The sequence below is a fragment of the Electrophorus electricus genome, chromosome 17, assembly GCF_041902795.1.
Source record: "Electrophorus electricus isolate QZ-2024a chromosome 17, ASM4190279v1, whole genome shotgun sequence".
NCBI lineage: Eukaryota > Metazoa > Chordata > Actinopteri > Gymnotiformes > Gymnotidae > Electrophorus > Electrophorus electricus.
The window spans coordinates 1,990,232-2,134,410 of NC_137513.1; the positions used below are offsets into that span (position 1 = coordinate 1,990,232).

The 144,179-nt window shown below is 43.3% G+C and overlaps 8 protein-coding genes across 22 annotated transcripts in view; 5 read left to right on the top strand and 3 right to left on the bottom strand.

The window, feature by feature from the left end:
- Nucleotides 1-17,006: 17,006 nt before the first annotated feature.
- esamb (endothelial cell adhesion molecule b) lies at nucleotides 17,007-50,617 on the top strand. Of its 4 annotated transcripts, none has more exons than XM_035533925.2 (7): nucleotides 17,014-17,459; nucleotides 44,759-44,904; nucleotides 45,896-46,097; nucleotides 46,301-46,456; nucleotides 48,567-48,734; nucleotides 48,846-48,978; nucleotides 49,537-50,615. In XM_035533925.2, exons 1-7 carry the CDS (start codon nucleotides 17,393-17,395, stop codon nucleotides 50,006-50,008), a joined length of 1,344 nt encoding a protein of 447 aa, XP_035389818.1. In that variant the 5' UTR covers nucleotides 17,014-17,392; the 3' UTR covers nucleotides 50,009-50,615. The 4 variants fall into 4 exon arrangements, with proteins under 4 accessions (XP_081555903.1, XP_035389818.1, XP_035389819.1 ...); XM_035533926.2 differs by having other exon boundaries at nucleotides 17,019-17,459; nucleotides 48,612-48,734; nucleotides 49,537-50,612; XM_035533927.2 differs by lacking the exon at nucleotides 17,014-17,459 and adding an exon at nucleotides 42,745-43,227 and having other exon boundaries at nucleotides 49,537-50,616.
- A 1,199-nt stretch (nucleotides 50,618-51,816) lies between these two features.
- LOC113585113 (V-set and immunoglobulin domain-containing protein 2-like) lies at nucleotides 51,817-54,845 on the top strand. Its single transcript, XM_027022428.3, has 7 exons — nucleotides 51,817-51,942; nucleotides 52,363-52,526; nucleotides 52,613-52,817; nucleotides 53,155-53,313; nucleotides 53,660-53,779; nucleotides 53,866-53,995; nucleotides 54,093-54,845. The coding sequence occupies exons 1-7, from the start codon at nucleotides 51,891-51,893 to the stop codon at nucleotides 54,205-54,207; spliced, it is 945 nt and encodes a 314-aa protein (XP_026878229.2). The 5' UTR covers nucleotides 51,817-51,890; the 3' UTR covers nucleotides 54,208-54,845.
- Nucleotides 54,846-55,290: 445 nt separating this feature from the next.
- On the bottom strand, nucleotides 55,291-61,117 carry acad8 (acyl-CoA dehydrogenase family, member 8). Its single transcript, XM_027022427.3, has 11 exons — nucleotides 60,967-61,117; nucleotides 60,366-60,466; nucleotides 59,801-59,970; nucleotides 59,569-59,678; nucleotides 59,223-59,299; nucleotides 59,002-59,139; nucleotides 58,516-58,651; nucleotides 58,062-58,159; nucleotides 57,775-57,927; nucleotides 57,578-57,680; nucleotides 55,291-55,800 (listed from the first exon to the last, which is right to left on the bottom strand). Exons 1-11 carry the CDS (start codon nucleotides 61,082-61,084, stop codon nucleotides 55,745-55,747), a joined length of 1,260 nt encoding a protein of 419 aa, XP_026878228.1. The 5' UTR covers nucleotides 61,085-61,117; the 3' UTR covers nucleotides 55,291-55,744.
- A 118-nt stretch (nucleotides 61,118-61,235) lies between these two features.
- thyn1 (thymocyte nuclear protein 1) lies at nucleotides 61,236-63,192 on the top strand. 2 transcript variants are annotated; one of them, XM_027022424.3, is made up of 7 exons: nucleotides 61,236-61,526; nucleotides 61,600-61,781; nucleotides 61,882-61,950; nucleotides 62,120-62,212; nucleotides 62,329-62,391; nucleotides 62,519-62,669; nucleotides 62,919-63,192. In XM_027022424.3, the coding sequence occupies exons 1-7, from the start codon at nucleotides 61,487-61,489 to the stop codon at nucleotides 62,963-62,965; spliced, it is 645 nt and encodes a 214-aa protein (XP_026878225.1). In that variant the 5' UTR covers nucleotides 61,236-61,486; the 3' UTR covers nucleotides 62,966-63,192. The 2 variants fall into 2 exon arrangements, with proteins under 2 accessions (XP_026878225.1, XP_026878223.1); XM_027022422.3 differs by having other exon boundaries at nucleotides 61,238-61,526; nucleotides 62,296-62,391.
- On the bottom strand, nucleotides 63,172-66,648 carry vps26b (VPS26, retromer complex component B). 2 transcript variants are annotated; one of them, XM_027022421.3, is made up of 7 exons: nucleotides 66,455-66,648; nucleotides 66,005-66,235; nucleotides 65,757-65,913; nucleotides 64,966-65,130; nucleotides 64,598-64,773; nucleotides 64,313-64,455; nucleotides 63,172-64,200 (listed from the first exon to the last, which is right to left on the bottom strand). In XM_027022421.3, the coding sequence occupies exons 2-7, from the start codon at nucleotides 66,225-66,227 to the stop codon at nucleotides 64,075-64,077; spliced, it is 990 nt and encodes a 329-aa protein (XP_026878222.1). In that variant the 5' UTR covers nucleotides 66,228-66,235; nucleotides 66,455-66,648; the 3' UTR covers nucleotides 63,172-64,074. The 2 variants fall into 2 exon arrangements, with proteins under 2 accessions (XP_026878222.1, XP_026878221.1); XM_027022420.3 differs by having other exon boundaries at nucleotides 66,005-66,267.
- Nucleotides 66,649-66,906: 258 nt separating this feature from the next.
- Nucleotides 66,907-78,498, bottom strand: jam3a (junctional adhesion molecule 3a). Of its 2 annotated transcripts, XM_027022426.3 has the most exons (10): nucleotides 78,368-78,498; nucleotides 73,232-73,300; nucleotides 73,000-73,113; nucleotides 72,323-72,475; nucleotides 72,011-72,213; nucleotides 71,506-71,605; nucleotides 69,408-69,537; nucleotides 69,215-69,266; nucleotides 68,944-69,024; nucleotides 66,907-68,648 (listed from the first exon to the last, which is right to left on the bottom strand). In XM_027022426.3, exons 1-9 carry the CDS (start codon nucleotides 78,438-78,440, stop codon nucleotides 68,989-68,991), a joined length of 930 nt encoding a protein of 309 aa, XP_026878227.2. In that variant the 5' UTR covers nucleotides 78,441-78,498; the 3' UTR covers nucleotides 66,907-68,648; nucleotides 68,944-68,988. The 2 variants fall into 2 exon arrangements, with proteins under 2 accessions (XP_026878227.2, XP_026878226.2); XM_027022425.3 differs by having other exon boundaries at nucleotides 66,907-69,024.
- Nucleotides 78,499-86,750: 8,252 nt separating this feature from the next.
- Nucleotides 86,751-138,620, top strand: igsf9ba (immunoglobulin superfamily, member 9Ba). 7 transcript variants are annotated; one of them, XR_003411473.3, is made up of 21 exons: nucleotides 86,751-87,021; nucleotides 97,929-98,126; nucleotides 101,998-102,144; nucleotides 112,729-112,880; nucleotides 116,199-116,316; nucleotides 118,575-118,716; nucleotides 119,523-119,668; nucleotides 121,043-121,185; nucleotides 121,272-121,412; nucleotides 121,604-121,723; nucleotides 121,994-122,144; nucleotides 122,955-123,078; nucleotides 126,334-126,509; nucleotides 126,633-126,859; nucleotides 127,345-127,429; nucleotides 127,696-127,857; nucleotides 127,972-128,017; nucleotides 128,748-128,834; nucleotides 129,422-131,077; nucleotides 131,668-131,754; nucleotides 132,989-133,088. XR_003411473.3 is itself a non-coding variant. In XM_035534294.2 (21 exons), the coding sequence occupies exons 1-21, from the start codon at nucleotides 86,958-86,960 to the stop codon at nucleotides 134,094-134,096; spliced, it is 4,440 nt and encodes a 1,479-aa protein (XP_035390187.1). In that variant the 5' UTR covers nucleotides 86,751-86,957; the 3' UTR covers nucleotides 134,097-138,620. The 7 variants fall into 7 exon arrangements, 6 of the variants coding, with proteins under 6 accessions (XP_035390187.1, XP_081556288.1, XP_026878216.2 ...); XM_035534294.2 differs by lacking the exon at nucleotides 131,668-131,754 and adding an exon at nucleotides 133,873-138,620 and having other exon boundaries at nucleotides 132,989-133,119; XM_081700162.1 differs by lacking the exon at nucleotides 131,668-131,754 and adding an exon at nucleotides 133,873-138,620 and having other exon boundaries at nucleotides 127,714-127,857; nucleotides 132,989-133,119.
- An 802-nt stretch (nucleotides 138,621-139,422) lies between these two features.
- The window catches only part of arhgap32a (Rho GTPase activating protein 32a), a 23,172-nt gene continuing 18,415 nt past the window's right edge, over nucleotides 139,423-144,179 (top strand). For 2 of the 3 annotated variants that reach the window (XM_081700136.1, XM_081700139.1), the window contains exons 1-5: nucleotides 139,423-139,590; nucleotides 141,155-141,328; nucleotides 142,918-143,002; nucleotides 143,208-143,299; nucleotides 143,611-143,695. In XM_081700136.1, coding sequence (XP_081556262.1) covers nucleotides 141,240-141,328; nucleotides 142,918-143,002; nucleotides 143,208-143,299; nucleotides 143,611-143,695 — 351 coding nt within the window. In that variant the 5' untranslated portion in view covers nucleotides 139,423-139,590; nucleotides 141,155-141,239. The remainder of the gene's footprint in view (nucleotides 139,591-141,154; nucleotides 141,329-142,917; nucleotides 143,003-143,207; nucleotides 143,300-143,610; nucleotides 143,696-144,179) is intronic. The other variant, XM_035534381.2, reaches the window with a different exon arrangement.

Below are 144,179 nucleotides of genomic sequence, written 5' to 3' on the forward strand. Positions count from 1 at the left end.
CACTCATTGTTTCAAGGCCAGTGAAACCAAAACAACAACACCTGTGTCTTTAATTACTTACAGGCTCCGTTGTGTTGACACACTGCCAAAAAAGGCTGTAGCTTCTCTGTGGACAAAAAGGGCCGGCCAGTCAGCCCATGCATTTAGCATAGATGCAGATGATTCACACACCACCTGTTGTGTCTGCCTGTTCCTGTGTGAGTGACCCAGTGCCAGACTTCAGTCAGAGGTCCACTGACAGAAAGGGCCGCGTGGTTGGATGAGTGGATAAATCTCTCCCAGGTCTCTGCGGTCCTGCTCTTTACAAATGAGGCCAGATATATTTCCCCGCATGCACCAGGCCTCTCCGACAATGGTTCTAGTGCTGTTATGGTTACATAATGGCTTCTTTCTGGCTTGCGATGGTCTGAGTCTTAGCAAATTGGCTATTAAGCTGTAATAGTTCCTGGTTTCAAACACTCGTCCCTGTCCTAAACATGTCACTGTTAGGCAGTGCAAAGATTTAGTTCATACACTTCTGCTCCACAACTAACACCACGTCATTCAAAAGTAATAATAATTCCATCTCTTACTAGGCATCTTGTGAAAACAATGATGAGTGGAAATGTCTATAATATGCAGTAAAATATAACATATCAAATTATATGCTGTTTAACCATTTTCTTTTCAAATTAAATGTATACACCAGTCCATTTTTGTATATGCAATTTATGAGAATAATCATAAGATACAGAGTTTTTCTCCACATGCCTTATGTGCCATATGATATCCTTTAACGGCTGAATGACTAGCTCAGACGGGAAATGCTGCCTGGAACTCACCGCTGAAGCCACTCGCATCCTCCAAATCAAAGGATGCCGTCCCGAGAGGAGAGAAGCGTCTGAAGGTGACACGCGAGAGGATGAGATTTGTGCTTGCCAGGTTGGCATAAGCATTCAGCTGCAGAAGAGCTTTAATGAGACAGAGAAACATCTCTCTCTCTGTGGAAATACCTGCCCTCCTCTTCTTTTAAATGGATTCTTCTGAAGGAGTAGGCAATCCTATTCATTCAAAAGGGCTGATGTTCGGAGTCAGGCCAGGTCTGTTTAAAGGGCAGGAACTCTTTGGCGGTGTGTTGCAAAGAAGGCCGAGGTGTTACAGTCCTCCAAATGATTTATTTAAAAATGTAGCAGAACTTGAGATGGCTTTGGTTTGCTGTAATCTCTCTCCCTCTTTCACTTCTTGTCTCTCTCTCTCTCTGTCTCTCAAGTGTTTTATACGGCGGTGGAGAAGCAGCCCGGCCATAAAAAATGATTAACTGACATTCCCAGGGGACATTGAACATCCACTAAATTATTATTTTTATACTGGACACATTTTATACTTTAACATTGAATAAATACACATTTAAGTGAATGACTTATTAACAAGTAATATAGACCTTGATGCGTTAAAACATCGTCTAATTCAGGTCTTAGGTTACTGTGACTCTAAAACTGACACTTCACACCATCTGGCAGACGACTGAACATCTGACCATCTTAAACAGAAAGAGGGTGAAGGCAGAGTGGATCCCTGCAACAATAGAGGCCTTTGTCCCCATGATGAGGCGCATTCTCACAGCTGAGGTACAGCTTTGTTAGGCAGCATCTTTCGAATGTCCCTTTGAGCCTTCAGGCAGAAGAAGTAATAAACCAACAACTTATTTATGGATTTTTCTTTACAAATTGTGTGGAACATGTAATTTGTCTAATCGAAAAGAGCTTTATTCTTAGGAAAGTGTCCCTTTCAACATCTGAACCAGTCAGCTGTCACAAACGTTGCCTTTGCACAGTGGTGTTTTAGAGAGTGACTGAGCACATGTTGGCATAGGCCTTCAGGCATCAGATGAGATTCATAGGTCCAATGTGTGAAGAAAGAAGGAAAAAATTTGGCAGCAGTGTCCTTTGTGCCCATGGCACTAAACCAGAGGGACTAAAAGCAGGACTCAGACCTGTAGGGTAAAAGTGGGGAGTGTAATAACAAACTAATACAACAACAGGACACACTGACAAACTAATACAACAACAGAATGTAGCGACAAACTAATACAACAACAGAATATACTGACAAACTAATACAACAACAGAATATACTGACAAATTAATACAACAACAGGACATACTGACAAACTAATACAACAACAGAATGTAGCGACAAACTAATACAACAACAGAATATACTGACAAATTAATACAACAACAGAATGTAGTGACAAACTAATACAACAACAGAACATACTGACAAACTAATACAACAACAGAATGTAGCGACAAACTAATACAACAACAGAATATACTGACAAACTAATACAACAACAGGACATACTGACAAACTAATACAACAACAGAACATACTGACAAACTAATACAACAACAGGACATACTGACAAACTAATACAATAACAGGACATACTGACAAACTAATACAACAACAGAATATAGTGACAAACTAATACAATAACAATATAGTGACAAACTAATACAACAACAGAATATACTGACAAATTAATACAACAACAGAATGTAGTGACAAACTAATACTATAACAGAACATACTGACAAACTAATACAACAACAGGACATACTGACAAACTAATACAATAACAGGACATACTGACAAACTAATACAACAACAGAATATACTGACAAACTAATACAACAACAGAATGTAGTGACAAACTAATACAACAACAGGACATACTGACAAACTAATACAACAACAGGACATACTGACAAACTAATACAATAACAGGACATACTGACAAACTAATACAACAACAGAATATAGTGACAAACTAATACAATAACAGAACATACTGACAAACTAATACAATAACAGAATATAGTGACAAACTAATACAACAACAGGACATACTGACAAACTAATACAACAACAGAACATACTGACAAACTAATACAACAACAGGACATACTGACAAACTAATACAACAACAGGACATACTGACAAACTAATACAATAACAGGACATACTGACAAACTAATACAACAACAGAATATAGTGACAAACTAATACAATAACAGAACATACTGACAAACTAATACAATAACAGAATATAGTGACAAACTAATACAACAACAGGACATACTGACAAACTAATACAACAACAGAATGTAGTGACAAACTAATACAACAACAGGACATACTGACAAACTAATACAACAACAGAACATACTGACAAACTAATACAACAACAGGACATACTGACAAACTAATACAATAACAGGACATACTGACAAACTAATACAATAACAGAATATAGTGACAAACTAATACAACAACAGAATATACTGACAAACTAATACTATAACAGAACACACTGACAAACTAATACAACAACAGGACATACTGACAAACTAATACAATAACAGAACATACTGACAAACTAATACAATAACAGAATATAGTGACAAACTAATACAACAACAGAATATACTGACAAACTAATACTATAACAGAACACACTGACAAACTAATACAACAACAGGACATACTGACAAACTAATACAATAACAGAACATACTGACAAACTAATACAATAACAGAATATAGTGACAAACTAATACTATAACAGAACACACTGACAAACTAATACAACAACAGGACATACTCACAAACTAATACAATAAGAGAACATACTGACAAACTAATACAATAACAGAACATACTGACAAACTAATACTATAACAGAACACACTGACAAACTAATACAACAACAGGACATACTGACAAACTAATACAATAACAGAACATACTGACAAACTAATACTATAACAGAACACACTGACAAACTAATACAACAACAGGACATACTGACAAACTAATACAACAACAGGACATACTGACAAACTAATACAATAACAGAACATACTGACAAACTAATACAATAACAGAATATAGTGACAAACTAATACAACAACAGAATATACTGACAAACTAATACAATAACAGAATATAGTGACAAACTAATACAACAACAGAATATACTGACAAACTAATACTATAACAGAACACACTGACAAACTAATACAACAACAAGACATACTGACAAACTAATACAATAACAGAACATACTGACAAACTAATACAACAACAGAATATAGTGACAAACTAATACAACAACAGGACATACTGACAAACTAATACAATAACAGGACATACTGACAAACTAATACAACAACAGAATATACTGACAAACTAATACTATAACAGAACACACTGACAAACTAATACAACAACAGGACATACTGACAAACTAATACAATAACAGAACATACTGACAAACTAATACAATAACAGAATATAGTGACAAACTAATACAACAACAGAATATACTGACAAACTAATACTATAACAGAACACACTGACAAACTAATACAACAACAGTACATACTGACAAACTAATACAATAACAGAACATACTGACAAACTAATACAATAACAGAACATACTAACAAACTAATACTATAACAGAACACACTGACAAAATAATACAACAACAGGACATACTGACAAACTAATACAATAACAGAACATACTGACAAACTAATACTATAACAGAACACACTGACAAACTAATACAACAACAGGACATACTGACAAACTAATACAATAACAGAACATACTGACAAACTAATACAATAACAGAATATAGTGACAAACTAATACAACAACAGAATATACTGACAAACTAATACTATAACAGAACACACTGACAAACTAATACAACAACAGGACATACTGACAAACTAATACAATAACAGAACATACTGACAAACTAATACAATAACAGAATATAGTGATAAACTAATACAACAACAGAATATACTGACAAACTAATACTATAACAGAACACACTGACAAACTAATACAACAACAGGACATACTGACAAACTAATACAATAACAGAACATACTGACAAACTAATACAATAACAGAACATAGCGACAAACTAATACAACAACAGAATATACTGACAAACTAATACAACAACAGGACATACTGACAAACTAATACAATAACAGGACATACTGACAAACTAATACAATAACAGAACATACTGACAAACTCATACAATAACAGAACATACTGACAAACTCATACAATAACAGAACATACTGACAAACTAATATAACAACAGGACATACTGACAAACTAATACAACAACAGGACATACTGACAAACTAATACAATAACAGAACATACTGTCAAACTAATACAATAACAAAAGATACTGACAAAATAATACAATAATAGAACATACTGACAAACTAATACAATAACAAAACATACTGACAAACTAATACAATAACAGAGTATAGTGACAGACTAATACAATAACAACATACTGACAGACTAATACAATAACAACATACTGACAAACTAATACAATAACAGAACATACTGACAAACTAATACAATAACAGAGTATAGTGACAGACTAATACAATAACAACATACTGACAGACTAATACAATAACAACATACTGACAAACTAATACACTAACAGAACATACTGACTGACAAATACAATAACAGAACATACTGACAAACTAATACAATAGCAGAACATACTGACAAACTAATACAATAACAGAACATACTGACAGACTAATACAATAACAGAACATACTGACAGACCAATACAATTACAGAACCTACTGACAAACTAATACAACAACAGGACATACTGACAAACTAATACAATAACAGAATATAGTGACAAACTCATACAATAACAGGACATAATGACAAACTAATACAATAACAGGATATACTGATAGACTAATACAATAACAGGACATACTGACAAACTAATACAACAACAGGACATACTGACAAACTAATACAATAACAACATACTGACAAACTAATACAACAACGGGACATACTGACAAACTAATACAATAACAGAACATACTGACAAACTAATACAATAACAGAATATAGTGACAAACTAATACAACAACAGAACATACTGACAAACTAATACAACAACAGAATATACTGACAAACTAATACTATAACAGAACACACTGACAAACTAATACAACAACAGGACATACTGACAAACTAATACAATAACAGAACATACTGACAAACTAATACAATAACAGAATATAGTGACAAACTAATACAACAACAGAATATACTGACAAACTAATACTATAACAGAACACACTGACAAACTAATACAACAACAGGACATACTCACAAACTAATACAATAAGAGAACATACTGACAAACTAATACAATAACAGAACATACTGACAAACTAATACTATAACAGAACACACTGACAAACTAATACAACAACAGGACATACTGACAAACTAATACAATAACAGAACATACTGACAAACTAATACTATAACAGAACACACTGACAAACTAATACAACAACAGGACATACTGACAAACTAATACAACAACAGGACATACTGACAAACTAATACAATAACAGAACATACTGACAAACTAATACAATAACAGAATATAGTGACAAACTAATACAACAACAGAATATACTGACAAACTAATACAATAACAGAATATAGTGACAAACTAATACAACAACAGAATATACTGACAAACTAATACTATAACAGAACACACTGACAAACTAATACAACAACAAGACATACTGACAAACTAATACAATAACAGAACATACTGACAAACTAATACAACAACAGAATATAGTGACAAACTAATACAACAACAGGACATACTGACAAACTAATACAATAACAGGACATACTGACAAACTAATACAACAACAGAATATACTGACAAACTAATACTATAACAGAACACACTGACAAACTAATACAACAACAGGACATACTGACAAACTAATACAATAACAGAACATACTGACAAACTAATACAATAACAGAATATAGTGACAAACTAATACAACAACAGAATATACTGACAAACTAATACTATAACAGAACACACTGACAAACTAATACAACAACAGTACATACTGACAAACTAATACAATAACAGAACATACTGACAAACTAATACAATAACAGAACATACTAACAAACTAATACTATAACAGAACACACTGACAAAATAATACAACAACAGGACATACTGACAAACTAATACAATAACAGAACATACTGACAAACTAATACTATAACAGAACACACTGACAAACTAATACAACAACAGGACATACTGACAAACTAATACAATAACAGAACATACTGACAAACTAATACAATAACAGAATATAGTGACAAACTAATACAACAACAGAATATACTGACAAACTAATACTATAACAGAACACACTGACAAACTAATACAACAACAGGACATACTGACAAACTAATACAATAACAGAACATACTGACAAACTAATACAATAACAGAATATAGTGATAAACTAATACAACAACAGAATATACTGACAAACTAATACTATAACAGAACACACTGACAAACTAATACAACAACAGGACATACTGACAAACTAATACAATAACAGGACATACTGACAAACTAATACAATAACAGAACATACTGACAAACTAATACAACAACAGGACATACTGACAAACTAATACAATAACAGAACATACTGACAAACTCATACAATAACAGAACATACTGACAAACTCATACAATAACAGAACATACTGACAAACTAATATAACAACAGGACATACTGACAAACTAATACAACAACAGGACATACTGACAAACTAATACAATAACAGAACATACTGTCAAACTAATACAATAACAAAACATACTGACAAAATAATACAATAATAGAACATACTGACAAACTAATACAATAACAAAACATACTGACAAACTAATACAATAACAGAATATAGTGACAAACTAATACAACAACAGAACATACTGACAAACTAATACAATAACAGAGTATAGTGACAGACTAATACAATAACAACATACTGACAGACTAATACAATAACAACATACTGACAAACTAATACAATAACAGAACATACTGACAAACTAATACAATAACAGAGTATAGTGACAGACTAATACAATAACAACATACTGACAGACTAATACAATAACAACATACTGACAAACTAATACACTAACAGAACATACTGACTGACAAATACAATAACAGAACATACTGACAAACTAATACAATAGCAGAACATACTGACAAACTAATACAATAACAGAACATACTGACAGACTAATACAATAACAGAACATACTGACAGACCAATACAATTACAGAACCTACTGACAAACTAATACAACAACAGGACATACTGACAAACTAATACAATAACAGAATATAGTGACAAACTCATACAATAACAGGACATAATGACAAACTAATACAATAACAGGATATACTGATAGACTAATACAATAACAGGACATACTGACAAACTAATACAACAACAGGACATACTGACAAACTAATACAATAACAACATACTGACAAACTAATACAACAACGGGACATACTGACAAACTAATACAATAACAGAACATACTGACAAACTAATACAATAACAGAATATAGTGACAAACTAATACAACAACAGAACATACTGACAAACTAATACAATAACAGAATATAGTGACAAACTAATACAACAACAGGACATACTGACAAACTAATACAATAACAGGACATACTGACAAACTAATACAATAACAGAACATACTGACAAACTAATACAACAACAGGACATACTGACAAACTAATACAATAACAGAACATACTGACAAACTCATACAATAACAGAACATACTGACAAACTCATACAATAACAGAACATACTGACAAACTAATATAACAACAGGACATACTGACAAACTAATACAACAACAGGACATACTGACAAACTAATACAATAACAGAACATACTGACAAACTAATACAATAACAAAACATACTGACAAAATAATACAATAATAGAACATACTGACAAACTAATACAATAACAAAACATACTGACAAACTAATACAACAACAGGACATACTGACAAACTAATACAATAACAGAACATACTGACAAACTAATACAATAACAGAATATAGTGACAAACTAATACAACAGAACATACTGACAAACTAATACAATAACAGAGTATAGTGACAGACTAATACAATAACAACATACTGACAGACTAATACAATAACAACATACTGACAAACTAATACAATAACAGAACATACTGACAAACTAATACAATAGCAGAACATACTGACAAACTAATACAATAACAGAACATACTGACAGACTAATACAATAACAGAACATACTGACAGACCAATACAATAACAGAACCTACTGACAAACTAATACAACAATAGGACATACTGACAAACTAATACAATAACAGAATATAGTGACAAACTAATATAACAACAGGACATACTGACAAACTAATACAACAACAGGACATACTGACAAACTAATACAATAACAGAACATACTGACAAACTAATACAATAACAAAACATACTGACAAAATAATACAATAATAGAACATACTGACAAACTAATACAATAACAAAACATACTGACAAACTAATACAACAACAGGACATACTGACAAACTAATACAATAACAGAATATAGTGACAAACTCATACAATAACAGAACATACTGACAAACTAATACAATAACAAAACATACTGACAAAATAATACAATAACAGAACATACCGACAAACTAATACAATAACAGAGTATAGTGACAGACTAATACAATAACAACATACTGACAGACTAATACAATAACAACATACTGACAAACTAATACAATAACAGAACATACTGACAGACAAATACAATAACAGAACATACTGACAAACTAATACAATAGCAGAACATACTGACAAACTAATACAATAACAGAACATACTGACAGACTAATCCAATAACAGAACATACTGACAGACTAATACAACAACAGGACATACTGACAAACTAATACAATAACAGAATATAGTGACAAACTCATACAATAACAGGACATAATGACAAACTAATACAATAACAGGATATACTGATAGACTAATACAATAACAGGACATACTGACAAACTAATACAACAACAGGACATACTGACAAACTAATACAATAACAGAACATACTGACAAACTAATACAACAACGGGACATACTGACAAACTAATACAATAACAGAACATACTGACAAACTAATACAATAACAGAATATAGTGACAAACTAATACAACAACAGAACATACTGACAAACTAATACAATAACAGAATATAGTGACAAACTAATACAACAACAGGACATACTGACAAACTCATACAATAACAGAACATACTGACAAACTCATACAATAACAGAACATACTGACAAACTAATATAACAACAGGACATACTGACAAACTAATACAACAACAGGACATACTGACAAACTAATACAATAACAGAACATACTGACAAACTAATACAATAACAAAACATACTGACAAACTAATACAACAACAGGACATACTGACAAACTAATACAATAACAGAACATACTGACAAACTAATACAATAACAGAATATAGTGACAAACTAATACAACAACAGAACATACTGACAAACTAATACAATAACAGAGTATAGTGACAGACTAATACAATAACAACATACTGACAGACTAATACAATAACAACATACTGACAAACTAATACAATAACAGAACATACTGACAGACAAATACAATAACAGAACATACTGACAAACTAATACAACAACAGGACATACTGACAAACTAATACTATAACAGAACACACTGACAAACTAATACAATAACAGAATATAGTGATAAACTAATACAACAACAGAATATACTGACAAACTAATACTATAACAGAACACACTGACAAACTAATACAACAACAGGACATACTGACAAACTAATACAATAACAGAACATACTGACAAACTAATACAATAACAGAACATAGCGACAAACTAATACAACAACAGAATATACTGACAAACTAATACAACAACAGAATATACTGACAAACTAATACTATAACAGAACACACTGACAAACTAATACAACAACAGGACATACTGACAAACTAATACAATAACAGAACATACTGACAAACTAATACAACAACAGAATATAGTGACAAACTAATACAATAACAGAATATAGTGACAAACTAATACAACAACAGAATATAGTGACAAACTAATACAACAACAGGACATACTGACAAACTAATACAATAACAGGACATACTGACAAACTAATACAACAACAGAATATAGTGACAAACTAATACTATAACAGAACACACTGACAAACTCATACAATAACAGAACATACTGACAAACTAATACAACAACAGGACATACTGACAAACTAATACAATAACAGGACATACTGACAAACTCATACAATAACAGGACATACTGACAAACTAATACAATAACAGAATATAGTGACAAACTAATACAACAACAGAACATACTGACAAACTAATACAATAACAGAATATAGTGACAAACTAATACAACAACAGGACATACTGACAAACTAATACAATAACAGGACATACTGACAAACTAATACAATAACAGAACATACTGACAAACTAATACAACAACAGGACATACTGACAAACTAATACAATAACAGAACATACTGACAAACTAATACAATAACAGAATATAGTGACAAACTAATACAACAACAGAATATACTGACAAACTAATACTATAACAGAACACACTGATAAACTAATACAACAACAGGACATACTGACAAACTAATACAATAACAGAACATACTGACAAATTAATACAATAACAGAATATAGTGACAAACTAATACAACAACAGAATATACTGACAAACTAATACAATAACAGAACACACTGACAAACTAATACAACAACAGGATATACTGACAAACTAATACAATAACAGAACATACTGACAAACTAATACAATAACAGAACATACTGACAAACTAATACTATAACAGAACACACTGACAAACTAATACTATAACAGAACACACTGACAAACTAATACAACAACAGGACATACTGACAAACTAATACAATAACAGAATATAGTGACAAACTAATACAACAACAGAATATACTGACAAACTAATACTATAACAGAACACACTGACAAACTAATACAACAACAGGACATACTGACAAACTAATACAATAACAGAACATACTTACAAACTAATACAATAACAGAATATAGTGACAAACTAATACAACAACAGAATATACTGACAAACTAATACTATAACAGAACACACTGACAAACTAATACAACAACAGGACATACTGACAAACTAATACAATAACAGAACATACTGACAAACTAATACAATAACAGAATATAGTGACAAACTAATACAACAACAGAATATACTGACAAACTAATACAACAACAGAATATACTGACAAACTAATACTATAACAGAACACACTGACAAACTAATACAACAACAGGACATACTGACAAACTAATACAATAACAGAACATACTGACAAACTAATACAACAACATAGTGACAAACTAATACAATAACAGAATATAGTGACAAACTAATACAACAACAGAATATAGTGACAAACTAATACAACAACAGAATATAGTGACAAACTAATACAACAACAGGACATACTGACAAACTAATACAATAACAGGACATACTGACAAACTCATACAATAACAGGACATACTGACAAACTAATACAATAACAGAATATAGTGACAAACTAATACAATAACAGAATATAGTGACAAACTAATACAACAACAGAATATAGTGACAAACTAATACAACAACAGAATATAGTGACAAACTAATACAACAACAGGACATACTGACAAACTAATACAATAACAGGACATACTGACAAACTAATACAACAACAGAATATAGTGACAATCTAATACAATAACAGAATATAGTGACAAACTCATACAATAACAGGACATAATGACAAACGAATACAATAACAGGATATACTGATAGACTAATACAATAACAGGACATACTGACAAACTAATACAACAACAGGACATACTGACAAACTAATACAATAACAGAATATAGTGACAAACTCATACAATAACAGAACATACTCACAGACAAATACAATAACAGAACATACTGACAAACTAATACAATAGCAGAACATACTGACAAACTAATACAATAACAGAACATACTGACAGACTAATACATTAACAGAACATACTGACAGACTAATACAATAACAGAACATACTGACAGACAAATACAATAACAGAACATACTGACAAACCAATACAATAACAGAACCTACTGACAAACTAATACAACAACAGGATATACTGACAAACTAATACAATAACAGAATATAGTGACAAACTCATACAATAACAGGACATAATGACAAACTAATACAATAACAGGATATACTGATAGACTAATACAATAACAGAACATACTCACAAACTAATACTATAACAGAACATACTGACAAACTAACACAATAACAGGGCATAATGACAAACTTATACAATAACAGAATATACTGACCGACTAATACAATAACAGAACATACTGACAGACAAATATAATACAGGACATATTGACAACTAATGTAATAAAATATAGTGACAAACTAATATAACAACAGAATATACTGACAGACTAATATAACAGAGTATACTGACAGACTAATATAACAACACAATATACTGACAGACTAATATAATAACAGAACATATTTACAAACTAATATAATAACAGAATATACTGACAAACAACAGAACATACTGAATAACTAATATAACAACAGAATATACTGCCAGACTAATATAATAACATAACATCCTGACAGACTAATATAATACAGGACATACTGTCAAACTAATGTATTAAAATATACTGATAAAGTAATATAACAACAGAATATACTAATGGACTAATATTATAACAGAATATACTGACAGACTAATATAACAACAGAATATACTGCAATATATATATTACACAATATATTCGCAGTTTAGAGTGGATTCGTTGAGAGAGAGTCTGTGAGTACAGCCTGTGGACACAAATACACAGGAACTGTTTGGCTCCTACGTTTCTGACCATAAAGCCATAAAGAGATGTGATGTAGCTTTAAGGCACAGAAAAGCAATCTAAACATGTCTAATGGGCTTGGAAGGGAATGGTTCTGGTTGACATTAACTGAAGTGATGTCTCATGCCCGGCTGGGTTCCCATCACTCCCCTCATCCTGTTTCTTCCCCACAAAAACTCCTCTCACATTTCCAAAGCGGAGCATGGAGAAACAGAATGGGCTAGATGTCAGGGAGTGGAACGGAGACCAGCTCTGTTCCTCTCTGGAGAGCCCAGTGACCGTCTGACGTATTTTTCTGCAATTTCCACCTTCTACTTTGTGCTCTCTGAAGGAGTCTATTGGTTTGCCATTAGCTGATCGCTATCATCAATAAATAACTCTGAGACGTGACTATCAGTCTGGCCTGGATGTTCTGCCGATGGCTGGTGTCTGATCTTTCAAAATCCAATTACACAGCACTTCTTCCTGGAGGCAGTTTCACTCTGAAATTGATTACAAATTCTTTGTACTTTAAACCATAAACTAAAGCCTGTGAGCTGCTGGAAACCTGCTGTCTGGGTTAAACAGTCCCTACACACAATAACAATCATTGGTGAGAAGTTAATCAATGCATTATGGTGATAAATATATAATACCACAGCTTTTTCCAAAAGCCACTTAATTATCACTTTTAATATATACAAACTATACACACTCTACAGAAATATGTAACTATGGTACATGAAGTCTTATTGTACGTAATACAAATCCCTTCATAGCGTGTGGTCCTACTCTCTCCGTTCGGTTCATTCACTGCAAGAATTCTTTGCTCTTCACTCAGAAGAGACAAAAGATATTTTTTCAACAGATAATATCTCTGCCCCCCCACTTCTATCACTCTCTCTCTCTCTCTCTCTCTCTCTCTCTCTCTCTCTCCCTATATCTTTCACCCACTCACCATCTCTCCCCTTTTCTCTGTATAATGGCCGGAGGTCAGTATGGTTATTCCAGCCTTAGGGTTAGGCTCTCTCCCAAGCTTCCTCTATATCCAACTCTTTAGTATGTTTGATTGTAATATATAGATATAGCAATAATGTAAAGGAGTGATGAGATGTTGGGATGTGATGTAGCTTGAAGGCATAGAAATGCTGCAGCATTATAAATAACTTTGGAAGAATAAGGTGGTTTAAATAGGTTTTGCCTGGTTATATTTATATTTCAAGGAACCTACCTGGGTAGTGAGAAAAATAACTAATGTAGTTAATCTCAGTTGATCTTTTGCACTTTTGTACTATGTTGGCTTTATATAGGTGTTGTCTATGAGTGATATGATATTTTAGTGTGTATTTTTCTCAATGAGATCAAGTTACAACTTGATGACCTAAACTGCTAAAAGGGTAATGGTGAGATCAGAATGTGAACAAGTCTATCTATCACCACTAGATGGCAGAAATGACTCATATGTCAGATGAAAACACTGGGCTGCGTATCTTAAAGTTCCTGATACAAGACATTTCTGAACCCACAAAGTAGTGATCTTACATATGCCACTTACACACTAGAAGGCTGAAAAGACTTATAAGAATCTCACATCTGAAGGCAATCTGCTATTAACCACAGAGGTTTTAGCCTCAGACTATTTGTAATACTGCAACTTGATTTTTTCCTATCATGCCCCTGTTGGAAATTTGCAAGAGTAGAAACTGATAAACAATGGAGCAGACACAGAACCAGCAGTTTTAAAGGACTGTATGCACCAGTCAGACTAATTGTACAGGATATTCTCTGGTTCGGTAATCTTATATCAGTTAAAAGGACAATAAGAATAATTGGATTCTAAGTTAGCAAAACTGCTGTACTGTGAATCTTACAGTTCAAACATAAATTGAGAAGTCCTTCTTCTTGTTTTAAGTACCAAAAAGTTTTAATGTGAGGGAGAGAAATGTTTGGGAAGAACTCACATTTTCAACTACCTGATCATATCTTAAATCCCTGCATTTGTTGAAATTGTCTGGTGCACTGAAAATATCTATGTGTAGTCTGTTAGATTGTTTAGCGGAAGTCTTGTCCTCTTTAGAAGGTAAATATTCCACTGGTATTTAAGGCCATGGTTTGTACAGCTCTGGGTAGTCTACAGAGCCAACACTTAAACAAACACCACATGCATGTTTGTTGAGGATTCTGATCTTCACTCTCCTCTAGGTGAAAAGATCCCAAGCCTGTCCCATTAGTAAGTGCTAAAATTAGAACAAAGTTTATTTAAAATTGAATTTAAAAAGAACATACCAGAATATACTATGAAAAATTCACACATTTGAAAGTAAATTATTAAATTCTGGCTTCGCTTCAGCCACTGCAAAATTATATATAGTAACGCGGGGTGAGTCGAGCGCCGAAGGGCGTGGAGCAGGACGCACAGACTTCTTCTACATGGACGAACATTTCATTGAAACATAAAGACGACGTCACTCACGTGTTACAAACAATGAACGCAACACGGTTACCACTGTAACATGCGTTATTGTATAGAGAAGAATAGAGAATGACTAGAGAGTAATAGTTACTTTTCTAAAAGTTTATAGAATTTACAAACTTGCCTTATTTCTATTTTTATTCCAAGACATTAGGCTCAGACAAGCAAATCACAGACCCCAATTGAACATCCCCAATGCGTGAACTTCTGATGTTCGTTTCTATGGCAACCGACCAGACCAAAGGGTTGACGTATAGCCGGGGTCAGCGCGCACGTTCTCCTTCACTGATTAGTCCAATCTCACGCGCCGACCCACGCTACTATTCACGCCGCGAGACATCACAGTGGGACGCGAGGGGGCTGGACGGGAAATTACGAGAGCGTGTAATTAACCTATTCACAAACACGCGATCCACTCAGTCTTAATCATGTACAAGGAAAAATATTGAGTGTTAATAAAAAACTTGTAGTTAGACGTGCTGGTAGTCGACCGCTGCACTTTGAGATTCTGTAAGAGCGCGCCATCACCTGTAGAAAGAAAGGGGCGTGGCGTTGCGCGCGAGGAGAAGTGATCCGGTCTGGCTTTGGACCGCGAGACGTCGGTACAGTTTGCTCGTGCGAGGTTTGAGTCAAGCACTATAAGAACTTGCGCTAAACTACCGAGTCGTCCTTTTGCTTAAAAGCAAGTCCTCTGCAGTAATAATCCGAGCGCGGGATTGCCCGAGTTCTCCACTCAGCGCTCTGCATGTCTGCTTGTCGGCTCGTGCGGGGAAATGGACACGGTGATGTCTCGGACACTTGGAGCCTTGCTGGCTTTGACTTTACTGCGCGTGTTCCCAGGTAAGGACATGGCAGACAGCTCATCACTTAATAAACACGCTGCTTAAAGGTGGACGAACTCCGCCAGTGTAATAGGTCTGAGCTAGGTTGAGAGTAAATTTAGAATGGTTAACTACTTCATTTATTTTCTCATCGGAATACATTCACTACAGTGATAGATTGCAAAATGTACCCTGTCGAGTATATTTGCTTATCAAGAGGAAATCTGTAAGTCAGTAAAAAAAAAAAGTCATAAAAAGAGCCGCGGAATGTTTTTGGTCATAGCAATCTCTCTCTCTCTCTCTCTATCTCTCTCTCTCTCTCTCTCTCTCTCTCTCTCTCTCTCTCTCTCTCTCTCTCTCTCTTTCTCTCCCCGCTCTATCACTTGCTCTCTCCCCTGCTCTCTCTCTCGCTCCCTCTCTCCTCTCTCCTCTCTCTCTGTCTTTCTCCCTCTTTCGTTTTTTACATTTAAATAAGTCCCAAAGAATCACAAAATGAAAAAAAAAGAAATTTAATCAGTCTTAGACATGTTATTTTTGGAAGAAACACCCTTAATTAACTCATTCAAATAACACAATCATGATTAAAGTGTATTTATAATAATTACAGTTTTTCTCAGTCTCTTGTACATTTCTCAGATCAAAACTGAAATTCTCAAAATACTTGTTCATCCTCTTCTATTCACTTGTATACATGATAAACACAGCTTCTCATTCTTCTGAACAAATAGCAAATTCTTTGGCACATTCATGCAAATGATTATATATAATGGTTGTTGTAATGTCTTTATCAGTTATTATCAGTTATATCATGTTAATTAAAATGTATTGTACTTGTTCTCTCTTACAGTCTTAGTCTTAGGCATTTGTTTTTTGCATAAGTCATTACATTCAAGTGTTGAATCAGTTGTCATACTCTGTCTTGCAAATGTTACATTTTGATTAGATTTTTTGGTAAACATGTCCTGTATTGATGAAGTGCACTCAAGGGAATCTTTGCTTTCACTTAAAAAGGGAAGTATGTGTATGAAGCAGCGTGTGTGCATGAAGCTGAGTGTGTGTATGAAGGTAAGTACTATATAACTGCCTCATCTTTCTTTTCTGGGTCACAAATACATGGTGTGTGAGCAAATTACAGTACAAACAGTAAAAGTATAAATGTGTATCCTGTCCAATCTCTTGTAAATCTATTACATACAATCTGTAACTACTGTTGATATTGATCTATGCCACAAAGGAAATATATGACACACAGTGCAGCCTGGTTTCATTTTTCAATCATTGTCATCAAATCCACAGTCAGAAAATACTAACAGAGTACACCCACAGAGTACACCTACAAAGTACACCTACAGAGTGCACCTACAGAGTGCACCTACAAAGTACACTTACAAAGTACACCTACAGAGTGCACTTACAGAGTACACCTAGAGAGTGCACTTACAGAGTGCACCTACAGAGTGCACTTACAGAGTGCACTTACAGAGTACACCTACAGAGTGCACTTACAGAGTACACCTACAGAGTGCACTTACAGAGTGCACTTACCGAGTACACCTACAGAGTGCACCTACAGAGTACACCTACAGAGTGCACTTACAGAGTACACCTACAGAGTGCACTTACAGAGTGCACCTACAGAGTGCACTTACCGAGTACACCTACAGAGTGCACCTACAGAGTACACCTACAGAGTGCACTTAGAGAATACACTTACAGAGTGCACTATTTTAATGACAAGAGGGTTAAACATTTTTACTATCTTGCTCATAAACAGTGACACAAGGACTTGTCATTCTGAGGGCAGTGACATGTTCACTGAAATAAATGTTTACTTTTGAGATATAGACTAAGGTTTCTGAGCAAGATACGAACCTTTGCAGGTAATCCGTGGTGTGGTACTGATGTCTGTACAGATTTTGAGAAATACCCTCATTGTTTTCACCTATTAATGATGATTTCAGAAATGCACCAAAGAGACTGAAAAAAAACTGTAAATGAGATGTGTAGCAAGAATTTGGACACGGGACAAATTACACAGAATTGTCTAACCTGTAGACTACGTCCTTAACTACAGATATGCATTCCAGTGTGGCTGTAGAACCTTGACTCAAATGTCACCATTTCTTGACTCTGTATTTTAATACTCTTGTGTATATGATGTATAATTTTCTTGCAATGACAAATGTCATTTTTTAAATTAAATGCAGTTTTCTTCCTCGTGTGCTGATAAAAAGTCCAGATGACTCATTCCTAGAGCCAGTGTGCTCATTGTCAACATTAATCCCTAGCACATCTGAAGTCAAAGGAGATTTTAATCCCATGAATTGGCATTTTCACATGCATGGACAAGGCACAAATTCACTGTCATTCCATCTGACAAGATTAAACTGTGAGAGATTGGGCTCCAGCTTTTCCTCTGGGCTTTAAATATGGAATACCAGGAGAAAGGGATACATGCTGTTTGCAGGGGGAGATTCCAAGTGAGCATTAGACATTTCATAGACATTTCCTTGTTTGCAACAGGAATTTTCCTACTTGATAAGTTTGAATGGCTGTTCTGATCATCTGGGGTATATGATATTCTTTGGCCATTGGTAACATGACTATGACTGAGTACAACTTGAGCAACTGAGGATTAAGAGCCTTGCTCAGGGGCCCAACAGTGGCAACTTGGCAGTGGTGGGGCTTGAACCAGCAACCAGCAATTACAAGTCAAGTACCCTAACCACTGAGCTCCCACTGCCCTTGACATGGACGGTCTTCTGTTTCCTGTGTGGTCAGTAAGCGGTGCATTTGGTGTGGGACAAATGTCTTATTGTTGGACAGCAGCATTACATTATGTGTTTAGTGAGGCACTTCGAGGCCAGATTAAGATTATTTATAGCTGTTCTCGTCTGTGGAAGAGCCAGCTGCGTTGTAGAGGAAGACCTTGGATACCTGTAAGCCTTTTTGAAATACTGCTTGGGGCTGCGTATGCTCAGAATAAAAGACAGCTAACTGGCTTGTGAACAGGAAGCACTGATGAACTTCATAAACAGTGCCATAAATCTGCGTGGTGTGCAAAAAAGCCCAGATTGTACCTCGTTCTTCATTGTAACGTCTCAGAATGTTTGAAGAGACTTGCAATAAGAAAAAAACATCCCTTAACCAAACCTATAGGTCTAAGTAAATGTTTTAATGTCATGGCAGGGTGAGTCATACCAAGATACTGTTAAATATCTTTATTTCTAACAGGAATGAATATCACTAACTTCTAAGAGCTGTTGAATCCAAATATGTCTACCTTCGCTGGTGACCCCTCAGCTCTGACACTGTGAATTTGCACAGTTAAGACAGAGACAAGAAAAGAGATAAGTACCCCCAAACCCAGTTACCTCACAATGTTTGCTATTGTATAGGGAAAACACTAATCGTCACCACATATATTGATTTCTGCCACCTGCCTGCTTTGGGTGTGTTTGTATAGGTTTCTTCTGTGTGCTACATGTGCCTGGATGCTCATGCTTTTCCTTGCTTTCTGGGGAAGGATTTCTTTTCTATTACAGTGCTATTGAGGAAACAGAAGAATACACTGACAACCTTGGCATGTGTAGATTACAAATCTGGTACCTGAATGTCCCAAATCAGCAAGAATATCGTACAGTAAACAGGTGTGCTAACTCATTCAGCCAGTGTGCTCCATCCCAGAGTGCAACCCCAGTTTTAATCTCCATACACACTCTTGCCTTGCATTTCTTACATCACGTAGAAAAAAAGGAACGTCTGATCACTGTTAAATTGAAGGCTCAACTGTCTACTGCATGAATATTATCTGAACACCTAATGTAAAATGTCTTTATATAGCACTTTTTACAACATGCGTTATCGCAAAGCAGCTTTACACACGTTTGGCTCCAGATCCATAACAAGCAAGCAAGTGGCGACAGTGGCAAAGAAAAACTCTCTGGGTGGAGTAAGAAAGAGGACCCAGACTTGAGAGAGAAGCTGTCCTCCTCATAAACAGTCCATGCTACGCTACGACATACGTCGTCCACAAGGATGCACAGTAACTCGGTTCATTCTAGCATTCTAGATGGTTAGATGTGTTTAGTTCTGCATAGCTGTAGGATTCTCTGCTTCTCCTGTGGGTCTAGGACGGGTGAGCAGGTGGTGGGACGTGGTAGCGTGAGTGGTTCATGGCTTTGGAGCAGGGCGCACATCTAGCCAACGGGAATATAGCATCTAATAAAAACAGAGGTACACTTGAGAGTAAACAGTGGCATAGGGACATACAGACGTCCAGACAAGCAAACGATCACCGACTTCGAGGAAGGAAAACACTGGAGGGATTTACACTGAGGGGAGGAAGAAGGCAACAAGACACAGGTGACACTGATGAAACCTAACGGTAGGGAAGCGAGGGACACCTGGGTGAGGGGTGTGGTAACACGAGAGGAAAGAAAACGAGGCACATGGCAGACGGCGCGACAGGTCAGAGAGAAAAAGGCAGGGGCACGTGGTGATCCCCACCGTGTGCAGGAGGATGTTGGCGAGGGGGCTGTTGCAGTCAGCTTATCGACTGGTACCACCAGGACGTTTTCTGGTGTCACTTTCCTTTCAGGACATTTTCTGGTGTCATTTCCCTTTCGTCCTCATTGGTGTCAAGATCAATGAATATGGAAATTTGTAACACCTTGTTTTCAACATTTACAACGTTCTCTAACCAAAAAAACAACCAAACGAAAAATCAACTGTTACAGAATATTGTTTGTAGTCTTGTGAAAGGCTGTTTGAAGCAGAGGTAGAATATAAACATTTCAGTCCTTGCAAAAGTTGTTGGTCTTGGTCAGATTTGGGTCAGGCTGGCTGTCCATCCAGATGACCTAACAATTTCAGTTTATTTCCTGATGTGGGATTGCAGCAACACTTCCTGTCGTTAATCATCCCTTTCCCATTCCGGTTAGTATAAATTTAACAAAGTTAGCGTTGCTGATCTCCCATCATTGAGCAAGTTGATGTAACAATTCTCAGTATCTCATGCATGTTACATATAATATCACTATGTCACCAATTAGAATAAGGCTGCTTTTTAATGCTGTGTTTTAAGGTTGTGTTTTAAAGCTGTGTTTTAAGGCTGTAATTTAAGGCTGTGGTTTAAGGCTGCATTTTAAGGCTGTGTTTTAAAGCTGTGCTTTAAGGCTGTGTTTTAATGCTATGTTTTAAGGCTGTGTTTTAAGGCTGTGTTTTCCTCTGTCCACAGATTGGCAGCACCATATCTAAATCAATAAAAGTTAAACAGGCCTGTAATCATATTAGAGTTGAGCCTGCATGCGTGCAGACATGTGATTCATTGCAGACGTGTGATTCCGTGTAGACGTGTGATTCATTGCCTGTTCATAGGTTTTGTGCTTATTTGACATTATCTCTAGGTTTAGGCTTAGCTTGTTTTATTCCTAGATAAGGTAGGTTGTGCACAACTGGGGAAGTGAAACCCATATGGTTCCGGATAGCATGTTTAAAATCCACAGCTAAACCTTGCGCTCCTTGGACAGTGTTTACCTGCTCCTTGTTTACCTTTTGTGTGGTGTCAATAATAGTGTCTGCCTCGCAGACCGTGGTACGTCATGGTGCAGTCTCAGACAGACAGACAGGGATGATGAGTGTGTGAGTGTCTGCGACTGAGGAAGGCTCGTTGGCTCTTCACAGTGGAAGGCCGGAGCTCATCCACTAACAGCAATTATGCTGGCGCCCCGCTCAGCCCTGCAAATTACACGCCCACAGAAAAAAAGAAAAGAGCAAAAAAAGAAAAACATGTTTCAGTTCATTAAGACTGCAGCTGTTTCACCACTGAAATCGAGCGTGCATTTTCTGGTATATTGGTGATTTGTGTTTCCAGATGAATCAATAAGTTTGATGGGTTTTTTTTATTTATTAACCATGCATTTCACTACAAAAATAAATTACAGAACTGTGCAAAATATGGCTAAACATTCAGTCTGGTATGAAATGAAATGACAAATTTTTATTTCCTGCACATTTTTTAAATGCTTTCCATTAAAGTCTTTAGACTTGTTTATATTCAGGTAAACAAGATTAAAAAAATCTATCTTTCTTGTTCACACTGACAGGTTGTATTGTTTGTGTTAAGATCTGCATATTTTAACTACAGCAATTCAGTGTTAAATCAACATTTGGTTGGAGCTTAAAGCATGTAGCTGCCATACATTTTAGTGAACTTTTAGTGAAGTGTCAGATTTCCTAAAATTCTCAGTTCCTCACACGTTGACTCGTACAGTTGCCAAAACCATTGGGCCTGTCATATCTCATTTGAATACTTTTAGTAATTACAGGGACTTAAAGGCTGTGGCCAGCCCTGACTGGAGGCCAAGGTAATGACAGTGGTAGTCTCCTCTAATCAGCGAGAGGAAGCTCAGCTTTGTCTTCCACACCAGTTACCCTGCATGCATGCACATGCACATGCCCCCTGCACAGGTGCTGGTGTGTTAGCACGCCGGAACCCTCTCATCTCTCTGCGCCCTGCTGGGAGTACTGATGCCGTCGAGGCAAAGGTCCGCGCTCGGATGCAGCTCGGACGGAACTCACCTGCGCACGCGTATGCTGCTTTGTTAGATCACGGCCCTTCGCCGCTTGATCACAAATGGCGCTGCAGCCGGCCCGGATCTGTCCGCACACTATTTTTGAGAGGTCTGGAACGGAGGCAGAAGTGGGCATGCCAACGGGCACCGCCAGGCCCCTGCTGGGAGCGCCTCACGGGTGACCGAGTCCGAAGTGTCATTTTTGCGCGGCGTGGGCGAGGGCAGTGGTGATTTACAGCAGGTGGAAGCAGCCGGAGCGAGCAGGATAATGAGACTGTCACCCAGCTAAATGAAGCCCTTACTCCCAGCGCTCACTGCTGATGTGTGTGGTGGTGGTGGGGGGGCGGATCTCCCATAGACAACTACGTGGGCCACGTTTGTGAGTCGGACGCTGCAACCTTTAGATGGGATGCCGCAATGGGTCAGTTCTCTCTGTCCTTGACGGCCAGACAGTCCGAGTTTTGGACCTGTTCCACCTGCCAGCACACGTTACACATTTATTCCGTAGAAACACCTTGTGTGTGTACAGCTAGAGTCGTTAGCCCATCTGCTGCGCTGCACGGGCCGTGTTCGGTTGTGTTCCAGGTCAGTCTTTGGAGCTCAGGACTGTTGCTGGTGGTATACATTTGAGCGGCAGGCCACGCTCAACCCATCAGTCCAACTGACATGTGAAACCCTCTAGCAGCACACCACTTCAGCCCAACCGCCCAGAACCACGAGACTGCCAGGTCAGTACCACTGCTGTGTTGAGAATGATCCACTACCCAACTCACATCAGGCCAGATGTGTCCATGTGCTTAGAAAATGACTAGGATAGCTGGGGTAAAGTGACAAATTGTACACAGCAAAAGCTACAGTGCTACGGTGTGTAAGTTTACACCTGTGGAGCTCACCTGTAAGGTAGGCATGAGCTCGGTGGATGGGGATTCCACAGTTCTTTCTTTTTTTCCAGCTCTGTCAGGAAGCAGTCTCGGCCGGACTGGGGATCAGCCAGATGGAAGCCGTGACCGAGATGTGTCGGGCAGGTCTTGTAAGGCTAATCAGGCATAAAGGAGCCCGTCCCAGTGGTGGCATGAGGGCACGAGCGTCGTGCTGCTGTCCTGCCAGCTAGATTAAACATCCACCTGCCTTATAACTCCACCGCACGTGTTATTAGACTTCAGTCCACTTTCTCCTAGGGATGGACCAGTATGGCATTTCCTGGGCTAATACAATAATATGATAATTGGTACCTTATTGGTACGATCATTTTATGCATTCCAAAGAAAGTTCAAACTATAATATTTGAATGTTAAACTGTAAAAATGGATCATTATTGTCACAGGTAAATCAGACAGTCACTCTTAACACAAAGGGGAACAAAAAATGTTTCATCATTTTATTTTCTAAACTTCCTGAAACGTTAAGTGCCTTTTTTCTGCCTTGAACAGGTGCAGGTATAAGAAACCCTTTCATTGAAAAAAAAACATAACCGCAAAACTGTACGGTCACCAATATCAGATTTAGTGAGTAAACAGCAAAATAACAAAAGTAAATAATCCACCTGGGTATTATCCACACGAGACCTAAATTAAACAGAAGTCTTAATCTGATGGATAGATGAAAATTAATGCTTGTAATTATTGCCTGAAATTCCAACATTGAACAGACAACAATACATTTAAAATCACAGTATCACAGTGAGAGCAGCAACAGCACCCTTATTAACCCCTTCACTCCCTCTCAGCCCCACTCACGTCACGTCTGCTCCACGGGGCCAGACACCGTAGACTTCAGCCTGGGCTCTTATCTTTAAATTCATTTTTATTACGCCTGTCCCTCTAGCAGCCCCAGAAATTACTTTGATGTTCCTAATCTTGAGGGGTGGCAGCATAGATGATTATATCGCCACTGGAGGACAGAAAGGCAGTGGTGTACTGCCTGTCACCTGCCAACGTGATTAGGTGGAATAATCAGCCGTGATGGAACTGACCTTGGGGTCAGTGTGTTTAGCAAATTCGCTCCCTCTGGTCGGTCATTACCAACACCAGCAACCAGAGCACCCACTTTAAAACAGAAAGAAGTGAAGTGGATTTCACGTTATTGTGCGATTTAAAATAATAATTAAAAAAAAAACAATTCCTTGCCTTTAGCAGATTCTCCAATATTATGTTACATAAATTTTAGCACCCCGAAAAAGGAAAAGTTTGTGTATTGATAAGTTGGGGCCTCATCCTGGGAACTTTGGAAAGTGACATCCAGAAAGGGGCTTCAGTTCCAGACAGAGTTAGTGAGAACTTAGATTAGAATAGTTTCATTTGATCTGCGGTGGAAAGCCAGACTTTTTTTTTTCTCTCATCCCAGTCTGTTACCTTTCCATTACTATTTCAGGCACCGATTTTGCCCACTTCACTTGCTAAATCGATCCAGTCCCAGTTCCTCGTGGTGCGCAGTGTCTGTGAAACCTGCCTGGAGCTGATAAGCCAGCCTGGTGTTATCCTCTGTGGTGGGTCGGTGTGTCCCACATTTTCCTCTGGAAGATCTCACTGCATACATTCAGCGCTGCCCGTCAAACTGACCTCCCTTGATATCTAGCCTGGATGAAGTTTGAAGGTTCTGAAGGTTGTATTGCATAAGAAAGTTAGCTGTCAGTTCTACAAGAGTTGGGACTACCCTGTTTGCCCTGTTTTTCTGAAAAAATGTTTGCAATAGGCAGGCAGTTTTGAAAATGGGAATTACGCCACATGCACCATGAATGAATGTTTTATCATGAATGTTTTACTAGAGTTTCTGGTTTATTTCCTCTCTATTATACTCCCATTATTTCTACTTATACCAAAGTAGCTTTGTTGTGTATTAGGTTTGAATGCGTGGCGAAGCGCTCTGAGTGTCACAGCCTGGTCGGCACCCCCTCACCCAACCCAACCAGTCTGCCCCCACCAGTCCCAGTCAACAGTCACTTCCCTATTTCGAACACCCACTTATTAGTTCAGCTCCTCGTTTCCTTTCCCTGCTTATCCCAGCGCTCTCTTCCAAGCCTGCGCTCTGCCGCCAGCCGCCAGGGCTTGCCTGGCTCCCTCTTAGGCTCCCTGTCTGACTCATGGACCGCTTTGTTTTGCTGATAGCTTGATAAGCTTTTTCTCTCCTGTTCAGATGAATGTCTGTCTGCCCCTCTGGCACCTTGCTTCCTGACCCCAACGCTGTGGCACATTGAGGAGTCCTTCTGTTTTTGCTTATATGAGGACTGACTGGTCTCGTCCAGGACTGGGCAGGGTAAAAATGTGTGGCACACCTCCTTATTTTAAGGAAAATGGATTAAAATGTTTCCTTGGCCTTTGTGAAGTAGCATGTCATGTGTGAATGTAACTCTTCTAAATTCAATGGCGTTTCTAAAATGTCTGCCCTTTCCGTACTGACAAGCCCAGTGGCTCTGTGGGCTTCACCCATGGACTTGGCAGTAACTCCATTGCAGTGAATCGGAGCTTTAGAGAGCATGTATTATTCCAGAGATGCAGCCTGTTCCGCTTCAGCAGGGGAGAGTGGTGAGCCTGTCAGCATAAATGCGGCACAGTCCATAATCCCAACGAGTTCATTCACAGTGCAAGAACACCGAAATGTATCTGTATGCTCTCAGACCAGCGTGGCAGGTCTTACAGCAATGCTTGAGGTTGAAGTGGACCTGTGATTTCTTAAGGAAATATTGAAATCCCTGCTTGGAAGTACACATTGAGTATATCATGGTGGTCTTGATGATGGTACGTTAGGGTACTGTGTTAGGACCCCAGGTTAATGACCAGAGTTGTGGTTCATCTTTAGACAGACTTTCCCAGCTGTCTGCTGTTTTTTGCCTACAAAATGATCTACAAGGCACATAGAAACGGACAGTCAGATGGGATGTCTGTGCAGTCTCACAGTACTCCAGAAACTTCCAGACCCTTCTGTTACAGGTATACAAGTGCGTTCTGTAGATCTTCAGAACTTAACACAAAGTAAACCACTGTACTGTCCCAGTCAAGCACTTCGTTCACATAGGCATCAGAGAGACAGAAGCAAGTCAATAGTTACTTTGCATGTTCTCTGCTAATCAATCAGTTGGTAATCAATTCGTCAGGTTTGCTTTGATCCATTATAGATCAGTATACACAACTAATCAATAGATGATAATGTGCTAATGTGGTCTCTTCCACTGTTACTTACACAGTGTTTCTTGGTCAGCAACCCTGTTGGTGTGTAAACAGATGTTAGGCAGTGTTCCATGATCATCCTATTGAATGATTTAAACTGCTACAACACAGCTGGACAGGGTATTGTTCTCAAAGTCATGTCCATCTGACCCAGTTCTGACCCAGTTCTGACCCAGACTTGTCTATGCTAAAGTTAGAGTGAGTGAAACTGCTCAAACGAAGCTATTGGGGATTCCTTTGTGTTGCCCTCAGTGTTGTGCTTCGATACGATAAGGAGAAACACTGAACTGTGTGTCAGAGCTGGAGTTTGGTTCTGCAGTACTGTCAGGATGGAGTTCCCCTCCCCAGCTGTTGTGTTTGAAATTTTGGCCAACCTCCATTAGCCAGAAAAAGACAACGAAAGCTGAACGAATAACCCAAGTTAGCGGATCAACAGCAGTGCTGGAGCAAGCTTAGCAACCTCAAGTAAAAGCCACACACACACACACACACACACAGAGAAACACACGTGCACACCCACACACACATACACAGACACACACACACACACACAGAAACACACACACGCGCACACACACAAAAGCACACACACAAACAGTAGAGCTGTGTAATGATAATGGTAATGTTACGAAAAGGCTTATGTATCGTATCTCTAGTTAACATGAGCTGAGTGATGGTTTAGACATAACCTGAGTGATGGTTTGGACATAACCTGAGTGATGGATGTAGATATAACCTGAGTGATGGTTTGGATATAACCTGAGTGATGGTTTGGATATAACCTGAGTGATGGTTTAGACATAACCTGAGTGATGGTTTGGATATAACCTGAGTGATGGTTTGGACATAACCTGAGTGATGGTTTAAATATAACCTGAGTGATGATTTGGACATAACCTGAGTGATGGTTTAGATATAACCTGAGTGATGGTTTAGATATAACCTGAGTGATGGTTTAGACATAACCTGAGTGATGGTTTAGATATAACCTGAGCGATGGTTTAGATATAACCTGAGTGATGGTTTGGATATAACCTGAGTGATGGTTTGGACATAACCTGAGTGATGGTTTAGACATAACCTGACTGATGGATTGGACATAACCTGAGTGATGGTTTAGATATAACCCAAGTGATGGTTTGGATATAACCTGAGTGATGGTTTAGATATAACCTGAGTGATGGTTTAGACATAACCTGAGTGATGGTTTGGATATAACCTGAGTGATGGTTTGGACATAACCTGAGTGATGGTTTAAATATAACCTGAGTGATGATTTGGACATAACCTGAGTGATGGTTTAGATATAACCTGAGTGATGGTTTAGACATAACCTGAGTGATGGTTTAGATATAACCTGAGCGATGGTTTAGATATAACCTGAGTGATGGTTTGGATATAACCTGAGTGATGGTTTGGACATAACCTGAGTGATGGTTTAGACATAACCTGACTGATGGATTGGACATAACCTGAGTGATGGTTTAGATATAACCCAAGTGATGGTTTAGATATAACCTGAGTGATGGTTTAGATATAACCTGAGTGATGGTTTGGACATAACCCGAGTGATGGTTTAGATATAACCTGAGTGATGATTTAGACATAACCTGAGTGATGGTTTGGATATAACCTGGTTGATGGTTTAGACATAACCTGAGTGATGGTTTGGACATAACCCGAGTGATGGATGTAGATATAACCTGAGTGATGGTTTAGATATAACCTGAGTGATGGTTTGGACAGGTACCTAACAGTATAACACTATGTGTTTCCTATACTGCAAACATACAGAAGACTTTAGAACAAGCTGTTGGTGAATATGAATAATTGAAGAGGACATGTTGCTTTTCCAGATGAGTAGAAACATGACTGTATGAAAAATGCAGTAAGAGAGAAAGATATGCAAACTATGGGATGATGTCTCTCAAATTGAAATTCTCAAGCGGCAGCTCTGTGGAAATAAATTGTTGTATTTTGGGCAACCTTATAGCATTAGGTTCCCTGCAGGCAACACGAGACTTGCCTATCCAGCACAGGTGGTGTGACCAGTTCCTATTAACCTCGGAGGAGACCGCTACTGACAGGCCAGTTATTCGGGCACCATGCCTCACTTTCAAACTGTGGAGTTCTTGGACACGTATCAGGCTGGATATCATTTTCCATTTTCCATTTTGTCCTTTCCATATGTCTCATGTCATGTCACGTCAATGTAGACTGGATCATTCGCACAATGTCTTTTCCTGTGTGATAATCTGTTTATTAGCCTTGGATGGATGGTTAAGTTAATGACAAATATTGCAGAACCCTATGTGATCTAAATATTAACACACACACAGGATTGAACAGATAACATGCAGGTCTCAGTGCAGCTGTTCTGTAACAGAAGGACGGAGGGTCAGAGGTGATCCTGGTATGGATGGCACTCTGCCTGTCCTCTGCCCCTTACCGTGGCAGTGTGAGTCCCAGTGCCTGCTTTCCTGTGCCCCTGACCGCAGCACTGAGGAGGGATGGCATGAAGCCCCCAGACCATCTACAGCAAGGGATTGTGGAGGTTATGGCACAAACAGGGTGGTGACACCACAAGGTCATTCTCACAACGCATAAATGTTACGTGTTTGCTAAATAAATAAAAGAATCAGTTTTTATTTTGCCAAGAATTTACATTTCAGTGTTAGCAGTAGTTTTGAATTCTAGATTTATTCTTAGTCATATTGTATTAACTTATTTTTAGTCACAAGCGTTATTATTCACAAAATAAACAGTTTCAGCTGTTATTATTCACAAAATCACAGACTCTGAGGTAGCCATTTTATGATCAAGGCTAATTAAACATGTGACACAATGACATTGTCCTCTCAAAATTATAATTTAAAAAAAAAAGCGATTTTTATGGATTTTGAAAATTCTCATCTGTAGATTTTAGGTGCTGATGGTGCTGACTCATCACTGCAGTCCTATTGCCCTGTAAAGTAAAGAACTGAAACTGGGAGAATTCAGGGTTGTTGTGTCACAGGTAGACAGGGTAATTGGTCATTTTTGTCTAGCAATTTCCAAGGCTGGTCTTGTGCTAGAGCGTGTAGCAGTGTTAGTGGAGGAAGGAACTGATTACTGAACTGGAGCAAATCAAGGCTGAAACTCCCTGCTTGTGTGTGTGTGTGTGTGTGTGTGTGTGTGTGTAAGAGGAGCTGTGTGTGATGCGAGCTGTTCGTGCTGTGCAGCTGTACCAGATAAGGGACACCTGCGCCCTCTTAGAGATCCTGCACACAGTGTTTCCTTCACAAAAGGCAGAGGAAGAAATGATACTGTGAATGAGTGTATGAAGGAGAAGCTTGTCACTCTGGTACCATCAGAGCTCTGAACGGTTATCTAAACCTGAACCTTCTGTCACACTGTCTTTCATGGCGTATGTGGTATATGCCATAGCCTGACATTTAATCTTATTCCTCTGGTATATTGTGAAAGGCTTTGAACCTGTGACCTTGTTTTTATAGCTTTAGTGCGGCAACTGTCACAGCTTATGCAGATTAGTGCAGAATTCCTCAAACAGTATTGTTATCGTTGGAATAATTGTGCTGCTCTCCAGGGACCTCATAGCTAGTCTGCTGTTTGCCAGGCTTCTCTTCCATTCTGTGTCTCCTGGTGGATTAAAGCAAGGTTAAAATCGACACAGCCTTGCTATGTATTTGTCTACTTGTTTATTTAACCATTTGCAAATGTAGATATTTATTTTCATTTAAGTTTTTTCTCTTCTGCATGGGCAGTAATAATTGGTAAAGACCTGTGTGAGGATGCAGGCGTCTGTGATCTATGGTGAGGACCAGTGTAAACTACCCATATGATTTAGGAGGTAAGCTTGCTGATGAGCCCAATCTAAGCACAAAGAAAGCTGCGTATGATTGTTACAGCCTGGCTACTTTTTTATTTTGTGTTCATGTGACCATGTGACCATGTGCATGGGTCAGGGATAGAGCACCACATGTTGTGATGTAACCATGTTACCAGGGATGGAGCACCACATGTTGTGATGTAACCATGTTACCAGGGATGGAGCCCCACATGTTGTGATGTAACCATGTTACCAGGGATGGAGCACCACATGTTGTGATGTAACCATGTTACAAAGAGGAACAAACGTGCAACCCCTATGATAATGCACTGTATTTCTTGACATCACTGTGAGGATTAATACACTGTAATATGATTCTGCAGACCCTCGCTGGAAGAATACTGCTACTAAATACCTCTGAATCTCAGTAACTGTAATTCCTGGAATTGGGTCATCAGTCGTTTCAAAAGGAGAATAAGTCTACCGCAGTTTGGATGCATTTTAGATCTGCTGACTGCTCTCTGCAAGGTCCGTGTTCTCTTATAGGATAGAGGATGCGGACAGATAGCCTTAGCTGAACCCCGGACACCACTGTACAATGTCAACAGTGTATATTCAGATTGCCAAATGACGGTGCTTCGAATTTGTCAATTTGTTTCACAGATAAATTTCATAAATAAGGAATAAGAATCATAAGGCCTGATTGTAAGGCTGTGAATCCTTTTTCTTAGGTTCATATCCTGTATAAATAATTCCAGTTAGCATGTAAAAGCAGTGTAATTGTTGCTGTATTTCATAAAGGTTTGTAAATATAAATTTTTGGATTTTTCTCACAGATGGAGCTAATCATGAAGAAACTATGTACATAGCATTATCACCAGGGTTCTCACCTCATTTCTGCTGGATTCATGTTGATCCGCAGAGCTGCTGCTGTTAACACGTTGGTGTGTGTGTCAGTAGTAGATGTCAGACTTGTCTTATATTTCCTTGATATTCAAAGAAAATCTAGAGAATGCAGAAAAGGTTTGTTTATAAGCAGATCTGCTCCTCACCACACTGACCCACCTGGACAAAGGGAGGGGTAATGATGTTAAAATGCTGTTTGTAGACTACAGTTCAGCATTTAACACCATCATCCCCTCCCTACTCACTACTAAGTTGGAGGATCTAGGACTGCATACATCCCTGTGCGACTGGATCTCCAACTTCCTAACAGACAGACCACAATCAGTACAGGTGGGCAACTGCGCCTCATCCACCCTCACCCTCAGCACTGGAGCTCCTCAGGGTTGTGTCCTAAGCCCCCTGCTCTACTCACTGTACACCTACGACTGCACAGCCACTTCCAGCTCCACCGTCATTGTCAAGTTTGTTGATGATGCCGTTGTCATGGGCCTGATCTCGGACAACGACGAGAGGGCCTACCTGGAGGAGATTAAGCACCTGGAAAACTGGTGCCAGGAAAATAATCTCCTCCTAAACGTCAGTAAGACAAAGGAGCTGATCGTGGATTGCAGCAAGAAGCAGGAGCGGCACTACCAACCTGTGAGGATCAGTGGAACCACGGTGGAGAGAGTGGATAGTTTCAGGTACCCTGGTGTTCACATCTCGCAGGACCTGTCCTGGTCCCGCCATACCAACTCCCTGGCAAAGATGGCTCGTCAGTGTCTTTACCACCTCAGATGCCTAAGAGACTTCAGACTGCCCTCCAAGGTACTGCGGAACTTCTACACCTGCACTATCGAGAGCATCCTCACGGGGAACATCACAGTCTGGTTTGGGAACAGCACCAAGCAGGACAGACAAGCACTCCAAAGGGTGGTGCGTTCAGCAGAGCGCATCACTCATACGGAACTTCCTGACCTGCAGACCATCTACTACAAGTGGTGCCAGACCAAGGCCAGGAGGATTGTGAAGGACCCCACCCATCCCAACAATAGGCTCTTCTCTCTGTTGAGGTCAGGGAAGCGCTTTCGCTTTCGCTCCCCGAAGACCAAGACAGAGAGACTGAGGAGCTTCTTCCCACAGGCCATTTGGGCCCTGAAGCAGGGAAACTGATAAACTGTGGGGACCACCACCACCATGTAACGTATAACTGTAAATATGTTCAATTACCACCATGTAACATATAACTGTAAATATGTTCAATTACAAGATGGAACTGTACATTGTGTACATACATATATACATATCCATATATACATTCTACATTGTGTATATAAACATAATATACATATATTGTACATACATTGTTAATACATTTTTGTGTATATATAGATATATATTTATACTGTGTATGACTATGTATGTGACAAATAAACCAAACTTGAAACTTGAAACTTGAGATCTTATTTAAACATTTATTCTCGCACATGAGTTTTGAAGCTGCAGTAGGCAAAAAAATATATATATAAAGACGTTTTTGTCATATTTGCTAAAACAGTCACTACGTCCTGACGGTAGTACATTACACAGAAAATCTGAAAAAAAAATCAGGATCTTCTGGCCCAATGCCATTTGTAAGAATTCACTGTGCCTGAATCAAAACAGCCAATCAGAGCCAGGAGGAGTGTCTGACAGAGTGTCTGAGCAGTGTCTGTAAGGCATTTCCCATTTTATTGCGATATTGCAGTTGGGCTAACGTTAGCTTGTTTCCGATGCTTAGGCTACTGGTTAGCGTGGTTTTATTTGTGAATTGTCCAAAGAGGCCAACAATTCATGTCAGCTTCTGTTATCAAATATGTAAGCACTGAAATAAGTGTGTACTTTACCAAATAAATCTTGCTGTAAATTACCTATCTTGTTTGTTGGCCAGCAACGTCCACAGCAGCCTCCTCTGCAGGGAGGGGCTTTGGAGGTGGGGCCAGAGCGGGAGAGGGAGGAGCCTGGTAGTTGCTTCTTTTGAAGCTAAGTGCGCTCCCTCCTCGGTCCTGCTGACTGCAGCTTTAAGTAACTTTATTTGAGTAATCTGTGAACTAAAACAGGAACGTCCCACTGGAAATCCCCTCAGATGGACTTTTCAGCGATGCTAACTCGCCTGGTCCTTATTACATCACCAATGTTAAAAACAAGAACTGTAAACCATTGGTGATGTTAGTTTAACTGTTCCAGTAAACGCTGGAGATCTTCCTCTTAGCTGTAAAACCTAAAACTGTACAATTTAAACAATGCATTATTCTTACCAATGAGCAACTGGTCTACAACTGACACCAGTTTATTTTTTAAGTTGGTGTTTTTTGCAGATTAGGTTTAATCACAAGCTACTGAGGTTAAGCAGATGTTTCTACAGAACACCTACCCTACTGCAGTTCATACTTCTGAGTGTGAGATCCAGCAGTCTGCACTATCGCAAACACGCATCGTGGGCCCATTGTTCTGGGGAGCTCAGAGGGGTTTGTGTCAGGGCAGTCTGCAGAGGTGCCAGGCGGGCTCAGATGGCCTGGTTGTGCCTGTGTGCCCTATGGAGGGCTGGGATGAGATGGGTTTGAGGTTCTTGGCCAAGCCTGGAGCCCACAGCACCTGTGTCTCTGGCAAAGGCCTGCGTCATCCTGAAGGCACGCAGGAGTGCCCTGGGGACCCCAGCACAGTGCCACTCTTCACTTGTGCTTTCGAGACAACAGCTCGGTTTGCCAGTATCTGTTCAATACATGGTGACGAGAATTCCTCACCAAGTGACTGAGTGCCTGCCATTATCTTGTGTTCTTTTTGTCCACCTGCGTGTATCTATTAAATTAACCAGCCAACGCTTACCTTGTACCTACAGTGGCAACTTTATTAAGTTACACCTTTAGCAAATGTGCAGTTACAAACTGTAACTCCTCTCCAGCTATAGTAATGACAATAAAAACGAGAGAAAGTGCATCCAACTGCAAAAGGTTTTGTTGAGGTTTTGGAACAGGTTGGAGAGGCTGCAGTCGTCATACTCCATGTTATGAATGATAAGGCTTCGTTTGTTGCGGGTGTATCTGTATACGTAGTCAGCCCATTCCAGGCTTGGTAACAAGAGGCAGAATCCAGACGGTGTTTGAGGGTCTGAAAGGCAGACAGAGTTCCGTAACCAGGAAAACTAGCATACAAAGGGAAGGCTCAGGATGTGACGTGAGAGTGGCAGTACTTCACAAAGAGGATTTGCAAAGGAGGGGATTTAAATGGGGAGCCCTGAGTATGAGAGTGAATGGTAGTACTACCTCGTTAGTATTCAAATGAACCTGGTCGAAGGAGTTGGGTGTGGCAGGTTTGGTGAAGTCAGTGGAATCCGTGATGGCTACACACAGTCGGCAGCAGGGCCAACCACACTCCACCTCATTCATCACTGATGACCAGCTACACCCCAGCAGATGGAGATTCCCCTCCATCACTGGTCAGTGAGTACTGAGCTGGCACATTTTGCAGACCCAGCAGTGATGCAGAGGCTTTTCACAGGCCAAAGTTACCGCTGGGTTGAGGGTGGCCTGCCACCCATAACTATCCAGTCTGTGCCGCTCTGGGGTCAGGCCATGTCTGAGCCTCTAAAGCAGGGGTATCAGAGGTATTCAGACCTTGAATCTGGACCAGAGAACTTTGGATCTCAAACCCAACTGAGTAAAGTGAAAGATTTAAACCTATCCGCTGTAGGGCCAAACGGTTCTGACTGAGGACTGTAACTGTGCCAACTGCACTTCTGCACGAACACAACTGTCACATAATTATGACAAAAACCTGTCACCACCACTAAGACTTCCTGGTGCGAATTTAAAGCACAGCACTTGTGGAAAAAGAAACTCATGACTGCAGAATGGTGCAGTAACTGCGCCGCATTGGAAAAGAGGATATTGATGGCAAATATGTACAGTTCTCTGTTTTTTATTTTTACACTCGTGCCTTTGAGTCTTCATTTATCTTTTAATGAATAAGATTTGTAGCTTTAAATGAAAGCTACATCTAATTGGCTTGAATAGTGCAGAACGCCCCAGTTAACCTTCTAGCTAAAGTTAGCAGGCTCTGATGGTATCCTCTGAGGTTGCCATAGCAGCTCTCTCTCTCTCTCTCTCTCTCTCTCTCTCTCTCTCTCTCTCTCTCTCTCTCTCTCTCTCTCTCTCTCTCTCTCTCTCTGTCTCTCTCATCTGCATGGAAATGACAGCCCGTGGATTAAAAAACTTGTATTCCCACTGCTGACTTCTAAATATTTACCCTGAAGTCAAAGACGGCTGCTGGGTGTGGAGAGTAAGTGCTTGGACCATTTAAGGCCAGAGTCATTTCTTTTTTTAATACTTCATCTCGCTCTGCTCCAGATGGCACGCCCTAGAGCTGGAGCTGTGGTACGAGACGATAAGCATTCGCTAGTTTTGTGCGATAGCTGCTCCGAAAGGTCCCACACTGCAGGAGACACACTGTGCTTCTCGCTTGTCTTTGTGCCATTTCTTTTCTCACATTTGAATGACATTTTCCTACTTGTGGATGACAGCAGTGCCTGGGCGTCGCCAGCGTCTCACTCACAGGTTGTGGGAAACCAATTTCTGTTAAGTGCTGAACATTAACACTGTCAGATTTTTCAGGGGTTCACCTTACAGAGCAGAAATGTGCAGAGACACCTACAATAAGAATGACATAAATTAACTTAGGACACAACTGCTATAGTTAAAAAGAGTAAAGTAAGGAAAAGGGACTTAAATAAAGCAGTACTGATAATAAGTAGACTTATTAACTGATTAAACTATATCATTAATGAGTAACTTCTTGAAAATGAAAACTAAATCAGTGGAATATGACTGACTAAAGACACAGACTTACTGTATGTGAGGTACCTAATTGCGTGTGTGTGCGTGTGTGTATGCTTATGCGTGTATGTGTGTGTGTGTGTGTGTGTGTGTGTGTGTGTGTGTGTGTGTGTGTGTGTGTGTGCTCATAAATTAATGTTACTGGCTTGAAATGGCATAGAAAAGTGAATTGCAGTATGCACTGAATATTGAATATACCAGCTAAATGAGCTTTAGATTACTGTATGATGTCATGCATTGCTTTGGTATTGTGATGTTTGAATCTGTTGCGAGTGAACTTGCATTAACTGTAGTGTGTGTAAACACAATCCATTCAAGTTTGAAAGCTCTGGTAGAGTGTCAGCTCTTGTAGTTGAGAACAGGTTCCATTGATAATGATATTGGACGAATTACCTTCCTGAAAATGGCGGGAGTACAATTAGCTTTGAACCCAAAGAGATGATAGGATGTTTTATCAGTAATTTTAATGTATTGGGGTTCTGGACAAACAGTGCAGGAGTAGTTCTTAAGAACCTCATACATCAACAGAATTAACTTATTTGTGATCCATGATATTAAAGCAACATTGAGTAAGTTTGTTGCCCGTCTTTCCCTAAATTAACCTCATGATCTAGAATCAGGATGAGGAAGTTGAGGATTCTGGTTTATCATGTAGCGTAACAGGTGTTTTGTTACAGTACACATGTGAATGTAGTGTATGTCAAAGCTTTGCTCCTGACAGGAGAAAATGCCCTCTACAAAGCATTTGCACTATTCCCATTCATTTATCTATACAGCAAACAGCAGTTTGTGGTGGACGTAACACTCGATACGTTCGGCAGAGATATGAAAGGTTCTCTGGGATTGCAGAGTCAGCCAGTTCTCTTCCTCGTGCTCTCCTGGGGATGTGCGGAGTGCTCAGCTCTCCTTCTCGGGGAAGCTTAAGGCTGCACATGCACTTCCCCTCCACGACTTTTGAGCGAGCGCCCCTGGATGCTTTGTTTACCTGCTGTGTATCACGAGGCACTGTGGTGTTACAGGGACGGAAATCTATGGAAGCTCAGTGGTGAAGGTACTCCACTAGTAGTCGGAAGGTTGCTGGTTCAAGCCCCACTGCCAAGTTACCCCTGAGCAAGACCCCTAACCCTCATTCACTCAAAATGTACTCAGTCATAATTGTAAATCACTTTTTATAAAAGTGTCAGGTAAATGCTGTAAACGTGAAATAATTGTGATTGTCCTAATCACTCTCTGAGTGGTTGCTGTTGTGGTTGCGGAAGTGGTACTGGCTTCTTCTTCCCCACCGGCACTGACTTTTTCTTCAGGATCTCACGCAATCCATAATTCAAGCCCATGCCATCTGCCTGTTGCATGGATTAATGTTTCTTGCACAGATTTTGTAGAAGGAGACTGGTTTCATGTGCCAGGGGCGGAACAGAGAGTGGCTTTGTGAAACGGTCCCATTTTGTTCCCTGAGACTTTCCAGGGCAGAGATGGAGAGCCTCTCATTCTTGTCATATTCCGCGTAATTGATGCTCTCAGTCACATGCGAGCTTCCTCCTGCGGTATATGAGGCTCTCACCAATCACAGCAAAGCCTCCGTGCTAAGCTAAGACGAGCGAGCTTGTTAAAAACCAAAAACAAACGGCAAAGCTTTTTCCAGGATGTGCTTGTGTCAACTGCTGATTCCCGTTTACATGTCCCCTGTATGTGTACATACTGATGGCGTGTGTTATTGGCATTCACGTGAGCTGTACCCCCATGTGCAGTCTCTGAGAGCACTGCTGATGGAGCCCAAGATCAATACTGCTGAAGGCAGATTGATTTGAGGCCAGATTTGCTGTTAATATTGTTTTCTCGATCCCCGTTGTCATTCTTGTCCGGGCTGCATTGTAACGTATGTGGACACAGTCTGCAAAGGGTCCCAGTGGTCATGATATATAGGATAGTGAGAGCAAGACACAGAGTGATGTGCAGAGAGAGAGAGAAAGTGTGTGTGTGTGTGTGTGTGTGTTGCAGAGACATTCTGTGTCCATGTGTACTTGAAGAATCACTCTAAACACCATCAAAACTTAAGAGGGGATTTACAAGCCCTGAGATAAAATAGCACATTCAAAATCACCTAAAATAGCAGCTCAGATTAAGCTAATGTAATCCCATTTAAAGAAGCCTTCACCTATTTACTCTCAAGGCACCATCTGGCTAAAAGCTCCAGGTCATCCTACAAACACATTGTCTAGAAACATACCACGTACGCCTCCAGAGCCGCTCCCCAACTGACCACATACCTCACCGGGTCTGGCCTCGCTCCCCGTCAGGCCCCCATGGCCCCCTGAGACCCCGCCCTCCCCTGCACTCCCCAGTGACCGAGAGACATGCAGCAGAGAGCCCTCCGGTAATTACACCCATCGGCCGCCCAACAATGGAGACCATTGAGGCTGAAATGAGCTATGGGCTACGCGGGGGAGGAGCTGGGATGGGCGGAACGCTGGGGACGTGTGGAGGTCTGGAGGTCGCCCCTCCTCTCTGAAGTGCTTTCTGACATGCGTCTGCCACCTTTGTGCGCAGCAGATTAGCAGTTATTTTTAAGGCACCTCTCAGAGGCCAGAGGCCGGGTGTCTTGCCAAGGTTTTATCTCCAGGACTCTTGTGAGCTGGAAAAGAACGAAAGAGTAGATTATTTTAGAAGGCAGTGTGTCTCTGGTTAATGAGAGTGGATCCTGTGTGTGTGTGTGTGGGGGTGTGTGTGGGGGGGGTGTGCGTGTGTGTGTGTGGGGGTGTGTGTGTGTGGGGGGGGTGTCTTAATCTCAGTCAAAGCTTTCATCCATACATTTGGTGAAAGCCTTTTGGTTCACTTAAGCACCTGAGATGCAATCAGCACTCAGCAGCTCCATAAGAGCTTTTAGGTGCAGCGTTTCATGCAGGGTTCCAAAGACTAAAGCTCTCTGTACTGATACGCATTGTGCTGCATTTAATTCTCAATGCAACATTCTCACACTATACAATTCCTTAAAGCACCTGTGGAATGAGCGATAATTAAGGTGTCATTTTATGGACCCTTTATATTATTTATCTGATCTTTCCTTTGCAAAAGTAGGCTAATACATAACAAAACAATGAGCTGTGGTCTGACCACACAATTTATCCAAAGGGTATTTTGATTTTGTTAAATTAAGAGACCACAGCAAAAATAATCAGGTTATCTTTATTTTATGAATGGTTGACAACATTTCTCCCAAATTCCCAATAAAAATATGGTTATTTAGAGCATTTGGGGACATCACTCACACCACCCAACCTAACACATTATATGAGTAGTGTGAGGGGACATCACTCACACCACCCAACCTAACACATTATATGAGTGATGTGAGGGGACATCACTCACACCACCCAACCTAACACATTATATGAGTAGTGTGAGGGGACATCACTCACACCACCCAACCTAACACATTATATGAGTAGTGTGAGGGGACATCACTCACACCACCCAACCTAACACACTATATGAGTGATGTGAGGGGACATCACTCACACCACCCAACCTAACACACTATATGAGTAGTGTGAGGGGACATCACTCACACCACCCAACCTAACACATTATATGAGTAGTGTGAGGGGACATCACTCACACCACCCAACCTAACACACTATATGAGTGATGTGAGGGGACATCACTCACACCACCCAACCTCACACATTATATGAGTAGTGTGAGGGAACATCACTCACACCACCCAACCTAACACATTATATGAGTAGTGTGAGGGAACATCACTCACACCACCCAACCTAACAAATTATATGAGTAGTGTGAGGGGGACATCACTCACACCACCCAACCTCACACATTATATGAGTAGTGTGAGGGAACATCACTCACACCACCCAACCTAACACATTATATGAGTAGTGTGAGGGGACATCACTCACACCACCCAACCTAACACACTATATGAGTAGTGTGAGGGGACATCACTCACACCACCCAACCTCACACATTATATGAGTAGTGTGAGGGGGAGTTATTGCCTCTGCTCTAGCTGTCTAAACTAGGTTTGTTTTGCTAGTGATCCCGGTTCACTTTTAGTTGAGTTTTTGGAGGTCTGTAAAAGATGACTTCTTTCAGCTAGTTGTTTTTGTGTTTTTGTAGCATTGAGGCCAAATGCCACACTGCCACTCAGTGTGTGTAGCTGTAGTGACTCTCATTCTTTACTTCGTGAAGTCATGTGCATACCCTCTGTTGCACTCAAAACAGCTGACTGTCGAGTGAGCTGGGGCCATGCTCAAATGGCCGACCTTGTTGAAAAGAAACACTTAATCATTTTAGTTTCTGTATCAACCTTGTCAGATGCCTCTTGTTATCACAGTTTGCATAATAAATTATATTAATATAATATTAAAAACTAAAACAATTTAAAACAAACAAAACTATATACACACAACTGAAACCGAAAAACTAAAGAAAAAAGCTTCAGTAGAAAATGTGTGTGTGTGTGTGTGTGTGTGTGTACACATGCACTTTCTTTTTCTCCTATTGTAAACTAAATGAGCTATAAATGTTATTGTCATGATGTGGCATGATGATTGCTGTGTAGGTCTTCACATGTTCCATCTTTATCCTACAGAATATCTGCTTTTCTTGTTTCTGGTATGCTGATGTCATCACATATGCTGATGTCATCACTGGGTTGCCAACCCTAAGTGTAGCATTTAAGAATTTGAGAGGTTTTTTTTGTAATTGGATACATTATCTTTATATTGTCCCTCAGTGGAATTAAATATGTAGTTTCATGTCTTTGCCGTGACTGCATAAGATGACGTGTGACATTTACCACAAAATGTCCTCTGCCCAGTCTGCCTTACTTCTACAGACAGTGTTAATGTAGCTCTGCGTGGCCTGTTTCCCCGTGCTGTGTCAGGTATGCCCCAGACCGGAGCGCGGGTGGAGCACACTACACCTTCCTGCTCCGTCCACTGGGGGCCGGCAGTGGCGCGGGCGGAAGCACAATGGGGATTAGAGCAGATTTGGATTAATAAAGCCGCGTGATGACATGCTGGCACTGAAAGGGTTGGGCACTGCAGCAGTGTGGGGACACAGGACGCACGCAGGAGTCTCGGCCCTGCAGAGCCCGACTCTCAGAACGTCTGAACGTCACAGTCTCTCTACTCTCAGCTCACCCGGGCGAGGCAGTTCTCTCTCCTCCACCTCTCAGCTCACACAGGCGAGGCAGTTCCCTTTGCTCTAGTTCTCTGCATGTGTGGGCGAGGCGGCCAGCTGCACATTGTCTACATGTGACATGCCCAACCCCTAACTGTACCTTTAGCACTGAAATGAGATGAAGCTTTGACGCAAGAAACAAGCTCTGGCTTCAGGAGGCAAGTGCAGTAATTTGTTTAGTGATGTCTCTGGGTGTGGAGTGTCTATATTGCCTGTGGTTTTCTCGCCATTAAAGGAATTGTATTTAACCCAATGCCAGGTGAGTTTGTTGCGGGCCCTGTCCTGTTTTAGCGCACTGCTGAAGTCTTTTCATCACACTGAGACTGTGACAACCCAGTGGTGGAGATGGTTGTCCAACCAGATGTGTGTTACATCGTCTTTAAGGCCGACCCGGTCATACTTAATTCAGAGATTGGTTTGAGATTGAGATTGGTTTGACAGATTGAGCCAGGGGATTGTTTGTGGATTAGTGGGGCATGTATGAGAAATAAGATGAAGCCGGCAGAGAGGTCGCAAGCTCTTGTGAGCAGTAAGAAGTCCCAGACTCAACAAAATGCCCAACATCCCACCAACGCTTGCAGCTGAATTCACTCTCATTCCTCACAATGCAGGAGTCACAGTAGTGCAGTTCAGCTGAGCAGAGCTCTCCCACTGGGCCTGCAGACCTGCCCTGCCACGCCGGCTGACCTGGGATCAGATGATCCAGCTGTCTGGCTTGGATGAGTTCAGGGATTTGCAGGGAATGACCTATGCTGTGCCTTTCTGCTCTTTCTCGGCCCTGCTTTGCCTCCTGAAGGATGAGAACCACAGTCTGTATGAGGGAACTTGCAAGTGGCCTGGTGACTTTCTGCTCCTTTTTGGAAATCCGCAGTAGTTTCTTATGCATTTCCTGGTTGAATTTGTCAGCTCTGTAGATGTAACTTCTAATCCCTGTGCAGGTTTATTATTCTATAAACCAACAGTCAGGATTCTAGCTAGTATTTACTTACCTATAACTTATTTATTTGTATTTTATCTGAGAGGAATGTTTTGTTCTGTAGGGAACCTCCTCACATCAGTTTTGGTGATATAGCAGGTGGCCCTTACACCATGAACTAGTGTTTGACACTGTAATTCTGGACACTATGGCTCTGAACACTGGGTCTGGATGCTGTGGCTCTGAACACTGTGGCTCTGAACACTGGGTCTGGATGCTGTGGCTCTGAACACTGTGGCTCTGAACACTGGGTCTGGATGCTGTGGCTCTGAACACTGTGGCTGTGGACACTGCAATTCTGGACACTGTGGCTCTGGACACTGTGGCTCTGAACACTGGTTCTGGATGCTGTGGCTCTGAACACTGTGGCTGTGGACACTGTAATTCTGGACACTGTGGCTCTGAACACTGTGGCTCTGAACACTGTGGCTCTGAACACTGGGTCTGGATGCTGTGGCTCTGAACACTGAGGGTCTGGACACTGTGGCTCTGAACACTGTGGGTCTGGACACTGTAATTCTGGACACTGTGGCTCTGAACACTGGGTCTGGATGCTGTGGCTCTGAACACTGTGGCTGTGGACACTGTAATTCTGGACACTGTGGCTCTGGACACTGTGGCTCTGAACACTGAGGGTCTGGACACTGTAGATGGGTTCATACCTGTGCTGATATTTAGATTATGGCATTTGGATTAGGGAAGTGTTGTGCAAGATTGTGACAGACCGCGTCAGTCTGACAGCGCGTTTCCGATCTTGCACGCTCTCCTCTTGAGGGGGTTCCCTAAACACACTCTAATCCACTTCTGTCCACAGCTGATTCACAGCGAGTGGAGATGCCAAAGAAAGATCTGGAAGTAATTAAAGGCCAGATGGTGGTTCTGGAGGCCTGGTACACCCCCACATCTGCCATTGAGAAGAACATCATCATCTGGAACTTCATGGCCAATGACTCCAAACAAGTGAGTGTGGGGAGGCATACGCATTACTGAAGGATCCGGGTTTCTTTACGTGGTTAGTACTTGGAGCACAGCCTCCTCTAACGTTTAACATGGCTAAAGGCCGATGCTACTCCAGACGGAATTCTGTTCAAAAGTGTCTCCCGATGAGATCATTTGTTGCTGTAGGACAGGTAGAGAAGGATGCTAACAACACCAAAGTCATGGGTTCGGTTCCCAAAGAAGCACACCTGTCATACTCAGAAGGATGTAATTTGCTCTGCATAGCAGTGACTGCCAAATGTCAGAGGATGATATGTGGCTATTCTCATGCTCCCATGTCATCTATGACTTGATCAGAAGCATAGAGTTGTTAATTTAGGGATTCCTATGAAGATATTTGTCATGTGTAATATGGATGCTTAGACAAGACACAGATTGCTTCTGTTAAGTCCAGAGCTCTCTGATGTATTTTAAATGCCACCAGTACATCTTAAAGCAGAGTTCATGCTGTCTCTGCATGATATGCTTAACCCTTACATCTCCACCATGCCATCGGCATCCCTGCTGACATGTTTGTGCAGTCTTATGATAAGGCTGAAAGCAAGTGAAACTATTCTGCTTATCTCAAGTTACAAGTCAGCTCAGAATCAGAACTGTCTTCTCCTCCAGTTTGTGTGATTGTAATGTGATTAGAATGAAATCATAGTCTGCTTGCCTGCATTTGTGAGAGATAGTGGACTTCCACCTAGAAGGGATCATCATTAAAGACTAATTGTGCATTTATATTCTTAGGAATATAAGCTATTCTTAGCTGTGTTCAACTAAATCACTGTTATTTTCACTCCGTCAGCGCAAATGCTGTATATCTTCCAAATTAAATATGAATTCTTTTGCTGTTACACACGCATTGCATGCTAGTGCATTCATTTCCAGTCAGAGTGTTGTAGCATTGGTAAAGGGTGCTCTGCTCTCTGCTGCGTTCCTGACCGCGCATTCCTGTGTGTGTGTGCAGATCATCTCCTACACGTCAGGCCAGACCGGGATGGGGAGCCCCGAATTCCGGAGTCGTGTGGGCTTTGTGGCGTCCATGCCATCCGCCAACCTGTCCATCTACATCAACAGCACGGAGGAGACAGACTCGGGTCGCTACCTCTGCAACGTCATCGTGCCCGGGGCGCCGGGCTTGTCCGGGGAGCTCCGTCTCAACGTGAAGGGTACGCACGGCGCCTTCTGCTCGCCGTCTGACTTCACGGCTTCGCAAGTGCTTCTCGCCTCACTGCTGAGGGCGTAAAATGTAAAACGGCTCATTATTTAAATTTGTAGATGACGGATCTTCCCAGTGCGTCGGGGATGACGAGACATAGTAATGCAGAGTCAGGTGGTGATGGGGGATTGTGGCTTCTCTCTCCGTCTCCAGTGCCTCCCTCTACCCCCATGTGTTCCGTGACGGGGGATCCTGTGGTAACAGGCAACGTGACGCTGAGCTGTAAGTCCAACCTTGGCAAACCCCTCCCTCGGTACAGATGGACCAAGGCCGCTCCATTCTCAGCAGTTTTCTTCTCTCCAGCACAGAGTGAGTCTGCTTCACCTCCACATATATGTGTCAGCTGCCTTTTGGCTTTTACTGTCACTGAACATTTGTAATTACTAAACATTCTGCATAATACAGCCATCACAATTGATCAGTACGTTGATTGTCATCTAAAACAGCTATGAAACTGTATCTTCAGTACAACAGTACAGTTTCCTATACAAGGGCAACAACTAGAACTACAGATGAGCTTACAGAGAAAGGAACTAACAATCAGTGGAATAGTTTATTGCATAGTGACATTCACTTCTTTGAGAAGTCTCTCTTGACGTTGGCAGGGATTATGAATTAATTCCAAACGGGCAACAGTTTTTCAGCCTCCATTTAGAACAGAAACAAGACATTTTTTATGGTCACTTGTGGTATTCCTGGACTCTATCTGAGGGCCTCACTGCCCAAGGCTAACTCATTAATTCTTTGAAATTGGAAAGGTACTGAACATCTTATGAGGTGCTGCCTCCCTTTCTCGGCTGGTGATCTGTTGTGCCTCCTATCGTCTTGTTCTGGCTGAAGGATAGCGGAAGGCATTGTTAATCAGATGAAAGCTCTTTACTGTTTCTTTTGCTGTAGGAGTAGAAATTACCTTATTTCTGTGGATTAAGATGTTTTCTATGTTTGACTCACAGAACATCCAAATGAAATCTTATCACCAAATGGCCTGTATCACTGAACCAGAATACCTGAGTTAAAAGCAGAAGTGTTTTCTGCCTTTATGTCTTGTGAGCGGTTTTTTTATGTCGGTTATTTTTAGCGCAAACCTTGAGTGGTCATGAACGTCATTGCCAGCTGTTTGCAAAAGCTTATCAGTGTTGCGGTGAATACTCTGCTCTCGCGGACACCTGGGTCTCACGTAGATCCCAGTGTCTTGCTCCCTGCATTTGTAAGGAGAGGGGCCAGCACACCCTCACTGTCAGTCTCCTCTGAATAAATAAGACCTGTCCTGTGCTTCCCTGCATATGTCTCCTTCTCTCCGTCTGTCACGCTCCTCTTTCTCTGCCTCCTTCTGTCTCACACACATGCGAACAGATGTGCACCCACGCACGCACGCACGCAAACTTGTCACTCTTTCTCTCCGCTGCTCTCGATGAGTGGAGGTTGGGCGCTCACCCCGAGCTCGTGCTGGGTCACCTGGGTAAGGCACTTAGTCCTTCTCCACCACCTTCCTCCCATATGGCCTGCAGGAAGACCTGTAAAGAGTGTGTGTGTGTGTGTGTGTGTGTGTGTGTGTGTGTGTGTGTGTGTGTGTGTGTGTGGGACCATGTAAATGACCATACTAGTGTGATCTCTTTAGAAATGTTTCATACAGCGAGACATGTAGTCCAGCCTGTAGCACTCAGACCATCACTTCATGTGCTTTGAGAACTCGGTGTGCCTTGGCTTGTAGATACTGCTTTATATAAATCTATATATCAGTAAATAAAATTATAATGACCAGTGATTAGATTTGATTTCGGAAGCTAGATACCCCCATATGTACAAATGAGTAAACATATGTAGAATGTATTTTCCCTGCTGAGGTGAGCCGTAGCCTTGATAATGTTCTAGTCTGTGTTTATGGAAGCTGAGAGCCATTCCATGCGAACTGTCCTGATTAAGTGTACATTTGATTTGCAATTCAATTTTTTTTTCTATTTTCAGAAATGTGTGGTAGGTAAAATCTGTCAGACATCTATTCAGAGTGCTGTCGTTTTATTAGAAGGTAAGAAATGGCTCATTTAGACAGCAGTAGTGGAGTTTGTTAACTCTGGGCTCCTTTGAGCACTTCACCTCCATGGGCAGACAGTACCTCTGCGTGTGTAGTCCCACTGCATTCTCTGCCTGGCCAGTAATACCAGCTAAAGTGCCATGGTGTCTCAGTTCTATTTATACCCTGAAATCATCTGATCTTCTAGAGCTGCTGATGTGATGAGGTGCGTGTGGAACATTGTGTCAGTCTGCACTGGCTGAATTTCCTGTGCATATGCACCACATATTCCCCACGGAGGAGCTTCTGCAGAGTTCCACCTGAATGTCTCTACATGTATATGTCCTTGTATTTATTCCCACCGTCTTGGGTTTATACTAGTCTAATGTTGTGTTGAATGGTTTCCAGCTTGCGAGGTTACTGTGACGACAGCCCATGCTGCTCTGCTTTCAGATGAGCAGCAGGGCAGTCTCAGGCTGAGCAACCTCACGTTGGGCATGTCAGGCGAGTACGTGTGCAGGGCCAGTAACACGGCTGGGAGCGCCAGCTGCAACATTATCCTGGAAGTGTCCACGCGTGAGTAGCACATGCGCACCGTCTCACTAAAGTCCCGCCGCAACCCACCCGCCCGCGCTAACTAATGCCAGGCTGCCCATGTTGCCCCACCCCCACCCCCGCCGTGTGTAGCCCGCAACACCTGGCTGATCGCCGGAGCCGCCCTGGGCTCGCTGGTGGGACTTGCGGCCCTCGTCCTCTTCCTCACCTTCATCCTAAGGAGGATCCACGACCACGAGGAAGAGGAGATGGCCAATGACATCAAGTGAGCCACACCCCCCGCCACAATCCCCGCTCGCTCTCTCTCTCTCTCTCTCTCTCTCTCTCTGTCTCTGTCTCTCTCTCTCTCACGCGTGGGTTTCACTGTAGATGTGTTTCAGTGGCAGAGCTGTGTGGGGTTGGTGTTTTGTGGTGCATCACCGCTGATTGGCTAACGAGAAAACTGCATCCTTTTCCAGTGAACCTAGAGATGATTCACTGATGTATTCTCAATAATCTGCATCAGAAAAAAGCGCTTCCCGTGATTATTTAGACATGGACTGTGTACGAAATACATTTTAAGTTGGAAGAAATATTATAAAGATATTTGATTAGCCCTATTTAAGTGAAATCTAACCTTAAATAACTAGTCAAAAATTATATTGACAGAACCATATAATTAAAATGTCAGGTGTCTGCATCAGTCAGATGGTTGGAGCAGAATATCACTACATTACATTTAATCTTAGTTATTTCCGTGCAATAAACATAATTTTTGTATTCAGAGTGTGCAGTGTGTTGCCATAATGTGTCTGTGCTTCCTCCTGATGGGTGTCGTCTGCAGAGAAGATGCCCAGGCCCCAAAGAGGGTCTCCTGGGTCAGGAGCAGCACGGGCTCAGACATCGTCTCCAAGAATGGAACGCTGTGTTCCATAGCTTCCAGCCCTCCACCACAGGACCCTCGGAACACGCCACACAGCCTCTCCCCATCCCCCCCTGGGGCATGTGACGACTCCTCGGTGCTTACTGCATCTAGCAGCATGGTGCCCTACCCAGGGGACCCGGAGGGCAGTAACCCACTCCACGGGCTGCCTGGGTATAACGGGAGCAAGGCTTCCACCCTTGCTCACCTCCGCCGGCCTCGCCCGCACCCACAGCCGCTGAGCTCGGACAGCGGCTCTGGTCCCAGGCCTGGAGGGGCTCGGCCCCAGGCCCCGTGCCTGGCCCTCGGGCCTGCCGCCTCTACCGCGCTGTCCCGCGTGGGTGCCGTGCCAGTCACAGTGCCCAGTCAGAATCAGGCGGGCTCGCTCGTGTAGCCCAGTCAGTGACTGGAGGAACTTAAGACAACACTTTGACAACGTCTTTGACTCTGCTCGAGGCATCCTGAGGTGGAAAGAATGGAAAGAGTTCTGACTCATGGTCTCATGATGAAAGCAAAAGTGTGGGGGTACTTAACAATGATCAGAACTTGAATTTGGAGTTTTTCAGAACTTTTCTAACTTTTGTACTAAGAAACATACCACTATTTAGATTCTTACTGGGCTTAAACACACACCGGTGGGGCAATAGTTTAATGATTTAAGTCTCCAGCCTCCTCCTGAAGGGAGTTAAGCTCCTTCCTACATCTCACACAGCGGTTCAGACTATTACTAGAGTGCTGCGGAGATTTGAATTATCTGAACTGTGTTACATTTGGGTTGGAGCTAAACTCTGCAGTAAGAACTCTGCTAGGTCTTCTTTTCAGATATATAGAGGAAGTCAGAATATTTGTTTTGAACAGTGTTAAGGAAGTCTTAATATTGATAATTGTGCTAAAGGCAAATATCAACAATGGGAAATAGCAATTAGTAACGTCTGGGTTCAATAATTTACTAAAGGTTACTTTTATATTTTAGATTCAAGTGAGATATATATATATATATATATATATATATATATATATATATATATATATATAGCTAGCTATCTATGTACAATTCTGGAAACTTTTGGTTTTATAATATATGCTATGTGAAATGAAGTTTTCCCTTTTCCTTTTGTGTTAAGAGCAGGCTGTGATGCCTACAGCACATTGTGTATGATTTCCATCAACAGTGTTCTTCTCTTCATTTGTATGGTTTTTCCTTTCCATTTCTGTTGGTCAACATTAGGTCATGTTCTTGCCGGAAGTGAGTACCAGAATGGCCTGTTTAGCTCTTATATTGGAGTGGTTCCTGAATGATTTGTGTGGGTCCAGATGTTCCTTCTTCACTGCTCTCAGTTTCAGGTCTTGGAGAAGTCATTTGACTTGATTGAACAGTGCTATATTAGTAATGTTCTTTAAATATTACGTTAAATGTTACATTGGCAACTGTTTGCTGAAACATTCATAGACAGTTTTTTAGTAGGTTTCAATGAAAACATTTATATGGTCTGATGGTAGAACTTTGCAGATGGTAGAACTTTTTTGCAGACTAATAAGAGAAGTACATTCCCGAGGTTGTGGTCTTTGTTCTGCTCGACCAAAAAGTGTTTTGAACTTTTTTTGTTCTTTTGAAAGAGACTGATAATGTCAGTAATGTGGCTGTGTGCATGTATGTATCTGCTCTCTCAGGCTGAGAAGGTCTTCCGTGGTGACTTTGTGGTCAGTGCTTTGGTCTCCTGTGCTGGTAGTCTGGATGTGTGCTCTTTCCATGAACATGTTGTACTCAAATGCAGTAAATAAGTAAGAGAAAACACATTTTTCTTTTCTGGGATTTCCAAGAGAAATTCAGTAGTGTTTGAATTTCGGAGGTATTCCTGAAGCCTGTGCTCCGTTTTTGTCCACATGGTGGGAGCAAAGCGATGCTTTTCGGAAGAAGCGGAACACCCACATCTGAGATGTTCATTTCAATAAACCATTATTCTGTTTGTTTGCAAACCACAGTTGTGTTTGTTGGTTTATTTAGGACTTATTGTTATGCATTATTGTTTTAGACCATAATATGATATACACTGATGCATACACTTGCATGCAAATAAAAGTTAATACCTATAAGTTGTCAGAGAAACCTTGCTGAGTTCACCATTGGTCATTTTCCCATGAGACTACACCTGTCTGCCTGAGCACAGGCTGGGCAGGGCTGTTCTCACTCCTGCTCTCACGGCAGTAGGAGTGAGCCATGCGTTATCTCACTTAAGGACAAGAGACAACGCCTGCTTGGAAGGAAACAAACCAACATGGCTCACTGTTGCACAGTGTTCGTCGCATGGATTTTGATTCAGTGTTTTGGTAAGTGCGAATTCTTTCCTTCTGAAAACAGTGGGAGGCCCACAACTGTTCCAGTTAGAAACAACTCTTTTGGTTTTCATTTTGGAAAATAAAACAAAGTTGAAGGCTGCATAAAACTAGCATAAAACTGCATACAACTTGAAGGTCAACTTCTCTGTAAAACCTGTTCACCATGTTAACCCATTTTGAAATGTGAATTTTCAAAGAGGCAGTGTGATTTGTTTTATATATGTGATTGACTAACATAGGTAGTCAACAGGAAAATGGACGTCTTCCAAAAAAGTAAGATGTCAGTTTTCAGCTCAAATGTAATAGCATAGTTCTGTTTGAGAACATCTGTGAAGATCCTCAATCCTGAATGAGAATCTGTTATTCCTGCATGAAAACACCTGCATAGACATTTGCCCTTGACCCTGGCAGACAGGGCGTGGTCATGGGAGGCACTTGTGGTGAAGAGTTTGGTGTTTGCGCGTGCTGGATCCCCCGTCGAGCTCCCCTGCAGTTACAGCACCTACATCTCCCACGGCTTCACCCTGGAGTGGCGCTACGCCGCCCCTGGGACACCCGCCATCCAGGCAGAGAGGGTGAGTGGCTCCGCCAAGGCCCCGATTTGCCCCAACCATCAGCACTTGTGCTGCTGTGTAATCAGGAGGTCTTCTTTCCCACGTAGGTGTTGTACTACAATGGGAAGCTATACTGGGTACATTCTTGGGAGAGCAGGATGGTCTTGGTGCAGAACCCTCCCGTGTCGGGCCTGGCCTCTGTGAAGATACTCAGCGTCCAGCCGTCTGACGGCGGACTCTATATATGTGACGTCACCAATCCCAATGACTGGACTGGCAGTGGACAGGGTTTGATCAACCTGACTGTGCTAGGTGTGAGAAGCCTGATTCAAGTGTCTGTCCACTCTAGTATTTCTACATAAGTACAATTTCATAAATTCATACATACATTTCTACAAATTCAAGTAGATCAGTAAAAATGGTGACCAGTGAAGATAGATAAAAGTTTTTTTTTAAAGGTTAAATGGATTTAGGGATAACATTTTATTGATCCCAGTGGGAAACTGCAGATGTAACATCGGGGTATCTGTGCCAGCACTCACACTGCTATTGCTACTGGTGCATTTTTATTATATAATTTGCATCATTATATGCATTATTTATGTGTCTTAACACTCTTTGTTCATCTCTCCTTTCATGTCCCGTTCAGTGGCTCCGTCTGTGCCAGTATGTCAGCTGACTGGCAGCACCTACACAGGAGACGACGTCACTCTTACGTGTCACAGCTCCGAGGGGTTTCCGACACCCGTCTATTCCTGGAGTCGAGAGACAGGCTCTGCCCCTCTGCCTCCCAGCAGTGTCGTGGAAGGTGCTGGATACAGAAACACATGCACTGACTGGAGGTCGTCACGTGGTTCATAGTGTAACACAAATACTCCACGCCTGCCCTTAAGCCTTATCGAATGCTCTTGAAATCAGTGTGCAGTTGTTTGCCATCCAAACATTAAACTGCTCTAATTATTCAGTCAAGATGTTCAGGCAGCCCTTGCAGTTTCCTGTCCCCAGTGCTCTTTGCTGACCTAAGGCATCCTTTCTCATGTATATTAAAGTTCATCTTATTGTTGTGCTGTTTATAAGGCAAGATCTATTATAGACCAGCTCATAGATTGCAAAGACGAATGCCTTAAGGGATACATGAAAACGTTGCCTTCCAGATCGGCATACTGGCTCTCTTATCCTGACCAACCTGTCGGCCACCTTTGCGGGGACATATATCTGCAAGGCGTCCAATGACCTGGGCGTGGCGGCATGCAGCATCGCAGTTAAAGTGGCCCGTGAGTAGCATGTCACACCCTAATCAGAGTCCAGTTAGAGTGTTTTGAAAGCCCTGGTGCTGCATTGCAGTTCTTCTGTGTGCCAGATGGTGGCGCTGCAGAGGTGGTTGGTGGCGTGCTTATGGGGGTTTTCTTACTCGTGCTGCTGATTGGCGCGGTGACGGCCTACTTCCTCTGCTACAGGAAGAGGCCTCGGCGTCACGCCAACGCTCTGGGGTGCGTAAATTAATGTCAGCCCTGCGATCGCTCACTGCTGCAAATATTCTTTTTTTTTTTTTTTTTTTTTTTTTTAAGTGTTGCTTTTTTTCTTCAGGATGAGTCTAGACCCATCAGGGCAACGCCAGTCCAAGGGTCGTTTGCTTTCTCGTACTCTCAGTGACGATCACCCTCAGCACCTCAGAGTTTCACACTTCAGCCCTCTTGTGTGAGGGTACAGAGTCTCCACGTGGGCTCATCAACAGGTGTTCTACCAGTTGTTTACTTTTTCTGACAGGATGTGTGCTTTTTAAAAAAAATAAATGTAGTGTATTATTTTGTGCTAAATGTATGAACCATAACACTCAATTAAGGTTAATGATAAATGGTAAATGATGAAATTATCATTTAATGATGATACAACTTGAAGTAGATACTTCAGTGTGTAATATTTTGATGGACGATTATACTAGGTATAAAGAGCTCATTAATGATATGTGGCTTTATCAGCTGTTACTGAACCTGTTTTTGTCTTCAGTACTAAATAATAAAACAGCATTTACATATGCATAATAAAAAAAGGCATTTATGTGCAAAATTACAAAGTTAAAAAAAAAAAATGCACAGGCAAGTTAAATTATTTTGATAACTTCCTATTATGCAAGTACTATACTTTTACGTTTGTCAAGGTAATGACAAAATTGAGCCAAAACAGTTCTCTATAAGTCAGTATTTATTTTAGCCGAATTTGGTGGTGGTCTCTAGGAATCAAGGCTGGCACGACAAAGACGACCAGAGAATACATGAGTGCCTCAAACCCGTTTAATTAAAACTACATTTACTTTGATTCTTGATACCAGTCCAGGGGCTGCAAGGAAGAGGTGGCCCCTACATGTGTAGTCACAACCAATCAGTGTGACTCTTCTTCCACAGTGGAACTACACTAGATACTGATGTCTGTGAACTCAGTTCTGGGACTGGGAATCTGACTCCCACTCTAATCAGTGCTGTATTTTGGTGATTGGACCCCTTAATTGCAGTCACTGGTCATAATTACAGGACTAACTAGAGATAAAAAGTTCTGAATAGGTCAAAGTCCAACCATCTAAAAGCTTCAAGTGCAAATCTCTCTCTCTTTTTTTCCCCCTCCAGTTAAGCTTTATACTGAGGAACAAGACTGTATATGTGCAAATGAACATATAAGGAATCTAAAGTCAACAAATACCACAAAACACTCCAACAGTACATAACTAGCTAATGCAACAGGAAAGAGACTTGGCACTGAGGTGTAATCAGATACTCTCTATGAAAACATGTTCATCAGCATGTTTTATTAGACCGGTTCATGGAATACACAGCAAAAACAAAAACAGTAGGATCCAATCATCCAAGTCCACTATGAAATAGCTTTATTTAATCATTTATCAAGAAACATGACAATTTTACTAAGTTGATATTCATTATTCTAGAAGACATTATTTAAAACTGAGGCAAACTGGTTACTTTTTGTTTTGTTACTTTTTGTTTTTGTTTAAAGTGAATTTTTTTTTTTTTTTTGTTTAGTGTGGCAGAAAATCTCACTGGAAAATTCTTTACTTCTGGGTAGTGAACTGAAACTCAGACCCCACTTGTGACTAGAAAGAGTACAATACCACCCAACTCCTCAATACCAGACTGGTAATGTTGCTAACAAAGAGGCAGGCAGAGCCAGACATGGTAGAAGAGCAGAAGCGAGAGAGTCTGTTCTACCCTGCAGTCTCCATGGAACGATCAAAATTCAGCCAATAAACTCCTGGCAATGATCATCCTCATCACCTCATTGGTACCTAAAGGGGAGAGAGGGTGAGATCTGCTCATGTACCACACACGTGCCAGTCGTGGTCCTAGTGTACCACACACGCGCCAGTCGTGGTCAGGTAAATACTTCTTGGAATTCTTTCACAGACAAACCTCATTCTACTTAATGAAATGCTGAATAGGTGATCACCTTAATAAAATCCTGTTCTAAATGAGCAACAGTATAAGAACTGCTGCTGTCATCACTATTCTCTTGTTATAGCACCAGCTGGATGGGAAAAGCAGTGCTAGGACTACCCAAAACGTAAGCGTAGCCAAAATACAGCAACAGACCATGCCAAAAGAGTAGAAAAGAAAGGTTCTTAATGAGGAAAAGAAGGGTTCAATTGTAGCTTTACTGGCAGACGGATAGAAGCAACCTGATGCTCACTGTTTCATAAGAACAAGGTCAAGCAGCAAACACATGGGACGACAACAACAGCTACAGACTGGCAGAGGTCGAAAACGACTCCAACAACCGTGATGATCGCCACCTCATTCGAATGTCACTTAACCGCAAGATGACGTCAAGTGACCTACAAAAAGAATGGCATGCAGCAGCAGGGGTGAATGCACAGTGAGGACGGTTTGAAACGGGCTTGTGGAGGCGGGCTGAAGTCGTGCAAAGCTAGAAAAAAGGCCTTCATCATTGAAAAGCAAAGATGAGCCAGACTGAAGTTTGCAAAAGACCATAAGGATTGGACTGTAGAGGACTGGAGTAAGGTCATCTTCTCTGATGAGTGCAATTTTCAGCTTTCTCCAACACCTGGTTGTGTAATGGTTAGATGGACACCTGGAGAGGCCTACAAGCCAGAGTGTCTCACACCCACTGTGAAATTTGGTGCAGGATTGGTGATGATCTGGGAGTGTTTCAGCAAGGCTGGATTCGGTCAGATTTGTCTATGTGAAGAACACATGAATCAAGCCACTTACAAAACTGTGCTGGAAGAAAACTTGTTCCTTCTGCTCTGACAATGTTCCTGATCAACTCTGATGATTGAAAAAAACAACAGGACAATGTTCCATGTCACATAGCCAGGTCAATCAAAGTGTTGATGAGGGACCACCAGATCAAGATCCCATCATGGCCAGCCCAATCTCTAGACCTGAACCCCATTGAAAACGTTTGGAATGTGAGCAAGAGGAAGACGGATGGTCACAAGCCATCAAACAAAGCAGAGCTCCTGGAATTTCTGTGCCAGGAGTGGCGTAAAGTTACCCAACAGCAATGTGAAAGACTGGTGGAAATCACGCCAAGACGCATGAAAGCTGTGATTCAAAATCAGGGATTTCCTGACTCATCCCAAGTTGAAATATTAGTACTGTGTTGTTTCTAAATGAATATGAGCTTGTTTTCTTTTAATCATTTCTGGTCTAAAATTTCTGTAACTGTTTTGTTATTTTGACCATTAGTCATTTTCATTAAAAAAAGGTTGCCAGTAGTTTATAAAAAAACAAAACTGCTCAGCCTGGTCAAACATGTACCCATCAATTGTAAAATTAGAGAAACTTTTGATTTTGTAGTGGTCTCATTTTTTGCCATATAGATCTATCCATCACACACAGCCACACACTTTATAAATTATATTTTTTATGTATCAAAAAGTTTCCAGGTGAGTAACTAGTGCACTGTAGTTTAAAAAAAAAAAGAAAAAAAAAAAAAAGGAGATATTCAAAATTGTAGTGAAGCACACAAAATATTCACAGCTTGCACAGCCAGTGAAGGACCTTCGTCTGAAACACCGACTATGCACAGCTGGGACTTACCTTCCAGTATCTGATGTACTCTGATATCTCTAACGAACTGCTGCACGGCGTAGTCCTTGAGGTAGCCATATCCTCCGTGCATCTGCAGGGCCTGGTTACATATCTGCCGAACCAGAGGAGAAAATGAAACCGATTCAGGAAATGCCGCCGTCAACACACTCGAGGCAGGAGCGGCTCGGCTGAGCGTAGGCACGCACCGTGAAGCACTCGTCAGTGGCAAAGAGCTTAGCCATGGAGCAGAGGGGCACGGCGTCAGGCCGGTCCTCCTGCAGGGCCAGGGCCGCCTGCCGCACCATCAGCCGCGACGCCACCAGCCTCGTGGCCATCTCTGCCAGCTTGAACTGCAGGAACTGAGGAGGCGGGACAAGCCGGGCCCAGAGAGAGAACTTATTAGCGAAGCTGTTCAGTTCCATTCATCACGTTTTTACGTTGCCGTCAATGCTGAGATTGCAAGTAATGACATCGTTAACATAGCCTCCCTAACCTGGCTGTTCGAAAGAGGTTCTCCAAACTGCTTGCGCACATGCATGTGATCTCGGGTCAGCTGGATACATGCTTGAGCAGCACCTACAGAACAGGAAGCTTTGGGTGCAGAAAAATACAGAATTACCCTTAACGACACATGAATGCCCATATCGAATGGCAAATCTCAAACAGTAATGAAAGCTCGTCTACAACCACAGGCATAACACTGCCTACAACTCTCTTCAGAAAGTATTGTTAGATGTCTATACATGTATGTACCACTTGTAATTACAAATGACTCAATTATAAATGACTTGAGTCCCTGAATGAAGTTTTACCATGAATACCAAGCACCCCACAAATTCCAAGTGTGGCAACACCAAGATCTGTGCAAAATGTAGTGAGAATACTTAAACGCGTTTAGGAACCTCAACCCAGCTAAACGGGTCCCAAACAGAGAACCTGTAACTCACCGATGTTAATTCTACCCCCATTGAGGCCTTTCATAGCAATGTTGAATCCCTGTCCTTCTATTCCCAGACGATTTGCCACTGGAACTTTACAGTCTTCAAATATCACTGCTCTTGTAGGCTGAGAGTTCCAGCCCACCTGTAGTATATAACCCACAGGCTATTATTCAGGGTTACTAGACTGCATCAAGCATCACTGCTGTCCTCTAGTGGCTACAATATAAAGAATTAAGATTTTTGCCATTTTAATTTTTTAGTAGCTATTTTCTATGGCCAACAATTTCGCACACTTTCATGTTCAGTCCCACTTGGCTTAACCAAATAAACAAAGTCATTCACTGAATGTCATAGATGAAATTTCAATGATAGCAATTATTACGATTTAGGTTTATATTAACCAACAAGCAGAGCAACATCTGCCAGATGTCCAGCGGTATCTTGTTTCATCTTCTACAGTGAGATAGTCGTCCCTTGTGACTCAAAGCGCACCTTCTTTTCCTTTTTGCCAAAACTGAGTCCTGGGGTTCCCTTCTCCACCACCAGACACGAGATGCCCTTGGGCCCCTTCCCTCCGGTCCGACACATCACGACGTAGACATCTGTGTCCCCCCCGCCGCTGATGAAAGCCTGAGACAACACACACACAGCTATGAAGAGCCTTGGCCTGACTGCTCAGGGAACCAGCAGCTCTCTGCAGGCAGCCTCAGTACCTTGGAGCCATTCAGAACGTAGAGGTCCCCCTGCAGCTTCGCGCTGGTCAGCAGTGATGCCGCATCACTTCCACTGCCTAAGAGAAGGAGCGAGAAAAACCCGTCTCAGGTGAGGATGTCATACGTAACGTCATTAACATAACCGTGTCATAGAGCTGACACACAGATCTGTTCACCAGCACAAACTAATTTCTCCTCAAACAGAAAGGTACTAGTTAGAGATGTCCATGTGGACCTGTGAGTAAAGTTTGAGTAGATGTATTCTGATATCAACATTTCCATGGACATATCAAGTGTCCCCCTGGGCTGAAGGTGTGGGTACATCCACACCTTCTCTCTTACTCACCAGGCTCTGTCAGACAGTAGGATGCAAACTTCTCCATGGAGCAGAGATCAGGACAGTATTTCCCCCTCTGCTCATTATTACCAAACGTGTCAATCATCCAGGCACACATACTGCAACACATGCAACAAACATCCACTGAGCTGGGAGAATCCAGCACTGCGGTGATGTGTACACGAGTCACACTCTCAACACCAACAAAGCTGCTATGCACGGTCCGAGGAGACCGACTAACTTGTGTATGCTCATGTAGGCCGTAGTGCTGGCACAGCCGGTGGACAAGGCTTCAAAGACGACCGAGGCGTCAAGCCGAGACAGCCCGGAGCCCCCGACATCTGGATGCACACAAGTCCCCCCGAACCCTAACTGGGCTGCTTTTCTCATGGTTTCCACAGGGAAGATTTCCTTCAGGAAAATATATATATATACATACACACACACACACACACACACACACACACACACACACACACACACATACATACACACACACACACATACATACACACACACACATACATACACACACACACATACATACACACACACACATACATACACACACACTTCATTACATTTCCTGAACTTGACAGACACCCTTATGGAGAGCAACAATGCTTATCATCAGAACAGGACTGATAAATATGTAAATATGGGAATTGAAACCGCGACCTTGGCGTTGCCGGCTTTGCTGACGCCATCTGGAGCTACATACATGTCATGAGTATCACTTTGAAAAATAAGATCATTAAGTGGTAAAGATGGAAAACTGCTAGGGTCTGAGGTAGGAATGAGCTTACGTTTTGGTCCCAGTGTGCCATATGGGGTGCCATCTCATTGGCAGCAAAATCAAAAGCAACTTTCTGAAATTCTCTCTGCTCATCTGAGAGACCTACAGAAGCTATAAGGAAACAAAGAGTGTGAGTCCGTCTTTGGTAAATAAACGTGTTCAAATTCCCTTCTAACGTTCTTTAAATACATAGCTCAACGTTACACCTGACTGATGAAGCAGTAGCCAATGACTGGAACGTGGCATGGCACACGCCCTTAAACTGGAGTGCTGACCAGTAACGAAGCTGTCGCGCTTGGTTTTGTAGGGGTATGGAGGTTTACACAATCCTATAACACCTGAGAAGAACACTTCTACACACCTCTGCAGAAATATGCGGGTGTTTAGCTCGAAGTTTCCCCATCTTTAGCCGGCTAACACCTCCCAAAGGTCAACGAACACACTTTTCTTTGAACAAACATGCCGCTGACTAAGCTCATTCATGGAAATCTTACAAAAACGCGAGTAAACAAAATCAAGTTAGGACAAACCTGCAGCGCCGCGACACTCGGCCTAATTACACAGTGGCGTTTATCGTTGCCAGTCGAGTCAATCGTATCAGTTTTACTTACGGTCAATACACGCTGCTATTCCCCTCCTCTGCACTCTGTTAAATAGTAAACCATTATTTCTGCTAATGCTATATAGTCGCAGTCGAACAAGTCTTGATAGCGTTGCAGCTGCCGCCATACTGATTCCTGCACTACTACTGTCATAGTGATAGTGCTGATGGGTATTTCAGTTCACTCACACACGCCTAAAGTGCTGATGGGTAATGTAGTTCAGTCAAATACACTCCTACAGTGCTGATGGGTAATGTAGTTCAATCACACACCCCTACGGAAGGCGCTACGTTTATGCATGGACATTGAACTCGATATATTTTTTTTAATTCGACGTTAACTAATCTTTGTGAGGCTGCCTTATAGTGGATGCTAGCTTTGTCAAGTTGCTTCACTGTAGTATATTTGTGTATTTCATTAACCATTAGCTAGTTTTTATTGAAACTATCTCTTGAAGAACTAAGTTCTTAATAAGAAAGCATAGAGTGACTGGCTAGCTAGCTTAGCTTTCTTACTACCTGTGCGAGACATGCCACCTAAGAGAAGAGCACGAACGGCGCACAGACCCAGTAAGAAAAGTAATTATTACTTTAATATTAATAATTCAACTAGCTATGACTGTAACATTGCTGGGCACTGCAGGTAAAGCCCCCGAAACGTCTTCTGATGGTGGTGTGGCTCGAGATGTCACCCGCAAAAGAAAGAGAGGAGAAGTCGAGGATCAGAACAACACTGGTGACCGTTCATCAGGAGCAACCATATACAGTCACTGGCTAATGAAGTCCGAGCCCGAGAGTCGGACTGAGAACGGGGTAGATGTGAAGGTAAACGAGGCGCTGGGCCTAGCTGGTGTCCACCTCCATCATCATCAAGTGACACGTTTGCAGAAAGTATTGTTCACACAATTGTCTCTGAATGCTGCAGTTTGGCATCGAAGACCTCAAAGCTCTTCCCAATCAAACTGGGTGCTGGGATGGAGTGAGAAACTACCAGGTAAATAACCGAAAAAGTATGCATCTGTTTTGTAAAATCCATGAGCAGCTGAAAGCACAAGCCTCAGAGATAATGAATCCAGATTTCTCCATCAGCAGTGCACTGTGGTAAACATTGTTGTTGTTTATGGTTGTTGTGCTTAAATTAATCTGATTTAATTTGACTTCAGGCACGTAACTTCCTGAGGGAGATGAAGGTGGCGCACCAGGCTTTCTTCTACCATAGTAACTGTAAAACTCCTGGCATAGCTGGACTAATAAAGGTGAACAGGCTTCTCTAGTGAAGATTACAAACCAGCATTGTTCCCTCCTTTTGAAGAAGCCAACTGTGTAACCAATGTTCCAGATTGTGAAGGAGGCCTATGTTGACCATACACAGTTTGACAAGAAAGATGCGCATTACGATCCATCCAGCAAACCAGAAAACCCTAAGTGGAGCATGGTAGGTACAAAAAACCCCAACCCAAATGGGATGTCAGTCGAAATAACTCTTATGACACAGCTGAACTGTTTTGCAGTTGGAATGAGGATTCTCTGGATTCTTCCTGTCAACTGACATTTGTGCATAGGTGGATGTCAAGTTTGAGAGGATGACTAGGCGTTTTATTCCACTGTCCGAGCTGAAGAAATATCATTTGAAGCACAAGAACACAGGCGGCCCCCTCAGGAACATGGCCCTGTTCACCAGGTCCAGGCTGTCAGTGCAGCCCTTAACTCCTGGTCAGTCACACACACACCACCTGGGCCTTCACGCTTCATTCTTCAGTTGGTACACACTTATATCTGTCAAACACTTCAGTAAAATTTAAAGGTAATTTTTAAAATAACAGTGTTGTAGAAAAGGCAAGGTTGCTTTAAAATAAATGTAACTTTATTTCATATGTCAAATCAATATAGATTCTTCAGAAATGTTTTGAGAGAATTCCCATTTTTAATGTGAGTGAGGCTGGCATCTTTTGTTGTTCTTAGAGGAATTCGACTTTGTCTTGAGTTTGGAAGACACAGACCCGATATGACAAGGACAACGTCTGGGGAAAGATCTTTAGGAAAATGTCACAAGTTTCTGCAAGATTGCTGCTCTTTACGCAGCTGCCCAAACACTTAACTACATCTCCCTGTGTTCTGTTACCACATGTGTCACTACTAAATTATGTTAACACATCAGACTTAATGTTATGTGAAAAATACTGTACATAAACATTTTTGGAAATAAAAATATTAAATGCCAGTAAACTTCCAAGAACTGCAACTGATCAATTTCATTGACCCCAAAAGTAGCAAAGTTTATTTATAATCTGGCTCATTAAACTTTCATTGTGCAAAAGTATATTCCAAAACAACAGCGAGAAGGCCCTCTCTACCTGAGTATGGTTAAAAAGGCAACACATGGAAAGGTCTTAGACCCATTAGAAAACTGACTTTTTGATTATGCAGCATATCATTAAACTATTTTAGAGATTGCCTAGCGAGCTTGTGAACTTTAATCAAATACATATTATCTTAAAGACAGAGATGAACGTTTGCGATTAGAGCACAAATATATTTCAGAACAACTGCCACAGCTGTTCATGGTGATAATGGCTCCCTTTCAGTAAGTGGATGATCAATTTCTGTGATGTCTTTCCTTTCTAAATTCAAAGGTGTGGAATAATACTGTGCAGACATCTACTTCATAGGTAAATGAACTGAAATATTCCCTTGACACCAATGCAAAGCACCAATCTCCCAGTGTTTATCTAAGGCTCATTTATCGATACAAACACTACATTAAAAAATTATTGTAGTGATTTGATCATAAAGATAGGAATGATTCAGTAAATACACTATGTGAAAATATAATGTTTTGCAAATGCATATATAATGTTAGATTAAAATAATATATTTCAAAAAGGAAGTAGTTTAGCCATGCAGGTTTGAAAGAAGCCTCAGAAGTGGACAGGCCCTTGTGGCGTGTGCATGTGGAAGAGCTGAACAACTGGATGGTCCGTTTGCGGTGGAGTTCCTTCTCCATCTCTCCAAACGTGTTCAATTTATTTCCGATCCCTCAGCAGCTTGGACACGCTGTATAAAAGGGGGACCGTTTCACTGGAGGGTAGAGCTGCCCTTCGCCTGCGGCTCAGTGTTCTCAGGAGCTGTCCTCCTTGGCTGAGCTGTTGGCAGCACGTGATCCCTCGAACCTCTGCGCGGCTATGGTGGCCTGCTGTGACATGCTCCTCTTCACAATGTCCCCTTTTCGCCAGAGCGTGATTTCCTTCAGTGGTTCAGCAAAGGAACAAATGTACATGCCACGAAATCAGTAAGACTGTGAGACCTCCCCCCATGTAAAACTATGTGAGATGTCAACTGTATTAAAGGAACTACACCTGCTGTTTGAAGTAGCGCCTCTCCTCCTCATCTATGAGGACTAGGTTCAGGTAATATCGCACAGAGAACTTCTTATTGATGTCCTTCATGGTGGGGGCCAGTTCATAGCCAGCAAGAAATAATCGGATAGGGATTGATTCACCTAATAGAAATTCACAGGCAATACAAGAAAAATGCCATTAATAAAACATCATAGTTGTTCAAAGCCCAATGGGAACAAAAAGGTATATTGAACTATGATTGTAGGTGATATTAAATATTAGGCTACAGCTACATGGCTTTACCTCTCACTGGTGCCCCATCCATGATCTCGTACTTTGCAATGGTGTCGTTTTCATGGTACACGCTCGGCCCACTGCCCGTTGTCTCTCGTTTTATTATATCAATTTCCATGTGCTTTATTTTTATCCTCACGAGAAGGAAATAGATCTTCCCCACAATTACATCCTTTAAGTGATATCTAAGTGAAACAAATAAAAGGTTGAATTGTACATGATTTGTACTGAGAAATATTACTTCAGAATTTCAGCAGTAATAAGTTGCTTAAGTGTCAATAACCACCTCTAACCATAAATGTATTAGATTAGTTTATCATAATATAGTGGGAGCTGCGATAGCCTCTGTGAAACAATATGGTAAGTTCAGCACTTACTTGGATTTGTTGTACTCAAACTCAATATGGAGACAATCTTCAATTCCCACCTCCATCTTTAATGAGGAGTTTAACTCTGGGTATGTGCAAAGGGTGTGCACAACAATCTCATTTTCCTTGGTGATGTCATTGAGTCTCCGGCCTAAGGTTGCCCTAAGGAAGTACCTACAGCCATCGAGAGACGCAAATAAACTGTGCCGGTAATGAGGAGAACTGTGTCTTCATGGTGGAAGTTCAGATGTGTATTTGGCATATGACCACAGGCTGCAGTCAGATTTATCTCTAGTTTATATACACTGAGCAACTGCTTTATTTATTAAAAACACTGACCTGTGCTCATAGCCTACTTTATTTGGGAGAACTAAGCTTTCATTTGTTCCCATACACACACTTTGTGTGTGAACAATTACAGACTGTAGACCATTGCCCATGTCATGCCATGCACAATTTGTTAACCACCCTCTACCCCATTCATAAACAGCCATTTTCTGATCACAGGGCTGCTACCGCCTGGATATTTTTGGCTAACAGACACAACACAGTTGTGATAGCAGCACAGCTGTGGGCACTGTGGTGGTCCAAATGCACAAATCAGACCAGTTTTCACACACATCAGCGGCGCTGATAGGCTGACAGGGAATCGCAACAAAAACATCAAGCTGTCAGCGGCAGTCCTGTGATCAGTAAATTACCTTTGATGACGGGAAAGGTGACGTCCAACAAAAATGCATACGGGCACAGTTGGGCCAAAAACAGTGTGTGTGTGCGCGCGTGCACACCGTGGTCTTTACCTTAGCTTCACGTTCTGCCCGGTGTAAGACTCGTACGGCTTTTCCACGTGCGCGAATTCGAAGTCAAACGTCTGGGAGCAGGAAAGCTCGCCAGCGTGCGCGAGGTCCTTCACCAGGGACACGAACTCGTGGCGGTTCCCTCGGTCGTAGTAGAGCTCTGCACACAGACGCCACGCGGGCAGCGGGCAGCGGTCAGCGGTCAGCAGCCTCGCCGCGTGCGTGGACAGCCTGCGCAAGTCTGCACTTACCGATCTGACCCACGAACTCCAGTTTGATCCCGTAGTGTTCAAGTCTCTTCCCCGGAGTTTTGAGCGTGACGGTAACCTTCCCACTCACCGTTTCGCCATCATAGAAAACAAGATATTTGTCCTTTTTGCCGTCCTCCGTCTTATGCTCCGCCGTCCTCCTCGTTTCGGCGTCACTTATAACGATGTCGAGTTCTGCACTTTGTCCAAAGCCGAAGAAGCTCATCGCTGTGTCTTAGCAGAGACGTGAAACACTCGCAGGTTAGCTAGCAGGACAGACCAGTTGAGGGTGTTGATCCAAATAATAAAAATACTGAAATATACTAGAAAAAGTAATGAAATCTCTTATATCAAAAAGACTTATTTAATATACTAGTCTTGTCTGCACGTGTAGGTGTGGCCAGACCGTAAGTTAGGCAAAACTACAGCTACTTAGCTACACCAGCAACTTACCTAATGAAAGATCGATTAGATCCTGTGCGTACGTATTTCCAAATCTTTAAAACTTATTCTCATATCAGTAGAGTTTTCTCAGTATAAAACGCTGGGTATTTTTATATATACAGTTCAAGAAATATGTCCGATTCAGTGTCTCGTTAGCTATTAACAGTAGTCTTACAAGTGTAACTAACACCTTCAACACACTTCCGGGAATAATGGCCTTTTTGCTTTTTCTTTTTAGCAAAACAAAAGTACCACTTAATTTTATAATAAAAGTGCAACAAACAGACCAGTGTGTATTGTATGTTAATTTTGGAGGCATTGGTGTGTTCTATTACAAGTATGTCTTTATTATTAAAATGAAAAGGTAAAAAGAATTAAACCTTTAACAGTATACAGAAATTGTCCTTTAGACTGTACCTGAGAAATATTAGAATACAGACTTTATAGAGACTGAATACATATGAATTTTACAATGTTTTAATATTACAATTTTCCCCCAACAGTACATAAAACAACACACTGTGGATAACAGAAAAGTAACTAGACAACCGTTGAACTTGTGATTTTGTTTCATAAACGACACATATCCAACATTTTATTATATCTGGGAGATCAGGTATATCTTATGTCTTATGCTGCAATATTTAATATTTTTAATAGATTTTTAATTGAAAGAATCATTCTTGTAATTATAGATGGGTTTGTTAAATAATGCACCTTACTATGCCAAACAGGCAGATTAGACCACCAAAGCCAACTTTACCAACACCATCTAAGATTAGTACACAGTGGCTAAAAAGAGGGCGATATATATATTCTAAGTAATGCTCTGATAACACACACCAAATATTTTAGTATCAAACAGGCAGTTGTGGTGAGATTATATACTGTATATACATTTTTCAGTAAATAATTGTAAGCGTGTGTTAAGAGTAATTAATCTGTCACCATTCTGCATGCAAATTCAAGCTTATTCTCCACCTTGAACTCCAACACTGATTAAATCTGACATACCACAGCACAGTATTAAACTTTACATCACCATGAATTTACTTCAAGTTTTAGTAACGCGTTACGTCTAATTTGAGAAATTTCCACACTGCACTGTCTCCACCCTAGTCAAAATACTTTCCAGGGTGCATTTTTATGATATTTATACTAAAATGTGAGATTTGCTGCTTCATAGACAGTGGGACATGCCATGACTGAACAGTTTTTTATTTAATTCTAACTAAGACAACTTAAAAATATAACAGTCACCAATAGCTTCTTTGGAATAGAAAACCTAAGATTACAAATGTTACATTACAGTTGTTTGCAAAGTTGACTGACCTTAGTTAGCAAGGCCAGAATCCTGGGGAGAACTATGGTTTTGATGGGAAAAGCAGATCTGATAGCTAGTTAATTCAGTTAGAATTAACAAAGAAAGCACAAAAGAGTTACAATTGGAAATTCTGAACAGCAATATCAAAGTCTTTCTTATTATTTATTAGTCATGGCCCACAATCTTAACAGCAATTCCATTTGTGTTCTACAATGTAACCAGACACAGCCACAAACAGATTAAAACAATAACACAGGCAAAACATGGACAATATGTCCAACAATTAGAAGGTAGAGAAGGTCACTTAAACACAGAGAAAGCACTCTAAAAACTGTAAGTGCAAAATCTGTATCTATAGAATTATTTAAAAATCTGAAATAAACAAGAATCAATCATTTAGCAGAACCAAATCTGTAGACTTAACAAAGACTTTTGACTGAACTTCAGGCTAAACAGTGTTTAACTATTTTACATTACAGTCTAAACAACTAGCACTAAACACCAACACATAACATCTCATAACCTCCATAATATCAAAAGCGAGTCACCTAAAACAGTCACAGCATGGCACTGTACACATCTGCATTGTATGTTCACACTGACTAGATTCACAGAGTCAGACATTTTGTGTCTGAACACAATACAGTATTTAGCTCAGTAATTAACTGAATTTTGCTCAGCCACGCTTTGACATCTTAGCCAATTTTACATGGCAAGCAGAATTTAAGTTTCACAGTAAAAGAAAGAAGCACCATCTGTGTTTTGATGTACTGTTGTACTAGCTCTCAATGTGCATGCTCTCCGTGCGTTCCACAACTGTGCCTTCATCACATCACTCTTCTTCAACCTGCTTCTGCCTCTAGGCATCGAGGTCTGTGACTTAAACATGAAATTTCTTTTTCACATTCTTTCTGAGCTGCATATGTTTAATATCTACAGATATGAGTGTCATTCCTCTTCATGAAACAGTCTTCTTTGATTGTGGAGTGCTGAAGAAGTCTGGATGATACTTTTATGATTTTCAAAAAAATACATTAAATAATGGTAATAAGGAGTAAAACTTCCCCAAACTGTGTGTTTTAGAGATAACTTTGGCAAGCTAGGATGCTGATGTTTATGCACCTCTGAATAGAATGCAATATGTGATAGCTCAAACATGTACGTCAGCACTCACAAGGGTTAAACTCGTGTCTCTGTTGGCTTCCATTTTGCTTTGTGGTTATATGACAAATGAGGACTTGTGGCGAAAATGCCCCTGAAAGGAAAGAGAAAAATAAACACAAACATTTATTGCTAAGTTAAAACAGATTTACATAAGTCAACCATTACAAAAGTAAATGATTTTTGATGCAAACAAAACAAACAAACAAAATTTTTATAAATAAACCTAACAAAAAAAAACAAAACAATCAAAGCCAGATTAAGTATCTCTAACAAAGTCTCACCTCATCTGCACTCACGTATTCCATTCCATTGCTGTGCTGAGGGACTTTATAGCTGAAACAAAGAGTGTGGTGTTATAGGCACTGATCATTACCTCCAACACTGCATCATTTGACAGACTTCACAGTGGTCGAGTGGTACGGTGCAGACCTTTGGAACACATTATGTTTATTTCTTCTTACAACCTTTACTCACTCGCTCTCGCCGTGGTCCTTGCAGGAACAATAGCCTTGTTTCTGAATACGACAGAGCCCCACTGTTACAAAGACAAGTGCAGTCACTCCAGCCAAAACCTTGAAGAAAATCCCCATAATATCAAGATCATCTGTAGAGGCAAGAGGAAAAGCAAAGAAACTGAGCTGGAAAAAAAAAGGCTCAACTTTCAGTGTATTTCATTGTCTTAAATTAGGCATAGTAGGTAGAAACGAGTAACATGTAAGTCTTAAATCATGACCCAGAAATCGCTAGCCAAGTCTGAAGCCAAAAGTCATAAACAATTCAGAATGTATTTTGCACCTAATTGATTAACATTTCAAGATATGGAAATAATTACATCAGCTCAAACCAGAGTGTGTGTTTTCTTATGACCACGATGACAGTAAAAGTAACTATCTAGATTGGATATATCAGTTAGCTATATTAAATATAGTTAATTTTATAGCAGTTTTGGTATGGCTAGGCCTCCACCAAATTTATTTACACGAATTGTCACTATAGTGAATGTGTGCAGAGAGTCCTGACTGCAGCCAGAGTCTTCTGCTTTTGGCTTGTGTGGTAATCTAACACTAACCATACACTAGACTTTGAAAAGGATCTGTGAATGAAAATGAATGGGGGTGAATGGAGGCTAAAAACAAACAAAAAAGAAAATCACTAAAGGTTCTTAATGTAATTTCGGAATGTAGAAATACTTGTATTACACTAAATAAATGATAAATGTATTACACTAAAAATAGCAAAGAAAACGTACCTGTATGTTTCCTTTTTTTCTACAGCAAACACTAGTATTTCTGCTACTGAATGCTAATGGCCTGGAGCAGCAAAAATGTCCTGCTGGTCAAAGCCCATTTACTGTAGAGACAAAGGAAATCTACCGGCTCTGGTGCCACATGCACCCTGGAAATAATGGGTACTGGCAAAACAAAGTCTCATTTTATAAGACATCTTAAACACACACACCGAAAGTTGGTGTGGACAGAAATCATGCTAGCTAGCTAGTTAACCGGTAGTTTGGATAAAAAGTAAGCCAGGTACTTAAATGTTCTTGAGCCCCCCAAATAAGCATTGCACTAGGGGTTAAACTGTGGGAGTGGTAGCTCAGTGGTTAAGGTAGTTGACCTGAAATTGGAAGGTTGCTGGTTCAAGCCCTACCATTGCCAAGTTTGCACTGTTGGACCCTGGAGCAAGACCCTTAACCCTCAATTACTCAACCTGTATTCTGTCATAATTGTAAGTTACTTTCATCCAAAGTGTCAGATAAATGTAAAATCATCAATAGGTATCATTCATTCTATCTTATTCAACTGTGCCATTGTGTCTCCAAATTCACAATATATGGAGCACTGGGACCTGGGAGAAGTGGAGAAGTGCTGAAGCCTGAAACAGTTTGGGCAGCTCTGACCCACTACTGATCTCCACTGGTGTGCCAACATCTCAATGTAATGTTTCTTAAAAAGCAAACAGTGACTTTTGGATTAAACAATGCAGCATTTAGAGCAGGTTTTAATGGATGTTTTTGTTTTTTTTTTTCATTTTTGCATTTCTTACCCCACCCCCCCTTCATATATTACGTCTCTTACATCCCTGCTTACTGCCATTTTCTTGTTAGCTAATGTTAGTTTGCAGACCAGTCTAAATGGAATATCAGGTCTCATGGCACTGTTCCCTCATACATTTTTGTTGTTCATGTGACTCGAGACTTGAATCAGATTCTTATCCAGAGACTCGAGACTTCACTCAGACTCTTATCCAGAAACTCGAGACTTGACTCAGACTCTTATCCAGAGACTCGAGACTTGATTCGGACCTGCATCCCAGGGACTCAGGACTTGATTCAAACTGGTACAAAGTGACTCGTAAGTATCTGTGGTGCTAGACATTGCTGTTAGTCAAGTCGTAAATCTTTTTTTGATTTTGTCAAATCAGATCTGTGACTCAGGTTTGAAGTTTTTATTTGCATCCACACCTCTAGACAGCAGTAATACATGTGAATATGTAAATTGTATGTGATTTATTGCTATTGATCATATGAGCTGGTTTAAACTATATAGCATGCTGAGAAACTCTGACTTACAGACTTCCATGAGCTGTGGTGTGCATTTGGTGGACCCTGCCTCATTTCTGGCCTGGCAGTAGTACTCCCCCGCATCCTCTTTCTTCACTATCCTAAATTTCTGTGAAAGAAAAGACAAGATGTATACACTACACTATAAATGATAATAAATGAGAGTATAAAGTGTATTTATAGAGGAAAACAGATTCTTCCAATTCATTGGAGCATTTCTTTTATTAATGCTAATACTAAGAATTTTAATTTATAGAACACCTTTCTCATACCCAAGGTGGTTATACAAGTCTAATACACAGACACACACACACAGCCGTTATCATCGTAAAAACATTAGTTTCTGTAAGTCTATCAAATGGAGTGAGAAGAAGAGTGAAAATGTTAGAAAAAGCAAAAGATTTTGACATTTGAAGACAAAAAGAACAAAAAGTAATTGTGGCAAAGAGTTCCATCGTTTAGGGGGCCTTGACACTACGTTACGTCGTTGGGTCGTGCACAACCAAAGCCTTACCAGTGAGCCGGTCTCTGTGTTCATGATGTATGAGGAGTTGTAGAAGCGGGTGCTGGTCTTAGGGTCCTCTGGCAGTTCCTCGCTGTTGCGGTACCACTGGTAGTGGGCTGGGGGGAAGGCCTGGCTCTCAGCACAGCGCAGCTCTGCTGTGGAGCCCACAGTGACAGACTCTGGCACACTGCACCTCGGGGCCACCGGCTTCACTGTGTATGCCAACAGCAGACAGAGCGTTCATTTGCTAGTGGCCGAGAGCACTGCGCACACCGTCGTTACGGAGCTTTTTATACACAAACAGCAAGTACATGGAAGTACCTCTTACAGCCAAGCTGATGAGTATCTCGTCGAAGGGCTTTTGGTCGTCGATGGCGGCAACCTCACAGCGATAGAGGGCGCTGTCTGATCGACTGGCATTCTGGATCAGCAGGTTAGCAGGTTCTCGCAGTACGGCCCTATGCTCCAAGTCACCTAGTAGAAGAAACATGTATTAGTCTGTAGGACCAGTGCCGTGATCTTTACAAACCGTATGGTTTAAGAGATCTCTTTTCTAAATTGCTTAGCTTAACTTGCAATAATATTAAAGGAGATATATTTTCTCTTCTTTCACAACACAGCTCTTTGTAAGACATCTGTTAACAGAAGAAAAAAAACTAATTCGGATCTTCTACAGTGCTTTTAGACTGTGAAGATGAACACTGTTCTCATTGGTCGTCTCAGTGAGGGACACTTTGCTGTAATACACACAGAAGCGTACTGAATCTATGGCCTGCAGAGTGAGAGGTGAGTACATCTGCTCCATGTGACATCACACTGAGCAACAGATTGTAACAGCTTGTAGAATCTCATTCTCTCCATAAAAAAGGAAATACGTTGTGATTTCTTGGCTTGTAGGTACAATAAGTCACACAGGAGTGGACTGGCAATGAAAATGTGCTTTTGCTTTCTATATCTCCTTTAATTTAAAATATCAAGATCTGAATGTTAGTAGTTACCTGATATTTTGCTTTGAAAATATACATAACTGGGAACCCCATTTTTAATTTTCTTCCATTCAATCCTGGGATTGTTTGTAGATATGGATTCTATCAAGCAGGTCAGTTCAATTGCTTTAAACAAAACAAAACAAAATAAAAGGTTTTGTTAATTGTTTCACTTAGGGATAAATCGAGTGCTTTGATAAACAGTATAAGGCTGAATAAAACTAGATAAAACTCTTCAACTTACGCTCAAATTCATTTGCCCACACATCTTTGTTTGTAGTTCTGAGTATTACAGCAAATGCTGTAATGTAGCCTGGGGAAAAGAGAACTCAGATAAGCCAAACATCTGAGGTAGGAGTACCATCAGGGGCATGCTAAAGAGAAAACTTGCTCTCCACATGATCTGCAGAGAGCCAAGCAATTAGCTCATTGTATATAGAGGTATTGCCTGCTGAGCAACCATAACCTTTGCTCAGCACAGGTGTTAGCTTGCTGTTGGGTTAATCTCTGGGTTAAAACTGGACACTATCATCTTGACAGCTGTGATCTAATAGGAAACTTTAAAGACAGAAAACATTAAAAATTATTAAACATGTTTGTATGATGCAGAACTAGAGTGATGTATTAAACATTCAACACATTTTCAATGTTACAAATGTAATGAAAATATGATATAAACACTCAAAAAACAACCCAATTGTCTCATTTCTACAGGTTGAGGTCCTAATATTCCAATGAGCATGCTTGATTGACAGCTCATTATCACATGATTCATAGTCCGCTACACTACTCATGCAAAACTGGATGTAATAGTGCAAAGAGAGAAAATAAAAGTAATACATGCCAATGCCATGATGCCTATTTTCATACACTAATAATTCTGATTCTGATTCTTCACAATGAAATCTTGGTGTCTGATCTCTAAAATCTAATTTAGATTTGCACAGGAACTCTTACTCCAAGCATGCAGGATACTGATCCATGTGTACAAACATCACAACTGATGTTTTAGTTTAAAACCATGTTTATGCATGCTCCCTTACAAATACCATCCAAACATTGCACATTATACTGTTCATTTGGCTGAGGTTTTTGCTTGCTAGATAGCTTTTGCTTGTTAAGTAGGTTGCTCAGGCTGGAAAAGGCTAAGAAAGCAGGATTGTGGGAGGGGACAGGGTGTGTGGGAACGAATAGTGTGTGGGAAGGGACAGAGTGTGTGGAAGGGGACAGGGTGTGTGGGAGGGGCAGAGTGTCTGGGAGTGGATAGAGTGTGGGAGGGACAGGGTATGTGGGAGAGAGTAGAATGAGTGGGAAGGGACAGGGTGTGTGGGAGGGGACAGGGTGTGTGGGAGCAGATAGAGTGTGGGAGGGGCAGAGTGTGCGAGGGGCAGAGTGTGTGGGAGGGGACAGAGCATGAGAGGGTAGAGTGAGTGGGAGGGGACAGGATGTGTGGGAGGGGACAGGGTGTGTGGGAGAGGATAGAGTGTGAAAGGGGGCAGAGTGTGGGGGTGCAGATTGTGTGGGAAGGGACAGAGCATGAGAGGGGCAGAGTGTGTGTGGGGGGGGTATTAGCTTTTTGAATGCTGAGTGTAAAGTTTCACAAAACACGCAACTTGATCTTTGCGTGCATAAGTGTTCATAGGACATACTTTGTATACGTACACTGTGTGCCTAGAAGAGCCATCCTAACCTAATTAGTAAGAAAACACAGAACTAGGTTCTCTGAGGCTTTGCAAGGGATGCTTTACAATTGAAATATATGGATGACAGTCATCAAATCAAGCTGCATTCCAGTGCTGATATCACATTGCAGTACTGATCTGACAGTACTGAAAATGACACTGTAACAGTGTACATCATGAATACAACATGGTTTCCATCCAGAAGTTCTTCTTTCAATTCATAGACTGCTTACTGGAAAACCAGATTTGTGGTATTCCTCTCAAACCCACGTGGTTGTTCTTCCTCGTTATACACCTCTGAGGCAATGTTAACAATGCGGACAGATTTAGTGCAGCTTCAGCGGAACCTGAGATTCTTAGCCAGCAACCTTAAAAATGGATCACAGAGCAGACTGCCATGAGCTATTTGTAGCACCATGGGCAACCCATACTGCATACACTGATTCTGATCAGTGGATCTGCTTTCCATTCACACTGAGACTGTGGGCTTACAGCATATAAGCACTGTGAAACAAACTTAGGTTTCTAAATAACACAGAGATAAAGAGTGGTGAAATTATTAATATGTATCTTTCAATGTTTTACAGAATATTCCTATTTTTAAAAAGCACCTAATTTACATAAAAAGGGTAATTTTTGGCTGATTTTCAAAAATTGGTGCCGAACGTTTATGGAGAAAACAAGAGAATTAATGCTCCAGTGTTTTATTAGAAGAAATTTGGCTCACTTATAATAAAGAACGACAGCCTGCTAACTGAGGGAGGGAAAGGGGAAAATGTTTTAACTGCGTAATGCTACACGGAAGCCCAAGTCTTAGCCTTGGTTTGGATACCGTGTATTTAGTGTTTACAGCCTTCTAAGCCTGTGAAGTCATGCAGTGTTTTCATTCTTCCAAAAACTAACATTCCATTAAGAGACAAACCATGGGAAACTGTAACAAGCAGTAATATTATCACAGCTGGGACCGATGGGACGTCAGGGTCTCAGCTGACATTTCCCAGACTTCCCCATAAAGGGTTTGGGCTATTTTTATTTTGCTGTTGACATCTTTGGTATTCAGTATTCTTACAGACTCACGGACTTAACATGCAGGTTCCCCAGATGTCCACAGGGCCAAAGGGCTGTCCAATTAAGCTGATGGACTAGGCCGTAAAGGAGGTATTACACACTTTTTACAAGCTTCCAGATAGCCCACTTAGGATGCAGGCTTCAGCAGACTATGTTAGTGGACAGACTCAAACATGGATATGATGCCAAACAAAAAAGGGCAGATAATCAGATTTTTAAAATGTAAATGTATCAAGCATACGTTCCATACGGTGTGCTGAACTGTAAATGTTTTAACCTGCATTAGGCCATAACATTTTATCCTTGTGAACAGGGCAGTGGTTAAGGTACTTGCCTTGTAATTGGAAGGTTGCTGGTTTAAGCCTCACCACTGCCAACTTGCTACTGTTAGGGCCCCTAAGCCCCTTAAACCTAAATTACTCAAGTTGTACTAAGTCATAACTGTAAGTCGCTTTGGATAAAAGTGTCAGCTAAATGTCATAAATGTAAACGGTTGGTCTGTGTCTGTAACCTTTAGTCCTGGAAGACAAGTGCCTGAGGTAGGACCAGGTGAAAACACTCACAGACTATATAACGTACACCAGGCTTAAGTTCGTCTGTGTTATCTAGCTGCCGGGGTCATTGGCGTCGACGTTGAGCAGAGGTCCGGTTCAAAAGTCTTTTAAACGGGACCATGTCCACTTCCACTGAGACTCTGGAGGTCACACAGGTGGCCACGTATAGGGGTTGAACACTAGGGTTAGGTTAAACACATGCGTCCCACGAAGTGGAGTCCTTTCGCGATTTGCACGTTTGTCTACAAAGTCATATTGGCGAAAAGGCGAATATTTCAACGAACGATCGCAACAGCTGAACATGGCTGCGTTTATTTTACGTTTCCATCGTTTATAACACTAATTAGCCATAAGAGCTCATTGGCTAGCTGAGTAAACATAACCTCAATTAACATTAACGGGACTTAAAGCGGAGATTTTTCGGCTTCGGGTTACACTTCTAAACGGCTTTGTCTGCAGTTGTTTTCGCTGGTTAAATGGAAACTGCGTCAGCTCACTTTCTGAGTAAATTCTGCCGCTGAAATTGACCAGTATGTTCACTAGTTCCCTTTCAACATCTTGCACAATGTTTCAGTTCCTCCAGGGCTGGAACAGGCCCATGAGATGGCATGCTGAAGACCCTGAAGCGCAGGGCTGGGCGCCAGTCCAGCTGGAGTCCTCCTTTCATGGTCTCTGCGCCTCGCACGTTTGATGTCAACATGCGACTTCAATACAGCGACATTAGTCGTGAGAGCGGTTCCACGAGCACGCAGTCCGGAGACTTAGATTCGGCACAACTTTTAAGTTTTCATTTATTCAATTCAGAGACATTTTACTTTACTAAATCGCGTCGAATCAGTATTTACGCAGGACTTGACTAAGAGTCTTGACTAACCTACGCTTTCCACAAGAGGTTCACTGAATGCACTTGAGACTCGGCCAACTCTGGAGCTGGAAACGCGCACAATTACAATTAGAAATAAAAAAAAAACCCGTGACAACATATGCAACACGGGCCATATGTAAAGTCGTTTTTCAGTATTTTAATAGCATATTTTGTTGTTAAATAAGATCCAACGGTGGATCGGTGTGTATTCCGCCTCTGTACTCTGTACAGTAGGTTAAACACCTTCTCTATCTCTACCTCTGTACTGTAGGTTAAACACCTTCTCCATCTCTGCCTCTGTACAGTAGGTTAAACACCTTCTCTATCTCTGCCTCTGTACAGTAGGTTAAACACCTTCTCTATCTCTGCCTCTGTACAGTAGGTTAAACACCTTCTCTATCTCTGCCTCTGTACAGTAGGTTAAACACCTTCTCTATCTCTACCTCTGTACTGTAGGTTAAACACCTTCTCCATCTCTGCCTCTGTACAGTAGGTTAAACACCTTCTCTATCTCTACCTCTGTACTGTAGGTTAAACACCTTCTCCATCTCTGCCTCTGTACAGTAGGTTAAACACCTTCTCTATCTCTGCCTCTGTACAGTAGGTTAAAAACCTTCTCTATCTCTACCTCTGTACTGTAGGTTAAACACCTTCTCCATCTCTGCCTCTGTACAGTAGGTTAAACACCTTCTCTATCTCTGGCTGATGTCCCACACATTTGACATTCAAGGCACATAAGGCGTCCTTCCACTAACAAGCGCTGAGACACCTACAGTCTTTTTAAACAGCATACACTCACATTTCCACTTCGCAGTTAAATATCATTGATCATGAAACAGTGCCACACTATAATCATACATGCTTCCCCCTTTAAACGGCTCATTTAAGATGTCTAGGTAGGGTTGTATATAGCGAGCGCATACCACAGTGATGTAGGCTGTGGGAACGACCAAGTACCAGTGTATTGCTGGCTAGGTGGTCACATTTCTGTCAGATTTTGTGGAGTGCAGCTCAAGCCTGCTCATGTAAATACAACATATACATAAAGTTGGCTGTGTATAAAACGTTGCTACTCGGGACGTGAGCACTACTGTGCATAGCTAACCTAACCTAGCTAGATAACGTTAGCCTGTGCGAAACCGCTAAGCGAGAATTCCGTAACACGCCTGCCAATAAATGTCCGTTACGGGTAAATAAGAAAATGCACTTACAGAGGGAGGAGAATAGCACAAACACAGCTGTCGGCCGTCCTATCGCCATTTTGGAGTGTTTACACGTAGACATTGAGCTAAGACGACAGAGCTTGAGAAGGAGAAGGACGCTACCGCCGCACAGTTTCCATAGCTACAAGGACACCAGCGCGGAAGAGACACGCAAGCCCACTTCCGGTAGGCGTTCTCGCAAAAAGGATTAGTATGAAAATTCAGATTCTTAAAAATTACGTCTATATTTAAACAAGAGTTTTATTTAGAAAAAAAAGATTATTAATGAAGTCTGTTAAAAGCTTGTTATGCAACATCTGTGCGCAAGAAATAATAGGCTGTTAGTACTGATCCCATAGTCTATAGTCTAACAGGATAAAGGCATTTTACTGTAATTGAAATGTTGATAGCCTGCACGGCCATGCATGAAAGAATATAAAATCCTAGATCCAAGCACCAGATGTCACTGTTTGATAGCAAAATGACACTTGGAAACCCTACATATTCTTTGATTAATAAACTAACGAGAGCGGCTTAAATATGTAGGACTACTGTAGTCTGCTCAGAAGGCTGAAGGTGTTCAGGTTGAAAAATTCACATTTCAGATTTCAACGCTTTCAGTCATATCAGTCAGTGCTTAACTGGGAGAAAGTTATTTCAGTTAACTGCTCAAACATACATCTAACAATTGGTCATTTACAAAACGTTACAACTTTGCTAAAAGCATAGAAAAACAAGATTATTAGAATTTGGTAAAACTGTACAGTGGAGTTTTAACAGAAAGGTGGGTGCTGTCATGGAGCCGAGATGTTCTACATAAAATACCAGAAGGGAGAAGTTTAAAAAGGTACCGTGCAGGGTTTGAACTTAAATGTGAATTTAAAGAATCTTAAATTCTTTAGTGGGATCGACTGATGTATATAGAGGCAACAGCTGGAAGTTCAGCTGGGAGTTCACAGCCTTCTCTAGCCAGATGAAATGGACTGAAAAAAGAGAAACATCTATTTTAGTTGATTAAATCAGACAATTAAGGACTTCTATGTTTCTTTGTTAGCTACTGATCATTAACTAATATTGTGCATTTTCAAAACATTGCTCCAAACTTGATCTGTTTGTCTTTGAAAATAAATTAATGCATTAGCCAATATTAATGTTTTCAAAACACAAAATCTGACATTATTAGTGTATAATAAGCTTGGGTGTAATTGTAAACTTTAGTATGTAGAATTATTAAACATTCTAAAATATAATGGGGCTAATGTTTTCTATTAATGGTATTCAAGTTTTTCACTTTCTATTGATTTCAACTTGTTTTCGGCATCACTTGGCTTTGTAGGACTGACATGGTGGGAACAGGTAGTTTGTTGTACACTGAATTACTCTGAATGAGTGTAGGGCATGTAATTCTGTGAACCACTACAATAAAAAAGAACCTGCACATAGGTTCTAATCAGCACGCCAGGACAAACATTCATATCACATATCAGTCAGCTCTGTGTAATGGGATCAGAAAAGGACTTCACTGTTGAATTAAAAGCATGATCTATGACTCGCATGTCATTTCAGCTGTCCAGAGTATGAAGTGGTTAAACTGTGTAAACTGTCGAACCCTCAAACCCTCTCCCCATTGGCTCTAATAAACGTACAGCTTCATATATATTGACTGTCAAAGCAAAGTGCACCAAATCACACTCCATTAGTCCCTTTTGCTGGTTTGATGGGACACAGAGTGGGGCCTGGTTGTGCTGACAGTGCTGCATGTCGTTTCAGCCCTAATACGTATTATATGAGTCAAAGAGCACATTAACATTCATCTTCTGTATGGTAATTGCTCTGTAGAAAGCATGATTGCTGACTTAAGAAAGTGAGAGGGAGTGCAAAGCAATGCAAAGGTGTAGTGTGCAGCTCAGGTACAGGGTCAGAGCGTGTGGTCCAAGCTGTAAGATTTACCACACATAAAGCATGTGCCTAAGAGGCTGTGTTCAGTGCAACTGGTGCTAGAGGTTCTCTCTACCTAAGAAACATTCCAGCTAATCAGGCATCATTAATGTGCGACAGAGACAAAGAGAGACAAAAACGTCACAGCTCTACCGCACTGGGAATGGACTATGACTGTATTAGTCTATGACTGTGACTAAACGTTAGCATTAGAAAAGATGGAAACATTGGAAGCATTCACATGTTGGCTTCATTCAGCTCTCGGGATTCTCCTCCTTTTCTAGGGCCTTTACTGGGATCCGCAGTAATGCAACGGGTCTTCACCGAAGAGTGACACCCGTAAAATGGAAGCCTGGGGTGAAACGCTCTTTAAGTCAGCAGATGGAGAGGCGTTTCCTGCTGGGGTCGTGGTCCCTCATCCCCCGTCTCTGTACGTGCAGCTTCATCTGTGCCCCTGAGATTTTCGTTTAATGCTCGTGGAGTGAACGAGGGGAAAATAATAGAAGTATGTCTGTGCGGGTGTCAGAAGGAGATGGATGCATGGCCAGTGCTAGCATTACAGAGGAGACAACCCCGATATTTGCCCCCGGTTTCTGCATTGGCATGTCCACATGCAAGCACCAGGGCAGCCTGCTCCGTCTGTGGCCAGCAAGGTCTCTTCAGGTTGCCCTAACAGAAAAGGGAGCGGAGCTGTCGAGAAAGACCTCAGTTTGAAAGCTTTTCTTCACATTCAGGACATTCAAAAAATATTTTGAGGATCTTAAGAGCCCAAATGGATTTAGAGGCAATTCTGACTGCTGCTGGATGGCATCTCTTCATGGGAGCACAATATCAACATGAAACCATAGCAACCATTTCTCAGATGCTTTGGCGGGCAAAAATAATTACTTGGAAAGGTGTGACACAAACCTGGATCACCAACAAAATGGTTTTATTCTACACACAAACAATCATGTGACAGTGGAGGTTACCATTAAGAAAAAATACAGGACTGATGCATAGCTCTGTTTACCAGGCCATGCGCATCTGTGGCACTGCTAAGAATCTAATCACAGCTCCTGGTGTCCAGGATTGTGCGCTCCGTTCTTCAAAGAGACCCGAGTCATGAGCACGGCTGGACAGTGTCATTAACACAGCTGGTTTATTATGAGATGCATCATTAGTGGAGAAAGTGGAATGTAGATGTAGTTATGGGTATTTGGGCTGTCCTATTCCAGTTCCTGTGAGGGCCATGCAGGGGACAGTGTGAACCAGGCACATATCGAGGTCCAGTAACAATCCCATAGAGATGGTGGAGTGTTTGTTTAATACTAGACCTAATGCTATTCTCACTCCTTGTGCCAAAGATTATCCCCCCAGCTGTAAATAATGTGGAGAAGATCAAAATGGTACCAGATTTAATTTGCCATACTATTAGTCTTATTCCAATATACCACTGATTTGGGAGGTAGTTAATACTTCACCACATGTTTCCTGGTGTGTTCGGTTGCCTGGTAACAGGGTATATTTTTCCTTAGCTCAACTACTTAAGGAGCTCTTTTAGAGTGCAGTAGTAACAGTTCACCTGTGAAATAAACTCTAAACTAAAATATGATATGTGTGATAATCTCAATATACATTATGCTATAATGCATTTCATTACAATAAAAAATATTAACACCAGCACAATTACACATTTCCTGTATTAATTACCTCTGCATTACTTGCTGAGTTCTTTTTTTGTAATACTGTACAGAGGGCTAATTTTTTTTAATTAATTGAAATACACACACAAGAGCTTAACAAGCAAAACAAAATAGCAAAAACCCCTGTTATTCTTAAAGTACAAAGCAAGTCAAAGATAGAAGCTTAAATATATGCAGAGAGAGAAATACAGTGATGGTGATATGGCATTTTAAATGTTGTTTGTGAGAGACATACTTATGGAGAATATGTGTTCTGTGTCTTTTTTTAATGTGATTCAGTTTGAAAGCTCAGACCCTCCTATCTGTCATAACTTCTAACATATCCCTTAACATATCCCTTAACATATCCCACAGTGAATTTGAGCTAAACTGTATGTTCAGTTATTAAGATATATCCATTAATGTATGTTCAGTTATTAAGGTATGGTCATTTCAGCAACTACATGAAAGTCATATAGTTATAAAGGCAAGGGATGTGACTATAGACTCACTGGCAGGTCCTTGCAGTGTAAATGAGTAATGCAAGTAAGCTATTCTAATGGTCTTTGACCACTCTATAATCTGCTGTATTGTTGGCATAATGACAACGAATGGCCAGTTGCAAATAGGGCTCCTCCTTATTGGAAGTACATTAGTCAGTATTTGAGCCCCTGAAAAGCTATTTGCCACCTGTTCAGTGGTCTGTGACATTGAAAGAGATGAGCTTGTGGGGGCTTGACATCTGTGCAGTTTTGCAGTGTGGCTCAGACCCTCTACAATTATTGATCGTTTGGTGATGGAAGTTACAAATACCTTCACAATTACGTTAAAGATATGACTTTTTTTTGGGGGGGGGGGGGGGTTAAGCTGGGACATAAGATAGCATTGGATTGCAAACGTATAGATAGTCTGATTCGTTGCTAAATTCTTTCTGTGTCAGAAGAACGCTAAGTAATTCTACACAGTCCTGAAGCGCTAATGTTTCAATCTCTGTCTTTCCACAGCACTGCTGCTCATTCACATGATATTAAAGTTTAAAGGAGCAATAAGTAATTTTTCCAATGATTCTTCTTCATGTTATGAAACAGTATTTGGACTGACACCTAGTGGCCTAGATGTTTCAAAGATTCTGTGCTAAATCTGTTTTAAACATGACCACCTCCTTACTGACAGGGGGGCGGCTGCACTTTCCAGAACAATTTTAAAAATATAAAAATAACTTTCCTATATACCGTTTGCTACTGTTTGGTGGTAAAAATGACTTATTGCTCCTTTAAAGAGTAAGGAGTATGGTCTCTGCTTATCTGTGGTTCACTGAGTGATCAGGTGCAGGTTTTGGGCATTTCCACACAGAGTTGGTAACAGCTGGCAGCATCGTGCAGTGTGCCTCCGTGCTGCGGGCCAGACTGTGCCCGTCAAGGTTAGTAGGAGCTGTGTGTGCAGCCAAAGCTGCACCTATAGATGCCCTCTCTGCTGGAATGCCATGCATCTGTCAGAGCTCCAGTGTCCTTTCACTGTTTTATGAGTCTGAGGTGCGAAACAGAGACTGTTAGCACTTCAGTTTGAGTTGAATTATATTGAGCTTACTACCATCTATCAAAGGAACTGCAAGCTGCTTATGGATGTTTTGACAAAGACAGAATTTATGTGGGCATAAACTAAATAACGTTGCGCACAGCTCCACCACTGTGTGCTGGACTTGAATGACACACATCAGTCAATGCCTGTGTAATGTGGGTGTAAAATGCCTGGTGGAGGAAAAGCACATCTGGCATGAGTAGGTTATGTCTCAGAGCTGCATTTCTGTCTGGCATAAAGAGTCATAGCGTTGCAACTTTGCGCTTGAACTGTGAACACCAACGAACACTCTGGGTGTAGGTGCAGATAGCACAGCGGATGAAGCTCAGGCTGACAGACCTCAAACTCAGAATTGCAGCTGAAAAGGGAGGTGTTTTTCCCCTTCAAAAGCAATAGAAATGGGTATTTTCCTGGAATCACTGGGCAGCCTTGTAACTTCTGAGAGAAGGAGGGTTCCAAGGACCCAAGTTTCAACATCCAGTGCACTAGAGGATAAATGCAGAAGGCAGAAAGGCGAAGGGCAATCCAAGCACACTTTGCCAAAGACGTAGGGAATCTAGGCAGTTAAGGAGCCACCAAAATTGTAAGTTATTCTGGAGCCTTAAGTCAAGGACTTGATGGGAAGTCGCATTCAAGGTCATGTGTATCTCCGGTTATGGAATGGAAAATAGGGAATGCTCTTCAGCTTGGACTAGTAGAGAGTAGAACTCTACCGCTGAAGATTTAGTGTATGCTTGCTGATTTTGCACTACGCATGGGGCAAAATCAATAACCAGGCACTAAAAAGTTCAGTCAGCATTTGGAAAAGATTATTTAATTTTAACCTCCAGCTCTGTATATGTGTATCTTGTGTGGTGGTGGTGAAGGTTTGTGTGTGTGTATGTGTGTGTGTGCATGCGTGTGTGCGTGCGTGTGTGCGTGCGTGTGTGTGAACATGTGTTTTCTTGGTGGTGTTCTGAAGGGATTACATGCACTGAAGCCGTTGTATGCTGGCACTTTGACCATGACAGATGACGTCTTAAAAAGATCACGCAGCACTGTGACATTGGTTCACTTATTTTGTATTAAAAAATCACCTCCACTGTGATTTGACTGGCCTATTCTCCAGGTCATCTTCCTTTTTCCTTTAGCATGATTATTTGTGTCTGCAGCTTGTTCTGCAGAACTGACTGCACCCTGATTAACCCAAGCATGTCACCCCTGAAACTGGGGTAACTGCCATTAAGGTATGTGTGTAAGGGAAACCATGCTTATACCCACAATAATATCAATGGGGCATTATTTCCCCAGAGGGTCTGGAGAGATGCTCTGGTCTCTGGTCAGTAGGTGATGTGTCAGCCTCTCTGAAGTTGAGTGGCACTTTGGTGAGAGAGCACGTCTGTGGAGCAGAGCACATCCCTGGAGGACAGCACGCCTGTGGAAGGGTGGGAACTTGCACTCAGCCCTTCAGTGAATTACGTCCACCCATCTAGCCCTAGCAAGGCATGCAGAACAGAGATACCAACTACTGCAGAGAGTTAGTTAACTCCTTATTAATTAACTGGTTAACTCATTTTTAAACTCAGTTTTATGTCCACATTTTTAACAGATATTTCTCTAACAGCTATTACAATTTCATCTTTCAAACACAAATTACATCTTACATGCTGAAATGAATTAACCCTGTGGTTTGTCACTACATTATGAAAGGTTTTCCATAATCTTCAAAAATACCAGAACCTGAGGATGGGTACCATGGCAATGGGTACCATGGCAATGGGTACCATGGCAAGTAGTGCTATAATGTCTTGAACTAAAGGAACATGGAAACAGTCCAAACTCAAAGGACTGGATAACTATGTAATTAAAAACCATCCTCGGTGAAGCTTCTATGGCTCAGGTCTAATTCACCCTCTCACTATATAAATATTTGCCACCACTTAAGAAAATGGTTCACATATTGCAGTTTGTTTGTATAATTGTGTTTCCAGGGATTCATTAAGGCTCCAGTATGAATGGGTATGGTTACAGCTGCATGGAGGGGTGTGTTCATCTGCTAAATGCTGACTGGATTTGGTGATGTCCCTTGGTGGCACAGAAAGTACAAACGTGTGCCACACTCTTGCTGGAAGAAAATGTCCGATCTGTATTTGAGTCACAGTCCTACCGTCTTGCACTCTCCTGCAGAGAAGCCCAGAAGACATCTGGAAAAAAGCCTCTTTGTCCAGTTACGCTCATGTTTGCTGGAACACCTCATTATTACACATCTTTATCATTTATAATAGTTTGTGTCATTACACTGGTTGCATCCTAGCCAAACCTTTTTGTGTTATCTGTATTTGCAAATATATTGTATTCTAATGCTCTCCAATTAGGAACAATTAGTGTGATGTGTAGATGACATTGTGACACTAAGAATCCCCTGCTGACAAAAGTGGCAATCAAAACAAGAGTGCAGAAAACACTTTGTGATTGGCCTTTTTTTTTCCTAAGCAGTCATTATCCTTGATCAGCTCTTTCTCATTGGACCGTTCCCCTGTGGATTCAGCGCAGCACAAAGACCAACCGTGTCATGAATTAACACTCTAGTTAAATCAGGCTCTCGTTTTCCAGATGGGACAGTCAGAATCTTCTTTAAAGAACAAGAAAATGTTCAACCATGCTGTACTTTTAGTCTCTCCCAGTGAGTATGAAGTATAAAACTAATATGTGAGATGCCTAGTGACAAATGGCGAGCGCGTGGTGCGCTACTGACTGGTGCAGCTCCGGTGCATTTGGTGTCAAAACAGAATGTACCGTGCCGTGCCAGTGGAATAGCGCGCCACACCCTTTAAATCTCGTTGTCTGGCACTGAACCTTTTTGGTGAGCGACAGAAGTTTGCTGGCAGTGTGATGAGAGCAGTCGAGCGCGCGCGTCCTCCGCACAGTGGCCTGTTACACAAAATACAGCGGCGGTCCGTCTGCAAACGGAGACAAAACGGGAACCACAGAAAGGTGCGGAGTTGAGTCTGTCAATGCGCATGATACTGCGGTTGTACTAGCACGCTCCAACTCACCTTGAATAAGCGCGTGTGCCGTGCCGTTTTACTAGCAGGGGGCGGATGATTAACCAATATACGCCCCAAAGCCTCGCGCCACCAGCCAATAACGCGGCGGTGGAGGCGGACCCAGTGGCCAAATTCCCACACTTGGTTTCACTTTGCACTTGAGAACATCTCCGTCTTCCACAAACGCGCTGGTGAAGGTGCGCTGTGCATGAGGGGAAGGATGCCATAGGAGGAACGGGCTGGGGAGAGAATGAGGGAAAACGCTGAAAGGATCGAGCGCAGGACATGAGTACCAGGGCGTCGAGCGGAAACGGAGCGGTGCGAGGAAATCGAATATGAGCAAATTATTGAAAGGGGCACTTTGAGCTATTATTTCTGGTTGGCAATAGTACTATGATTTGGTATGTGGCCACTTTGATAGCAAGTGTATTCAGCACCCGAGGAACGTCAGCTCAAGGTGAGTTGAAGTGCAGTATATCAATTTGTCTTTTTAAGGAATCGCATTATCACGCCGTGCTGGGTTTTTCTGTTCTGCCGAATGGCATGTTTGAAAACCTGTGCCGATGTGGGGATCTCTTTTATTTTTCCTAAAACCAGCGTTTGAATAAAAGTTCAAAGCAGCCTATTCGCGTGGAATATTCGTATTGTCTCGTGCCAGGCCATGAGCGATGGCCAGACACAAGGCGTATAACCGTTGTACTCGCGGTTACCAACGTGCAGAATAGACTCTTGCCCGCCTCTTCTTTGATGACAAACGGCTCCAAGAGGATTTTATGTTCTATTAAAACCGTTCGCCATCAATCGATCATCATTGTCATTCTGTTGGTTAATAATATTAAATGAAAATGTCACCGTGAAACGCACTGTAATAGCCTATCACGGATGAAAGATCGTCCAGTGAGGAGCCACATATGAATTCCAATTTGCAGAAAAGGGGCGTGCATCGCATTAAGGGAGTAGCCGAGGGACACGCGATGGTCTGGCTGCTGGTATTTACTCCGGCAATCTCGCTTCCACGCTGTTTCCTTACTACGGACGCGATGGTGAAAGCAACGATGTCCTGCCTTGCGCAGCGCTTGGTCGCCATTGGCTGCTGGAGCTAGTCTGTTTGCCATGACTGCTGGCGCCGTGGCCGTATTTAGGACGGACATCAGCCTATTTCCGAGTCATGGATATTCGCTATTGTGCACAAGCCTGTTGACCAATGGACTTATTTAACCTTGCATTCCCTTCCGTATCCAGAAGGAGGGGTCGTTCCATCGCCACTGGGAAGCGCTAATTGCGAGGTTGAATCTGGAGTCTATATAATTAGACTATGGGCTGAATGGGAGGTTTGGTAAAGAGTTCGAACTCGTTAAATACTTAATCTCGTACATGCTGAGTTTGTAATTATTATAGTACTAAATCTTCCTTCTATTTAAAGCCCACTGCGCGAGGGTTATACCGATTTATAAGGACGTTGCCATTAGACTGTATGCACAATGTAGACTGTCTCACTATCTGTGTGAAGACTAGGTGTGTTGCCTGAAAAAAACAGTTTTCACTTCAGGTCTTCAACAACAAAGAAAAACCGCAGGTATTGTCTCTGCTCAAATCCCAGTATTTTACTTACTCCTTATGCATCAAAGGGGTTTGTGGCCGCTGAAATGTGATTACTTAACTCATAAAACCCCTTACACAAACATAAAACCCCTTACACACCTACTCAACATCTGAACCCACTGTTGTGAAAATAGCCACTACAGGCTTGCTGCTCATCAACAGATGAGAGACTAAGCTGTCTCTAGAACACCAGACATTAAGTAGCACTAAGAGACAGTGAGGTGTTTGCTCAGAGTGAATTTGAACCTCACACTCATCACCTGAATTAGAACCTCACACTTGACATACTTTGAGCTCTTGTAATTGGCAAAGTAATTTCAGAGGCCACCATGAAGAAATCTGTGGTTATGTACCTGTACAGCCTGTCAAAGCGCTCAGTTAATTTTAATGTGCATATTGAATAATACAAAAGTTAAAAGAAAAAGTGCTGATTTCACTGAGTCCGGGAGCACCTGACAAGTGTGGGACTGTGGGAGGGTGTATGTGCTACAAACTCAGCTGAGGCAGTCAAGGTGAAAATTGATTTCATCACAAGCTGGGAAGTTTCAAATATGCAAATAAGGGCAATAACGGCAACAGTAATTCTGTCCAGCGCAATTTTTCTGAAAGATCTGATTGGGTGACATCCATATGCTTAGACATTTGGAGAGCAATCATGGATTTTTGCAAAAACACTTCTAATTTCTAATACATTTTTGATTGCAATTTGATGAAATGTCCTCTAGAAATAAGAAATGCTGCCATCTGTGTTTAAAAGCTTCCGACTGCACAGACTGGAACGGGCTTTGTACTGGGCTGGTTCCACAGCCATGGGGCCACAGGCTTAGCTTACTCTGTGTGCTCCATCTTTTGTGATCAGAGTGGCCCAGCTGATAATGGCGGCGGTTAGAAATCTCTATAAAAATCAATTGTTTTTTAGAAAGATTTCTTTTTTTAAAAGGTAACTGATATTCTAATGACATGTTCGTGATTCCCAGGGTTCTGTTTGTTTCAGTCATATTATGGTAAAGCGAAAGTATAGAACAATTGTTTTTTTTTCCTTTTCTGAAATTGCAGAAATTTCTTTTAAGGTATTTTGTATAGCAGATTATCAGCAAACTTGAATTATAAACTAAGAGTTTGAAAATGTTTTTTTGACATCAGTGAGCCGGTCCTTCATAAAAGCCATTAGGTTGATAGGGTTGAAGAGTGGAACAGCAATAGATAACCTAGTGTTGCTGAACTTTTATAGCTGATCATATTTGCTTTGCAAGATTTTCACCCATTGCCTCTGTAAAAACAATTTAAATGACCATATTATTAACAGAAACCAGGCCTATATACTTACACATGCCATTATATGAAAAACATAATATCCAAGTAATGCAGTGGGAACACAACATGCTTGATGGCCCTGGTGGTTGACTGACTTACTGAACACCCATGACCATGGAGTGCTGTGACAGTAATGTAGCTGTATGTGTGGTGGATAATAAGGGGATGCATGGGCAGAGGTCTGAGCCATGCCCCATTAGTGGACTGAGGGAAGGGTCTTGGCACAGACCCCTGACTGCTGGCTAAGGCTTCTCCTCCTCCAGCTTTCCAAGCTGCGTCTGACTGACCTGTGGCCTTCCGAACGATGGACACATGAACACTCTGCTTAGCCTGCTTCAAGCAGAGTGTAGTGCTTTGCTTTTTTGTCATACATCTCTGCTGTGTCCAGAGTTTAGATTCATTAGCAAACACCCTACTCAACTAAAAAGCCCAATTCTAGCTTAGGGATGAGCAGCTGTGGGGTCTGTCTGGAAGAATGAACCAATCAAACTCAACAGTCAGCCACCAGGAGCTCCATGTTACCCATCCTAACATTGGAGAAACTCATAAAAAATCCCAGCCCCCCCGCCCCAGTGATCAAGGCAACATTTGTGGGTGGGGCCAGTCTGAATGTTTGCTGGTTAGTGTGGCTCAGCAGGGTGCACTGTGGCACCCGGGGCAGTCCGAGCGGAGCTGCGCAGGAGCTCCTGCCAGGGTCAGGCACGCAGCCACCCCACTACTCCACCCTCCCCCACTCTCCCGCCCTCTACATCCTCTCGTCGTCTCACCTTACAGCCTGTCTCTCCCGGCCCTCCGTCAGCTGGAGCCATGTCAACTCAGCCCACGCCCTCTCCTACAGGGCCATTAAATATTCAGCAGGATGCTTCCAGAGTCCAGGTCACTGTCCCGTGCGCTCGGCGGGAGCTGCTAACCTCTGGACAGTCCTTGTTAAACTGGTTCATATTAACACTGCTGTGGGCTGTGTAGGTCGGCTCTTCCGGTGCAGGAAGAGGTGACTGGTGATCGCGTGCATCCAGTTCATTTTCCACAGGACGTGTCACTTGCCTGGCAGTGCTATCTTTGTGGTTAATGTACTTGATTTGTAATTGGAAGGTTGCTGGTTCAAGCCCTACCAGTGCCAAGTTCCCACTTTTTGGCCCCTGAGCAAGACCCTTAACCCTCAATTGCTCAAGTCGTAATCAGTCATAATTGTAACTTGCTTTGGATAAAAGCGTCAGATAAATGCCAAAATGTAAATGCTTGGCTTGGTTCTGGTGAGACGCTATGACGAATGCCTTATTTCTGAGTGATAGTACAACTTTAGACGGTACTTGCCCACCTGAAACACTCCACAAGGTGCGGTCATACAGGGAAGCTACTAGCTACCTACACAGGGTTGGAAACATTCTTTTTCAAGCTACGTCAGAGGACGTTACTGAGGAGTGGACTGCAGTGAGGGTCTGCTGAGACTTGTCATACGAATGTAGAGAAGGCTGCCAGTCCACTGTTTTGTTTTCCATTAAGATGGTATTTCCTGCTGAGAACGTGTTGTTTTCTCCACTGTCATCAGATTGAGCCCGATGTGTAATCAAACGCCTCTGTATGAATTCTAGAGAGGGAGACGTGTGTCCTGTCTGGAACGATCTGCCATGTGCACTGCCTCTCATATCGCTGTTGCATAGCATTTCACTCTGAATAACTAGCACTTTTTATTATATTGCAATTGCAGTTTTTAGCTGTGTAAAAGAGGCAATAGTGCTGAAAATTCTCTCTAGCACCGGGAAAGACCATTCAGTGTACAATGCTGTGAGAGTCTGGACCAGATTGGGAAGTGACACCAGGCTCCAGATGGCGTGGGGCGATGGGGCAATTGTGGGGCGTACTCTGTCAGACGTGCTCCTATGACCCTGTTAAAGTGACCGCGTCTTGTGTTTCCAAAGAAGCGGGTGACCATCTGGTGTCCCGGAGGTCTCGGTTCCGGTCCACTTGCTTCCTTTTCTCCTTCTCTTTGTTTTTCATGCCCCGTACTGGACTTAGGGGGATGTGTTCGGCAACTGTTGTAACTTTGATGATGCAACATTGAAAGGCTTTGGTTCAGCTGAATAAAGCAGAAGCTTTGAAGAGAGCGTGCCCCATGCATTAAACAGCCACAGTTTTGGAGTGCTTAGCACGTTCGAATCCTGCTGGGCTGTGGCGATCCACGTGGCAATCAACAGGTGTCGTCATAAACTGCGTATTTTGTTCCATCTTTGCTGCATGTGAAGGTCGAACAGCTGAGGTGCCCCCACTTCGCAGACCTGCCGAGCTGCACAGACCTGCCCAGTTGCGCGTACCCGCCTGGCTGCACAGACCTGTTTGACTGCACAGACCTGCTGGACTGGCCATGCAGTCCCTGCCCCCTCCGGTCTGTAATTCTCATGCGTGCCTGTTTGTCTTCTGCATGGCACTGATCTAACCAGTGACTCCCTGTGAAGTGACCTTTGCCAAACTCAGGCTGGCGTTCAATTACAGCTTCATCAATGGTCCGTGTGGCCCTGCGACCTTGAGGGGTCCACCTCTGCTTCTCGCCTCGCCTGATTGCCTATTGTGTCTGAGTGCCCCGGCTGGTGATGAGACTCAGTTGTGTCGTGGTGAGGTGACAGGTCAAGCATGCTCCGTGTTCTGCTCCACATTCACTTTGCATGTTAATATTGTGGGCGAAAGGCCTGAATTACTCATCAGAAGAGTGATATGAATATATAACAAATATATTCTTCATGCATTCATCAGATAAAGCGTTTATGATGTCTACACCCCTCAGCTGGTGTAAATGGACAAAGAAACAGATTGCTTTGTTTCTTATTTGCTGAATACAGAGAAAACTAAATGAAATGTGCAGAATTGCTTTAGAGCCGATCAGAACTTCGCTAAGTGGTTAAGAAAGGTTTTGAACACAGAAATCCCAAAGAGTCCCACATCCCACCAGAGTTTTCAGGACACCAAATAGGCACTTCAGAAAGAGAACAAACATCTGTACAATATACCTCAAGCTCTGTTTATTAAAGTGTCTTAATGATAGTACTGCATTACCACTTCTACGGTCTTCCTCGGCTACAAAGACATTGCGGCCTATGCGTTTGAAGTGAGCTGTGATAGAACCGCGTAGGATTAGCTCCGCGCTGCTCCCTGCGACGTGCTGCCGGTGATACTCGATAACCCATCTGGTAATTACAGGTGTGCAGAATCTGCCCAGTGAGCATTTACATATAGATGTAAGTCATTAAGGCTTCTGTGCAGGATGCATGTGATCTTTTTGATTTGCTGCCCGCGTAGACTAACTTATGTAAGGAACACTCTGAGATCTAGATGCATTTGGATCAGGCAACGTCGATGCAACATTAGAGCAGAACACAATCCTATCACAGCTCAAAACGTGATGGCCACAATGTTAACGTGCTTACATACGTAGGTATAGAGAAAATGGAGATATCACTGATATGGTATATACCCTGAATTCTTTATGATAAATTCTCTGAGTACTGTATGGTATATACTCTGAGTACTGTATGGTATATACCCTGAATACTGTATGGCATATACTCTGACAACTGTATGGTATATACCCTGAATACTGTATGGTATATACTCTGAGTACTGTATGGTATATACCTTGAATACTGTATGGTATATACTCTGACAACTGTATGGTATATACCCTGACTACTGTATGGTTTATACGCTGACTACTGTATGGTATATACTATATGGTCTCCATATGGTCTCAGTGAAGAATCTGACATTAAGCTTTTTCTAGGTTTTTTAATGCCTTACTTTGTTTATAATTAATCTTCTTGTATAATTCATTACTGTGCTCATCTATTCTGGTTTAAACACTGACATTTTAGATATTCTTTTTTGTAACAACACGTATTTATTGTATGTATGAGATATATACCTATATCTTGATGTGACGTTAGGAGGCTAAGCATTATGCAGGGACGAGTAACGTTAAACAAACACATATTTATTTGTACACAACACAACAAAGGCGTAGCACGCAAACTATCTTGATCAAACAACACAAACGCGTAAACGATAGACTTTTATACATGTATGCTAATGACACAATGAGGAACAGGTGTGAGACACAGGGAGGGCGTGGCCACTGTGATGAACACACACACACACACACACACACACACACACACACACACACACACACACAGAGGTGTTCGGGAGGTTTACCGTGACAGAGCCCCTCCCCAAAGGTGCAACTCCCAGAGCGCCAGCCTATCAGGCCGTGGCCCCGAGACCAATGCCAAATGGCAAGGCCGGAGGACCGAACGACCCGACATGGGCCAGCGCGAGCAAGACAGAGGAGAGAAGGACAGGCATCAAAACAACAACAGACTCAGGGACGGACACGCTAACAGACTCAGGGACGGACACGCCAACAGACTCCGGGACGGACACCAAAGGGGACAAAACGACGGGGACCAACACAGTGACAGGGACGGGTACAACATTATTTAACAAGTCACTGAGTCCTGGTAAGCTGGCGAAAGCCCCAGGTTGTTCCCCAGTTGTAGTCCATGCGGGGAATCGCCCCTCGCCGATGTGGGGGGCGGCAACCTTCACTGTCCCACCACAGGGGGCACACCAGCCACCTTGGTCGTCTATGGAGTGATTACTGGTATCGCCTCCTTCCTGCCTCTACGAGGCTTCGGTACAGAGAGTTCAAGAGTTCTGGGGCTGTGTGCCCTAGCGAAGGGAGTTCTCTCCTCGAACGAGGCTGCCTCTAGGTGTTTCATGCTGGCTGGCTTGCTTGGACCTAGGCGATATCTCCTGGGCGTAGCCTCGGGCCACCTCATAGATGCTGGAGTCGCGTCGTTCTCGAAGACGACAGACCGAGCGTCACTGTCCGCGGGAGAATCCCCATGGAGGACCTCCTCCACCTCCATCGGTGGATCCTCCGCATAATGTCCGACCACAGACTGACGTCTCTGTACTCTCCTTTCACTCCACAATTATTGCAGCCCTTATAGTCATCCATGTAGGGGTCGTAGGACCCAGCGGAGTTCACCTCGGAGTGCTGGTTCACGTAGTTCGCCTGATCTCTGTAGGACTCAGCAGAGTCTGACCCCGGACCATAATCAGGGCCCCCCAAAAATCCTCCTCTGTTGTGGACTTCTGGAGCGAGACCTGGAGGAGAGAGGGTCTCTCCGCAGGATAACAGGAATCTACGGAATCCGACTCAGTGTACTGGACATCATTGTACCAGTCCCGGAGGACAGACGCAGTTCCGTACGACTCCCCAGCATCCGCAGAAGGACCACACTCACCTGGCCCGCTCTCCCCTACCGTGGGAGTCGGGAGTGTGTCCAAGAACACGGAGGGCTTCCCTGCTGTGGGGGGGCGTTTACACACACACACACACACACACACACACACACACACACACACACACACACACTCACGTAGGCGTTCAGGGGGAGGGGCCATACCGTGAATGTTGGACATGCAGCATAAAGTCATATACTTGAACATTTTAGAAGTAAGTTTGCACATATTATAAGTCTAATAATGGCTTTATTTATGAATAAATTATATAAGGTATATGTAATGTAAAATTTAATTGCTCAGTCACATAAAAACTATATGGTTTACGTATTTTAGTTTTTGGAACAATAATGTAAAAATCGTTAAGTCCAGTGTTCTTGTTCTTCATGTCAAAGCGCTTTTCACCCCTGCTGAAATCACTCAGAACCCAATGACATATCCGTCATCCTTATTAACTTATTAACTAAAAATAACTAAAACGGACTTTTGAAAAGAAAAATTGTTTTGTCATGGAGCTTTGCTGTTTTTTCATTGGTCAACCCACTCCCACAGCAGTAGCGTGTGCTGTTGAGTTTTGCCAATTCCCATTAAGATCTCCATTAGGTACATTTCTAGGGTGACTGAGCACTGGAATGTTCCCAACCAGCACTGTAACATTCCCAACCAGCACTGTAACGTTCCCAACCAGCATTGGAGCAGCACAGCTAACAGCACTGGAACCTTCCCAACCAGCACTGTAACGTATCCAACCAGTACGTTAACGTTCCCAACCAGCACTGTAACGTTCCCAACCAGCACTGGAGCAGCACAGCTAACAGCACTGGAACATTTCCAACCAGCACTGTAACACATTCCAACCAGCACTGTAACGCATCCAAGCAGCACTGGAGCAGCACAGCTAACAGCACTTTAATGCATCCAACCAGCACTGGAGCTTCAGTATGTGGACAATCCAGCATGTGATGTACCCAACAAAACCAGCACTGTAACGCTCCCAACAAAACCAGCACTGTAACGCTCCCAACAAAACCAGCACTGTAACATTCCCAGCAAAACCAGCACTGTAACATACCCAACAAAACCAGCACTATAACGTACCCAACAAAACCAGCACTGTAACATTCCCAACAAAACCAGCACTGTAACGTTCCCAACCCAGTGTTGGGTAAACCTCCCCCCACCCCCCAGGTAAAGCACCAGGTCTGTGTATTTCCATTTATAAAATGAAAACACATGTAGTAGATTTTTTTGCACTTGTTCATTGTTATGATCTCATAAAAACACTTCAGAGTTATTAGTCTGGCAGTGTGCTGGCCTTCGCCTGGATAGGAGCACTGTGTGCCACTGCTGTGTAGGAAGCATTGGGTACTTCTCAAGCTGTCATTGTGCTAAGAGAAATGAGGAAACAGTCCAGCTACCAGTCCCTGGAGCAGAGCCCAGTTTAGTCTTACAGGTTATGCTCCCTTTTACAATAATGTTCTTCTGTCATCTGTATTGTTGTGTGCTATAGGCTTAGGAGTAGAGACAGAACTTTCTAAATGTACTGTAAAAGGAGACTGTAATTATTATATAGATGCATTATATAGATGAGCTACAATAATAAAACACGGTCACTGTCCGGTTTCTTGCATATGCAGCTTTTTCAGACTGAGCTCACAGGTTGTTGTAAGGACGGTGGGAGGACAGTCTGTGTCTTATCAAGCAGGAGTGCGTAATGCCCCACAGAAAACAAACTGGACAAAGCCATTTGGGCTTAGTAGGAAGAGACATATGATGTCCCACACTAGTCTCAGTGGGGACATTTTCCTATGGGTGAGGTGAGTGATGGGTTTAGGGGACTTCTGTGTCTTCAGGACCAGTGTGGGCAGAAGATGAGTGAGTGTACTCGGCACTGCCACTGGCACTCAGAGCAGTGACCCCCTGTGGACTCCGTGTGTGCGTGTTGGTTATCACTCCTGATGCATCCTGATTCTTGTGTGTGTGTGTGTGTGTGTGTGTGTGTGTGTGTGTGTGTGTGTGTGTGTGTGGAAAAGGCTGTTAGTGTTAAGCGATGGTGTAACCCTGTACTGGGCTGGTCATATATGCAGGATCTGGTGAGTGTAGGTTTTTAATCAAAACCTCAATTTATAGTCTATTTTACCTGACATAGTAGGTAACAACTGAGATCATCCTTGTTGCTGGACAGCCCAGCGGACGAATTCTTTCACCAGACTGAACTTGTAAATAGACTCCCTAACTGCTCCACTGGACTGTGCGTCAGGGAGCGTGGAGTCAGAGACCAGTTCAGTGCGTGTGGATACTCAGGGCTCTGTCTGGGTGCAGCACGGCATACCATTCATCCGGTCGTGAACTTACAAACCTCCCCAGGGTACAGTTAATGAGAACAGAGGAATTTTCCATTGTTCCTTAAGGGTATGTTATCATTCCAGAGGGAGTTGGATCCCTTTGAAAAGTTCTTACTGTTACTGAGCCACTTTAGGTTTCCACCCTCATGGCTTACTGGTGGAGCGTGCGCTGTCAGCAGGATAGCTTTTTTTTTTTATTCTGGAGGTGAGTTTTCCCTCGCTAGGAGAACAGCCATGCTAACAGAGAGGAAATGCAGCCAGTCAGGGAAAATCCATTCTGGAGATTTTTTCTGCTGAGGCATGTACAATGACCTTTACAGTTCTGATAGGTCACACGCAGACATGACAGGCCTGTGCATTGATTAGCTAGTCTGGCACACTTCACTGTAAGATCTGTGCGAGGGTGAATTAGCAGTGATCAGTGGCCCATCTGGACGAGTGGCTTGTCACCTCATTAGGGCCGCGCAACTTTCCTCTCCTGTCTCATTTGAGAAGAGAAATAGCTGGGACTGCCAGTGCTTCTTGGGGCTCGGGAAACCGTCATCCGAGGTGTGAAAATGTCCTGCAAACAGCCGAGCCTGAATATGGATGGTGTTTTACAGCAGCCAGTTCTGCTTCTGTTTTCTAGCCAGCCCTAACACAAACGCCTTTTGTGGATGAGCGACCGTCATGGTCTAACCCAGTCAGGTCAGCGTTGCAATGGAAAATGCTTCCGCTTGATTCTGGGGTGTGAGTTTGAATATTTGCCCTCTGCAAAACTGTATTTTTTAAATTTAACCACTTCGCCATACTTATCTGTGGCCAGGTGCCCACGGAGTGCGAGAGGAGCCCCAGTTCGTGACGGCCCGTGCAGGAGAGAGCGTGGTTCTGGGATGTGACGTCAGCCACCCCCTCAACGGCCAGCAGACTCCCTACGTGGTGGAGTGGTTCAAGTTCGGCGTGCCTATCCCCTTCTTCATCAACTTCCGCTTCTACCCCCCTCATGTGGACCCGGAGTACGCTGGTGAGCCCACACGCTGCTGCCTGCTCTCTGCATTCGCTCTTGCGCCTGTTTCATTGCTTTGCTTTTTCACACCTTTTTATTACCTTTTTTATATTTCGCGATTATGCTGCAGTTTCAGTCATTGAAGTAGATGCATTGCGAAGCTGGTTGTGCAGAATACATACATGCGGGCCCCGTTTGGACAAAACATGCTAATGAGGTGCTGTTTGCATCCAATCAGAAGGGTTTGCTGGTGCACTCACTTGTTTGTGTCTTGTGAGAGGGAGGCTGTGGTCCGAGTGGGAGTAGCCAGGTGCTTGCACACCCTGCCAGTCACTCTGTGAGGCTTCAGCAAAGCTTCTGCTACTTGCTCTTGTTAGCACTGCATTCCACTTTCTTAATTATGTGTGTGCTGTAGACACTGGTGAAGAATCACAGTCTTCTACACACACATACGCACATATATTCACACACACACACACACACACACACACACACACACACACACACACACACACACGCGCACACACGCGCACACACGCGCACACACATGCACACGCACACGCACACACACACACAAATACGCACATGCTCACACTCTCCTGCACACATTCTCCTCTGCACAGCACACTTTCTCTTCAGCACTGCGCACAGCGAGGCGCGAGACATGCCGATGCTGTCTCGATGAGCAGAGCGCTTCGGCAGACTCGTGGGAAGCATTCTGGCATTGTACTGCGTGCGAGCCGCTTCCGCGCAATCTCATTTAGACCCAAGACTGTGGAGGACTAGGGGAGAGAGGGGGCAGCCTGGTCTGTTAGTGAACGTACGTGTATGCATGCGGCCACGCAAGTCCACAGTCTAACCACGAGCTTCAGAAACACGTCGAGAGAAAGAACGCGGCAACGCTGGCTCTCTGGCCCAACACGTTGTCTTTCTGCAATACTCGGCGATTCCCATAGATCAATGTAACACCTCCTCACCTCCTTCACCCACCGCACACCCTTTCTGCAGAAGCCCCTCCCCTCCGTGTGCCTCTCGCGCACGACCCCTCATGCAATTACTGAACAGCTCCGAGAGCCCAGAGACGCGCACTGCAGCTCTCCACTGCAGAGATTCTGTATCTCTCCATCTCTCTCTCTCTCTCTCTCTCTCTCTCTCTCTCCCCCTCTCACTATAATCTCTCATTTTCTCTATATCTCTCTGTTTATCTCTCTCTCTCTCGTTCTCTCTCCTTCTCTGTCTCAGTTTTCTGTATTTAAGCCTTCAGGCTCAAATTAAATACTACAGTACATTTTCAGAACAGAAATGTACTAATAATTCACTGTAGAGATAATATATTCTTGCGCAGTTAACCCCCATCACAAAAATACAACTTCTGTTACAGCGTCAGATAGCGATGGGAATACTGAGACATTTTCCAGAACCTGCTCTGTTAGGATGGAGTCATATCTCCTGTGAGAGGGGGTACTTACTTTGATCAAACAGACTTTAAACATCTGAACTAAAAGTTCCACATTAAATACTAGCAAATTCAGCCATATCTCACCTGGATTCACATATTTTATGGGATGTGTTTCAGAATGTTTCAATGCCAAGTCTATCAAGTAGACTAGACTTAATTAAAAGTGGCAACATACCCTTTTCACTGTATCATATCTTACCTATTAGTGCAGTGAGCTTCAATACTGAGGGCCATGTTGATCGTCTTACAGTGTCCAGTTAAGTGCCGCTGCCCCCCGCCATGACTTAAAACAACGGCAAAACTTCTAAGTTTGGGAAATATGAATGTATATGTTTATAGCTCTTGTAAGTCATTTTAGTCTGGTAACCTAAAATAAACTTGCACTAGTTTATGGGACCAGCGTCAAGTTTGTGTTTTAGAGTCAAACATGACAAATCGATTCATCTGAACCACTCAGACTGAGTTTAGCAGTTACATTTAACTCAGGACTTTTATGTCTTTAACTGGTTCAACATTTCAGATGCCTTGTCAGAGTGCCAGACAAATTCACAAATACAACACAAACCACAAATTTACATTTACGGCATTTAGCTGACACTTTTATGTTTAAAATTATGGCTGAGCACAATGTGAGTAATTGAGGGTTAAGGGTCTTATTCAGGGGCCCAACAGTGGCAACTTGGTGGTAGTGGGACTCGAACTGGCAAACTTCCAAGTTGAGTACCTTAACCACTGAGCTAACACTGCCCAGAAATACGCAACACACAGCATAAAAACACAGCACAAAGCACACACCACAAATACACCACACAAACCGCACACACCACATGGGAAGCCAAGCTGCAGTTTTAGGCTGAAAATCCTGAGTACCATATGGCCAAGTAATAATTTACACAGCTTTTGTAACCTCACCTTATTGACCATAGACTTTATATTTTGCATACAGGCCATTAAAATAACAGATCATCCATTATGTTTATAGCCTCATTAAATGAATGCTCACACGAGCTCCTCAAGGATCTGTTTTATTGGCCAATCTTACAATTTTACAAAAACTAACACATTACAAACAAAAAAGATTACAACAAAGATCATTTTTACAAAAATAATCTGCGATTATTCAAATTCCCCAATTCTATTGGTTCCAACAGACTGGCCATCACAGTGTCAGAATAAATGATCCTCAGGTATAGAGTGATCGCTTTCCCCTAGTCCGGCTGATGGCCTGAGGTGCGGCGTGTGTGAGGGCAAGTCTGTCTGCCGTCTGCCCAGGTGAGACGCCTGATGCGAGGACGTAGTCATTAAAGGGCTCCAAACCTCAGGCCTGATGCTCCACCCACTGTTTCCACAAAGCGCAAACGAAAAATTACCTAGAGCTCTCCAAAGCCAGACATCAGCGCGAGTAATCCATGGTTCCTAGCGGAGATGCTGGGAAAGTGGCCGCCTGAATTGTGTTGAGAGAATCTTAATTTGCCAAGAAACTGTGGAGACACTCGGACGTCGGCAGCGAAACCGCCCCGTCTTCAGCTCTTTATCATGGCAAAGCTGCAGCTGTGGTCCCTGCGTGCCGTATTGATTTTCCCACTCTGGAAAGCTGCAGTTTCCTCCGCCAGGTGCTGTCTGTGATCCTGGAGCTGTAAGATCTACTGTTCGATACACCAACATCATGAAGCAGTTCTTGGCTGCTGAGAGTCTTGGACAGCCCGATGAGCACAGCCCCCAAAGTGCTCTCCGGCGTCTGATCCCGGTCGCGGCCTTCTGGGAGCGTGGATGAGAAGCTAAGTCCTTCCTGGCCACTGTTGCTCTCTGCCCCGGAAAGGCATCGCAGAGTAAAGGCACTGGAATGCAACAGTGCCACGGTGTTTGATTGGATGCCACGGTGCCATGGTGTTTGAGTGGTGCGATTTCAGTCGCTAGTGTGAAGGTCAGCTTTTGTTTGGTGAGAGAGCTACAGAGACTTTGGGCTAAAGAAAGTGCTGCATTCTCCCGCGAGTTCAGACAGCCTGTTGTCCTTTGTTTCATTTGACAGCACAGGGAGGCTGAAATCAGGGGAAGATTGCTTTCCAAGTAATGTTATACACTGATTCTTGTGCTAGATTGAGCTGCTGTCTGTAGTCCATTTGCACAGACAGTCAGTCAGCGAGACTGAAATTTGCATATTTTTTTCCCTCTAATTTGCTGTTCAAACTAAATGGGCTTGATGATCATGAATTCATAATAGATTTTCTGGCTCTGTGTGTGTGTGTGTTTTCCTTTTCACGATTCATGAATACCTATACATTTTTTCAGTATTTGTGAAATCAAGGCTAAAACAGAAAAAATCAAATACCAATAAATGATAATCACGTTAATAATATGTTAATAATGTTAATAACAATAAATGATGGTTTGTGTGGATGGAGATGATCCATGTTTTGATGTTCTCCACAGGTAGGACAAGTCTGCACGGCAAGGCGTCTCTGCAGATTGAGCAGGTGCGCTCGGAGGACCAGGGCTGGTATGAGTGCCGCGTTCTCATGCTGGAACAACAGTATGACACCTTTCACAATGGCAGCTGGGTCCACCTCACCGTCAACGGTGAGTGCGTGACACCTAGTCTCCGTGCTGGTCCCAGAGCCAGGCCCACTGTCGTGAAGGGAAGCGCAGGCTAACGGCGCTGTCCGTGGTTTCGTTGCCTCTTCAGGCCACTGAAATATTGAAGCTAAACATCGGTTGGAAATCGAAAGACACGTGAAATGTCTTTAAGTCTTTCACTGCGGACCTAGAAACCTCTTGATGTGGTATTGGTAACAGCACACCATTATCAAATTGCAATCATTTTAAAAGAGAATTCAAGAGTTTCTCAAAAAAGGTGTATTGATTGTGTGTGTTGTGTGTGTGTGTGTGTGTGTGTGTGTGTGTGTGTGTGTGTGTGTGTGTGTGTGTGTGCGTGTGAAATGTTGCTTCTGAAGTAAGACACAGCATAAAAATGACCTCACATTTGCTTCAAAGGACAAAGAATGAGAGTCTAAGATACTGCCAATGACACAGTGACACAGCACTCGCCCTGCTATTATCTCCATAATAAGGCCCAATAAAGACCAGAAGGCATGTAATTGTATCATTCCCCAGGACTTATTTTACTGTTTCAACGATATGGGTATTGATGCATTGCTAATCTTTAATTCATTATTTCCTGGAAGTGTGTGATTTGTTAATAGTTGGATATGTACATCATACCTTCAACAGACCCCAGTAAAGGCTCTCTTCCTCAGCGGCACAGAAACAGCTGTCTGAAGTTAGTGGAGCCTTTTATGCTAAAATATGCCAGTGAATATGTTGAAACACTCATTTATTCAGACTCCAGCCTGAGAACTTCAGGTCACAACCACGGACACGTGGTTGTACAAGACCATCTGAACTTGACCTGGAGACAGTTAAGCCTCAGGGAGGCCTAAGGGAGCTCATCTTTGCACCATATCTTAATTCAGGAGCACACATTTCAAAACATGGGTAAAAATATGAAATGTGCAAAGAAATTTTTTTTTTTCAGTTCTGATGTACTTATGAATTCTAACATTTGTAACTGGGCCCTGTTTACCAAAATCAGAGTTAAGGTTATGTTAAATGAGAGAGAGTGTTCTGTGTAATACTTGCACTACCAGATTATCTTTGTTTTATGATGTTTTTGGAAAAACCCAGTTTTGTTCTGTCTGTGCAGCAAAACACTAAACGTTCATATACCACATCTGCACAAGTTTACAACTACATACTGTTCTTTATGAGGACACGGTATGACGTTTTAAGCATCTGTAGTCCTAGTTGAATTTGTCTGATTACACTGCTAATCAAAGATATCCCAGTACAACGCACAGCCCTGTGTGTGATTATCAGATATCCCAGTGGACACTCACAGCCCTGTGTGTGATTATCAGGTATCCCAGTACAATGCACAGCCCTGTGTGTGATTATCAGATATCCCAGTGGACACTCACAGCCCTGTGTGTGATTATCAGATATCCCAGTGGACACGTACAGCCCTGTGTGTGAATATCAGATATCCCAGTGGACACACACGCCCTGTGTGTGATTATCAGATATCCCAGTGGACACGCACAGCCCTGTGTGTGAATATCAGATATCCCAGTGGACACACACGCCCTGTGTGTGATTATCAGATGTCCCAGTGGACACACACAGCCCTGTGTGTGAATATCAGATATCCCAGTGGACACACAAGCCCTGTGTGTGATTATCAGATATCCCAGTGGACACACACGCCCTGTGTGTGATTATCAGATATCCCTGTGTTTGGAAATGCAGCTCCGAGAGGGCAGTTTTTTGGCTGGTTTGCAGCCGCTGAGCCTATCAACTGTGCAGAATCAGCCAAGGCGTTTTGCTCAGTTTCGTAACAGATCACAGGCAGATGAAAACAGAGAATTGATCAGCACTCATCAAACATCTCTGGCCCTTGGAGTCCGTTCGAGGGCCCAGAGGGCCCTGGACTGATGACAGGACAGAAAACATGCCCATCTGCATTTCCTGGAGCGCTGCTTTTGTTGGGTGCTCGTGTGTGATGAAAAGTTATTCACTCCCCTTCAGGGAGCTGAACAATGGGATAGGACGTCCAGCAGCTGGGCGTGTCCTGTGTGCAGGGGTGTGTGCTTCTACACTCGTTTTCCAGGATGCTGCTGTATTCACTGCTCCCTGTTTAGTTCATGAAGCTTGCTCAGACAGCTGTGTGTGCATGCGTGCATGTGTGTGTGTGCGTGTGTGTGTTGGTGGGGGGGAGTTAACATCTCAAGAGTCCCCCCTCCACACTCTGTGCTGACATGCATTTCTTTATGGGTTCTTTTTCTTTATGCTTTCAAAGAGAAGATGCCCATAATGTAATGGATATCTGTTGTCGATTGGGAGATAAGATAAGTACTTATGGCTTGATTTCATATTCATCAGTAATATAAGCAGTGAACTGGAGCTGTCTAGAAGCACAGAAGTGGAACATGGTGGAAAGTAAAACTCGGTCTTCTGCTGCTTCACTGCTATTAAAATGTGAAGGAGGTTTATAGCAGGACAGAGCATTTTATGGAGATTGTAAGTGGGGTTATGCAATGTATCCTTACCCACATATTTGGCCTGTGCCACTTTTATTGCCTGTGCTGCAATTCATGACACAAGGTCACGTATGCTATACTGCAGTTAGTACTTTACACCATTTAGTACTTTACACCAATTAGTAGTTTACTGCAGTTAGTACTTTACTGCAGATAGTACTTTACTGTAGTTAGTACTTTAATGCAATTATTGCTTTACTGCGATTAGTACTTTACTGTAGTTAGTACTTTACACCATTTAGTACTTTACAACATTTATTACTTTATTGCAGTTAGTACTTTACTGTGTTTTGCACTTGCACAACACTGTAGTTGTCACTACTCCACAACACTGTAGGTGTCACTACTCCACAACACTGTAGGTGTCACTACTCCATAACACTGCAGATGTCAATACTCCACAAGACTGTAGACGTCATTACTCCACAACACTGTAGACGTCACTACTCCATAACACTGTAGGCGTCACTACTCCACAACACTGTAGACGTCACTACTCCATAACACTGTGTCACTACTCCACAACACTGTGTCACTACTCCACAACACTGTAGGCGTCACTACTCCACAACACTGTGTCACTACTCCATAACACTGTAGACATCACTACTCCATAACACTGTGTCATTACTCCACAACACTGTAGGCGTCACTACTCCACAACACTGTGTCACTACTCCATAACACTGTAGACGTCACTACTCCATAACACTGTGTCACTACTCCACAATACTGTAGACATCACTACTCCATAACACTGTAGACGTCACTACTCCACAACAATGTAGGCGTCACTACTCCACAACACTGTGTCACTACTCCACAACACTGTAGACGTCACTACTCCATAACACTGTGTCACTACTCCACAACACTGTAGACGTCACTACTCCATAACACTGTGTCACTACTCCACAACACTGTAGGCGTCACTACTCCACAACACTGTAGGTGTCACTACTCCACAACACTGTAGACATCACTACTCCACAATACTGTAGACGTCACTACTCCACAACACTGTGTCACTACTCCACAACACTGTAGACGTCACTACTCCATAACACTGTCACTACTCCACAACACTGTAGGCGTCACTACTCCACAACACTGTAGGTGTCACTACTCCACAACACTGTGTCACTACTCCACAACACTGTAGGCGTCACTACTCCACAACACTGTAGGTGTCACTACTCCACAACACTGTAGACGTCACTACTCCACAACACTGTAGGTGTCACTACTCCACAACACTGTGTCACTACTCCACAATACTGTAGACGTCACTACTCCACAACACTGCAGGCGTCACTACTCCACAACACTGTAGACGTCACTACTCCACAACACTGCAGACAGCACTACTGCACAACACTATAGTTGTCACTACTTCAGAAGGCAATGTGAAAGCCAGTAGGAGCTCAGTGGTTAAGGTACTTGACTTATAGTTGGAAGGTTGCTGGTTCAAGCCCTGCCACTGCCAAGTTACCATTGTTGGGCCCCTGAGTAGGACCTTTACTTAAGTTGTATTCAGTCATAATTGTAAGATGTTGTGGACTATAGTCTGGAACTAAAGCAGATTGTGTCTGTTGTTATAGTTAAAGATCAGAATACATTTAATTCAGGAGAAATTAATTTAAAAAAAACAAAAAAACAAGATAACTCCAAAAGGTTAACTACCTAGAATTTCTGCTTTGGCCAATTGTTGTGTGACTATGGTACGTAGTAGAGACCAATGTTTTGGTAAAAAGTTAAAGATAACTGATCTTTAATATAACATAGGCAAGTTTGGTGGAATTTTAAGACCTCATTTATGTTCACTGCCTACTTCATTGGAAACAAAATGTATGTAATCATCATATAAGTGTTGGGCTAGAGAGCATATCCCTCCTCTCACAAAGCTCACAGCGCCTCCTGCTGGTTGGAGGATTCTAACACCAGTGCCAACACTCAGGTCAAAATCTCAAACAATACTGCTCTGACGGTCTCATGCTCCAATATAACCCCTAGTAACCGGTTTCAATGGCTCACACAGAGATATGTATTCAATGAATCCCTGCTAATCACAACCAATAACCAAAATCAATAAAACACAATCAATAACTACAATCAGTAACCACAATTAATAATCGCCATCACAACAGTCCTCAAAATAATTGTTTCTTGTTTTAGCATTAGGATGATACCTAGTCCTCTGTAAAGAAGAACACACCACACTGCTAATTTTTATTTTGTGTTGTTTTGTTAATGAAAATAAGGAAGGACCTGAAAAGTTCAAGATTACATTTTAACATTTTCTTTTAAAAGATACACATATGATTGATTCCCACATTAAAATGATAAAAAGGACTGTTTAACTTTCCTTATTACTTTTGCCTGTGCAGAACTAGTCACAGAATCCCATGATCCTTATTTGGTACCATACCCCAATGGTGTTTAATTAACACAACAGCATTTCTCCTGGCAAAGTATTGAAAATCTTTGTTAAATTAAAGGAGGTATCTGCCCTGGCGCCAAAACACGAATATAATTTTCAGTTACATGTTTTGGTCTCTTTCTGAGCATCACATTTTTCCTGATATATTATTTATAGTTGAGATGTGCAGCTAGAAATATTTTATCTCCTCCAGCAAGTGTTTGCATTTTATTAGATGATGAATTTAATATGATCCATTAAGACAATATGTAAACCATCTTGCAGTTCTGTAATCACTGCCTGAAGGTCCATTTTCAAAGGCCCTCCGTCGCATATTAATGGAAAGCGAATCCACCGTGGGCTTTGCCTTTGTGCTGACAGGGCAGATTAACTGGAACACGAGAGTGTTTTGTATTCTGGCCACACAACACACAGAAAGCCTTGGCTCACTAAAGCGTCACACGAGCTGCTAGGAGAGAGAGAGAGAGAGAGAGAGAGAGAGAGAGAGAGAGAGAGAGAGAGAGAGAGAAAGAATATGACAATGATCACCTAGATTGACCAAACTCTTGGTCTGTGGAAATAAACTAGTGGTTTAGTGAGATTAGATCGGATTTATTGCACATGTGCCATCTTTAAACAACTTTTAAAGTTGTCGGTGTTGCAAACCCGCCCGCTTGTTGATAGGTGATGTGTTCGGCTGGTGGTCAGAGTGAGTGTGGAGTGGGTCGGAACCTGTGTCTGCATAGCGTCGGTCCAGAGCCAAGCCTGGCTGAACGCTGCGTGTGGTTTCCGGGTCCTGCTGGGCCGTGATTGTCGCGTCCTCCGCGTGTGCTCACACGTGCTGAGCGTGTTCATTGGGCTCTTGGTCACGACTCTTAGCGGCTCTTTGCGTCCCATTTTCTGCTGTCAGGCGTGGAGGTGCCATCCACAGGAACAGGATAATTAGCATAGGAGTGTATGGCGAGCTGTCAGCTCTCAGTGTGCACTCCAGACTGGCTGCCGAAACATATGCTTGCGAGGTAAGACTAAGGCTTATTCCAGAGGAATCAGTGACAGCGTCATGGGCTCACAGTACCCACGGGTTAAACCGTCTGACAGACCGGCACACATACGTGGAGAACAGGCCCTCCCTGGGTGCCACATTACGGAGGAGTTCTCATGGTGTGTCGGTGGAATGAGAGTGGCGCACTCTCATCAGGTGCGTCGTGCTCACGCACATGCGAGTGTACGTTAACGTGGGCTTGCGTTCTTCTCCGACCCTGTGCACATGAGCACATGAGCCACTGAGACGTCACCTGCGCAGCTGCGTGAGTCATAACGGATTCCTCTGCAATGCCTTTCAGTCTTCGCCTCATTTGCATTCCTGGGCTGCTGCACTGGTCTGCGCCTTTCTGTGCCCTCAGTTTTACGTATGTGTGCACGCAAACCCAGCGGCATGTGCTTGCATACACAGACCACCGCAATGCTGCATTACATGATCATCAGCTCGTACAGGGTTTCACACACACACACACACACACACACGCACGCACGCACAGGCATGGACATTGCTTTAAGTGGTTTGTGAAATGCCCATATCTGTGATCACAGGTTATGTAGTGTTTGTATGGAGTTTTAAATCATGCATACAGACGTCGACCACACCACTCAGGATTAGAGGCGCTGTATCTGAACTGCACCAAGACTACTTGAAATTCAGTGAATTTGCTGGTATTGGAGGGAGTGCAGTAGGAGACATGTCTAGGCTGCAGGCCTTGACTGAGGTAGATGGGGAGAGCGTTCTTAGAACAGAGAGACGTCTCAGAATGGGGAATGACTCAGAAAGGAGAGACATCTCAGAACAGAGAGACGTCTTAGAATGAAGAGATGTCTCAGATGGAGAGACTTTTCAGACCTCACGGTCATTTCTGTTGTATCATGTTCTGTAATCTGTGAAACGCCCTGACCTCTACATTACTACATTACACATTTGTTTGGTTTCATTATGCATTTTTGTCAACACCTGGACATGGCCATCTGGATATTTTATATTGAAAACATCCAGAGGTCAATCCCGTTATTCCTCATCTATTCAATCCCCCTCCCTCTTGGTGTGTGAGCCATATGAATTACATTGCACTCTATTTTTTAAATTCATTGTCCTCTACTCACAGCACAGTTAAAGCAGTACCTTCTGTCATCTGTACATAGTATACAGTGCAAACCAAAATTGCTCCACGCAAGCCTCTGCCACTGTTTATTGTGACTCTCAACTGGTTCTGTTTTGCAACACTGACATCTGTTCGAAACTGGTATTCTAAACTATCCCCTTCTTGCCCCAAAGGCTCTTTGTTGGGGCAGGTGCTCTGGGGCAGGGCCTGAAAGGGCCAGCAGTGGCAGCTTCCTGCGCTCATGTATGGAGCCTGTGTGGGCAGGGTTCCTCTTCCTGTCAGGGAGGAGAGAGAGGGTTCTGTTGGAGTCTGCACCAGCCCTGCAGGTGTCAGATGGGCACATGTAGCCAGACTCAGAACAGTAGCGCTTCTATGGAAGCTACTTGGACCACTACACACATACACACACACACACACACACACACACACACACACACACACCCAGACATGCACACACACACCCACACACACACACACACAAACACACACAGACATGCACACACACACACACAAACACACACAGACATGCACACACACACACACACACACACACACACACACACACACACACACACACACACACACACACACAACAAACACACACACACACACACACACACACACACACACACACAAACACACACAGACATGCACACACACACACACACACACACACACACAAACACACACAGACATGCACACACACACACACACAAACACACACAGACATGCACACACACACCCACATGCACATATGCACACACACACCCAGATGTGCACACACACACACCCACACACACACACACACACCCAGACATGCACACACACACACACACACACACACACACACACACACCCAGACATGCACACACATGTGCATGTACGCACATCCCCCCACCACACAAACACATACGCACATGCTTCCACCACATCAGGGCTGCCACTGTGCTCACTCCTGCAGGCCACGTCATTAAGAGCTAATTCCAGGCGTCCATCTGCCTGGCGTGGGATGCTGTGTGAGCGCAGGGGAGGGACTCTGATGGCCCTCAGACACAGTAGGGGCTGCGACACATTTAGGGTCCAGCCAGTAAATGAGAAGGGCCTGAAATAACATGGAGGACACTGGGAATTACATTCTGCATATATGAGGCAATTGGGTGAAATTCTCAGTGACTTAAGGTTTATGTAAATACACCCGCATTGAGCTGTTGCACAATGGGAAAATCCCACTTAACCTTATAAACTCTGTTAGATTCCTCATTTTCAATCATTTTGATAATCTTGAATCAGGTATTCTTGTACTAGTATAGTCTGTTAATCCGTTGAGTGTATTGACTTTTATCAGGCTCTTGGGAAACAAACTTCTATTTTTCAAGATATACATGGTAAGCAAAACATATTCTAGCAGCCAGGGGCCAAGCAATGGACAGGAGAAAGTTTGTGTGTAACGCTCGGGGAGTTGTGGGTGAACACACACGCGAATAACTACACCTTGGATGTGAGAGGGAACTGAAACACAGACTAGGGAAGCCATGATGAGAACAATGAAAGGAACAGACAGGACAGACTAAATGAATAACAAGTTTAATAGCAGAAACATATTAACCAAACAGGAAAATAAACACTCAGGAATGACTAACAGGAGAACAACGATGAAGCAAAAGACAAGGACGAGCAGGAAAGAAAAATAACAAGGAATGGGGATGCACAGAACTATAGCTAGACAAACAATAACCAGGACAAAACCACTGATAACAGAACCAAAGGAAGTCCAGACAACACTTGCGTATAAGAACATGGGAAGAGAAACCGAGGCGGAAGCAAAGCGACAGGAGAAGGCCTGACAAGCAGAGAGAACAGAACACCACTAGCGAGCGCGAGAGGAGAGAGGGTAACTATGCCTGGAGCACAGGGAGTAAGCGCAACAGAACGAGAAGACAATGACCAGCAAACACTAGACGAGGGAACAAGGTTCAAACAGAAGCACTAACGAAGGACAAACGAGGAACAGCCGGAGCTAAAGGGGAGGAGCCAGGGAGCCAGGGAAACTGACGATAGTAGGAAAACACGGAAGTGGCTTAAGTAGCCAAGGAAACAGTATTTGGGAAACCCAAGCCAATAGCCCATGTGCCAGGTGTCACAAGTCCTAATTTGCCTCTAAATTCTAGTTTGTAGGTTGCATTCTTAGTACCTTTCCAGGACTGACTACCCCTAAGCAGCATGCAGAGGTTGTTCACAGGTCATTCACAAAGCTGTTGCCTGCCAAGTCTTGCACAGTCTTACACCCTTAACTTCAACCGACCGGCTCTTGGTCACGGAGCGCAGCACATGGCATTACCCTGTCCTTATTTGACCTTGAATGTCAGCGAGCGTGGAGAGAAGCGTGTGAGCAATCAGATATCAGGATGGACCGGAGCAGGAAAAACAGGAGCAGTGAGGAGGTGTGTGTGGGGGGGGGGGATCCAGTGTCTGAGTTCCATCCAGACCATCTGTTCATGGGGTACTGGACTGCGGAAAGGAGTGAGCTGAAATACGGCTCTGTTCACTCAGTCCTCCACTCGGAGGTCCCTCCTAATGCAGAGCGTTAAGGGGGCGCGTAACCGTGGGCAACACCGTAGGGGTAGACATTCAACCTCCTGGAAATTTCAGACCCTCTTCAGTAAGAATGTGTCCAGTGCCTTTCCGGCATGTGCTTGGATTGGGGAGCTGATATAATGAGAAGCTTGCCAGCGCGTGTAGGGTGCGGCGTCGGCAGAAGGCTGCCTTGGATCATGAAAATACCCCTGCGCACTGTGTAACTGATTTTACAGTGCGTGGATGGACAGTGCAGCACATGCACACAGATAGAGAGATGTTCAGAGCTTGTAAATGTGTTCCATGTTTGTTTCACACCAGGTGCATGATGTCTTCCAGGAAAACTCCCATAGGATAACTGTGACCCACATACAATACCAAAAAATGTGGACCCTGGATTAATTTATATCACAGCATGAAAATTAATAATAATGATGTGCCTTATAAATATGTGCATGCATATTATAAACATGCTTATGTATATTGTGAACATGAACATGTATATTATAAAAATGTGAATGTAAATTACAAACATGATATACAGAGCCATTAATATACTTCCTATAAGTAGGTCTTTACCTAAAAACGTGTGTGCTGAGAAAAGAACATGCAGCAGATTTTAAACTGCTTGTTATTAACATTGATTTCACATAGCACTGTGCGTCTTGGTTGTCCCTGTGGTAGACTACACAAGCATTCAGAAATGTCTATATAGTTCAGTAGGATGTCACTAATGAGAACAAGGTGGCCCTGGCGAAAGATTAGACCTTACCTTAGCAGCCCAGCCCATGACTAGTCAATGGTGTGTACAAGTTCTGGAATTCTTGTGAACAGGGAACGAACGCCTTCTGTCTTTTGTGTTGCGTGTCACTGGCCCGGAGCTCTGGACTGACGCGCTGCTGTCTGTCTTTTGTGTCTCCTGCAGCGCCCCCTACGTTCACAGAAACACCGCCGCAGTACGTGGAGGCCAGGGAGGGCGGCAGCATCACTCTGATCTGCACTGCCTTCGGGAACCCAAAGCCCGTGGTCACCTGGCTCCGAGAGGGACAGCAGCTGGCCAGCAACAAAAAATACACGGTACGCTGCACCCACATTGTCTGCAGACCTTAGACACCATCTAGCATGCACGCCAGGAGTGGCACCCATGGGGTACATTCCAGATGATTTAGCACTTTATATTTATTAACAGCTGTAGTGCAAGAGCAGCAGCAAAAGGAAGCGTGTTCTCTATTTCATCCAAACCCTTTTCCTTCAGACAAGTTGTCCGAGCCACAGGATGGACTGCATTCAGGAGGAACTGTTGCCTGATATGTTTTGGAATGAGAAAATGAACTGCCGGTGCAGAACTAGCAGACCTGACATCGTAAGGGTGGAGGTTGAAGCCCTGGCAACTGCTCCCTTTTGCCATACATGCGGGACACAAGCTCATGTTGAAAGTGACATAGCAGCCAGGCGGCTGGGATCCTACAGGCGATGTCTGACAGCACGTCGGAGTGCCGTCCCCGAAATGAAGGAGGGGCGGGGGGGGGAGGCCCCCAAAGACCCCCGAGGCAGCCCACTCTAGCCTTCCCACCGCTTTGACATTTCACCACACTGCCCAGCAGTCTTGGCCTCACTCTGACCTCACTCTCCCACTCTCCTGGAGGACTCAGCTCTGAGCCATGGACACGACAACCATGGCCCTCTCACTGTGTCACCCTCTCACCCTCTCCCCCATCACCCTCTTACCTTCCCACCATGTCACCCTCTCATCCTGTCATCCTCTCAGCCTGTCATCCTCTCACCCTGTCACCCTCTCAGTCTTTCACCCTCTCATCCTGTCACCCTCTCACTCTGTCACCCTCTCATCCTGTCACCCTCTCACCCGGTCATCCTCTCACCCTGTCACCCTCTCACCCAGTCACCCTCTCATCCTGTCACCCTCTCACTCTGTCACCCTCTCATCCTGTCATCCTCTGACCTGTCATCTTCTCACCCTGTCATCCTCTCACCCTGTCACCCTCTCACCCTGTCATCCTCTCACCCTGTCACCCTCTCACCCAGTCACCCTCTCACCCTGTCACCCTCTCCCCCATCACCCTCTTACCTTCCCACCATGTCATCCTCTCAGCCTGTCACCCTCTGACCTGTCATCCTCTCACCCTGTCATCCTCTCACCCTGTCATCCTCTCACCCTGTCACCCTCTCACCCGGTCACCCTCTCACCCTCTCACCCTCTCACCATATGTAACATCCCATGTGACCACTCAGCAGTTGAGATGAAGGTGTGGTTCTTTCCAAGCTCCCCTGCTTTACTTTTACCCTGAGGTTGACTGTGCTGGGTTAGGCATCTGCGTCTTGTCCAGAAAGGCGAGTGCTGTCCTCGCTGTTGTTACCTGGTGCATCCGCTTGTCTCTCTGCTTGGAGAAATCCTGGCTGTTGCTCCTATTCTAAAGCCGTTTCCCAGGGCCACACGGCTTTGCTGGGAGACGTTTGCACAACAGCTTCGTGCCGTGACCTCACCTTTAAGAGGAGCGTCAAGGCGGTCCAGCGCGTCTGGGCTCACCGCCGCCGCTACCATGGCCGGGAGCAGCAGAAAGGAAGGAATGCAGGGACTGTGTTGGTCAGTGTGTAGAGCGTGGAGGGCGGCCGCTGCCTCGTGGTTAAAACCCAGGCCGATCTGGGCTGATCCGGGCCGATCCGGGCTGATCTGGGCTGAACCGGGCTGTGTCTCAGTTGTAGTGCTTCGAGCAATCATGGGAGTTTATTACTCCATCTTACCTGGGTCATCAGGGTGAGTGGTCTGACAGTGCCATGATGGTTATGACCTAGTAGGAGTAGTGTGTGTGTGTGTGTGTGTGTGTGTGTGTGTGTGTGTGTGTGTGTGTGTGTGTGAGTGTGTGTGTGTGTATGTGTGTGTACATGTATCTGTGTGTGGTGTGTGTGTGTGTGTATGTGTATCCGTGTGTGTGTATCTGTGTGTGTGTGTGTGTGTGTGTATGTGTGTACGTGTATCTGTATGTGTGTGTGTGTGTGTTTGTGTGTGAGTTTGTATTTGTGTGTGTGGGTGTGTGTGTGTGTGTGTGTGTGTGTGTGTGTGTGTGTGTGTGTATGTGTGTGCGAGCGAGTGTAGAGTGCTGACTATCCAACAAGGCCTGACACACCTTGTATACTGGGTGTGCAAGAACAATAACACCCTACACATTTGGCAAGGACGGAGCCCTGGACGCAGCTCTGTGTATAAATCCCTGGATGACAGGTTCCGTCTCTCTTTGTAAGGATATGGCGTGCTAATGCATGTAGTGCGAGTACTGTAAGTGACGATGGAAACGAACACTTCCACCAAGAATAGAAAATGCCACAAACACTCTTGCTTAGATTTCAGGCTTTAAAGCACCCGGTGGTTTGCTGCATATAAACTGAAGTGGCTCAGAGATTAGCTACTGAGTTGAGAGCTTATGCTGGATGCTTAATATAGCTCTGATGTACAGCCATGCACGTTTAAGCAGCTGCATTGTAAAATGGCCTGATTGTAGTCTTAGCAAGAACAGCACGCATACGGCACTTTTTAACGTTTGCAATGTTGCAGTGGATGACATCATTTAACTGGGTACGGTATCCGTATCAGAATTCTTTTATATTGCCAAAGATTTTAATTTGTCTGTTATTTATCCTCCTTTTTTTTAATTCATCATCTTATCGTGCCAAAAGGAAAAAAAATACTATCATATTATAATATGAATATGATACATTATATTATATTATAAAAATAAATTATATTATACATTATATTATATTATAAAAATACATATTATACATTATATTATATTATACAAATACATATTATACATTATATTATATTATACAAATACATTAGCTCTTTTTCAAGTCTTTGCAATCAGGTTATCCCTCTTATCTGCATTTAGAGCAATTTAACTACATATATAGATATTTATCAGCATGACAGTGTGTTTGCTCTTGGGGAATCAAACCCATGAACTAGCATCTCACCCCACCTCACCTCACTCCACCTCACCTCACCCCACCTCAACACACCACACCTCTCCCCACCTCACCCCACCTCGCTTCACCTGCTACACCAGGTGAGATCCAGGAGCTCCTAGTAACAGGAACATGTTTAAAAATAACCACACACAGCTTGCACTGCAGTTCACAGCAAAGCCCCATCCATGCGATTCCAGGTTAAATACAGGAATTTGTATTCAGCATATGGGAGTACATGTATCGGAATTCTGCGCATATTGGAATATATATTGGAATATACATATTGGAATTCTGTACACATTCAGCACACGGTCCTGCCAGGCGAACACAGACGCAGACGGCGCGGGAGACACGCTAATGCGCAGGCGCGTGAGGATGACGGATGCGCTGTGTGTGTGGCGCTGTGTGCAGGTGAGCGACGGTAGCTTGACGGTGCTGGCTATCACGCGGGACGACCGAGGAGCGTACAGCTGCCGTGCTCATAGCGACCAGGGCGAGGCGCTCCACACCACTCGCTTACTTGTACAAGGTGAGGAGGACATGTCATCTGTGCAGTCCACCTGCCGGAGGTGCGGCTGTGGGGACTGACTGTCCACAGCGGAATAACTCAGGACACTTACCATAAGGACTGGGTGATGTGTCTAAAAAAGTGTTTCACGATACTTTTGACAATTTAGATTATCATGTGCGTCATGACAAACATTATCAATACTGCAATACTCTACAGTATTAAAGCACTGTAACACTAAAATAAGTGTATAAAAATTAATTCACAACATGCAAATGTTCCCGATGTGTCTGAAATGCTTGCATCTAGAAGCATTGCCCGTTTTAGGAGAGAAGGATTTTGCATTTGGCTGTTTTTTGTGCTATAACCATGAAATGCTGTGCTGTTCAGTGTTTATTTGAGTGCTTGCTTGTTAAACATTTACACAGCTATGACAGATCTCTCGGCATCAAGGCTAGGTCTCATCGATATGTTATGGTTTTTGAAATTATGACTATAGCTAGAAATATAATACTATTATAACAATATTCTATTCTATTCCATTCTATTGTACTCTTCCTGTTTCAGCCATTTAACTGGAGGTCATGGATACTTTTTTGTTCTGTGTAGTGAGATACGTTAACTGGAAGAGTAGTATTCACAGTATTTACAGTTTATAGTTTACTGTATTTACAGTAACCATTTCCCTTGACCAGCATACACAATATTGACAGACAGTCTGAATCCTAAAACAAAGCAGTCAGGCAGTTCCTCAGGTGTAGGGGTGCTATATTCATCGTAGGTGTAGACACGGCGGTGTAAATGGCCTAGTTGTTTAAGTTGTTTAAGCGTGTCTGGACCCATCGCTGTTTAACGTTCTTCCCCTCGCTAAGCACCTGGACAACATTCGACCCTCACAGTCGCTCAGGGAGTACAGATCACAACCTGTCATCCCGCCCCCAGCCCTCTGAGGATCATCCCCAAATGTCCTGCAGTTAGATGGCAGTGACAGTGAGTCCCTCACTCCCAGCCCAAATGTACAAGCCATAGTCCTCTTCTGCCTTTATAACACCTGTATAACACCTTTATGACACCTGTATAACACCTTTGTAAGCTACATCAAACCCATTTCTTCTGTGTGATGTGCTGGGTGACAGAAGTTAGGTTAAAGACTATGAACTGTATGGGAAAGGCCAATCAGAAACTCCTGAGTCTGTACCGGCTTGTTATGCTGAATTTGTTGCCCTGAGCGAGGGCTCAAACCCTGAGATGCTTTGTACCAGAGCTCTCCGATCCTCTAGGCAAGTGCTGCGAAGCGGGAAAAGATGTAATTTCATTTCATTTCATTTAAGTCCAGAGCCTTGGGCCAGAGCTCTGCAGCCTGTGAGAGCAGAGCCCTCCCCCGTTCACTGGGCCCAGCCAGGCGATGTGTGTGTGCACGTGCAATCCTGCGTGCACTGCCAATGCTGGCTGGGACCAGAGCCCGCTCCTCATACGTGGACGTGTGCTAATGGTGAAGCGCTCCCGTTTATCACCCCTGCAGCAACAGCAGACGTGATAGACCTGCCCGTCACTGACACTGCATTCTTTACTGTGGACAGGTTTATGGCCTCCCGGGGGCGTGGCCAGCAGATACCAAACAGCATGGCCACGCCTCCTTGCGTGAGCTTGCCGGGAGACCGAGCTGTGCAGCTCTGTTATTTAGAAGAGAGGAGACTGGGGAGGTCCGGTGGAGATGGACAGAGCTGTTGCCAAGTCGATATTGCTTGCCTGAGGCTTGTTTTCTTTGAATTTAGTAAACTCGCAATATTGTTTTTGCAAAAAGCAATATTCTCAGTGAGCCTCGGGAGAGACACACTGCACGAATATCTCCCACAGTAACGGCACGGGAGCTCGAGCCGGACGGTTCTGGGGCTCTCTTGTGTGATGCTTTTGTGCAGTCCTTTTAATATGCAAAAGTCACAGCATTTCTTGAAATCCCTTTGGTCGCCGTATCATTTGCTGCACTTCAGAGAAAGCATTTAGAAGGCATCTTTAAGACCAGTACCTGTTTAATGATAATTTAAAACTCCTGTGAATGACAGCCATCATGTGCCATTTGCAAGCGTCTCTGGTCAGAGCCTAAAGATATTGTCCCTGCCGGCTTATTTGTCCAGTTAGAAAATAAGGGACAAGTTTTGATGTCAGGCTCTGGTGGGGAGCTGTATGCCCTCACTGGGAAAAGCCCCTTGCTGATGCACTGACCATGATGACAGACAATCATTACATCACTGACACTCACAGGGTCATGCTTTTTCCAGGACCTCCATACATTGTGACACCCCCTGAGAACATCACCGTCAATATTTCCCAGAATGCCCTCTTCACGTGCCAAGCAGAAGCCTACCCTGGGAACCTGACCTACACCTGGTTTTGGGAGGAGGACAATGTCTACTTCAAGAAGTAAAGTTATGATCAAGTTCACTACTGTGCCATGTATTAGAAATCTCCTTCTGCTTGTGTGGGAGTTTAGGGTTTGCTAATGTTCATAGATGCAGAATCCCTGAGCCAGGGGTGTGTGTGTGTAACACATACTCTGTTACACACACACGCACAACCACACACACACACACACACACACACACACACACACACACACACACACACACACTGTGTTTAACTGTGGTTTAATTTTCTTAAGTTGTTTGTGTGCTTTGTTTTCAAAATGTGCATTCATGTTTTTTTTTTCTAGAAAAATAATATCCCATATTGATCACTCAAGGTATAACAGTGTTCATTTCTGACTCTTTTACTGGTAGTTATGCTCCACACTAACAGCCAGTAACCAAATCACACTCCACTTCTTCTCCCTAGCCCCTAGTCCCTAGCGCCTAGCCCCTAGGCCCTAGCCCCTAGCCCCTAGCCCCTAGCCCCTAGCCCCTAGCCCCTAGGCCCTGGCCCCTAGGCCCTAGGCCCTAGTCCCTAGCCCCTAGCCCCTAGTCCCTAGCCCATAGTCCCTAGCCCCTAGCCCCTAGCCCCTAGTCCCTAGTCCCTAGCCCCTAGCCCCTAGTCCCTAGCCCCTAGGCCCTAGGCCCTGGCCCATAGTCCCTGGCCCCTAGTCCCTAGCCCCTAGCCCCTAGGCCCTAGGCCCTGGCCCCTAGCCCCTAGTCCCTGGTCCCTAGGCCCTGGCCCCTACACACTCCGAAGCACAAAGACTGCACTTTGGACGGCTCGTTTCACACGCTGTCTCTCTCCTTTCCTCTCTGCAGTGACCTGAAACTCAGAGTGCGTATCCTGATCGACGGCACCCTCATCATCTTCCGTGTGAAACCTGAGGATGCTGGGAAATACACCTGTAGCCCTAGCAACAGCCTGGGCATCTCGCCCTCCGCCTCCGCCTATCTGACAGTGCAGTGTGAGTGTGCCCTCTACGGGCACGTTTAAACACCCCAAACCCTCCGCGCTGCCCATCGCCTCACCTGCTGCGCTCATGCCCATGAGGGCATCCATGGCGTGCAATCAGAGTGGGTAATTGGTGTCTGTCGGGCGACAGATAGCAGCCTGTGCCGTGCCCTCCGACAGCCCTGCAGACAGCGCTGCCCTAGTTTGGGGACTTCTCTGTGGAGTGGGCGAGGACGCGTCTTCAGTGTACGCCCGGTGGTGCCCCGACTCTGACCTGCCTCTTTCAACCATGCTGCCGGCTCCCTAAAGACATGACTTGCGTCATCGTGTCTCGTCCCGCACGTGCCCAACGTCTGTCACGCAAGCTGCTCTCAGCCATCGTCACTCACGGCATGGCTGACAGAGCCAGGATTAGCACTCTAGTTTTAACGAGATGTTTGAATCCTGTTTTCCCCCCTGCATATTCTCCTTCTAATACCTGCTAATAGAGAGAAGCAGGCAAACACTGAATTATGCTGGCATGTCATGTCATGGTGGCGATAACGAATGATGCCAGGACTCTCCACCATCCTTACACTTGTATACAGAGAGGTGTGGCTAAAGTAAGGTGCCAGCTGTAACAGTGAGTGGTAAGGAGGCAAACGCATGTGCAGAGAAGAGCAAGATTTATTCAGGGCAAATCCGGAATCAGAGTCGGTATAGCGGTTAAGGGTCAAATTACCAATGTGGAGAGTACGAGGATACATGATTAACAAACAAAAACGCACGAAGGCAAACAGGAAGCAGGCTGTAACAAAAGACACTAGGAAAACTCAGGGCTAAGAAACATAAAGTCTAGGAAACACAAAGGCACGGAGTACAAACTTAACCAACACTATGATTCAAATATACATGCACACACGGAGTCAGTAAATAACCACAATGAACAGCCAAAACTAAGGGAGCAAGGCAGAGCTTAAATACAATCAACTAAATGAAGGACAGATGTTGAAAATCAAAGGAGGGGCAGAGAAAACAAAACTATGGAATGGAACTAAAAAGACACAAGACAGGGAAAAAACGGAAGCTGGGAGGGACTGATCATGACAGCCCTCAAGGCTGTATTGATTAAAGTAAGGTGCTCAAGACAGTATTGCATAAGGATAATCAAAAGGATGGAAATGTAATAATATTTGAACTTCCATTGCTTCACCTTAGCTAGAGGTTCGTCTCATACATAACTTATTCTATGAGGTCTGTCTACTCTACTTCTACGAGCTTGTATACAACATCTTGTCTGCATTCTGATAACTCCTTAGTGACGTTTAAACTGGTGCAAGTTCATGTGTTCAGTGTTGGTCACTGTGCTGGGTCATGAGCCTTGTTTTTTGGGGGCCTTTTCCTTCAGACCCTGCCCGTGTTCTCAACATGCCACCGGTCATCTACGTTCCAAGGAAGCTCCCAGGAATCATCCGCTGCCCTGTGGATGCCAATCCACCTGTCACATCCGTCCGGTGGGAAAAAGACGGCTACCCCTTAAGAGTTGAGAAGGTTAGCCGTCTGCAGGACCTTCTGTGCCTGGAGCTCTCACCCTGTGCGTGTTAATGGGCTCACAGGTCATTCCCTCTCTTGCACAGTACCCAGGCTGGAGTCAGATGCCCGATGGAAGTATTCGGGTGGCAGAGGTCACTGAAGACTCCCTTGGCACCTATACCTGTGTGCCTTACAATGCCCTAGGTACCATGGGACAGTCTCCTCCGGCCACTCTGGTGCTAAAGGTCAGTTCCCCTTGCACACTTGTGTCCACTTCAGGCTAATGGTTCATATATAATGCTTTTTGCTGATGTGGACACGGTAATTTGTGCAACATAAATAACTTGAAACAGAACAACATCACTTCTTACTATTGTAGCAGCATTTGCAGCATGTATAACTCAGTTAGTTTGATGCCAACCCCATGCCCTGGTAGGATCCCCCTTACTTTAACGTGAGACCCGGGGGGGAGTACCGTCAGGAGGCTGGCAGAGAGCTCGTCATCCCTTGTGCTGCTTCTGGAGACCCTGAGATTCCAACCATCACCTGGAGAAAGGTACATCCATCAGATCACGTGGACTCCCGCAGGGCTGGCTTACTGTATGACAGCTCATCTGGCATCTCAGTGTGAATATGCACGTTAGGTATCTGTAGTATGAGAACTATGAAAAAATTACCTTTTACTGCAAACTAAAAAACTTGTCTCTATTTTTGTCTCGATTTAGGTGGTAGCAGTCAAAGACGTAAATAGCAGTCAAAGACGACTGATTGTTTTCATGTAAAGAAAGGCAGAAGCTAAGTGTAGGTTTGTTGTTTATGGCTGAAGGTTGGGAAGCCCAGCAAAAGCAAGCACAACGTCTTACCAAGCGGCAGCTTACAGTTCGTGTCTCTGAGCAAAGAGGACCATGGCGAGTGGGAGTGTGTGGCTACCAACGTCGTCACAAGCATCACTGCCAGCACGCGACTTTTTGTAATAGGTAGGCTGATACAGAAATCCAGGATGTTATCCCAGCTTATTCAAGGCTTCTGAGCACACCCCCCATACAAAGATGCTAGTAATATAATTTTCCATTTGGCAACTTTATTAAAATCACTTGTACTGACTTTTTAGGACTGGAAGAATCAAAGTCCAGAATTACGCTCTTAACCCTGTGAATTTTGAATTTGGCTTTGTACATCACACCTCCTTAGCGTGCTTCTTCAGAGAATTCACAGTCTGCCAGTCATATGACTTCATTGCGGTCTAGCCAAGATTCCTATTGGGAATTGCGACTAAGCTGCTAGAGTGAGTCCCTGGAGCCAACAGCTACACCGGTGCTCAATTAGCTGAGTTAGCTGTTTGCGAACACACACTCATGTACACAACAGAGTGGTCTGGTTCCTTGACAGTCCAGTGCTGGCATTAAGATGCTCACCACAGCGGAGATGTGTGCGCCTCCTCTTAGATGCGACCACTGTTCCACTGTATGGGAGGAACTGATGGTTGAGTACATCCTCTTTGTGCTTTTGGGCTGCTCATTAATTAATATGTAAATAGATTATCCTGGCTGCTAGGTCTTCACATTTCACCTTCTAGATCGTAGTTTAGGGCTAATAGCACTAACTCCCAGCTGTGCTTGGTGTGTAATTAATAAAGCAGATGAAACCCAGCAGCTGCACAGACGTCTGTATTCATGTACTATGGTGGCTAGGACGCTGTTCTGATTTGCATGCCATAGTCACACTAGCCTTGCAGTTCGCGGGTGTGCAGACTAGTGGAGCGTTAGCAGTGCTTCTCTGTGTTGCAGGCACCAGTCCACATGCGCCTGCCAACGTCCATGTCTCTGCTTCCGCCATGTCAGCCAACATCTCCTGGGAGCCCGGATACGACGGTGGCTTTGAGCAGACCTTTTCGGTGTGGTATGGCCCCGTGTAAGTTCCTCCCACATTCACCTCACGCCTCCTGCCTTTGAGCCTCAGATCCAAACCTATTACCCTAAAAACTCACCCCACAAAGCCCTACAGTATGAGCTCAGGAGTTATAGACCACATGTTACAAATACAGTCACGTTTGACTGTAAATATTGCACCGTTCGCTCCACATAAATGATTGATATGTTGTCGTGTATACATATATATGTGCTGTTTGTAGTGGAAAGGTAACATAAAATGTTATACTGCAGCAGATATCTAGGTGAGATAAGTCATTGCCTGTTGTGCTCCACCACCATGTTCAGTGGCTTGAAGTACACAAGCATTTTGATGACAAAATGCCAGCAGTGGAGGACTAATACAGTTACCATTTTCATTACAGTTCTGTCACACCCCTGGTGAATTACATATTAAACCGAAGCTGTGCCAGGCCCCGTTCTCTCATGCACTTAAATAATGTAGGACTTTTGCTAGGGAACACCTCGGCAATAAATACATGAATACGACTTGCATGACATGCGGTGACAAGGCCCGTGATGCGAGGGCTTGTAAAGGCACAGTGCCTTCGGTTGACAGTGTAGTAGGAGCCGCTGGAGGACAGAGGACTCGCTTGTGATTTATTGCGATTCACATCTAGAGCCAAGATGGTGCCAAGTTTCCAGTATATTTCTCACACGTGTATTGTTATTTGTTGCTTTTTTGTGCTGAATGTTGTCAGCACCTCTGTGACCGATAAATGTTACAAAAAATCAGAACGATGATCTCTCACTACATGTCACCCCCCCACAAGCTAACAAAGACCTAGCATTGGGGAAACTATATGAGGCTGTAAGCATACAGGGAACCTCTGGTCACCTTTATTATCGATGAAAACTTTAACAAAGCTTATCTGAAAACAGTTGCTTCCAAATACTTGCAAGACCCTACAAATTACCTGCAAAGTACCAACCCTTTCAGGGATGCATACAGAGCCCTCCCCTGACATCCAATTGGCCAATCGGATCACTCCATTTTACTGGCCTATAGGAAGCATCAGGAAGCATACATCATCAGGGAAGTCATAGTTCGAAACCACACAGACCAATCAAATTCTAGCTCCAGGACTGTTTTGAACATAATAAGTTCCTGATAGCCTCCAGCAATTTGTATGAGTGCACAGTCTCAGTCACCAGTTATACAGAAAAGCACAGAGGACTGGTTTCCTAAATAAACAATCTGGGTTTACCTCAGTCAGAAACCATGGCACATCAGTGAGGTTCACACAGCTCTAAATGCACAAACCGCTGCCTTTAAATCCAGAAATAAGAAGCAGCAATAAAACAAACAAACAAAAAACCCACCTTCCATGAGACCATAACAGCAACCAAACGTGGGTCAGGGTAAAGGTGGAATCAAAGTTTCAATTCCACAGGCACAAAGTGTTCCCAAACATGGGAACAGACTTTAAGGGCAAACTTCCTGTGAGACTGAGCTCACTGCCTCTCTGCTGGACCAGTTAAAGACTTTCTTTTGGTGTAAATCACGCCAAGCCCTGTGAGATGACACTCACTGCAGATGAGCTTCATTCACTCTCCACCTCCATGGCTGAAGTGCACAGATCATTTAAATGTGTAAAGAGCCGAAAGATCCAGACCCTTGAGGGAGAGACAGCATTCCAGGCGTCCAGGAGAGACAATGTTCCAGCTTTCCAGGAGAGACAGCATTCCAGGCCTCAAGGAGAGACAGTGTTCCAGGCGTCCAAACTGTCATCACCTATGTACCAATGGCAGCCAATATAACATGTTTAAAAGCCTGGAGCTGCCTTGTCCAGATGTCCCTCTTAAGCCTGTGCTTTGAGAAGCCGGCTGGAGGATTCATCAGCTCCCCGCTGACTCTGGATCCACGACAGGTTACACCAATACACTAATGATCCTGCAGCTCATTATCAGTTTACACTGATACACAGATACTCTAGTGATACTATAGCCCTGGATCTGAAGACTGCTCTCCCACTGGCAATAAAGGAACACATACATGAGACTGGTGTTTATGGGCTGAAGCTCTGCATTCTACACCTTCGTCTTCGAAGCACTCAGCAGAAAGTTCCGTCTTTCCCTTTCTATCTATCTATCTATCTATCTATCTATCTATCTATCTATCTATCTATCTATCTATCTATCTATCTATCTATCTATCTATCTATCTATCTATCTATCTATCTATCTATCTATCTATCTATCTATCTATCTATCTATCTATCTATCTATCTATACACACACTCTACTAGAGGCCTGGGAGGGTCCTGCCTAGTATCTTAGCTGTTCCCAGGACTACACGCTACTTGATGGAGATCTTGGACATTGTTCCTGGGATCTGCTACAGCCGTTCTCCCAGTTTGGGAGTGACAGCTCCTACTGCTCTGATTACCACAATTACACATATTTTCCAGCTCTTCTCTCAGCCCTTGGTATGTCACAAGCTTTTCATATTCCACATTCCTGATGTTGCTATCACTCGGGATTGCCACACCACGGTCGTCTTCTGCTGTTTATTCTCCACTACTATGTCTGGTTGGTTAGCCATTATCATCTTGTCTGTCTATATCTGGAAGTTCCACAGGATCTTAGCTTGGTCATTTTCCACCACCTTTGGTGGTGTATCCCACTTAGACCAGCCCGTACTATGATTCTGTATATTATGCCAGCCCCATTTTGCACAGCCTGCATCTGGGGTCCTGCCTGGTGTGGTAGATCCTCTGTAGATCTCATACACACACACACACACCTGAGATTCAATCTGGTAGTTCAGTCTTATTTAGCAGCTAGTATAAAGTATAAGCTATTGTTAATGTTTGGCCATTAAAACTTCATATTGTGTATTGTATATTGTACAGTGTGTATGATGTATGTATACACTAGTGTACATGATATATAGTGCAATGTGACAGCTGTGGTTTGAGTTGTTCTAAAGCTGTTTTGTATATATATATATGATATTAGAGCAGGTGTCTTTGTTCAAATCTAATTCAAATCTACAGTTCAGTACGGTGTCAGTAAGAAAGGCTCTGATAGCACTGTTCCCATCGTGAGCACCATGGGTAATATAAATACTTAGGATGTGTGTGTGTGTGTGTGTGTGTGTGTGTGTGTGTGTGTGTGTGTGTGTGTGTGTGCGTCTGTCTGTCTGTCTGTCTGTCTGTGTATGTTTTTACATTGTTTCCATTGCATTTTAAGCATGGGATATTCTTCAGTCTAATCCAGTGCCATCTTCCGACAGCAAGAAGAAGGCAGATTTGGGTCCCCACGACTGGCTCTCTGTCCCTGTGCCCGGCTCTCAGACCTGGCTGGTGGTGCAGGGCTTGGAGCCAAAGACTGCCTACCAGTTCAGCGTGCTGGCCCAGAACAAGCTCGGCACGGGCCCCTTCAGTGAGGTAGTCACTGTGAATACAGTAGGTGGGTGGCACTTCCATTTACACCTGCCAGGGGGCGCCGCAGATCCCCCCCTCCACCCATCTCCTAACTGTGGATGCTTTGGCATTGCTGGCTAAACAATGCCTTGTTGTCCATTTCCACCAGTGTACCCCGCAAGTACCCCGGAACCACTGGTGCTTCTTACCCCACCGCGGTGCCTCACAGCCAACAGGACGCAACAGGGAGTTCTCTTGACATGGCTCCCTCCGGCCAATCACACGTCACCGATAGACCGTTACATCATAGAGTTCCGTCTGGGAGAGAGGTGGGAGGTGCTTGATGACCTCATTCCCGCTGATGAGACTGAGATCTTGGCCAGAGACCTCATCCCGGTAAGCGGGTGCGAGGGGAACCCGTGTATTCCTGCGTATTCCTAATCTTCACTGGATCTTAGCTGCATGGCACTGATGTGAAGGCACACATGAAGCGTGGGTCAGTGTGGTCTAAGGTCCTGTAATAGAAATGTGCCTTCCATGATCGTCTTTCCTGTTCTGAAACAGGCGATGCAGCCCTCCAAAGGCTTGTGAAGAAATATTTTAAAACATTTTAGCTAGAACATAAAAACACCCCACAAAATCTTTCCAGTCTGAGACTGGTTTATACTAACTGATTCTTTGTCTCTCTTCTTCACATACCTCATTACAGTTTCTTGGTCATTAAGGATAAGACATGAAACATACAGAACACATCCATGTAACTGATGGTGCTGTAGTACTGCGTTTGTTTAAGTTGTGCTTGCCCCGACAGATCTGACCTACGTCCTCGTGAATCCACTTTAAGGACACTTTAATGCGTTTGCTCATCCCTCTTCCTTCAGGACTCGTGGTATGAATTCCGTGCCCTGGCCGTCATGGATGATCTCATTAGTGAAAGCAGTAATGTAGTGGGAGTGTCAAGCACAGGTGAGAATTAGAAAAGGCTATTTTAAACCGCTGGATTTCACTGCTTTAACCATGTGGAGCTTTAGCGCCCCCTGCTGATCCTAAAAGATAGTGTGCGTCTGTTCCAAAGCTATATATGTGGACGTACAGTATCAGAAAGAATGCCTGCAGATTACTGCAGGGAAACGACCCAGGTGCTGTATTGGCTGCTCTGTGACTAACTGCATGCCGTCTGGCTGTTACGCTTCCATCTTGTTTCATGCTCTGGAGTGTGTCTCCTCTCTCAGACCCCTTCCCTCCCACAGAGATCTCAGAAGAGGGGCTCGCTCGGCCAGTGGTGGCCGGCATTGTGGCCACCATCTGTTTCCTGGCCGCCGCCATCCTGTTCAGCACGCTGGCCGCCTGCTTTGTCAACAAGCAGCACCGTCGCAAGCTGAAACGCAAGCGAGGTGGGTCCTGCCCCGGAGCGCCACAACGAACCGGCTGCCCTACCCCCACCCCCACGCGCGCCCACAGGCTAGTCCAGTCACGCTTGTCTTCTGTTGTCCTCTCTGTTTGTCTAGATCCTCCTCTGTCGATAACCCACACCAGGAAGAGCGTCGAGTCACCGTAAGTATCCGCACCACGCTGACATCTGACACACTTTGCCTTTCAGCAGATCCGTCGGGTCTGGGACCCCTCTGGCTGGGGCGTGCTGTCTGCGTGTGGTGTGCTTGTGCGCCTGTATGTCCGCGCGCATGTGTGTGTGTGTGTGTGTGTGTGTGATCGAGTGTGTGTTCTGCAGAGCGAGAGAGAGAGAGAGAAATCTAGGAAGGCACAGCATGCACTCAGGAGTAGCTTGTACGGCGGACCGTAGTAGCCGAGCCCTTCCCACACCTGGGACGCATGGCTGAGTTGTCTACTCGAACGGCCACTAGAAATGCATCCGTGCTTACTGCGCATCTCTGGCAGCGGGATGCATTGATTTGCCTTCACCGGCGATCTCGCGTGGCTGTTCCGTGGCTCTTCCGCGGCCTGTGCACACAGTGGCCCCTGGCCTTCAAGCTCAAACGCCACGTGGAAGTTCACCGCCGCTTCCGCGAGGTGGGGGGGGGGGGGGCTGTGAACTGCTGCATTTGCTAACCCCCGACACCCCACGCCACACTCCCCACAGTTGGTGGCCATGCCATTCCTTCATCCTGACGTTCATGACGGCCCTCGTAGACGTAGCCACATGCTCCCACCCATCTCCACCCATCTCCACCCATCTCCACCCATCTCCGCGCCGCTGCTCGGAAGCCCGGTCCGGTCTCATGGCCCCGCCTCTTGCCCCTCCCCTCTATTGTGTCTCTCACCGCAGGCCTCCTCTTACCCCCTTGCCTGGCATTGAGCCCTACTGGGAAGAGCCAGACAGGAGCAGCTACAGGCCCCCATCCACCAGTCCTCAGTGAGTGCCTGCACCTGCACCCTTCTCTTAGCAGATGGCGCTAGCCGGCGCCCAGCTGCCTTAGTTGCATGCTTTCTGTTTGTGGTGCGGAACTGTACTGGGTTTGAAGGCCACTTGGGGAGATAATACACCGCTGCTCCTACGCCTCTTCCGTTTTCACTTCTTCAGCAATCTTGAGGTGGACAATTCCAAAATATCAAACATAGCCGTTTTGCGCGAAGATTAACGGGGTTATAACGGGTATGGTGATAGCATCTGTCAGGTGTGTCTGTCTCTGCCGCTACCCAAGTGTCTTGTGTCTCGTGGTTTCATTTTGTCTTCCCATCATGGCACATCATGACACTGTCTATTCTTTCATCTTCAAAGTGACACATACAGAAAGGTCAAATGTGCGATGTTGTTTAGTGTGTCATCAAAATAAGTGAGCGATTTGGGAGTCACGTGGCGTGGTTAAGATCACACACAGGCCGCTCCAGGCCTCTGGTTGCAGGGGATGCTAAGGACACGCGCGAGTCCTGGCCCGTCCCTGTTGGGTGTGAGCGTGCGGAGTGGTAACCGCCAGCTGCCGTGTCTGCTCTGTTCGACAGGCTGTCGTCCGGGAAGATCAGCCCTGAGAGCATCGCCTCGTCCCGGCCGCCGTCGCTGGCCAGTGTAGGCCCGCCCAGCCTGTACGTAAAGAAGCTGCCAAGTCCGCGGAAAGAGAGGGAGTTCTCACTGTACAAGAGAACCAAGCGTGCCATAACCGGCAAGAAGTACAGCGTGTCCAAGCACGAGGCGGAGGTCACCACGCCCATTGAGCTGATCAGCCGCGGGCCGGACGGGCGCTTCGTCATGGAGCCGGCGGACGACGGCGACGCGTCGCTCAAACCACGCCGCATCGAGGGCTTCCCGTTCGTCGAGGAGTCGGACTTGTACCCCGAGTTCCGGCAGTCAGACGAGGAGAACGACGAGCCCGGGCCCCTCCCCCCTGTCATGGCCACACTCAGGCCCCAGATTTCCCCCGAGTCCTCCAGCCAGGAGTCCTACATGCAGCCCCCGGCCCTCAGCCCCCGCTTCCAGAGGCCCACGGAAGGTATGAGCATCTTGGAGGGTAGTCGGCTACAGGCCACAGGGCAAAGCCGTGTCTCCCACTTTCACAGGGTCTTCCCCCCGGGCCCTTTCTACGGCTATCTAGGTAGCGGCGCCGAGGTGGAGCTCCATCCCCCGTTCTACATGCCCGACGTGAGCCCGCGCAGCTCTGCCATGTCCTCTTCACCCCCATACGGCCCTGAGGGGCCCTTCCGCCATCCCGCCATGCCCGAGGAGGGGGAGGGGCTGAGGATCCCGCAGTATGGCGCGTCGGGCCACGCTCTTCCGCTGGTGCACAGCCCTCCCTCCTCTCGCTCCGCCGAGACCTGGCAGCCTCCTGACTTCCCCTTCCCGGGTCAGGAGGGTGTCCGTCTCGCCCTTCCACCACACCACCCCTTCCATCTCCACCGGGACCTCCCCGAGCCGCCGCCGTACCCCCCGCGTAGCCGTGCGCTCGGCGTCTCCTCTCAGCCCCCGTCGTCCAGCTCGGCGTTCCTTCAGCTGGAGGCGCCACGGGCCCACCTGGGCCGCCCCCCGGGCGCGCTCCCTCCTCAGGGCCTCCCAGCCACGCATGTAACTATGCAACAGGCCCAAAGTCTGGCGCAGTTGAGACACACCGCCAACGGCATGGGCGTACCGGTGTTGCCTTACCCCGGGCCCCTGGCCCGCGCGGGGAGCCCCAGCACCCTGCGTAGCGAGAGCTCGGACAGCTGGCGGCCCGAGCCGCAGCCGTGGCTCAGCCCTCGGGCCGTGCGCCGCCTGGACCTCGGGCCGCAGCAGGTGATGCTGCAGCCTTCGCGCCTCTCTCCTCTCACCCAGACCCCGCCCAGTTCCCACGCCGGCTCGCCGGACATCCTGGTGCGCCCGCCGCCGCATCCCAGCATCCTCCGCCCCTCGCGCTCGCAGGAGATGCCCGAGAGCGCACGCCACCCCGCCAGCGTCTCTTTCTCCCGGAGGTCCCTCTCCTCCTCCCCTGCCACCTCTCCCACCCAGGGCCTGGGCACTGCCCGCCGGCCCAGCCCGGCCTACCATGCCCACATGGCCTTTGCTACCGCAGCGGCCAGCTACCCCTCCCAGTCTCCCTCGCCCCCGACGGAGAGCAGCGATGCCTTCGGCCAGCGGCCGTCCCAGAGGAGGACGGGTGAGGAGATGCTGCCCTCAGAGCCGTCTCCAGGGTAGGTGACCTGCACCATAGGAGACTCCGAAAACATGACAAGGAGATCACACCATCATCTAGTCTGCAAAAGCTACGGCTTCATGCTTTTGCCTTTTTTTTTCTTTTTTTTTTTGATTAGAACAAAAACAGATTCAACAACAGCCTAAATTATAAACACATTTATTAAAACATTTATTTGTTTATTTATTTTTTTAAACAGTTTTTTTGTTTAGATTTTTGTAGTTTTGGTACATTGATATCTTGGTATCAGCACTGATGTACTTTAGATTGTAGCATTTTGACTATTTTCAGTATTTTTCTTTTTTATGCATTCATGATGATCTCATGACTCTTTTCTCTTTGTCGGATGTGGGCTGACCATCTCATGCCTTCCAGCTCATTCCCTACACCTTTCTCTCCCACTCCCACCAAATAGGGCCTTGCTCCAAGGGCGTGGCCTTGCTCCAAGGGCGTGGCCTTTGTTGACGGCCTGCGTTGCCAGGGATGAGACTGCACTCATCTCTCGCAATGCCCATCCTCATCTAGAGTAGTGACAACTCAATTTCTATTTCTCCATTTATTTCTTATTTTCTCATTTGTCCTCTCCAGGCTGTGGTAGTCTTACCTTCTTTGTTTTTGATTGATCTCAGCTATCTGGGCAGCATTGTTGTGACCAGGTCCTCTACACCGTAATAGGTAAGGGTTGAATCCATGTCTGAAAGGGGAGACATTAGCAGGCGGGGTCTCAATTCATTCTCATTTAAAGGGGAATGACATGTTGATTTTGTCCCAATAAAGAACTCACACATTGGACAAATTCTTAAAAAAGGCATCATTTGTAATGCAGAATGCGACACGATTTATTTTTTTTTACAGCAAAGGATCAAAGCAGAGTTTGGTCAGCTTTTTTGGCCGATAAAGAGGACAAGTAGTTGAGTGGTATTGTAACGGATTTCGGATGAGTGCCTTTGGCAGGCAGACTTACGTATTCCCCTTTAAACTTTTGTTCCATGTCCAAAAATATCATGCATGCCTCCTTTAAATATCCTTCCTCAATGCCAATTCAATAATGGCGATTCTTGAACTAAAATTCTCCTCACATTTTGTTGTCCCTGTGGTTTGTTTTTTAATTTCCTTTTTATGTGACTGTTCCCTGCCAACCATTCCCTTCTCCCCTCCCTGCCATCTCTTCTCCTGTCAGCATGGTGATGCCACCGTACGCTGTATCCATGGTAACCGGAGTGTGTTTGATGTGACGGGCTGTAGCGCTCGGCCGCCCCTCCCCCCTCCCCTCTACTAACGTCTTTCGCTTTCTCTCTCCACAGCCTCAACAGCAGGGGAGACTGTCTGTAAACGCTTTGTGTTTCTGTGCCTTGTGAAACCCATGAGTTGTTGGCTGACTCTTCTATTTTCATGATCTGCGTGTCATGATATAAGGATGGCATGTATGATGATTTAAAAAACAAACAAACAAACAAACAACAAAAAAAAAAAAAACACGCTTTTTCAGGGAAACGGGCTTGTGTCAGACCGTGGCTAGAAAAGGTTGCCTACTGTTGTGGCTACCGGGCAACGGTCCACTTTGACTAGTTTTGTTTTGATTATACAAGGGCGAGTGCTTACAACATGACAGGATCTTACAGCATGAGGTAAACGTTTGAACTGCAATGCTACTCTTTATTTGCTTGCCGTGGGAAGGATGAATGACAAGAAAATTGAAATTAAAACCAACAAATGAAATAACCTAATTTTACACTGTTGCTCAGAGAGATTTGTAGCAATGTAAGACTGTAGCGTCTGCATCTGTACGTAACACTGTCTCACTGAGAACCCTTCACCTCAGCCTGAGCACGTCTGGGGAGGGTGGCGCTCCCTGGTGGCCGAGTCAAGTAACACGGCTTGTTTTCCCTTTGCCTGCCTTGTGTTGTAGGGAGTCTCGAGGTGCAGTGAGAGCCCCTGCAGAGTCTGAGAGCTTTGAAGCACTTATTTATTACTGTATTAAAAAAGCCAAGAAAGTGGCTGCCAACAACAACAACAACTCCAAATGCAAAAAAAAAACAGGTCAGTTTTTGGCATGTTTGTTAATAGTAAAACAATTATGCCAATTATTGTGTCACTTAAACAAAGGACAAGAGCAACTTTTTTGTTTGTTTACATCTACATTTTTTTTTGTTTACATGTTAATTTGTTCTAATGATGTCTGACTTTTATTTTGATATCTGAAGCAGTATTTAGTCATTTCCTAAGATAATAATTTTCTCCGGGGATTACATCAAGAAATACAGGACCTGAGTCTACTTGAAAACATAAAGGCATAATGTCTCTAAAAATGGCCTAAAAAGCTCCTAGCTAACACACGTGTCTTAGGGTGGCACGTGTGTTATGCCGTGTCATGATTACATGTTCCAGCTGTGATGATATAACCGTTTTGCTCACGTCTCCAGCTGCAAGGTCGTTTTTATCCCAGTTCATTCATGTTCTTCCTGTAAACACATATTGCTCCCCTCACGCACCTCGTTCGTCTCTTGAGCGCACTGTATGCTTCTGAACTTCCTCCTCTAGCTTTTTAGGAAGGGAAAATTATTTCTCAAAAGAAATCTTATTTTTAAAAATAAACACCCACAGCCAAGTTGTCACATTAAGAAGTTTTAAAGCTTTAGGAGCGCGGCCTTAGTTACCAAAGCAGGTGTTTCTAGTTCATGACGGTGCAGCAATCTTCTCTCGCGCAGTGGCCAGCTGTGTGCCCTGCCCCTGTACACTGCTGTTCTACGGTGTCACAGTGTCTTTTCTCCTGCTTTGCTTTGCTGTCTCTAGATGTGCCCTCCTCTCAGACCCAGCAGCTCCATGCTCCTCAGGCACCTACGCAACGACAAGAGATCTGCTCTACCGCCCAGAAGAGGAGGGAAAAAACGCTCCGAAAAGCCCCCTATCTCCACTTAGCTTCCATGCTACGCTGGTCTCTCCCCCACCGGGAAGACCGGAAAGCGCTGTTGGCCAGCGTGAACTTCGCCTCCACTACCTACGGGTCTCTGCGCTGACCGGTCCAATTCTGTGGGGAAAACTACATCCTGATTCATTAATGGCAACAGAGAATGGACATAGAGCTCCAACTATCTGTCACTGACCCAAAGTACATTAGATTTTTTTCACCTTCTCCTTTTGGCACAACGTTCTACATATACTTGTATTTTCTGTAAATCTTAACAAGGTGCCCCACTAGAACAAGTGACAGACAAACCTTGCAGACAGTTTGGTTTTGTCTAAAGATACCTCAAAAAAAAAAAAAAAAAAAAAAAAAAATTCTGGCACATATTTGAGCACTTATGTCACCATTTGTGCAAGTTACAGTATTTTATAATGTGTTCAAAGGCCTCCATCGTGTGTTTTTGGCAAATTTCCAATAATATTTAGTATAATTTGTTCCAGTAAGAAGGCATTGATCCAGGGAGTGCAAAATTGCTGTTCCTTTTTAGATTTGTCACTCACGTATCAGATCTTATCTAATGCAAAGCACAGAATACTACAGAAATTGTAAGCTACAGCATCTTTGAACCACAATGCAATGTTGGCGTGCTGCTATATTTGGAGCTGTCGTTATAAGGCTTTTGGAGGGGACTCTTATGTGCATTGTCGTGTGCTAAATATAGTTGCTCTGGCCCAGTTTCTCTCCAATGTCAAAACTCAATGTACATCCATTTTATTTGAAGCTTACTTTCAAACACAGATGGTTAGTGCTATTTTTTGATATACTGAATAGTCCATGTCATACTGACCATAGGATACGAAACATCCTTTTGTACTTTTTGGGAAAAATTGTGTAAATTACAGTGAACAAAAAATCCTTGGTATGTGAAAGGTGACATTGACACTGGACTGCGCGTAAATTTTTTTTCTTAAGATATTCAAAAGACTTTTGAATTTGCCTTTTTTTTGTCAAAGGGGTTTTGATTGAATTAATGCTCACATCTCAGACTCTCTCTTTACATAGGAGATTACTGAGGAAAAACATTCAGTTCAGAATTCAGACTAATTTACAGTTCAGAGTATACCACAGGATTACGCGCTGATCTTTCCTTTCTATGTTTGCCCTTTGATCCTCTGTTTAAAATCAGTGTTTAAATAGATTGTTTAAAAACTGGAGCAATTGAATTTTTGCCAAACACTGTTGTCAGAGTGGCGAAACATCTCCAGGGCTGTGCTTGGCCATTTTGTTCCTACCTACAGTCGTGATTTGTGGAAAATGCCTTCAAACTTTTTTATTTACACTTTATTCCAGACTGCTTAATCTTGACATGACAATTGAAAATGTAATTGTCAAAAAAAAAAAAAAATCCAAGTAATGTAAGTATTGTATTTTGGTGACCCTTTGCACAAATGTAACTAGAAGTTGTGAATTGCATTGTTAGTGTAATGTTGAACTGTTTCAATCAGTTTGATAGAGATAATCAAGTATAAATTCATAGGTTATATTAGATATACACCAAGGCAGTACTGTAAAGTAGATATTGTGCAGACAATGATGACAAACACAACATATACCAATGGGAAGTTAACGTGAACCTAATCATTGAAAATTTAACTGCAAGTTGTCTAGATTGCTTTACACCTGATGAACTGAACTACTAAAAGTAGACTATTAGAGAAAAAAAAGCATGATTTTCCTTATAACCTTTTATTTTCTATCCATTGTAATTCTTCGTAAGGCACAGCAGTTTGTGGCACTGGAGTACAACTAATCAGTTTCTAACGTCTAAAGGCTTTATTGTGTCTAGAGCCGACTAACTGCTGACCTGCTGACCTGCCTCCTGCAGTGTATGGCTCTTGGTTCATGTGTGCTGGGTCAGTTTAGCTTGAACTGATGCCGAATGTGTGTGTTGGTTTATAGAGCACTGATTTGTGTGTGTGTGTGTATGTTTCTTCATGCCTGCTGTTTTTTTTATTCTGTAAAACGACACGATTAATCCTAACAACCGTTAAAGTCTTGAAGTATAAGGATATCTTGTAGAACCATAATCAATCAACATGGAAAGAGTAAATGACCACTTGAAAAAAAAAAATTAGCCATAGAAGTCTGGACGTTGCAGTAAACTTGAGTGTTTTAAGGAAAAGCAGAATTTATGTGTAGAGTTTCCTGAATACATTCAGTATGTTTAAAGGAAGTGGTTAAAATGTTATGTGTTAAAAATTATTATAGACCCACATTTTGTATTTAAAATGGTGTCAAACATCTGGCCACAAAGATTAGCATATCTGAGCTATTGTTGACTGGCAGCACAGATTATCATATCTGAACTATTGTCAGATAGCAGCACAGATTAGTACATCTGAGCTATTGTCAGTTGGCAGCACAGATTAGCATATCCTAGCTATTGTCATCTGGCAGAAAGACTGTAAGTCTCCTTTCTTGTGGTGTTGTTTTCCCTTATACATTACATGTATATTAGTTTGTAAAGCTGCTGTCCATGCATAGTGAGGTGGATGCCACAGTTAGGCATGCCTTGCCTTCAGCCGTGCTTTTGCTGAACATTTTGTGAAGTGGAGAACATGCCGTAGAGGAAGTCTCACAAACCCACGTTTACATTAACTTAGAAATACCATGTGAAGATGTAGGCACATCGTACTCATTCTGACTTGGTGCTATGTCTTTTTGAACTCTTGTGGTGCTGTGTTTCAGACTTCATGCACAGACCTCTCTCTGACACGAATGGACCCAGCTCCATCGTGACTCCTCTCGTCATGGTCTCTTAGTGAGTAGGGTTGTAAGCAATAATACCATTCTGACAGGACATAACCTGCACTGCAGCTCGCCACAGAAACCCAAAAGGCCGGACTTTGCAAGAGACATTTAAACTTCGACATCAAAGTCTCAGAAACAAAAAAAAAACAAAAAAAAAAACGATCGGAGAGATTGCTTAATGCTTCTGAAAAGATTTTATTAAAACTTGTATTATTTTATTAAGATTTGCTGACCTTCTGGGGAAAATGGTGCAAATTAAGGTGTAATCCTTTTCAATTTAAGCAGGGTATAATTCAACTGTTCCATCGCTCATGGACCTAGCAAATCGATCAGGTGAAAAAGTGTGGAGAAGCTATACTGTTACTGTTAACGGGATTTTTATAAACATGGCAACGTGATACATCTTCAGGCAGACTCCTAGATGTATTATTTCTGTACATCCACACAAGCATTCTCCAGAAGATGGTCGATGGATGATATCTTGCCTCGTTCCTCCAGTATGTGCATGGAGACCAGAGCTAATAACGCCTCTCTTGTAGAAAATAACCCTGTACATGTACACACGCCCCTTTTGCTTGTTAGAAAAAGACTACGAGGGCGCATTTGCAGGAGTTGTGGTATCAGCTCTTTAATTGCTTGTGTTCCCTTATTGAATGTTTTTGTGCTTTGTGAAATTCTTAAGCCTTTTTTTGTTTAAGTGAAAAACTACTAATTTTGCTCACGCAACACGGTCAGCTTTCCTTCATTCGCGTGTGTTGTTTTTCATATTGACCAGCACTAAGGATCTAGAATGTACTACTACATTATGCACTAATTTATGACTGTTTTAAAATTAAACCTCATGCATAGATATAGCGCTCACTGAAAATGCATTTCAAACTAAGTTATCGTGCTTTTAAAAAAACAAAACAAAACTGCATTTGATTTGTATATGACTTGTTTACAAATGATTTGTGTAGATGGTTTCTGGGCTGACTTTAGCATATGTTGCTGATATTTTCCACATCAGATGCAGTGTACTGAGACTTTTTGTGTTTAAAACCCCACACAAATAATTGACATTTCATTCCTTTTTTCCCCCTGATTTATACAGTTGAATAATTGAACAACTTAATTTGAGATTTCATTGTGTAGTATTTTTTTCAGGTATTATTCTCAACAGTATGGTGCTGAACCAAAGCCTTATATAAAATATTATTCTGCTGTATGGTTTGAGTCTGCCACTGGTTTTAGACAAGTGAACGTTCTCTAAGAAACCGTGACATGTTTCTGGCCAAATTCACTGGTGCGACTAAAGTACAGGGAGCCTGTGGACGACTTTCCACATGTTCAGCAAGACAGTCTGGTGCCTGGTGTGTCTTCTTCATGCCTGCTGATAGAAGTAAATGTAGACGGTGTCTCATAGCTGTGTAACATTGCCCAACTGTTCTAGTCTCCACGAGTTCACTCATCTGCAGGTTGTGGAGCCGCATCCTCACTCAAAGGGAGCAAACTGCTAGGATGTAGCGGCACTATCGCAAAACTAGGACAGTGTCCGAATGATCTCGACCCCTGACATGTTAACGGTCAAACAGAACCTACTGTCCTAGCTAATGTGTTATGGGTTTGTGATAGCTTTGGGCTGCTAAGCCTGTAGATTGTCACTGACGGTCCAGTCTGAGGTCTCTGATGCGGAGCGGTTATAATAGCGTTGTTTACATCACCGGATGCCCAGATATGCACATTTTGGCAGGTTGTATTAAGTTGACATTTTCCAATGCTTCGTTCCATCCAATAACCCTCTAAAATTTTTGTATTTTGATATAATAAAATACATAAGCGTGTATGTAAATGTCTATGTGTCGCTTGTTTCCAGTTATTCTAGCTCTTATCACGAGTGACCTGCAAATACTGAGTACTGCAAGTCTTCTACTCGTTGACCACAAGGTGGCGGTATTTGGCTGGTTCGCCACACTCAAATTAAACCTGATTAAACTATAGTATGAAGTCGTTTTTCTGGCGAATACCGAATAGCAATTTGATTTTTAGTCCAAGATTGCTTGGCCAACTGGCCCATTGACTGTAACGCTAACAACTCTATGATTAAAAGCATTTAGTGTCACACAGTATGTATACGTTAAAAGTCTATGTTCATATATTTCTGAGACTCAAACCCACAAACGCCACATGTAAGATATGACAGCCAGTCGAAAAGATCTTGCTCTGCATATCTGCAAAAAGTCCTTAGAAGTGCATTGTCTAGGACTAATGGCTGTCATCACAATTCATCTTAAATATGTTTATAACGTTTATAACGTCTCCTGATAGCCACTAAAAGAAACTGACCACGTCTGAAGAAGCAAATATGACAAATACTAAGTGGGCGTCTGTTAGCTTTAACCATTTGCACGAGCCTTTCCGCCCACGCTACAAGCTCAGCTCTCGCGGCCTGGTAATCTGTTGTAGCATGCATGTCGCGCACTGCAACCCCCACTGCGAGAACATCCTTACTAATGAGCAATCTTCAAAGCGTTTATGCAAGATTTGCTTCCAGTACTCCCAGTATTACGTCATCACGCCCTTTCGGTAAACGTCATGTACCGTTTCCTTCAGCCACGCCCCGCGCGCACGCCCGCGAGCGCAGCTCTGGCAACAACACGAACTTTCTGCGTGCTTCGGATACGTCCCCGTGCATGCACCACGTAGCCTGCAGTTTTCCGGCACTCTTAGTCTTGGTGTTTTTTATCGCAGCATCGGGAATGGACAGGTGCGCACAGCGACGGGAACGCTGACTCCTTCAGCTCACGCGCGGACAGGTGAGTCGAGATTCGGCTTTTTGTGTTTTGTGTTGTTTTTGTTTGTTTGTTTTTGCCAAGCGGCGCGTAACGAGATGCCGTCCGCTTCCGTCGTTCAGGCGATTCCGGAGCGTCACGTGCCAGTTCCGCGCTCGCGACACATCTCGGGCATCTCCAGTAAAAGTTTGACCTTTTGATTCGGTCGCAGGCGGTGAAAGGCGAATGCACGTCGGAGAGCAGAGCAGGGGCGCATTTATAGTGCGATGTCTTGCTTAAAGAAACAGACCTTTGATGAACTAGTAGAGATGTTTGCGAGATTTTGAGTCAACATTTCCCACTTTCCTTTGGCATGTTCATCAAATAACGGAATAAGAATGAGATATAAGAGATTCTTACAAATAAGAATTAGCCAGCTGTCAAGTGCTCCAAGATAACCATGCCAAACAAGCCTCAAGCAAAAATATTTAAACATCCAATGTCATGTTTATCTCATTTAATTCATCTCTGAGTGAAGCATAACTATGGAAGACAACTTGTTCTGCAGTGTGGTGTAGGGGAGAAGTCCTGTCGCTTAGCAACTAAACATTAATCAATTTCTGAAGAATTCAAAGCAACTGAGACTGATGAAGATCTCAGATATTCCATAAAACGGCATACATACTTTATGGGAAGCCATTCAAGAATATAAAATGTAGGAATTTTGAGAATATCCACAGACAACTGAGAGTATGCAGCAAAAAGGATCATCTTGAACGTGAAATATTAAGGCCCTTTTCAGTTGTGTTTTTCAGTACATATCCTGTGGAAAGGTAAGAAGCAGTGAACACAGAGAATATGTATGTATGTGGTCACCGTAAGTTACGTTTGTCCTGCATGTCTCCCAAACCTCCGTCACAGCAGTGTGAACTCTGCTAAGCACTCAAATGATTCCAGTCAGCAAAAGCACACACCTGTTTGAAAAAGTACTGCAGTGGGCAGAAGACTTTTATTTTGCTGTTGGCTACTGTGTGCAGTAAAAAGAATCAGTAGTTGTGTAATTCATGCTTTGTAATTCTTGACTAACTAGGAACAATCCTAGAAGATTTACATTAATAAACAAGGATGTAATTCACTTAATAGCTGAGTCAGTTTTTCATTTACATTTTTTGTAGGGTTTGCCATCTGATTTTGTGTTTTTCTTGCAGTGGTTTGACAGTTTGTAGCAAAGCGAAGATGACTGTTAGTCTGTCTGAGATAGTTATGCTAGTGCAGGACACCTGAAATAAAGACAGCTCTGCCTGCAGAGGAGATATGTTTAAATGGGCGTCCCTTTTAATCCTCGGAATAAGGAGCGCAGACGGGAAAATAGACACATCTGAGATATGCAGTGAGCAGTTAGTGAGCTATCAGGGTGTTTATCTTTGAGAAAATAGAGCAGTGTTCCAGTTAATTCTTATGCATGTGGATTTATCCCTGTGTAGCCTATTCATTAAGGGCATACTATACCGTGCCCTGTGCTACACCGTGTACGTATGTGCAGTTGTGCGGTAGCTACTGTGTGCTGCAGCTCAGAGCGGGTTAATGCCTAGCCCTTCTGCCTGGCCAGGGTTGGAGCTGTGTTGTGAGCGGAGGACGCGTCTCGTCCTCACCCTCCCCCTGCCGGCAGGCAGTGGATGTGGTGAGTCAGTGTGATGGAAGCAGGCAGCGTATGTGCCGCAGCACCGCAGAGCCAGACTCCCGCGCCGCTGGGACACGCCGCCAGCCATCGGTCCCTCCATGGGTGAGTCGCAGCCTCGTACACACCCTCCCCCATACCCTCCCCCATACCCTCCCCCGGATGTCGCTGCTCCTCTCCGAACGTGTTCTCCGCTGCGGTGGATTATGATTAGTCATGCCACGGAGTGTGTGAGTGTGCAGGGGAAGGTGGGGTGTGGGTGGGGGTGCATGTGTGCTTGTGCACATGGGTTTTTAGAGGGCTGGATGAGGCGTCTCGAATGCGACACTACGTGCTGTGAGAACAGTGCCATTGCAGGGCAGCATGGGTAGGAAGGTGTGTGTGTTTGTGTGTGCGCATGCATGCGTGATTAGTTGCGTCCGATGCCTTTCCCGTATGGCCTGATTCATTAGTACTATGGCAGACCCCTGTTTCATTAGCTCACAGTTAGAAGGCTGGGAAATGCTGCATGTGTACACTGGGACTTAAGTGACTATTCCCTAATAAGAAACTTTTCTGTTAGTGAATTCAATTGTTTTAACAGTTTCGCAGAGAATTATTATTATTATTATTATTATTATTATTATTATTATTATATTCTTATTGAGATTTTATGCACTTATTCTTTTTTTTTATTCATTCATTTTAATTCAGGTTTTATCTCTTTAATTTTTCCATTTTATTTCATTAAATTAACTTTAGTCCATTTTATCTTTTATTTTAATAAACTGTAACTTTTTATTCTTTGGCAAAGACCTTCTCGAGGTTATAAATCTCAGGATGTAATGAGCTTTTTTATTCTTTTCTATCTTATGTGAAGCACTTTGAATTGCCGCTATGTATGAAAACTGCTACACAAATAAACTCATCCTGCCTCCCTGATCTGCGTGCTTCTGTCCTCTCTGGGGGCCAGAGGCCTTCACGGACTCACATTGCCTTTTGTGCGGCAGACAGCTAAATTCCAGTCCTTTATTCCACCTTTCCTGGTTACAATGAAAGACTCTGCCGTCCCCAAAGCTACGCCAACTCACCTTTCTTGCCCCAAAGAGCTGCTGTATTTTTTCAAGTTACAATTTAAGCCAGCTCTTTATTTCAGTTTCCATCGTTGGGCGACTGACTGACTGAGGTCTTTGTTCACCATTAAAACCACCCCCTCTAGTGTGCAGCGTCTGATCGCATGTAATGCTCTGGTGCCTTCACTTCACTGCGTTCTTACCTGAACTCACTGCAGAAACACACATCTATTTGAACATTCAGGCATTAGAAACTGGAACTTTGCTTAAAACCTTGCAACACTGATTTTGTGCCTTTTTGAAAAATCTATTACATGTTACATGTATAATAAGAGAAACAGTTTAGCATGTACTGTAGGACAGAACACCAACTTAAAAAGGTATATGAAGCAGATGGGCTTGGTACAAATGGCCTGTCATGTGTGTTTGTTTAACATACTCAGAGAGGCTTGTATGGCTGTTACATAACTCTGAGGCCAGAAGTTCAGCATGTTGATTCTCGCTCTGTTCTCGCTCTGTTCTCGCTCTGTTCTCGCTCTGTTCCTGTGCTCTTCTCACTGGACTTGGCCTCATGTAATTGTGCTATGCAGTAAGGAAAGGTGTTTTCTTCCAAAGCTAACGTCCTCTATGTGTTTGCTTTAGCGTATGCCCACCCCACCCCCCCGCGCTGGACGAGGGCACGCAGGCACCCCAGCGAGCCGGCTGGGAGGATGCCATCACTTTCATGGTCAGTAATTTGGCGGCGCCTGTGCTAGCCTGCTGCAGCTTACCACCCTCGTGCATCTGCAGCGTGTGTGTGTGTGTGTGTGTGTGTGTGTGTGTGTGTGTGTGCGTGTGTGCGTGTGTGCGTGTGTGCGTGTGTGCGTGTGTGCGTGTGCGCGTGTGCGCGTGTGTGCGTGTGTGCGCGTGTGTGCGTGCGTGCGTGTGCGCAGGCTGCGACTGTCATGGGCTCTGAGCTGCCTGATGAGTCCTCCCTCCGGTCGTGCACCAGCACTGCCAGTATGAAGGTCAAGAACGTGAAAAAGTAAGCGCCCTCTCCCCGTGAGTCAAGACACTTGACAGAGACACAGTCGCTTCATTTTTCTATCCCTCTCTCCCCCTCCTCTTTCTCGCTCTCTCTCTCTCGCTCTCTCTCTCCCCCTCTCTCTCCCTCCCTCCCGCTCTCCCCCTCCTCTCTCTCTCGCTCTCTCTCTCTCCCTCTCTCGCTCTCCCTCCCTCCCTCCCTCTCTTTCTCTCTCTTTCTCTCTCTCTCTCTCTCTCTCTCTCTCTCTCTCTCTCTCTCTCTCTCTGGGTTAGAGCCCTTTTGGAATACTGATGAGGTCTCCTTCTTTATAGGCTGTCCCTCACCAGAGGCCGTTTCCCTCGTCTGGCTGAGTGCGCCCACTTCCACTATGAGAACGTGGACTTTGGCTCCGTGCAGGTGAGTGCCAGTACGTGTCCGCGCGGCCCTTCCCATCGCCGGGAATGGCTTCATGGATCGCTCGGCTGCGGCTTGGCCGAGCTGCTCTCGGATCGGCGTCCTCCCTTCTTTTACTAGTGGTTTAATTATGCACCAAGCTCAGATCTGCAGGCGAGTCCCGTGTTTGCTACCATGCCATTTCATCCGTTAGGCTCCCGCTGCCTCCATTTCACATGCACCTTCTGCCACGGTTTGTGCGTGTTCGCCTTCATGACTGTTTGCATTCAGATAGACTCCTCTGCACTTCCTTTGTCCGCCAGCAGAGAGCAGTGTTTGTCCATGCTGTGTAAACGACACTGCGGTTCTTTACACACGAGCTCTAGAGTGCGTTGATTTCCTGTTCTGATATTTACGCTGTACATGCTGTTGTATGCATCACGATACGACAGCGTAGCCTGGGAAGAGGCGCTCACCAGCCGTTTCGTTCCCGCTCGTGCTATTTTGG

What these genes read in the sequence shown, in the direction of transcription:
- jam3a (XM_027022426.3), bottom strand. Translation starts at nt 78,440, where the DNA reads ATGTCTACGTGTAAACACTCCAAAATGGCGATAGGACGGCCGACAGCT. An exon ending in TGTGCTATTCTCCTCCCTCT is followed by an intron (nt 73,301 to 78,367) that starts GTAAGTGCATTT and finishes TCTTTTCCCCAG; the next exon opens with GCTACATTACAGCATTTGCT. An exon ending in ACCACAGCTCATGGAAGTCT is followed by an intron (nt 69,538 to 71,505) that starts GTAAGTCAGAGT and finishes TTGCCTCTACAG; the next exon opens with ATGATCTTGATATTATGGGG.
- vps26b (XM_027022421.3), bottom strand. Translation starts at nt 66,227, where the DNA reads ATGAGCTTCTTCGGCTTTGGACAAAGTGCAGAACTCGACATCGTTATA. An exon ending in GGAGTTCGTGGGTCAGATCG is followed by an intron (nt 65,914 to 66,004) that starts GTAAGTGCAGAC and finishes GTCTGTGTGCAG; the next exon opens with AGCTCTACTACGACCGAGGG. An exon ending in TTTGAGTACAACAAATCCAA is followed by an intron (nt 64,774 to 64,965) that starts GTAAGTGCTGAA and finishes TGTTTCACTTAG; the next exon opens with ATATCACTTAAAGGATGTAA.
- esamb (XM_035533925.2), top strand. Translation starts at nt 17,393, where the DNA reads ATGGACACGGTGATGTCTCGGACACTTGGAGCCTTGCTGGCTTTGACT. An exon ending in TGGCCAATGACTCCAAACAA is followed by an intron (nt 44,905 to 45,895) that starts GTGAGTGTGGGG and finishes GTGTGTGTGCAG; the next exon opens with ATCATCTCCTACACGTCAGG. An exon ending in TTTCTTCTCTCCAGCACAGA is followed by an intron (nt 46,457 to 48,566) that starts GTGAGTCTGCTT and finishes AATGGTTTCCAG; the next exon opens with CTTGCGAGGTTACTGTGACG.
- LOC113585113 (XM_027022428.3), top strand. Translation starts at nt 51,891, where the DNA reads ATGGCTCACTGTTGCACAGTGTTCGTCGCATGGATTTTGATTCAGTGT. An exon ending in GATCAACCTGACTGTGCTAG is followed by an intron (nt 52,818 to 53,154) that starts GTGTGAGAAGCC and finishes TGTCCCGTTCAG; the next exon opens with TGGCTCCGTCTGTGCCAGTA. An exon ending in CGTCACGCCAACGCTCTGGG is followed by an intron (nt 53,996 to 54,092) that starts GTGCGTAAATTA and finishes TTTTTTCTTCAG; the next exon opens with GATGAGTCTAGACCCATCAG.
- thyn1 (XM_027022422.3), top strand. Translation starts at nt 61,487, where the DNA reads ATGCCACCTAAGAGAAGAGCACGAACGGCGCACAGACCCA. An exon ending in ACGAACGGCGCACAGACCCA is followed by an intron (nt 61,527 to 61,599) that starts GTAAGAAAAGTA and finishes TGGGCACTGCAG; the next exon opens with GTAAAGCCCCCGAAACGTCT. An exon ending in AAAACCCTAAGTGGAGCATG is followed by an intron (nt 62,392 to 62,518) that starts GTAGGTACAAAA and finishes ATTTGTGCATAG; the next exon opens with GTGGATGTCAAGTTTGAGAG.
- acad8 (XM_027022427.3), bottom strand. Translation starts at nt 61,084, where the DNA reads ATGGCGGCAGCTGCAACGCTATCAAGACTTGTTCGACTGCGACTATAT. An exon ending in GCCTACATGAGCATACACAA is followed by an intron (nt 59,679 to 59,800) that starts GTTAGTCGGTCT and finishes CATGTGTTGCAG; the next exon opens with TATGTGTGCCTGGATGATTG. An exon ending in ACGTTCTGAATGGCTCCAAG is followed by an intron (nt 59,140 to 59,222) that starts GTACTGAGGCTG and finishes GTGTTGTCTCAG; the next exon opens with GCTTTCATCAGCGGCGGGGG.
- igsf9ba (XM_035534294.2), top strand. Translation starts at nt 86,958, where the DNA reads ATGATTTGGTATGTGGCCACTTTGATAGCAAGTGTATTCAGCACCCGA. An exon ending in TCGGTGTGGTATGGCCCCGT is followed by an intron (nt 123,079 to 126,333) that starts GTAAGTTCCTCC and finishes ATCTTCCGACAG; the next exon opens with CAAGAAGAAGGCAGATTTGG. An exon ending in AGTCACTGTGAATACAGTAG is followed by an intron (nt 126,510 to 126,632) that starts GTGGGTGGCACT and finishes CATTTCCACCAG; the next exon opens with TGTACCCCGCAAGTACCCCG.